Source organism: Lytechinus variegatus, chromosome 6 (assembly GCF_018143015.1).
Source record: "Lytechinus variegatus isolate NC3 chromosome 6, Lvar_3.0, whole genome shotgun sequence".
Classification (NCBI taxonomy): domain Eukaryota; kingdom Metazoa; phylum Echinodermata; class Echinoidea; order Temnopleuroida; family Toxopneustidae; genus Lytechinus; species Lytechinus variegatus.
Window position 1 is genome coordinate 39,769,233 of NC_054745.1, and position 119,642 is coordinate 39,888,874.

General features: G+C 35.9%; 3 protein-coding genes across 3 annotated transcripts; 1 reads left to right on the top strand and 2 right to left on the bottom strand.

The window, feature by feature from the left end:
• The first annotated feature begins 16,534 nt into the window (after positions 1-16,534).
• LOC121416645 lies at positions 16,535-36,513 on the top strand. Its single transcript, XM_041610123.1, has 6 exons — positions 16,535-16,861; positions 21,634-21,782; positions 25,765-25,873; positions 32,672-32,738; positions 34,274-34,486; positions 36,226-36,513. The coding sequence occupies exons 1-6, from the start codon at positions 16,610-16,612 to the stop codon at positions 36,369-36,371; spliced, it is 936 nt and encodes a 311-aa protein (XP_041466057.1). The 5' UTR covers positions 16,535-16,609; the 3' UTR covers positions 36,372-36,513.
• A 5,752-nt stretch (positions 36,514-42,265) lies between these two features.
• LOC121417468 (calmodulin-2/4-like) lies at positions 42,266-56,858 on the bottom strand. The gene is made up of 6 exons (XM_041611188.1): positions 56,809-56,858; positions 55,020-55,050; positions 52,049-52,195; positions 49,782-49,896; positions 48,541-48,656; positions 42,266-42,319 (listed from the first exon to the last, which is right to left on the bottom strand). The coding sequence occupies exons 1-6, from the start codon at positions 56,809-56,811 to the stop codon at positions 42,291-42,293; spliced, it is 441 nt and encodes a 146-aa protein (XP_041467122.1). The 5' UTR covers positions 56,812-56,858; the 3' UTR covers positions 42,266-42,290.
• A 5,677-nt stretch (positions 56,859-62,535) lies between these two features.
• Positions 62,536-107,679, bottom strand: LOC121417813 (TBC1 domain family member 2B-like). The gene is made up of 27 exons (XM_041611548.1): positions 107,651-107,679; positions 105,644-106,148; positions 100,773-100,855; positions 99,945-100,013; positions 98,492-98,566; positions 97,650-97,722; positions 95,362-95,436; positions 87,381-87,444; positions 85,696-85,846; positions 83,830-84,106; positions 82,988-83,115; positions 81,742-81,876; positions 80,767-80,866; positions 80,296-80,478; positions 79,232-79,338; positions 78,202-78,287; positions 77,292-77,397; positions 76,767-76,881; positions 75,186-75,272; positions 73,370-73,434; positions 71,660-71,735; positions 69,592-69,753; positions 68,893-68,951; positions 66,934-67,077; positions 65,476-65,722; positions 64,369-64,446; positions 62,536-63,428 (listed from the first exon to the last, which is right to left on the bottom strand). The coding sequence occupies exons 1-27, from the start codon at positions 107,677-107,679 to the stop codon at positions 63,297-63,299; spliced, it is 3,411 nt and encodes a 1,136-aa protein (XP_041467482.1). The 3' UTR covers positions 62,536-63,296.
• Positions 107,680-119,642: the final 11,963 nt, after the last annotated feature.

The following is a 119,642-nucleotide window of genomic DNA, read 5'->3' on the forward strand; positions in this document are numbered from 1 at the left end:
TTTAAAAAAATCAAAGTTTAAGACCAAACAAACCTTCAACCTAAGAACCTGTTCTAAAAGAGGTTTAGAGTGTTGTCTTTATTCCAGACCTAAAACAGTTACGAAAAAGAATCTTCTAACATAAGACCTTATATTCTTATTCTCGTGGAATAACACGAGTTTTAAAACGTACTCTTTCCTCCAGACCCGGCTATTAAAAAAAGTAACTGAAAAACTTCGAATCTAAGACCAAATTTCCAAAGTTTCACCCAGTAAAAATATGTCTTTTTTTAAATAATACTACTACCCCTACAAAACATTGTAATAACGCGTGGGTAAAGCAGACATCCTTTCTCCAGACTTGGTTACTATTTGAAAAAAAAATAGTTTTTACAAATATTCTAAAACGAATACCCAATAATCTAATTACTGTGGAACAACATGAAGACCGATTGTCGAAGATCGACTTTCCTCCAGACACAATTATTTCAGGAATAAGAAATCAATAAAACTCAACCCCCAACAACGATGCATGTAGAAAAGCACACGTTTAGAGCGTTGTCTTTATTCCAGACCCGGTGATTTAAAAATGATTTAAACAATCCTAAAAACAAAAGACTCATATTCTTATGCTTGTGGAATAACACGAGTATTATGCTTAGTCTTTCGTCTGGACCCGGTTATTTAAAAGATAAAGAAATATTGAAAAAAAATGACAGCTGAGACCAATCTACAAGATTAAACCCACTTAAAATGCTTGGGCTTAGAGTGTTGTCTTTACCCCTCATCGACGTATATTATAACTTTTGAAACGACCGGGTCTGAAAAAAAAGACTTTGGACTTGCATTATAATTTTTTAATTAACCGGGTCTGGAAAAAAGATTTTGGACGTATATTATAATTTTGAAACAACCGGGTCTGGTAAAAAGACTTTGGACGTATATTATAATTTTGAAAAACCGGGTCTGGAAAAAGACTTGGACTTGTACTGTAATATTTCATTAACCGGGTCTGGAAAAAAGACTTTGAACTTTTGTGCTATATGAACGCATTACTATAGGACATTAGTTTAGAACGATTCGCCAAAAATCACTTCAAATTTATTACATTTGTAGGTAAAGCCGGTCATTATTACTTGCGGGTAAATTGCATTATTACATTTGTGGGTAAAGTGTTATTACATTTGTGGGCGTTATTACATTTGTGGGTAAAGTGTTATTACATTTGTGGGCGATCAAAAATTATTACATTTGTGGGTAAAGTGTTATTACATTTGTGGGCGTTATTACATTTGTGGGTAAAGTGTTATTACATTTGTGGGCGTTATTACATTTGTGGGCGATTATTACATTTGTGGGTGTAACATCCCCCACCGGGGAAAAGAAAGCTTTACCGTAGTAAAGGTTTCTTTAAGATTACTTTTTTTTCTTTTAACTGCTCAAAGTCATCTTGATAAATCATTTACAGTTATCGTGTACAAAGATATAGTACTTAACGAACATGTTAAAATAAATGAACATCAAAGATGTTTTCTTCAAATGACACACTTGGTCAAAATCATGAATAATTTCACTTTTTATACTCTTGATAGAGCATCAGCAATTACATTATTCTTTCCCTTTATGTGTACAATTTTCAAAGGGAATGGTTGGAGCATTAGGCTCCATCTATACTGAAATTTGGAACAAATTTCCTGTAGAAGCCACTCATACCTAAGAATCTGAGCAATTCTTTCTTAGTTGTGGGAATTGGGAAGTCTAAGATAGCTTGTATCTTGGCTTCTCTTGGTAGCACTTGCCCTTGACCAACCACATGACCAAGATATGTGACCTTTGCCTTGGCAAATTCACTCTTCATCAGATTCACTACTAGATTGGCTTTGTCCAGCCTGTCAAACAGTGCTCGCAAATGATTCAGATGATCATTCCAAGTATCACTGTATACTAGGATGTCGTCTATGTATACGACACAATTGTCAAGTCCGGCAATCACTTGATTTGTCAACCTTTGGAAGGTTGCTGGTGCATTTTTCATTCCAAAAGGCATGACTTTGCATTGAAACAAGCCTTCAGGTGTAACAAAGGCTGATATCTCTTTGGCTCGGTCAGTCAGTGGCACTTGCCAATATCCTTTAAGCAAGTCTATCTTTGTGATATAGGCAGAATTTCCAACCCTATCAATACAATCTTCTAACCTAGGAATTGGATACGAGTCAGTCTTAGTTACTGCATTTACCTTTCGGTAATCAATGCAAAATCTCTGAGAGCCGTCTGGCTTTGGAACCATTACAATGGGAGAACTCCAACTACTCTGACTCGGTTCGATTATGTCATTATCTAACATAAACTGTATTTCCTTATTCACCATTTCCAACTTGCTTGGATTGAGCCTATAAGGATTCTGTTTGATAGGTCTTACATCACCTATGTCTACGTCATGTACAGTTAAAGGTGTACGACCTGGTTTGTCTTTACATACATTCTCATATTCTCTTAACAGGCCAGATATATCATTTCTTTGATCTTCAGGCAGGTGTTTTAATGCCTCATCCATGTTTCCTAACATCTCTGAGTTAGACAACTTTACACCACATGGTTCGTTCTTAGATACATCTGTATAAGACAATTCATTATCTGTCTTTCCATAGCATTCTTCTTCATGTACATCTACATGTTTTTCTTCTTCTTTGACCTGTGTTGTACCTATTGGCTGACTAGCCTCTCGCTCAAAGTATTCTTTCAACATGTTTACATGACAAACTCTTTGAGACTTTCTTCGATCAGGGGTACTGATCACATAGTTGACATCATTCAATTTCTTTTTGACTATGTAGGGACCACTAAACCTAGCTTTCAAGGGCTCACCTTGCAAAGGCAACAACACTAACACTTTGTCTCCAGGCTTGAAACTTCGCTCTTTTGCATTTTTGTCAGCTTGAGCTTTCATTTTTCCCTGCGACTCTTTCAAGTGTTCCTTAGCCACATCACAAGCTTTTGAGAGCCTTTCTCTAAACTTTGACACATAGTCTAGAAGGTTTACATCATCATTCTGAACCATAAACCTCTCTTTGATAAGCTTTAGGGGACCCCTAACCTCATGACCATAGACCAATTCAAATGGACTGAAACCTGTGGACTCATTCGGGGAATCCCTAGTTGCAAACAGTAGGAATGAGATCCCTTTATCCCAGTCATCGGGATAGTCTTCACAATAAGCCCTAATCATGGTCTTCAAAGTCTGATGATAGCGTTCTAACGCTCCTTGGGACTGTGGGTGATAAGCAGAGGACTTGATCTGCTTTATTCCCAACTCCTTCATAACTTGCTGAAATATTCCTGACATGAAATTTGACCCTTGATCAGATTGAATTTCCTTGGGCAGACCATACCTAGTGAAAAACTGCACTAACGCCTGCACCACTGTCTTTGCAGTGATACTCCTCAAAGGTATCGCCTCTGGAAACCGTGTAGACAAGTCCATAATCGTCAGGAGAAATCTGTGACCCGACCTCGTTCTGGGTAAGGGTCCGACACAATCAACAAGAACCCTAGTAAAAGGTTCATCAAATGCAGGAATGGGTATCAATGGAGCAGGCTTGATAGAAGGCTGTGCCTTACCAATAATCTGACATGTGTGACATGTCTTACAGAAATGCACAACATCTTTGTGCATCTTAGGCCAATAGAAATGCCTCATAATTCTATCTTCTGTCTTCCGAATACCGACATGACCTGCCATAGGTAACTCATGAGCCATTTTCAGAATATCTGTGCGGTAACAAGGAGGAACTACAACCTGGTGAATTATACACCAATCTTCATCAGCTGGTCTCCGGGGAGGTCTCCATTTCCTCATCAAAATGTCATCTTTGACATAAAAGCACTCAGGAACCTTATCAGCCTCAGAACATGCTTTCTGTGACAAGCTTTTTAATTCTGGGTCTGCCTGTTGTGCCTGTACTAGGGAGGATTTACTAAACAAACTATCATTGTTAGCAACAGAGCCTTCAACACTATCCCCATTCAAATCCTTGAAAAAGGTTTCAGCTAACCAGACATCAGTACTCTCCTCTACATCAGCAGATTCCGCATCATCCTTTTCAGCTCTACGAGTCTGAGACCTAGTAACAACACAATCCGGGAAAATCCCTGGAAAATCTTCCTGCAACAATTCAGTTTCAGCTACCTCAACGGGCTTTTCCAAAACCACTGGAGATGCAACAACTTTATCTCCAGCCAAGTCGTTACCTAACAAGAAATCAACACCTTTCATGGGTAATTCTGGAACGACACCAACAGTCACAGGACCACTAACTAGGTCACACTTTAAGTCGACCTTATGCAAAGGGACCGACATGAAATTTGGGCCAATACCTTGAACTAAGACGCTGGCATTCTCTGAACTCTCCGGAGGAAGAGCCGAATCCCCTGGCACCATCAGGGACTGTGCAGCCCCTGTATCCCTAAGGATCACCACTGACCTACCAGCAGCACCAGTCGAACAAGGGGATACTTCACCATCATGCAAAAAACTTCTAAAAGTTTCATCAACCTGTTTGACTTTATCAGCAAATACCAGAGAAACACTCTCAACATCTTGATTGGGCTCTGATGGAACAAACTCCATCGAGGGAACACTTGTTTGCTTGACAAAACCCATGTCTTTCTTAGTTTTGGTTGGCATTCCAACCAATTTCCAACATGATTCTTTCAAATGTCCCGATTTATGACAATGAGTACAAATTTTGGAACTACGACTCTCAGACCTTTTGGTTGATTCTGTGCCCGCACTAGCCTGATTCTTGTTAGTGTCTTTATCCTTGCTTGCATATTTTCCCTCACTAGGTTTATTGTGGGATTCAAATGACCCTTTACCTTTCTTTTTCCAATAATTCTTGAAAGGAGGCCTATCTCCACTACCTTTATGTGTGACTTCAAATTCATCAGCTACTATGGCTGCTTTACTGACTTCAGTAACTCTATGGTCATCTAAGTGAGATTTAATGCCAAAAGGAAGACTCTTTTTGAATTCTTCTAGGAGGACAACTTCCCTAAGGTGAACAAAATCTTTGTCAACTTTCAGTGATCTGTACCACTTATCGAACATCATTTTTTGTTCCCTAGCAAATTCAACATACGTCTGGCCTGTTTGTCTTTGCATGTTCCTAAATTTATGTCTGTATGCTTCTGGTACCAACTCATATGTATTGAGAATTGTTTCTTTTACTGTAGCATAGTCACATGATTGCATTTCAGAGAGTGAAGAATAGACTTTTGCAGCCTTTCCAACAAAAACACTTTGGAGGAGAAGAGTCCAGTATTCCTCGGGCCAATTCAATCTCTTGGCCACTTTTTCAAATGACACAAAATATGTATCAACTCCCTCTTCATCAAATTTTGGCACAAGGCGAATGTTTTTCGCCACATCAAAGCCTTGGGGAGATTTATCTTTAACAGAGTTAGTATTTGCATGAGCTAACTCCATTTCTTTCAACTTTAACTGGTACTCCAATCTCATTTTCTCCATTTCAATGTTTTCTCTGATTCTTTCCTTCTCAAGGTTTTCTTTAATTCTTTCCTTTTCCAATTCAATGTTTGCCAGTTGGATCTGAGCATCCTCTGACATATTGATAGAAGTTTCAGGCTCCTCTGTAAGCTTCATGTGACTAGCTAACAAGTCAATTATCTCTGCCTTCTTTAAACCTGGGGCTAGAGATACACCCAAATGATCACAAACTGTTATCAAATCATCTTTCTTCAGTGACTTCAAATGATCATATGACAATTCTGTCTTTGCAAGAAATTCTTCAACATCAAATGTAGCCATAGTGAATATATACAAATACAAGCAAGTAATAACACAGTACAGTATATTCTAGAACTTTCCAAAAATTTCCAAAATGTTTCCAATTCAAATTGAGATTTGTTTCAAATTGACTTTCGTCTCAAATTGGTTTTCGTTTCCAGGAAAAACTGTTTTTAATTTCAAACTGGCTTGTACAAATTTGGTTTCCGTTTCCCGGACAAGCCCCCAAAAATTATTTGTTACGATACTGCAACAAATAACAATCAAGATGTAATTTAAATTTCCCTTTTTTTATTACAGGAAATAATTATACATAAATAAAACAAATAATGATCTTACATAAATCTCTTGAAGTGTCTGATGTACAATCCAGGGTTATAGTTCACTGTTATAGTCCAATATATATATATTCTAGGTAGGCTGGGAAGATTCCTTATTGATGATGGCGATGATGAAACTGATGTTGAAGTCCGATGAATAATAAAAGTCACTGTAACGAGTTGAAATGTCCGTGAAGACGATGTTGATGATGATTAACAGTTAATTTCAGCAATCCATGGGTTGAAACGTGTTCATTGAACAGGTTGATGTTGTTGATGAGAACTGATAATTTCTCTCTCAAAATAACTGCAAACAGTTCATTGATGGTGGGCATAAACTGCTCTGATCTGATCTGGTGAAGTGATCTCATATGATGTGATGTGATCTCCTGCTCTCATATGATGTGATGGTGTGATGATCATCTTGAAAAATCTGCAGCTTTATACTAATTACAAGTGTTCTAGATCATTCTCAAATTTCAACTAATCTACAAGCTTCTAAATCAACATGGGTAAACAAAATACCTAAGCCTATTCATTTCCACTACCAATACAATTCTATTGTTTGGCTTTTCCCTATTCAACAATAAAACTCCTTGGCCTTTAAATAGGCAAGGCCTGCATAATAAAAAGACATTCTGGAAAGTTCTTTACAAACATGCTGTGGAATGTACTTGATCATTCTAGGCTATTCTTAAAGAGGAAATAACTAATAGATTAATGTAACTGCTTTCACAATTCTTCTACAATTATTCTTATATATAACAATGTTTCTTCTTCTTATTATTATTATCATTATTATTTTCATTAATATATGTTTTGTATCCAGATTGGATCTCGTTTGAACCTAACGAAAGCTTCGAATCAGATAACTGCCTACGTTCCGTCCTTCGGATTAATAACTCAAACATAATGAGAAGCGGTGAATGCAATAAGTACAGATGTAAAGCCGTGTGCCAAATCGATCTTCGGAAACTGCTGAACTGACTTAAAGGACAAGTCCACCCCAACACAAACTTGATTTGAATAAAAAGAGAAAAATTCAACAACCATAACACTGAATATTCACAAAACAGTTATATGCACATCTCGGTCGGTATGCAAATGAGGAAACTGATGACATCACTCACTCACTATTTCTTTTGTATTTCATTATATGAAATATGAAATATTTTGATTTTCTCATCATTGTCATCTGAAATGAAGTTTCATTCCGCGGCCTGAACACATGGAGTTCAATTATTTCAACATTTTGTGGTTCAGGCAAGGAGGTTCTAATTGTCAAATTCGTAAAAATTGAAATATTGTATAATTCAAACAATAAAAAACAAAAGAAAAATAGTGAGTGAGTGACATCATCGACTATTTCATTTGTTTGCAACTGACTCGTTCATATAAATATTTTGTGAAAAATAAGCGAAACTTTGATATGTCATAAATTTCTTATTTTACATCCGATTTTGATGAAATTTTCAGCATTGTGTTTGTCTGATTTTGCTCTATTGATTCAAATCAACATTTTTCGGTGGACTTGAGCCCGTATTCTGAAGTCGGGTTTAACTTAGACTCGGGTTTAAAGTTGTGGTTTAAGTATGGCGAGCCAATTGTCACATAAATCACTAACAGTAGAGACATCATACTTCAGCTCATTTGGCTCTTAAATCATTCATAATTGCCTAGGAAGTATAAAAAAAATTATTGGCTTCACCATCGATGAATCAGGAAAGAGCACAGTAAACATAAGATACATACAACTTAATAACAAATTTGATACGTTTGGCTTCCCATACTTAAACCACAACTTTAAACCCGAGTTTAAAACCCGACTTCAGAATACGGGACTTGGTCTTTAAGAGTGAACCATGCAGGGGCCTGTACCACAATAGAGACAACAAGAGACAACAAAGGACACTGATACACATGCGTCGGGTTTGAAGCTGCCTCTGACACCGATTTTGAAGTCGCCTTCATCAAAGGGATGGTCCGGGCTGAAAATATTTATGGCTTAATAGATGGAGTAGAATTCACTGAGCAAAATGCAGAAAATTTCATCAAAATCGGATAACAAATAACAAAGTTATTGAATTTTAAAGTTTAGCAATATTTTGTGAAAACGGTCATCATGAATACTCATTAGGTGGGCTGATGATGTCACATCTCCACTTGCTCTTTTGTATTTTAATATATGAAATTAGGTTTTTTCCAATTTACTCCCTCCAAGAAGTAGTGAAATTGGATTGACAATTGATTTAATGCATTAGATTTTTATTGCTGCAACTTGTTTCATTATATTAAAGGGAGACATATTATTCACCCAAGTATGAAATAATGAAGAAAATATGATTTTATGTAATAACATAAGAAAACGGAAAGTGGAGATGTGACATCATCAGCCCACCTAATGAATATGAATTTTCACAAAATATTGCTAGCATTTAAGATTCAATAACTTTATTATTTGTTATCCGATTTTGATGGAATTATTGGCCTTTTGCTCAGTGAATTCTACTCATGTATTAGGATATAAATATTTTCAGCCCGGACCATCCCTTTAACGCCTGCAATTTGGATGGTGATACACATACGCTGAAAGTGGACATAGTGTTTTCGCATTCACGACGCGGCCTTCTCTTCAACGCACCCATTCCTTTGAAAATGCAAATAAAAACAAAATAAAGAGCCGAGAGGCTTTTGTCGAAAGTCGGTGGACCGGGACATCTGTTAGCTAGCAGATCATATGAGCATTTGGACTAGATGAACAATTGCAAATAATAGACCACTTCGTAGTTACTTCATGGACAATTTTGGTCAAATTACCTTTCATTTTTTTCATTGAGATAGGCAGATTTCAAAGTCAAATATTATGTAAGGATGCCTTACATAGCAGGATGAAGGAAGAAATTGAAAAGGGCCAGGTGACTAGAATAGAACACCGTTGACACTCTGAGAAGGTATTTGTTGCATTTCTACTTTGAATGCATATTATAGCATGTTGTACAATGTACTTGGCAAACTGTAATACCAAATACCAGTCGTTCGTGGACGCATTGTATTTTGTGAATGTAAATGAAAACACAATTTAAAAGAATATATGAATGATCAAGACATCAAAGATGTGCTTATCTCATTAAATTTTAAATCACTATGTCACTTTATTACAAATGTCCTTCCTCTGATCATACGCAGAATCTTTTGATCATGCGCAGAAAGGAACTACGAGCTGGCTTGTTGTGTCGTTGTTCAGAGTCACGATACCGACGCTGCTGTCTCGGCCAGTCCACCAACTTTCGACAAAATCCTCGGCTCAGCTCTGATATGACTTTCATTCTCAAAGGAATTGGTGCTTTGGTGATTTGTGGTGGTTGGGAAAACTATAGGGTTTTATCCCATGATGCACATTGTCTTTTGCCTGCGATTGTTTGTCTACACAAAAGCCGGCTTTACTCGCCAATTCACGGGACACGAGTGACCTAGCCTTTTCACATTAACATTTTTATCATTCTTAATTCGGTTCGTTAGCTACTTAAGGCATGGTCACACCGCCCAAGCGTTGTTGGAGCGGTCGTGGAGCGGTAGAGAAAGAGGGCCGAATTTCGCTCACAAAATTGGGGAAAAAATCGAAAACATAAATCGAAAAAAAAAACAAGTGGAATGCCTCTGGCCGTCTTACCTGCATCACGCGATTCAACATAGCAGCAGTGCTGACTTTGAAAACTACTATAACTCGCACAAGATGTTCAGTGATACTTGGTTACTCTTATTTCCACGTTTTATGAACTAGACCAATACAATTTACAGAGATAGGATTGTAATTCAACAATTACCCCCAATTGAGAGGAGCAATAAAAAGAAAGTTTCATTAAAATCGGTAATGAAAAAAGCAAGTCGCGGGAGTTTGAAAACTCTTGAAGTTTTTATGGTGATCCTCAAATTGGCAAACGTGCATCCAAATGGCCGATTTTGTGGACAACTCTCCATTTTTTAACACAAATCTTCAGATTTTCCTCATTATTTTTCAAATTGCATGTTGCCACATTCTGAGCACAACATATGTCATGGGAAAGTTTGATTCAAACCATATAGGTCAAGGTCAGGAGGAGATAATGTGAAATATGTATAAAATAAAGGGGGAAATCTGACAATTTGTGTGTTCAAAAACAAATTGAGAGTTGTCCACAAAATCAGCCATGTTGAAGCACATTGCCAATTTGAGGATCACCATAGAAAGTACAAGACTTTCTAAACGTCCACAACCTGCTTCTTCATAACCGATTTTGACGATTTTTTTAAAATTGTTCCTGTCATTTTACTCTTTTCAATAAGAGTGCTTCTCATATTGGGTTTTGGTTTCCTTTAAATGACTTTCAGACTCGGAGGATAATACCCAAATTTAATGTAAATATTCCAATAAATAATACAAAAAATTTCCAATAAATACCATGATATAATTGACACCACCGAGTAAAAAAAATGTACATCTCACAACCCCCAATTTAAGAAAAAGATCATGTCATGAACATTTTCATGATAAATGGCCTGAAAGAGTATGCTCGCCCAAATTATTTAATACCATATTCATGTGGAATGTGTTGGATGATCAGGGTCCCGTTGCAGAAAGAGTTGCAATCAATCGTAACTCTAAAAATCATGCGAAACTTGATTTTCAACCAATCAACAGCGCGCATTTTGGACTTGCGCTTGATTTTTTGACTTGCGTTTAAACGCAACTCTTTCTGCAATAGGCCCCAGGAGGTTTTCTTGGCAGTGATCCAATTGTCGTACAAGGTAAAACTTATATCCATTTAAAAACACCTTTTTAATAATTTACATCAAAATAGTTAAATAGGCATTTTTTAAATATCAATTCTTAAGTTAATTTAACATTGAAAAGGGACTTTCAAATGTTCTTTAAACTCATGTAGTATTGCAGTTGTGCCCTACTTTGGCGAAAATCAAAATTTACATCACGGCAAAGAAAACCTCCTGGCCATATTCACGCGTGAAGACATACCACATTGATATGGTATTCAATTATTTTGGAGAAGATACTCTTTCAAGACACATATGATCACTATGCGGTCATGGCTTATTTTTTCTTAAATGGGGTTAATGAGGTGTCATTACTTTTTTTAATCTGATGATATGAATAATAATAATATATGATTTGTATAGCGCACGTATCCACCTCGTTAGGTGCTCAAGGTGCTCTTATGTTACCCCGGCTAAGCTAGTCTATCGATTTACCTCACCTGGGTCGAGTGTAGCACAGTGTGGATAAATTTCTTGCTGAAGGAAAACACGCCTTAGCTAAAAAAAAAAGTCCAAGAGGGCCGCCAAAGATATCAAATTTGAACTCCGTTGGACACGATTTTGGGAAGGGAACATCAAGATTCATTAACTAGACACTTTAGGCAAATACCAAAACGTTGAGTGAAAAATATTTTGATGGTACATAGAAACCCCCTTATCCGACACGACTACAACGATGCAGTCATACATGGTATAGGTTCGTTGTTGAAAACTAGGCTGAAAACGTAGCCTATAGACTGCCCAGTGGGCAATCAATTTTTGCTGAAATCATTGATTTATCACCAGAGACATAATGAAGAGGAAAATATGTTGTTTGGAAGATTTAATATCATGCAAAATGCAGGAAACATCAATAAAGTAGGCATATCGTTCGCACACCTCAGCCATATGGTGAAAATAGGCCCAAAACGCACGATTTCTACGTGCGCACCATATTGGAAAGGGGGCTGAAATCACAGTCTATAATGTCTTTTTCAATTACTGTTATATATTTTCTTAAAGTAGAGATATAGATAAAGACAATGATATTATGCTTGAGAGAAAAATATCAAATAAAGTACACTAAAAAAGAAAATTAATTTCTGAATCGATTTTTGGCAATTTTTTATGCGAGAAATCTCCAAAACGAATGATATGCAAATTTCATTACGTAATTTGCATATGTAAACAATAATTTTCTGTTCGTGAAATTTTGCATATCTCTTTCGCACTACTTGAACAATATATTGTGAAAGTTTCATACAAAACACACATGATTTGGCTGAGATATTTTCCCTTGACTTCATGCTATGTGTAGGCCTACAATGTCTGCAAAATGGTAAAATAGGGCCATTTTGTAGTGACGTCATATATTACGTCATTTCGGAGGGAAGACCACGCAAAGAACCCGGCAGCAATGCATTTTTGTAAACTTCAGGGTCCATACCATCCAGCTATGGGGTCATTTGCTTGTCCGGCTTTCGGTTGAATAAACCTCCTGGGCTGCCGGACTATAACCCCAGGAGGTTTTCTTGGCAGTGATCCAGATGTCGTACAAGGTAAAACTTATATCCATTTAAAAACACCTTTTCAATAATTTACATCAAAATAGTTAAATATGCATTTTTTATATCAATTCTTAAGTTAATTTAACATTGAAAAGGGACTTTCAAATGTTCATTAAACTCATGTCGTATTGCAGTCGTGCCCTATTGTGGCGAAAATCAAAATATAAATCACGGCAAAGAACACCTGACCATTCACGCGTGAAGACATACGAATATGGTATTCAATTATTTTGGAGAAAATACTCTTTCAAGACATAATTATATGATCACTATGCGTTCATGGCTTATTTTTTTCTTAAATGGGGTTAATGAGGTGTCATTATTTTTTTTAATCTGATGGTATGAATAATAATAATAATATATGATTTGTATAGCGCACGTATCCACCTTGCTCAAGGCGCTCCTATGTTACCCTGGCTAAGCTAGTCTACCGATTCTGGTGCACACAGCTTTCTTGAGGAATTTCTTCCTGCCAGTGCCCATTTACCTCACCTGGGTCGAGTGCAGCACAGTGTGGATAAATTTCTTGCTAAAGGAACACACACCATGGCTAGGATTCGAACCCACGACTCTCTGTTTGAAGGCGAGAGACTAGAACACGACGCACCCATATGAAGCAACATGATACAGATCTTGCCATAAATAAAAATGTATTAAATACATCATTTCTGAACGGGGCTTTCATTACGTAAAATAAAATTATCAAAAACTCGTAGCTGTCTTGTATTAGTAGTTATGTCGATAAGTGTTTATTTAATGACCACTGTCCAACTACTCCCAGGATTTTTTAGTACTTGGTTCATTTATCCCTATTCGTACACACGTTATATCATAAATGGCGTAATTTCCTTCAGCAAGAAACTGATCCACAATGTGCTGCACTCAACCCAGGTGAGGTAAATGGGTACCGGCAGGAAGTAATTTCTCAGAAGCTGTGTGCGCTTTGAACGCCTAGCTTAGCCGGGTAATATACATGTAGGAGCGCCTTGAGCACCTAACAAGGTGGATATGTGGGCAATATAAATACCCTATATTATTATTATTATAAATATATGTGTAGTGAAAACATTTTGTACAATAGACAATAAGGAATTTAATATAGGATATTCTCTGCATACGAAAATAAATTAATGCCTTACCCCGATTTTATGAAAACTTCATTATTATTATTTTTTTTAATGTTATATCAAAATTTATCATAAACTTTGATTTTGGTAATCAAAATGTCAAAATTGGTTGGGGGTGGAAGAAAGGAAAAGAAAAAAAAAATAACATTGGGGAAACAAAAGTAGAAAGCTAAAATTGCGATATTGCATGGAAAATGTTTTGGATTTTTAAGTCGAAATGTGTAATTTTTCTGTGAATCGGCAAAATGTCATTTCTTTTTATTTCATGTAGAAGCATAATCTATGTTTTGGCTGAATGTATTCAGCCAATTAAAGGGGAAGTTCACCCTGAAGAAATCTTTGTTGTAAAAATAGCAGAAAAAATAGTAAAAAATATTGGTGAAGATTTGAGGAAAATCCGTTAAAGAGTAAGAAAGTTATTAGAGTTCAAAATTTTGGATTTGTGACGTCATAAACGAGCAGCTGTCCCATGTGTTATAGAATATAAAATGTATGAATTTCAAATTTTGTATGGTTCCTGATGACTTAATTTTGTTTTCTTTTCATGATCGGGTGTGAAATGATTTGTCTATTGATATACAAAAGTTACAGTGAAAACCATTTTCAATTTTTTTGAGAAACTGACATTTCATTGATTTTTTACCATTCGCTAGTGTAGGAATTCTGCTCGCATATGACGTCACAAATCAAATAATTGACATTCTAATAACTTTTTAATTATTTGATGAATTTTTCTCAAACCTTCGGCAATATTTTTTATTATTTTTTCTGCTAATTTTACAATAAACTTTTTGTCAGGGTGAACTTCCCCTTTAAATCTATATAGTTGCCATATTTCAGTATATTGGCGATAAAGCCCGCAAGTGACTTTCCCGTAATGGGATTCACAAGGAAAAGAACCCGGGAAATCCCAAAACACATATAAAGGGTCAATATTCTTTTCATGGCAATGATATATTCTCGGAAACTCAACGCCTCTAAAGTAGACGAAGGCCCTTATTCTGTGATATTACCTTTGGAAACATCCGGCTTGAGTGTGTAATAGAAAAAAAAATATCTGGAATAGTTAAATCATAGAGCTATTAATAGCTCCATGGTTAAATGGAATTCTTTTATACTCGTCACGCTCTGTAATGAGATTTCTACAAAGTCACGGATCAGTGATAAATGTTATGGGGCTCAAAGGTCCCCTTTTGAATTCTTTATTTTCTAATGAATAAATCTTGGTGGGGGAGATCGGGGTGATAATTTATTTTTGGCTAGCCTGGGCGGAGGAAATGGGATGAAAATGAATGTTACACAGCAAAAACTGTGGTGTTAACCGGTGTATATAGAGGACCACACAAGTTCATTTAAACCGGAGTTAAATTGGCGGTGTTATAGTTTAACACCTATCCTATAGGTGTTATTACAACACCTTTTGTTGTTACATTTACACTCTTTGGTGTTATGTTTAATCTCTAGGGTGTAATTTTAACACCTCAGGTTGTGGTCCTCCATTAACACCAATTGGTGTCAGTTTTAACACCGAAGTTTTTACAGTGTAGTGCATGTGATAGTGTGAAACAGTGTTCGTGTGGGTGTGCAATGTGCAGGGGTGAAGGGCGACGGGGGGGGGGGCAGGCTGGGTGTGAGTGTCCCTATATGGTTAAATGTTCAAGAAGTTTAAAAGGGCAATGAAGGGGGAGACGAACTAAGAGCATATAAAACAAGGATAATGATGCATAATCTCCGAATTGACAATCGTCAAACATCGTCAAACATGTTAAAAGTGGGACCGACCTAGGACGTGCGCGTGTGTGTCAGAGAGTTGGTTATACAGGAAGTCAGAGAGAGAGAGAGAGTTTGTGTGTATTTGTGAGAGAAAGAGAGAGGACCGGGTGTGTGTGTGGGGGGGGGGGTATAGGAAAGAGGGTGAAGTCTAGCTTGTAGCCTAAGTATAGCTAATACTATACGTACTGGATTTATTAATATATATAGTACACTGTATAAACTGTGGTGTTAAAAATGACACCAATTGGTGTTAATAGAGGACCACACCCTGAGGTGTTAAAATAACACCCTAGAGATTGAACATAACACCAAAGAGTGTAAATGTAACAACCATAGGTGTTGTAATAACACCTATAGGTGTAAAACTAACACAACGAATTTAAAACCGGTGTAAAATAACTGATGTGGTGCTCTCTGTACACCGGTTAACACCACAGTTTTTGCTGCGTAGGCCTATATGTGGCCGAGTTGTGGAAATTAGGTATGAAATTAGAAAGATGGAACAATGATCATTATCAGATTCTGGCAGACAGATTGAGAGGAGATGGATAGATAGAAAGAGACAGACCCATTGGCCCGTATTCTGAAGTCGGGTTTAACTTAAACTCAGGTTTAAAGTTGTGGTTTGATGCATGGATAGCATATTGTTGCATAAATCACCAACAGTTAAGCTATCATATTTCAGCTCATTTGGCTCTTAAGTCATTCATAATTGTAGGAAGTATAAATAGGTGATTGTCTTCACCATCGATGAATCAGGAAAGAGCACAGTAAACACAAGAAACACAGAACTTAATAAAAACAAAATTATGACACTTGGTTATTTTAGCACAGAGTTAGACCATGTTCTATGTTAAACCTGACTTCAGAATACGTGCCAGAGAGAATAATACAATAAACATAATAGAGGGTGTGGCTACCAGGAACTACGGCCTCCCTCGGCACAGAAACTAGGACACTAATGTTATTTCGTAAATTCAGAATGAAATCGAAAATATATTTTCTCTCTAAACAGGTTGAAACCCATTTATTAAGTTACATGGAATTCCTGTCAATATTTCACAAAAGTTTATGCCCGCGTATTATCTCGATCCGCCGATCCATGGTTCTTTTGAAATCAGAATTTGTATAAATACCAAACTTCGAAGCATGCTGCGCCATTGAGTTATATAAACTTGATTTCAACGGGCCGTGGTGGACCAAGCGTGTCGCGATATTTTCCTGCGCATCAAAATCGTGGATTCGACAATGGGAATACACGCCTCCAAAGGTAGGTCTTCAGCCTCTAAAAGCCGAGGAACGGATGGGGTTTTCGCAGAGGGATCACCGGTAACGGAAGGCCAAGTTCAACGCGACGTTGGCGTAAGTGATGGAGCGAGCCCGGCAGAAACACGCGTGAAGCGGGCGGTAGAGAAGGAAGCGGTTGGAGGGGAAAGAACCGCGGCAAACACCGCTTCACCGCAGACATCACCAGATGAACTTGATGACGACGAACATCGGGTAAGATCCGGGGTAATTAAGACACACACAAGATTTAAAGTGATTGGTTAACATTGGTTTGACTTTTAAAAAATCTGAGCCAGAAGGTCACAATTGTCACCTGTGTCTGTGATATGTTACAACAAGTGGAATGCCTCTGGCCGTCTCACCTGCATCACGCGGTTCAATATAGCAGCAGTGCTGACTTTGAATACTACTCTAACTCACACAAGATGTTCAGTGATACATGGTTACTCTTATGTCCACTTTTTATGAACGAGACCAATAAACTTACAGAGATATGATGGTTATTCAACAAAAAACCCCAACATAGCCAAAGTTCATTGACCTTACATGACCTTTGACCTTGTTCATGTGACCTGAAACTCGCACAGGATGTTCAGTGATACTTGATTACTCTTATGTACATGTACAAGTTTCATGAATCAGATCCATAAATTTTCAAAGTTACGATGGTAATTCAACAGATACACCCAATTCGGCCAAAGTTCATTGACCTTTGACCTTGGTCATGTGACCTGAAATGCGTATAGGATGTTCAGTGATATTTGATTACTCATATGTCCAAGTTTAATGAACTAGACTAATAAACATTCAAAGTTATGATGGTAATTCAACAGATACCCCCGATTCGGCCAAAGTTCATTGACCCTAAATGACCTTTGACCTTAATGATGAGACCTGAAACTTGCACAAAATATTCAGTGATGCTTGATTACTATTATGTCCAAGTTTCATGAATCAGATCCATAAACTTTCAAAGTTATGATGGGAATTCAACAGATATCCCCAATTCGGCCAAAGTTCATTGACCCTAAATGACCTTTGACCTTGGTCATGTGACGTGAAACTCATGCAGGATGTTCAGTGATACTTGATTAACCTTATGTCCAAGTTTCATGAAATAGGTCTATATATTTTCTAAGTTATGATGACATTTCAAAAACTTAACCTCAGGTTAAGATTTCGATGTTGATTCCTCCAACATGGTCTAAGTTCATTGACGCTAAATGACCTTTGACCTTGGTCATGTGACATGAAACTCTAATAGGATGTTCAGTAATACTTGATTAACCTTATGGCCAAGTTTCATGAACTAGGTCCATATACTTTCTAAGTTATGATGTCATTTCAAAAACTTAACCTCAGGTTAAGATTTGATGTTGACGCCGCCGCCGCCGTCGGAAAAGCGGCGCCTATAGTCTCACTTGCTTCGCAGGTGAGACAAAAATGAAGCCCAGAAAAAAATGCGTTCGAAAATAATTATTTAGTGCTTCAAAAATTGAAATATAAAGTGACCGGAAACACCATCTTAATTTCATCCCATACACTTACGTGTGCTATAGACGCCTATTTACAAAATCGGGGTTTGCCTTGTAGTTTTCACTTTTCATTCTCAATAATGGTTGTTTTCAGGGTTTATTAGTTCTAATATATGCACGTATACACATGTTTCATCTTGGTTTGAGAATTTTTCAAATCGGCTGCTCACAAAGTTAAATAATACCTTAATAATAATCCGCTTTTATATAGGGCTTAATCCATCGGAACGACGTTTCTAAGCGCTTTACAGATATATTATTACCCCGGTCATCGGATTCAATCAGTCATTCCCGCACACAATGTGTGCACATCCTCCACTCCCTGGGGAGTATTCCAGTCAGTCGCCTGTGAGGCGCACACAATACTGGACAAGCTACAATGACTTTCACATCCTACCGGGTACCCATTTAGCACCTGGGTCGAGAGTGGCAAAGTGTGGATTAACGCCTTGCCAAAGGACGCCAGACCGCGGTGGGATTCGAACACACGACCCTCTGTTTACAAGGCGAGAGTCAGAACCACTACACCACGGCTCCTCCACATACCTTCATACCTTTAATGTTTACATTAGGCACGTCAACAGAGTGATGTCATAACCATTATATCTACTTGTATATACACCCATAAGCTAGTGATTGGTGTGATATAATGTAAATGAGGGCATATGATTTCACTTCACGATAAGAGGGACAGGGATTAAGAAGATGGCGTGCAATTTGACACTTTCAAGGCTTTTCATTTACTTAACTTGACAGGAGTTAGCCTAATCAAAGAACGTAAAATTCCCATTGTCAAGAGTGATAGTTTTAATTTTCAAGGACCTCAAAAGAGCCCCCTTCATTAAGGAAGGTACACTGTAAAAACTGTGGTGTTAAAACTGGCACCAATTGGTGTTAATGGAGGACCACACCCTGAGGTATTAAAATAACACCCTAGAGATTAAACATAACACCAACGAGAGTAAATGTAACAACCATAGGTGTTGTAATAACACCTATAGGTGTAAAACTAACACCACCAATTTAACACCGGTGTAAAATAACTGGTGTGGTCCTCTATGTACACCGGTTAACACCACAGTTTTTGCTGTGTAGTGACCGGGCCTGAGAGAATTTTATCATAAACTTCTATATAATTGTAAACCTACAACTGCTTTGAATTCCTGCATGTGATTCTGAAAAAGAACTTAACACACGATCTCTGCCCATGTATAACAAAGTAGTACAAAATGAGACTATTGTACTAATGCAGAGAATAGAGTCAAAATAATTTCACCTGAGGCCTGTTTTTTTTGGGGGGGGGGGAGCAGGGCCGAACATATCAATTTTCTCCTCCAATATTTTTTAAACTAGTTTCCAGTGCAAAATACGTTTGAAAATGCATTTGAAGGCTCTGTGAAACCATTTTACTTGACATTGAAATACTATTATACGCAGAAAATCATCATGATTTAAGAGCTCTTCTTGTGAAAAATTTTCTTAAAATTTTGCAGATTGACCGCGACGAAAATTTTAATATTCTTTTTACCCAGCCCTCAATTCGAAATATGGATCGAAAACCCTAACTTTAAACTGAATGTCTCAAATAATTTTAAGAACTATTTCAAGCACTGTGTAGGAAAATTACTAAGTGGATGGAATCACACTTAATAAATTATGCGAGCGCGAAGCGCGAGCTGATATTTTTTATTATTTTGACCAAGGACCGGGACATTCTAAGGACATTTTGTCATCATATGAAAATGGAGACTATTTTCCTATTATTCCAAAGCGTGAGATGAAACTTGTCGATATTCCATTTTGAAAAGGGCCAATTTAGTTATTAGGAACTTATGAAAATGTTATTTTCTTATTTTTTAATCTTATGTGCTTATATAAAGGAAAAGTCCATCCCAACCAAAAGTTGAGTGGAACAAAAGGAGAAATATCTAACAAGCATAACACTGAAAATTTCATCAAAATCGAATGTAAAAAAAAACTATGACATTTTTAAGTTTCGCTTAATTTCACCAAACAGTTAAATGCACATCCTGGTCGGTGTGCAAATGATGAAACTGATGACACCACTCACTATTTCCTTATATTTTTATATATAAAATGTAGAATATTCTAAATTGTCCTCATTGTCATGTGAAACAATATTTTTTCCTGATCTGTATAATTACCATTTTTTTTTACATTTTATGGTTCAGTCAAGTTGGTCATTATTGTAAAATCTGTAAAAATTGAAATATTGTATAATTCAAACCGATAACGAAAGAAATGATGAGTAAGGGACATCATCAATTCTTTAATTTACTTGTGACTAAATATTGTGCATGTAACCATTTCTGAAAACTGAGCGAAACTTTAAAAATTCATTTAACTTTCTTATTTTACATTCGATTTTGATGAAATTTTTAGCATTATGCTTGCCTGATATTTTTTCTTTATTTCTCCTTTTTTCTTTTGTTTTGCTTTTGCTTTCATTTCGGGGGGAGGACCATGGGGACACGTGCCCCCACCCCCAATAACCACGCCCCTGTTTATAATTGCAAGGACATTTTCAAAGTGTAAACTTTTATTTGATATGCAGTGTTATGCACAGTATAAACATATACATATGGTAATTTGATATTTGTAATATCTTTGATGGTTTTAACTGCACAATATTATACGTATATATCGGACTATTATTCACATATTATTTTGATACTTTTTCTCACCTAGCAACTATCAAGTTTTTTCTTTTCCTCGTCTGCCAGGTGCTCCATCCTCTCACGATGCCGTATTCTTGTCATTGTAAATAAATTGCAATGTATTCATATTTACAGCTGCAGATACCCTTACAAAAGGCACGTCTACTATTTTCTATTTCACTGGCATACGATCAATTCTGTCAAAATATTTTACGTCATACTTAAACGTCGCAATCGTGAACAGCAATATAATAGACGGGTCTTCTTTCCTTCTTTCTTTCTGTAATGTCTTGTTTTGTCCTCCTTGTCTTGTCTAATAACCTGTGTGCCCTGAAAGAACAGTTCTCTGTTTTCGTCCTTGCCCAGTTTCTGTAACTTTCTCCGACCTCAGCTCTATTTTTTCTATAATTATTTGTAGCTATCAATGATTACACACGAATTATTTGTTAAGGGCCTATCCACGACAAGCCTTTGCTCTACTTTAGGTCCATCCACTTAGAATCTGCATTTATATTGTAATTATGCACACTATTTCGGAATGAGTTGTATGTTTTTCTTTGTATTTTGATTGATTTGTGGAAAATAAATGAAATGAAATTAATATTTCTAGTAACATTTTCTGCTCAGTCCTTTGCATCAACATATATGCATCTGAAATTAAATTATTAGGAATATACATATCCATATATTTTTGACTTAATTTTTTGTTTACCTTTGTATATCTTTACGTATCTTTTTAATTCAAATTTTTGAAAATTTAATCTACACTCAGCTTCCCAAAACAAGAAAGATCTTCGTACAGTACGTCCCCGACAAACCGTACGCTGTCACTTACTTTGGAGCTCGGCTTCACTCTCGTGATTGTCGTCACGTGATCAGGGATATCGCTGGCTCCGGACTGGCAGAGGAAGTCGGACTGAGGTAAGCAGGTGCCCTGGCCGAGTGGTCTAAGGCGCCGACTAGACATTTGAAAAACCGGGGTTCGATCCCCGGCCACGGCACCTATGACCGTCAGCAAGGCATTACTCGACAGTGCATACACACTGAGAAATAAAGGTTCAAAATTGAACCACGAAAGGTTGATGCAAAATCAGCACCCTATGGGTTCAAAAATTGAACCCCTGATTTGGGGTTCAAAAATTGAACCCTTCGGTTGGGGTTCATATTTGCACGCTGCGGGTTCAAATCTGCACCACTAGAGGTTCAATTTAAAATTTCTGGTGCAGTTTTGAACACGCAGGGTGCAAAAATTAACCCTAACCGCAGGGTTAAATTTTTGAACCCATAGGGTGCTGATTTTGCATCAACCTTTCGGGGTTCAATTTTGAACCTTTATTTCTTAGTGTGTACATTCGTAATTCCGAAGATTCGTTATTCCGAAGGTTCGGATATTCCGAAGGTTCGTTATTCCGAAGGTTCGTAAGTCCGAAAACGAAATGAGATTCGTAATTCCGAAGGTTCGTTAGTCCGAAAACAAAGTGAGATTCGTAATTCCGAAGGTTCGTTAGTCTGAAAACAAAGTGAGATTCGTAATTCCGAAGGTTCGTTAGTCCGAAAACGTATCTTAAACATAGCCGTATGCAGAAAATTTTCTCTGGGGGCAGCACGTGTAAACTTTTGGGAAAAAGCTTAAAAGTGAGGGAGTGAAGCGACCGAGTTTATCATTGAGGTGCTTTCGCATTTTGTTAAGTGAAATTGAATGATTTTTGGTATACTTTTTGTGAATTTTGTAAAAATCTGCAGTAAAATAAATGTAAGTTTTCAAAAAAAAAAATCTTGGGGTAACTACCACCTGCCCAACTTTTTTTTTATTTATTATGCACTTGCAGAAGGGATCAGAACGGCGCTAAATAGAAAAAACCGGGCGCACACCGGGCACGAAAAAATGTGTTTTTCAGGACAACTTATCTGATTATAAAGAACCGGAGAAGGCAAAGTGTAACTCGTTGACACACAAAACATGTCCTCTACAGGTAAAAGGGGCACAGGACATGTTACTGGGAGCACTTTTGTGTGGTAAAAAGGGGTACTGTTTCGAGAAAGTGCACTTACAAGAAGGTATAAAACGGATCCTTCTCAGGTGAAAGGGGCACAACATGTTCGAAAGGGGTCATTTTTCTTGCGTAAAAAGGGCACTTTTTCAGAGCTCCATAAATGGGGGGGGGCGGGGACCCTTCCCCTTATTTCGAAATAGGCCCATATCTCTCTTAACTCTGCACAACGACTTATTCTCTTACATGGAATGACATTTTGAATGAGTAATACTTTAAACCTAAACCAAAAAATAAATTTTAAAAAATCACAATTTATGGAGAAATTCTGTCACGAACGAATAACTATTATTGGGCTCTCAATGGACATATTCTCTCAAACAATATGATACCATCTTTCCGTGGTTTATATGTCTTAGTTTGGATTTAATCAAAGGATATTATAATGATATGAAATATTATTTCCGCCAATGAATGTCATGACTACATAGAATGCATTCACGATCCAAACAGCCAATAACCTACAAGAAATGCAGTAAAATTCGTTGCAATACCTTTTGAATTCAATTATGATTTATGATTTCTGTATACAGTGTATACTGAATCATTGATTTGTATTATTATCTATTTATTTCTATTTTATTTGTTTATTTCTTATTCATTATATATATACTTATATATTGTTTGTTTCTTTATTTTATCTTATTTTTTATTCATAAAATGTGACCTTCACCCTACAAGCCCTGCTTTTTAGTTGGTCTTCTTCTCTTTCGATTTCATGCTATTATTGTATTATGAAATGATTTAAATGTTATATTTTGTAAATGAATTGAATTGAATTAGATTGAACATAAGAATCATTAAATGCGCACTTTTAAATGACAATTCTCACATTAATCGAATGAAAAAAAACCTTTGCAAATGAATTTCATTGCATTGTTTTAAAGGAAAACTGCATTATAAATACTGAATCACTTTATTGCTGTCATATACCTTACATTTAATTAAAAAAAAAACCCAACTAATTTTACATTCAAAGCAGACGGAATACTGGCTTTTGCACGCGTAAGCATGCATGAATAACGCACAATAGTGTAGACTTATAAATCATGGAAAATACATACTATCGAGGCATTTATAACCATAAAGATAGTCATTGATTCATGAAAATAGCTTTCATTGTTTCCATACAAGCAGAAAATATTTTGCGGCATATTACTAGTCTGCGGTATTTGAAAGGAACAGTGAACTGTACCCTAGGGTATAAAACAGAAAATTGCTTTTCGGACAAAAAAGCATACATTATATGGATTTGTGGACGAAGGGTTAGTAAAAGCGCACACATTCGTAATTCCGAAGCTTCGTTATTCCGAAGGTTCGTAATTCCGAAGGTTCGTATTTCCGAAGGATCGTTAGTCTGAAAACGAAATGAGGTTCGTTAGTCTGAAAACGAAATGAGGTTCGTAATTCCGAAGGTTCGTTAGTCCGAAAACGAAATGATTAACGAACCTTATTTGGTTTTCGGACTAACGAACCGTCGGAACAACGAACCTTATTTCGTTTTTGGATTAACGAACCTTCGGAATAACGAACCTTATTTCGTTTTCGGATTATCGACCCTTCGGAATAACGAACCTTCGGAATAAAGCCAAAAATGTATACGGATTAACGAACCCTTTTATGTTTTCGGATTAACGAACATCGCGGTATAGGCAATTTACGTGTTTCGGAATTAAGAACCTTCGGAATTACGAAGTGTGACCTAGTAAAAGAACTCATGTATAATCGAGGCCCAGTGAATTAGTCATCGGTCTTTGAAACAGAGGATCCTGGGTTCGAATCCAAGCCATGGCGTCTTATTTCCGTCAGCAAGAAATTGATTCAACCTGTGCTGCACAGCCTGCATTCAACCGAAGTTGGTGTTTTATAAAGCTGTTCGTAAGTTAAGAGCGACTTTAAGAACGGCTACACACTAAGAAATAAACGTTCAAAATTCAACCCCAAAAGGTTGATGCAAAATCAGTACACTATGGGTTCAAAAATTGAACCCCTGATTTGGGGTTCAAAAGTTGAACCCTGCGGTTGGGGTTCATTTTTGCACCCTGCGGGTTCAAAACTGCACTCCTAGGGGTTCAAATTAAAATTTAGGGGGCGGTTTGAACCCGCAGGGTGCCAAAATGAACCCCAACCGCAGTGTTCAATTTTCGAACCCCAAATCAGGGGTTCAATTTTTGAACCCATAGCGTGCTGATTTTGCATCAACCTTTCGGGGTTCAATTTTGAACTTTTATTTTTTAGTTTGTAGTGATCCTTTCTTGTGGCAAATGATATTCACCATTAAATGTTCATTGACGATTATATAGCGAGTAAGAAAAGTTCACCAGTCGTTCTTAAAGTCGCTCTTACCTTACGAACAGCTTTATGAAACGGCCCCCAGTTGACGTAAAATGGTACATGGCAGGAATTTAATCCTCGAAATGAAGTGCGCGTGAAAAATGCTCTGCTAAGCTAGGGTTATTATGCAGAATAATTGCCGTGCGCTCAGAGACTTGATACGCACTTTATGTGCCACATTATTATTAGTAATAGTAGTATTATGATCATTAACGCTATTATTGTTATTATTACTTTTATTATTATCATTATTATAGTTTCTGGTTAATACCTAGAGACTTGAAAAGCACTGTGTAGTAGCACATTGATATTATTATCATCATTGCTTTTATTATTACAGTTATAATTATAATCATTATACTCATTACTGATATTATTATCATTATTATCATTGCAATAATAATCTATAATAATCGGTATTGTTGTTGTTATTAGTATTATTGTAATTATTATTGCTGTTATTATTATTTTCAGTTATATATATAAAAAAACGTTTTATTTTTTTTTCTTTGCTACAGAAATCATGATGAATTGCTGAGTATCAACAACATAGAGACTGATTTGACCAATACAATTCAGTTAGCAGTCCTTGAGTGTTTGGCAGATATCGGTACACGTATTGGATTGGTAAGGTACACTCTGGGGGCTACACTTCGTAATTCCGAAGTTTCTTTATTCCGAAGGTTCGTAATTCCGAAGTTTCTTTATTCCGAAGATTCGTAATTCCGAAACACGTAAATTGCCTATACCTCGATGTTCGTTAATCCAAAAACGTAAAAGGGTTCGTTAATCCGAACATTTGTGGCGCTATTCCGAAGGTTCGATAATCCGAACACGAAATAAGGTTCGATGTTCCGAAGGTTCGTTAATCCGAAAACGAAATGAGGTTCGTTGTTCCGAGTTAGTCCGAAAACGAAATAAGGTTCGTTAATCATTACGTTTTTGGACTAACGAACCATCGGAATTACGAACCTCATTTGGTTTTCGGATTAACGAACCTTAGGAATTACGAACCTCGCTTTGTTTTCGAACTAACGAACCTCATTTCGTTTTCGGACTAACGAACCTTCGGAATATCAGAACCTTCGGAATAACGGAGCTTCGAAATTACGAATGAATGCGGATCGGGGGGGGGGGGGGGGGCTTGGCCGGGTGGCGCGTTTCCGTTTTACACCCTGGCGAAGGCATTTTCCGGAAAAGAAGCCAAAAAGCGACTAGTGAAGAGTCTACACACGTCGCTGGGTTGCATGCAGCGTGCGACACAGGCGAGTCCACCACCGCATGCAATTTGCACAGTTACTGATCAGGGGGGCGTATCATGAAAGGACTTGTCGGACGTTTTATCTGACAAGTCCCATTTTATCCGACAGTTACCATAGGAACAGTGCCTCTCAGCCAATCAAAATCATGGAAAGATGTCAGATCTGACATCTTGTCGGATGAAAATATTGATGAAACGCTCCCCAGAACACAGAGTTCCTCGGCACTTCATGTACAGAGAGAGCGGCAGTCAGGAGTGAAATCCGAACATGCTTTTGCAGTCGCGTTGTTTATATTTTTTTCTAAAAATAAATTATTAACTAAATGAATAGAATGACAGACAAAATCAAAATAAACAGATACTTATAATGGAAAGACAAATTTAAGTTTGATGGATTGATACACTTAGAAGCTGCCGAAAGATAGATATAGAAGACTGATAAATAGATAGAGACAAGATAGACAGATAGATAGAAATAGAGAGAGAGAGAGGGGTGGATAGATAGAAAGAGAGAGAAAGAGGGAGAGATGGATGGATAGATAGAGAGAGGGGGAGAGACAGAGAGGTCGATATATAGAGGGATAGGTGGAGAGAGAGAAAGAGAGAAGGATAGATAGATAGAGAGAGAGAGGGAGAGATGTAACGTTGTAGATAGAAATATGGACGGACAAAGAGAGAGAGAGAAAAAAGACAGACAGATGCTAGAGAAGGAGAGAGATAGAGAATTTGAGAGACAGATAGATAGATGTTAGATAGATAGAAAGATAAAGAATGAGAGAGACAGAGAATATAGACAAATTAACAGATAGATATATAGATAGAGAGAAATAGAGAAAGATAGACAGATAGATAGAGATATTAAATAGATAATTAAAGAATGAGAGAGACAGAGAAGATTATTAACAGATTAACAGATACTCTAGTTAACAAATAGATAGAAATAGAGAAAGACAGACAGATGGATAGAGAGATAGAGAATTTGAGAGATAGATAGATGTCAGATAGATCAAGAATGAGAGAGTAGAGCGACAAATTAACAGATAGATACTGTAGTTACATAGGTAGGTAGCAGTGGCGGATCCAGAGGGGGGCGCCCCGGGCGCGCGCCCCCCCCCCCCTATTTTCGCCGGATTTTTTTTTTTTTTTTGGATGGTTATATTTACTGGATTGGTACAATGAAGTCAATTTCAAGGGCTAGATCTAGTCAAAACTATATTTTAACTTACGCTCATGGCCTTTGTGTTCGCACAAATGCACCTCTGTCATACTGTATTGCAATATGTAAATTCCGGAATTCCAGGGCGCGCAAGTCGATTGGTTGGAAAGTTGCACCACTTGTAATCGGGAGTTGCAGTGCAGTGACCAGTGTGAAGATGTTGGATTGGATATCATTTTTTCCCGAAATTTTGTGTTTTTTGTAACATGCGTTTGTCCGTCTTTATGGCAAATACATGTAAATTGTAAGTAACAGATCGCGAGAGAAAGTGTCAACGATGCGAATGATAATGTCTATCCCCGAGATTATTCTTCACTCAAAGATGAAGCCCTGTATCGGGCGCCACGTGCGCAGCATTATCATTCTGCCTTGGTCATGTACGTTTTCACTGAAATGTATAGGTCAGACATATTTGTATTTAATGTAAACTAACTTTTACACTTTCTGGTAGATTCAGAGGCATATTATCCAGGGCGCCCCAACCATAGGCGGATCCAGGGGGGGGGGCGAGGGGCCCGGGCCCCCTATTGGCGGAGCAAAAAAAAGAAAAAAGGGGAAAAGGAAGGAAAAATGAAAAAAGGAAAAGAGAGGAGAAAAGAAGGAAGGCAAGCATAAGAGGAGGAAGATGAGTGAATAAAATAAGATAAGGGGAATTAAGACTTGGAAATTATTTTTTTTTAATCTTTCATGTCGGGATATAAAATTTTCGCTCGCGCTTTGCGCTCGCATTGCCTTTTAGGTGATATCTTGCTCAATATGGACCTTAAAATATTAAATTCTGAAGTCAATATACAAAACATATTTCAGCTGGGAAATTGAACTTTCATTATTTTGTTTTATTCACAAATTGATTTTTTAAAAGTGTAAAAAATTATGTTTTATGGTCTGAATATTAACAATTTCTGCTTGCGCTGCGCGCTCGCAAAATTTGATTTGTCAGGTACCTATTATTTTCCTGTATTCCATGAAGTTCTCAAAATATCCCTATTTAGGTCAGATTGTCAAAACGTATCAGCTAGCGCTGCACGCTTGCATTTTGATTAGTGAGTTATGTATATCTCAATATTAATTCTAAAACAAACTACTTAAAATCACCATTTGATGACAATTAATCATAAATTTCTGCTCGCGATTTGCGCTCGCATTGATAGATTTTAAACTCGTGCATCTTATGCATAATTACTAAAGTGCTTAAATGTCCAATTTTCAGGCCATAATATTAATAGATTTTGCGCTCTCATGCTTAGGAAGAGAAATAGGAAGATAGTCATCATTTTCTTATGATGACATAATGTCCTTATAGAATATCCCGGTCCTATGTCAAAATTCAAAGTAACAATAATTGAAAATATCAGCTCTGTTTTAACTGTGATCCTTCTTCACCTCACAATTTTTCCACAAAGTGCTTGCAATACAGAGCTTAAAGTGACCCCTTTTCAGATCTGAATATCATATATTTTTAGCTCGCGCTTTGCGCTCGCTTTATTGATTTTCATGGTAAAAAAAAGGTATTTAGAATACCCAAATTCTAGGTCGATATCTCAAACACACGTTTATTCAGATACGCACCTTGTTCTCCATTTAAATATTTATCCAGTTTCAGATAACAATATAAAAAATTGTCTGCTCGCGCTTTGTGCTCGCATTATTAATGTATGAAAATTTCCAATAGCTTAACCTTTTCATGATTTACAAAACATGAACAGAGTGTCCAGAATTTTTCCGCTCGCGCTTCGCGCTCGCATCAATAATGTTCAGTTTTTGTCTTATCCTTTCCACGATTACAAAAAGTGCTTGAAATTTCCATTATTCAGGTAGAAATGTCAAAAATTTCAGCTCGCGCTTCGCGCTCGCAATATTTGAATGTTGAAATATGTAACGTCTTCATGGCTAAGTTCAAGCAGTCCATAACAAATACGTTTTCGATCAGCTCAAACGTATATAAAAATTTTCCGCTCGCGCTCTGCGCTCGCATTATTAATGTAAGGAAGATCCCCACTTCCTCATCCTTTTCATGATTTACAAAACTTGAATAGAGTGTCTCGTTCAGTAGGTCTAAATCACGAAATTTTTTGCTCACGCTTCGCGCTCGCACTAATCGTTTAGTTATATACCTATTCTGTTAAGTTACAAAAAGTGCTTAGAATTTCCATTCCTTAGGTAAAAATTTCAGCTCGCGCTTCGCGCTCGCATTATTTGATTTTTAAAAATATGTAACGTCTTCATGGCTAACTGCAAGCAAGTCCTTAACAGTACCTTTTCCATCAGTTCATTTTTGCTCGCGCTTCACGTTCGTAATAATTATTCACTTGCATACACATCTTTTTTCAGGATTGCCCAGAATGTTCAAAACTTTTAGAAAAAAGTAAATAAGATTCCCCCCAAAAAATAACTCGCGCTTCGCGCTCGCATTATATAAATAATGATTATGGTATTATATATTTATCTTGGGGGGGGGGGGGAGAATAAAAATACTTTCGTGCAAGCAAGTGAAGAGCCTTTGCCAAATGTATGTTTTGAATGACCGCTTATACGGTGTGTGACTGGAAACCAGCTCCTAAATGAGTCAGTATGTGTCTTTTAGTCATGAAGTTACAGTGATTTAAGTGTGCATTTTTCTTCTAAAGGTGCTCTCAAAATACGACTTTTGGACATGATTTTTTGAAAAAGTCCTTGCCGTGGGAGGGGGTATCCCCCCTCCCACACCCTCCCCCCGCTCGGTCGCTTCGCTCCCTCGCCGCTGGCGCCCCCCCTATTTCAAAATCCTGGATCCGCCCCTGGGTAGAGAGAGAGAAATAGAGAAAGACAGATGGATGGATAGATAGAGAATTTGAGATAGATAGATGTTAGATAAAGAATGAGAGAGACAGAGAAGGTTATGGTTATTAGATAGATAGATAGATACTGCAGTTACATAGATAGATAGAGATAGAAAGGGAGAGATAGATATATAGACAGATAGAGAGAAAGACAGACATCAGCAAATCGGCAAGGCAAATGATCAAGGCAAACATTCGTATTGAACCTGGAAAGTATAAGCTCAGCTGCGGATAACTTCGGTGCGGACTTTGGATCGCGCGCCCAGCTGATAATGTAAACAAACGTAGACGTAGACTCTTCACTAGTCGCTTTTTGGCTACTTTTCCGGAAAATGCCTTCGCCAGGGTGTAAAACGGAAACGCGCCCCCGGGTGCACCACCTCACCTCCCCCAGAAAAAAAAACTTCTACGAGCGACACCGAAAAAGGGAATAAATTACACGTAGAAGAAATGAAGATGGTATAGGGTTGAATAAGTTCGAAGATATTTTCTGGATTATTACAATCTGTCGCAAATATTGATCTGAGTACCTAATTTCAATAATATTTCACTCCTGTGTATTGATAGATTGATTTTTTGATTGATTTTATTGATTTCCGTTTCACAACATAAGAATGATAAATATAACATGATAAGGTCGAAAATACTGCAAAACATAATAAATATATATAACATAATCTTAGACTTAAGGAACATGATTTAACAAATAAAAAAAAACCTAATATGACATTTGTATTTGAAAGTAAAACGGAGGGTCTTGCCGAAAAAAGCCAAGCTTGTACAAAAGGCAAGACCCTAAATAAACTTAGTTTCATTACACACAAAAAACACTGAGTCGTAATGATATGTAGAGCTTTTGTTTACAAATAAATACAAACAGCATTAAGGTGGAAGGGGGGGGGTTAGGGGAAGAAGAGGGGAGGGATAGAGAAGTGCAGTGCACATGACGTAGAAAGAAAGCGGGCAGCAGGAGCAGGTACTTTGGCTAATTGCGATTTAAAAAAGAAAAAAGCAATAACAAATTATACATGTATATGTATATAATATGAAAGCATACAATACACATATACATTAACGCCGAGAATATAAAGAAAGAAAAAAAAACAGTTATTCAGCATGACCTGCTTGCAACGAGTATTGCAAAATTAACATTTTTTTCAGTTTGCGTTTAAAAATATGTATATGATTGTCTTTTTTACATGATTTGTAATTTTGTATCTGTACCTATTTTTTTTAATTGTGGATGATGATTTATTACATTCAATATGTATTGAAAGATGAAAAAATAGAATAATTTCATTTATTTGTTCTCACTCTCTTGATATCTATTCATTCATTCATGAAACTTGGCCATAAGAGTAATCAAGTATCACTGAATATCCTGTGAGAGTTTCAGGTCACATAATTAAGGTAAAAAAGGTCATTTAAGGTCAATGAACTTTGGCCAAGTAGGGGGCATTTGTTGACTTACTATCATAACTTTGAAAGTTTATTGGTCTAGTTCATAAAAAACAAGGACGTAAACGTAATCAAGTGGCACTGAACATCCTGTGCTAATATTAGGTCACATGACCCAGGTCAAAGGTCAATTAATTTCTGCCATGTTGGGGGTATTTTTTGGAATAAGCATCATAACTCTGAAAGTGTACAGTAGTCAAGTATCACTGAACATCATGCAAGTTTCAGGTCACATGACCAAAGTCAAAGGTCATTTAAGGTTATTGATCTTTGGCAATTTTGGAGGTAATTATTAGATTGTTGTCATAACTTTTAAAGTTTATAGACATAGATTATATAATGTGGATATAGGGGTCATCAAGTATCACAAGTCTTAGGTCACATGATCAAGGTCAAATGTCATTTATTGTCAATGAACGTAGTATCGTATCTGATAATAAAGGAAAGGGCATTATAATATCTGCATACTTTAAGTTTACAAGCAGTTAGTATTTCTAATGATCAGCATTTTCTTTGTATTTGAGACATAAAATTGCCCCCAATTATAAATAATTGAATTAAGAATAGTAATTAGAGAGACAAATGAATGAGGACTCGAAATACGAGTTCCGAATGGCCTAAGTCTGATGTAGCCCTAAAAAGTGTTTTGCTCAACTTTCTTTGAATTGTAGGTTATCAAACGGCAAGAGGACCAAGACGAGGAAAAGTGGTTGTATGCTTTCCATCTCGACGAAAAAGGTGTGACATTTATTTTTCACAAAATATAGTAGAGATGTAGGGGGGGGGGGTAGACAGGTGCGCTTGCCCCTCCCCCGAACAAATAAACAACCAAGACAAAAAAAGAGAAAAGAAAATACGACCCCCCCCAAAAAAAAAACCAGGCAAAAAATAAGGAAGGAAATCATGAAAACAAATTTTAGTGTACATTTTTATGAACATTAATATTCACGTTCCTTGTAGGCAGGTCTTTTGTGTGGTGGATTGGGTCATTCTTACAGTCATATATACGTGGTAGAATTCTGTAGTAAGTAGTAGAAGTAATGAGAGAGGGCGCTATGATATGAATGTAAGAAAAGCCCAAATCCTAGAGTTGGAATTGGGCTTTTCTTGCACTCATACCAGATTTTCCTCCTTAAGTCAAGGCATTTCTGAGATGATTTCAGATTTATCATTTATACACAAGATGAGTCAGTGTGTAAGGATCAATTTCCCATACTTAACCCAATTTTGCCAAAAATTGGACTTGGGCCGTTTTGATAGTCAGATAGTCAATTATAATTGAGGATACAGTATACGGCTCACATTTTTCTTATTTTCTTATTTACTTATTTACTTATTCGTTTTTGCATGTCATGACAATGTACATTGTATGACCATCACGAAATTAAATACATTAAATTTTACATAATAATAATGTATAATTATGATCATTTTATGACTGATTATACCAACGTTGCAGACATGCAGTGGTATGATAATATAAGCAGATGCTTGAGTTGTCTGACACCTTCGAATATATGAAATACGTGCATAAATATAAAAGAATACTAAAAATTAAAATCTAACGATTACACACAGAAATAAAACGAACAAACAAATTATATGTGCCACAGCTATTTACAAATATTTAAAGGACAAATCCACCCCAACAAAAATCTTATTTAAATAAACGGAGAAAAATCTAAGAAACATAACAGCAAAATCGGATGTAAAATAAGAAAGTTATGACATTTTAAAGTTTTGCTTGATTTCATAAAACAGTTATGTGCACATCCTGGTGGGTATGCAAATGAGGAAACTGATGACGGCATCCACTCACTATAATTTCTTTTGTATTTTATTATGTGAAATAAGAAATATTCTAATTTTCCCCTCATTTGCAAGTGATACAATGACAAATTCTTCCCTGTAAAATAAGCATTGTTTAATATACGGTTCAGTCAAGTTGGTCCTTATTGTCAAATCTATAAAAAAAATCAAATATTGTATAAAAAAAAACGCAAAAGAAATAGTGAGTGATAGACATCATCAACTGACTCACCTAGTTGTGCAAATCACTGTTTTGTGAAAAATAAGTGAAATTTAAAAATGTCATAACTTTCTTATTTATTGCATCCGATTTTGATGAAATTTTCAGCGTTTTGCTAATTTATTTTTCTCTATTTATTTAAATCAGCATTTTTCTGAGGTGGACTTGACCTTTAATGTGACGAGTCGAATTTATGAAGAAAACAAATGTGGATAGGACCTTTTGTTGTTCTTCATGTTGATAGATGGACGACCGATTGTAGCAACCATTTCAAGGCATCTGTTGGACAGCGGAAGTGAGGACAACTCTTTCATTGAATTGCTTCCGGTAGAGACTGCATTTGATGTGACACCGACCTATCAATACAGGAGGTCAGCACAAGTTCAACTCATTGAAATGAGGCTGGATCGATTCACAGAGATCGGTAGAACACAGGCAACGTACGTTTCGACAAGACGTAAGTTCATTACTTGCGAAAATATATATTCAACTTTGAACATTTAACAGAACAATGGTCATGATGGTAGGCGTAGCTTAAATCAAGGTTCCCCCGATCTACCTGCCCTTTGGAAAAAAATGGTGATGCCGAAAAATGTCTCTGCCGGGAATCGAACCCAGGCCCCTAGCTTTGAACCCGACCACAGAGACGGGTTAGTGGCTAGGGCGACCCCGATCCGATTGACCGTCAGATAGACAGATTTTCGACACTATACCAATTATAATTTCCTTTGCCGGGTGTAGGTGGATATGAATTCAGGCATAGACGCTAATAGACGTAGCTTCATGTATATAAAGAATTAAATACGGGGATATTGAAAAGGATGCTCCAGGCTGAAGATATTTATATCAAAATAAATAGAGTAAAATTCATTCACCAAAATGCTTCAAAATATCATCAAAAACGGATAGCAAATAAGGAAGTTATTGAATTTTAAAGATTTGCATTATTCTGATGAAACAGTTCTAGGGCACGTTGCAGAAAGAGTTGCGATCAAACGCAACTAAAAAAAAAAATCTTGTGCAACTTGATTTTCAGCCAATGAAGCACCCGTATTCGGGACTTAAGGCCACCGCACACATTACGACTTGACTGGTCTCCGACTGGCTTGCGACTGAGTGGGGGGAGATGTGACGTCCAGCTCTTGTCAGCTTGAGAGTCGCAGACAGGGGAGCGTTTCATCAAACTTTTTGTCCGACAAGTTGTCAGATCTGACAACTTTCACTGACTCTGATTGGCTGTGAGGCACTGTTACTATGGTAACTGTCGGATAAAATGGTACTTGTCGGATAAAACGTCTTACAAGTCCTTTCATGAAACGCTCCCCCGGTCAGAGACAATTCACAATGAAAAGTGTAAGGATTTGACATCCTTATGACTGGATCGGAAGCTCTATCCAACTTCCATCCAATCAGACAGCAGAGTTGCACGACGCTAAACAATGCGCATACACGTACTAAGCGCCATTTTCTAAGTTTCTATGGCAAAGAGCAAAAAAACGCTTGCGTGAGTCGAAGACAACATCGCAAGGTGTGCGGTGTCGAGGCTTATGATCTAGTTCTACCCGTGCGATTCATCTCTACTCAGTCGCAAGCCAGTCGTAGACCAGTCGGGTCGTGAGGTCTGCGGTGGCTTTTACGCTATTGATATTTTGACTTGCGTTTAAACGCGACTCTTTCTGCAACAGGCTCCCTGGGCATGTCTTCATGAATATTCATTAGGTGGGCTGATTATGTCGCATCCCCCACTTTCCCTTTTCTTATGATATTACATGAAATCATTATTGTTTCATATTTTCATAGATGTGTAAATGATGTGTCGCGGTGCAAATAAAAAAAAAATATCCCTCCATCTCCTCAAGTCGATGGCACTCAACCGCAACATGATGGCGTCAAGCAAATTTGAGTCGAGTGCAATGGCGTGATGTGTGTAAATTTGGCAGGACAGTAAAGGAAACATGCCTTTTCTTGAAAACTCGTGAATGTACAGAGTCGCACCTTTTGTACTGGTGAATGTACCGGAGTCCGGGGCTTATGGTGGTTAAAGTATTTTTTTTTAATTTGGTTTTAACGATATCACCTCATTAAATTGGAAATATCTCGTAAATACCGAGATTCATGATGTCCCTAATTCCCCTGCAATCTGATAGAGATTTAGGTGCAGACGTCTTTTTCTTTTCTTTGTGAATTTGTCAACAGAAAACGTGACCCTGAACTACTATCAAGTTGTAAGTGGTGGCAACCCTCCAGGAAATCCAGTCGTCATCTCCCAATCCGGGTCACCCCGTAGACCGATGTGCGTTGAGGGTGTCAGTGCGGGCGCCCTTGACGTGGTAGTAAGTTAATTGACCTACGTGGTCGTCTTAGATGTCGTCATAATAATCGAGAATGTTTGCAACACTGTCATTATTCATCGCTTTCAACGCCGAAAAAGTCATCATAGTTATCGTGATCATCATCACCACCATCATTATCATCATCACCATCATTATCATCATCACCAACATCATCATCACTGCCATCATCACCACAACCACCATTATCATCATCATCATCAAAATCATCATCACCGCCATCATCAATACCACCATCATCTTCATCAAACGTCATCATCCTCGTCGTCGTCACCATCATTGTGTTGGTCGAACTAACACAATGTCTAATACCTCCTATGGCTTCCTTTTCATTTTATCTGCTTTATTATTGGGTTGTCTGATATCCATTAATAGTTACACTCATGGTTGTCATATTGTATAAAGTTAGTGTGTCCAACAGAATTGGAAACGTGTCTTTAGAGAAAGATATCACAGCAACTGAATATTCTGTTAATAACCTGACATTTTAGTCGGTTTGTGAAATAAAGAAGAAATGAAATAAAATTAAACACCAATATTAAGAGTGGAATTTCTATTATGATTTGATTCGAGATCAATTACTAAGTGAACTGTTCAGACGTTGGATGAATAAAAATGAACACGGAAGCTTGTCAGAAACAATTTGCGTAGAAACTCACTTGTGAATCTGAACCCACTCCCATCTTTAGTAAAATAAACTTTTTTTAAAAAAATAAAGATTTTAACAAATCTCGACCCATTTTTCCTGCGCAACCTGGTTTTTCTTACATTGAATTTTGAAACTCTTCTTGCTAGTCCTACGTCTGACGTTAAATATTCATGTATGATATCAAAATAAAGAAGAAAACCTGAATGTTATGAGGATGAAAAAGAAAAATAAAAGACTATAAATCGTTTGGCTATTTTGAGAAATGTAGCTGGGAATCCCGTTTATTTTCAAAGTAAAACAATGCACAGCCTTAGCCATACGAAGCCGTATCCACTAACCCCCCCCCCCCCCCCCTCTCTCTCTCTCTTGTCAGGTGTTTCCTCCTTGGATGAGAGATCCTCGTAGGCAGATACCACAGAATAACAAGTTCTTTTTCTTGACATTGCATCCTACCGGTTCAACCCGTATCAAGGCAGCAAACACTAACGACGGTAAGACAATGAGGCTGTTTCACAAAGAATAAAGTATGACTTAAGTCGCACTTAAATGCCGACGCGTACACAGTAAAAATAAATATACAACGCTGTTTACTATATGAACCTTACAGTCATTGTTTAAACAGTTTAAACTAGTGTCTATTAAAATCTTAAGCAACAAAGTTTAATTTTCAATATCTAATCTTTCATATATTAAACATGATTGTTTAAACTGTTAAACAAATACTGCAAGGTTCATTTACTAAACAGCGTTGTGTAAAATCTTAAACAGCGTTTTTACTGTGTACATGATATGCAACGCGTAATCTTATTGGTCAATACGCAGTAGTGGGAGGTTCTCTTCGCATGATTTATTTTTTTGCAGGAGTTTCTGCATTTATTGTAAAGTCAAAAATAAATTTTACAATACATAAAGCATAATCGTAATACGACATGAAAGTACATTGTAATGTGACAGATTTATAGTAGTGTCATAACAAAATTTAGACATGAATACAATTAAAGAATAAGACAAAGTAATGAAAAAAAAAACAAATGCAGTGGCACACTATATAAGCAAAAAAAAAAATGCTTGAGCAATAGCAGCCAAAGGGGGAAAAGCGCTACATGGAAACCTAATATTTTATAGGTCCGGGTCTGGAAGAAAATGTTACGTCACAGATCATTAGAAGAGGAGAAATGAAGAGTGCGTGTGTGTGCAAGTGGGTGAACGTGCAGGTGTGATACTAAGAATACTTCGATAAAAGATATTTTTTCAATGAAGCTTTAAAAGAAAAGATAGATGCAGTGAGTTTTATATCATTGGGCAAATCATTCCAGATGTCTGGGCCGTGATGTCTGATCGTTTTATGTGCGAATATTGTTATCGGGTTTGTGAGGTGGATGTTGGATGAGTGGCGTGTAGGATATGAATGAATGTTGAAAGAGTGTAGGTATAGATTTAGTGGAAAACTTGTACATGAAAATGGCAGTTTAGAAAGTATAAATGTCATGAATTATTAATGTTTTCAGGTTCCGAAAAATAGGATCAGTATGTGCTAAAAATTGCGAGTGAGGAGAAAAGCGGAGTGCTTTCTTTTGGAGGCGTAGAATTGAGTCTATTTTGGTTTTGTTGCAATTACCCCACAATATGTTGCAATATGATATATGTGACAAAATAAAAGAATTGATCTCACCAATGCGGCCATGCCTTTTATACCGCGCGTAACAGGCATTTAAGTCATACTTAATATTTGTAAAACAACCCCCCCCATATCAATTATTCAAAATATTTTTTTTAAACAGTTTCAATATATATCCAGGCATTGATTTTGTATAGCTTAGGGCATGTGTCGTGCCATGTTTGCTTTGTTTTATTTCCTGTCTCATTCAAATAACAATTATCATTATATTAATATAGCACAGTTTCTACTTAAAGGGGGAAAGAACTGTGTGTGGTCTCTCATTAACTGTGTGTTATAAATACACAGTCTTAAAATATACGTTTTCAGATATCTACTAATACAGTAACTATAGAGAATAAATTGACCTGTAATTACAAATCTTTTTAGAGGAAAAATAATTGTATTGCTATTTGGTAACATAATTATTGCGGCGTAAATTTATTTATTTATTATTTAAAAAGAAACAAGTTCACACTTAGTTATCAATAATGCATATAGCATTTCCATTTATTTGAAAGCAGGATAAAAGAGCATTGTAGAATAAATGCCTTGCTCACGGCATGGTGCCTTAGACCACTCGGCCACGGCACCTCTAACTCGGCCCGGCACCTCTATAAATTAATTGAGTAGTTAATTAGCATGTTATCGTTCAAGTGGGTCCATACTAGACTACACTGGCAATATGGGTAATGAAACTGGCCAAGTATGAGTGGTTGAGGACTCGAGATGGCGCTATTGGTTCGTATCTGCATGAGAGTGTAGTAATTATTATAACGGATTTTCTTCGCTCAGTGACATACGGAGGATTCATTAACAGAGTAAATACATTGAAAATGCCTAACAAATGCCAAAGCACAGCTGGGGAGGACTTTGTCGAAAAATTAGGCCCGTTTAAAGGTATTGTTTAACTTTGTGAGCAGCTGATTTAAAAAATTCTCAAACCAAGATGAAACATGTGTACAAGTGCATGTATTAGAACTAATAAACCCTGAAAACAACCATTATTGAGAATGAAAAGCTAAAATACAAGGCAAACCCTGATTTACAAATAGGCGTCTTACAGACACCTAAAAAGTACACATAAGTGTATTGGATGAAATTAAGATGGTGTTTCCGGTCACTTTATATTTCAATTTTTGAAGCACTAAATAATTATTTTCGAACGCGATTTTTTCTGGGCTTCCTTTTTGTAAAATATCACAGGCACAGGTGACAAGTTTGACCTTCTAGCTCAGATGTTTTAAAAGTAAAACCAATGTTAACCAATCACTTTAACCATATCTTGTCCAATTACCCCAACAGATCTCTACATGACGGCTGAGAGCATGAACAGGGAATGGATTGCTAGTCTTGGTCGAACAGCCTCCGGGTTTCGAATCGTACCTCAAGGTGGTTCTGCGTGAAAATCCACCGAAGAAACTCCCACCCTCATGATGTAATGATGAGAAAATAATGCGCTCTACAGATATTATATATATGCCATACCTTACAGAAATATCGAAATACAATCAACATTCATGAGACGACATGATTGTGTTAACACGACCAGCACATATTTGACATCACTGTATTTGATTTATGACTGCATATATATATATATATATATATGTATATATATATATATATATATATAAAGGAAGAGGGTTCATTGCACAACGTGTGTTGCAGTGCATCATGTTCTATGTAGAAGCAAAAGATTCCAGGCATGGACGCTAGGCGTAGTTTTGAATCATATCTCATTTAATTTATTTATTTCAAATATTTAAAGGAAGGGTAGTTCAATCAGCAATAAGCTGGTTTTCGTTGAGGCCCTTTGTCAACAAACACAAATATAAAACATGGTAACATATTCATATATACACAAAGAATAGTGTATAAATACTAAATAAGCATAATTAACTATGGAAAATAACAGAACAAATAAAATATGATACTGTACAGATGTTACCTAAAACTAAACGACTAAACGAAAACAATATATGCACATGAAAAGAGATAAAATATGTACAAAATGAGGAGAAAGAATAAAATAGATTCCAACATTAGTCTCTATTACATATTAAAGGTTTTTTTTCCCCATTTAGCCATTTCTCGTTTGAACTGTTTAATGTTTTCTATGAATCGGAGGTGTTCGGGTAGTTTATTCCATTGTAATGGACCTGTGACAAAAAATGATTTCTGATAAAAGGTTGTACGAGCATATGGCACCTAGATTATCATCTTATTTGTGCGTCTAGTTGTTCGGGAGGATACTTTCTCTATATAAATAAACTTATCACAAAGCACCTGGTCAGCTTTCGGCCACTGACGCTTTCGGCCTTCGGTATAACGAAGCTTCGGAGTTAAAACTGACACCAATTGGTTTTAATAGAGGAACACACCCTGAGGTTTAAAAATTACACCCTAGAGATTGAACGTAACACCAAAGAGTGAAAAATGTAACAACCAAAGGTGTTGTAATAACACCTATAGGTGTAAAACTAACACCACCAATTTAACACCGGTGTAAAAGAACTGGTGTGGTCCTCTATGTACACCGGTTAACACCACAATTTTTGCTGTGTAAGGTGAAAAATAATCAGTTTGAAGGTTTCTGTCTTCGATGATTTAATTTGCTTTTGGTTGACTTCTGTAGGCATTTTGGTACACTGCAAAAACTCTGGTGTTAATTTAACACCAGCCCGGAATCTATATATGTCCGCACCAGAGAAGTGTTAAACAACACCAGTTTCGTTTTGGTCTAACACCAGAAATATGTTTATACAACACCAATTAGTATTAAAACAGCATCGGTTTGATTCCAAACTGGCGTTGTTTCAATACTTCTCTGATGTGGAATTCAAAAATCCTTCAGTTCTTATTTACTCTATACATTATTGTAACATTTTTTTCGAATTCCTCTGACAATGTTTCTTTCGAAATATTCAACCTATTGAGAAGAGCTTCATTATTGAAGAGGAAACAAAATTGGGCATGAACAGATGTAAAACGAAATGATTGATTATTCTAAATTAAAACAATTACTTTTTCAACCATTTTTTTAAGTTAACATTTTACTCGTAGTCCTATATCTTTATTCTGAATTATACACAGTATTATCATAACCTCTTAATTGAATTCATGATTTGTCCTTGATTTTTCGTTCTGCTTTTGACATTTTGTAAATAGTTCTATGAAACAGTTCAGCAGATTGGTGTGATGACATTAATTTCATTTAAAATAAAACTCTTTTTCACAATCATGAAATTTTACCTGTCGCCCTGCAACAGCAACAACGCCATCTACGGTGAAGTTATGATAATGCTTGTATCCTCTGAAGTGAACACTCTAAAAAAAAAAACGCTTTATCCAATATTGGGTAAAATGGGACATGCATGTTGGGTAATATTTTGTAAATTTTACGCAGTGTTGCGTTGAAAAAAAAAATCGGGTAAAAAAAAATTACCCGATGTTGGGTAACATTTTACTCAGTGTTTGTAAAGTGTACCACACAGAAACAGACACGATTTCATAATTGTGAAAAAGAGCAAATTTTCTTATGTAATTTTTGTGATTATTATTATTTCTTATCAATTGATTTCACTTGAATGTAAAGAACGTTTCATGGGGATGTCACGATCCTCTCGAATTCTGTAGAAATACAAAAATAAGGGGGAGAGAGAAGACATTTAATTAGAATGGATGAGATGACGATTGGCGTGAGAAGGGTTAGGGACCACTGGTCGTGTGGGCTCCAGTGGTTAGAGCATTGGAATTCAATTCAATTCACTTTATTCACATCCATTAAAAATATACAGCATACAATATTAAATGAACAATAAGAAACAATCAATACATAAACAAATCAATATAATTACAAATAGAAAGAGTAGAACCAACATGCAGTGGATGTATGGGATTGGCAAAGGCCAAAGACCTTTCCAGGCCAATCCCCCGTGGTGCCGTGCAGACATATTACTTGGTGTTCCTCAAGGATCAGTACTAGGACCCTTATTGTTTCTTTTATAATGACTTGCCAAACGTTATAGCAATATCTTATCTTTTCTCTAATTTGCTGACGATACGATCATAATCGCAAGGTTGTGGGCTCGAATCCCAACTCTGCCATTGTCTCCACTTTAATAAAAAAGGCCCGAGAGTGATACTGTCGTCTATAACGTCAGCCACTCTGACTGATTAACCTAGACGTAAAATGTTTCTGTGCATGGTAATTGGTTATACACCAGCTTGGCGTTTACGAGCAAAATGCTGTCCTGTCGAGTTCCTACGGGAGTTACCACAAACAGAAACGGAAAGAGAGTGGGAGAGAGAGAAGGGGAGTAAAACGAGTAAAATAAAGGGGGTCGAGCGATAGAGGAAAAGGGGTATTAGCAGAGAAAGATAAAGGGGAAATACAAGGACAAGGAGAGAGAGAAAGAGAGGGGGGGGGGGTGGAGGTTGAGAGGAAGAAAGAAAAACGGAGATTGACTGAGAGGAGAGAAACTCAGACTCGGCAATTATTCTGAAGTCGGTCTAACTCTGCTAAAATTGCAAAGGTTCAAAATTCTGTTTGTATTTATTTATGTTTAGTATTTTGTTTCCTTCTGCTTTCATAATGAAGAAAAATACATCACTTAATATTCCCAGACAGTCATGAACAATTCTGGTGTCATATGAGTTGAACTTGATGTATAGAATGTGAACTGTTAGGGATTTCTGCTCCGATTGGCTCTCCATAGTTAAACCACAACTTTAAACCAGGGTTTAATTTAAACCTGAGTTCAGAATACGGGTCAGAGAGAAGATGAGAGGGGGCAGGGAGAGAGATATTAATAGAAGGTGATAGGACGATAAACTGCCAATTCGTCTTCTGTCAACTCGTCCACTCATCACATGGTCTACTTTCATTTAGTCTAATGCCATTCCATCCATCACATTTGGTCCAATCATCACTTCGTCTAATCACCATTTTGTCTATGCCCATTTCGTCTCATAACCAGTTCTAATATCTATTTCATTTTCATTCATTTTGCACAAATTACCATTTATTTCAATTAGACCGAATGTTATATGGACTAAATGGCTATTATACAAACTGGTTATTAGACGAAAATGGTGAGTGGACGAACTGATGGTAGACCAAATGATAGTAGACGAATTGGCAATCGGACAAATTGGCACTAGACGAATTGGAAATGAACCGGTTGGACGACACGAGAGATCTAGGGGGGGGGGGGGAACTTGAAGTCGAAATCATTTGTTCATAATACTTTACAATACAAAATAGCCAGGCAAATTTCACATTGGTCATTTTCTATTAAACAAACTGCTTATATGGACACAAAATGTAGATAGATAGATAGGTAGGTAGATATATAGGTAGGTAGATAGATAGGTAGGTACATGTACAGTTGTCCTCAAAATTATTCATACCCCTTGTGGAAAAACATTCTTTGGTAGATTCTTTACTTGTAAAAGCTATTATGATGTAACTTTCTTTGTATCTTTTGTCTGCTTTTTGCTATGCATGATTTGACATATGAGCTGGCAAGTCTTCATTAGCATAATAATAGATAGGGTCGAAAGTTATTTTTTGCACTTGTTCAGAATTATTCATACCCTTGCCAATACCTCAACAAAATTGTCCTTTTATGACAATGCGCATTATTTTCACTGTCCACTGGGAATGTGCTATTCTTTGTTCTATAGTTATTTCAAGATGTTCCAATGAATTAAATACCCTCTTTGTTAAACAAGCCATTAAACAATGATGGAAAATAACATCTTTCTAAAAGGGTATAAATAGAGGAAAGCATTCTGGTAATTCTCAGTTTCTGATAATAATGGCCAAGAAGAAGGAGCTCAGTGAGGACCTACGGCAACGTCTTGTGAATGCCCACATTGAGGGAAAGGGTTACAAGGCCATTTCAAAGCAGTATGACGTCCCTGTGGCAACAGTCCAGAGCATAATCAAGAAGCACAAGAGGTACAACACTGTGAAGAACCTTAGTGGGCGTGGCAGGAAGTGCAAGGTGTCTCCTAAACTTGCCAGGAAAATCTGCAGAGAGGTCAACAACAACCCCCGGACAACAACCAAGGCCCTACTTGAAACGCTTGACCGGTCAGGGACGAAGGTGTCCCGGTCCACCATCGAGCGAGTCTTGCACAAAGGAGGTCTCCATGGACGCAGGCCTCGGAAGACACCGTTGCTCAGGAAGAAACGCCTGAAGGCTCGACTGGCCTTTGCTAGAGGTCATCTGAAGCAAAATCCAAGCTTTTGGTCAACCATCCTGTGGTCTGATGAGACGAAGTTGGAGTTATTTGGCCATATGGATGTTGAATACGTCTGGAGGAAGAAAGGGGAAGCATACAATCCAAAGAACACTGTGCCAACCGTCAAGCATGGTGGTGGGCACATAATGCTATGGGGATGTTTCTCTTCCAGTGGCACAGGGAACCTCGTTAGAGTCAAAGGAATCATGAAAAAGGAGGATTACATCCAGATCCTTGATGAGAACTTGAAGGAATCTGCCGAAAAACTCCAGCTTGGCCCCAACTGGAAGTACCAACAAGACAATGACCCAAAGCATACCGCCAAGCTGGTGAAGAAATGGTTCAAGGACCATGATGTCAACGTCCTAGAATGGCCAAGTCAGAGTCCTGACCTGAATCCGATCGAGAACTTGTGGCGAGATCTGAAAGTCAGAGTGATGGCTAGGAACCCGACCAACCTGACACAGCTTGAGGCCTACGCCAAGGAAGAATGGGCCAACATCCCGCAGGAGACGTGCAGGAAGCTTGTGGACACTTACAGGAATCGTCTAGAAGCAGTCGTAAAGAACAAAGGCTATGCTATTGACTATTAATGAAAGACATTGGACTCAGAAAACCTAGGATATGAATAATTTTGAACATGACATTGTTTGAATATCTATGAATAAAATACCCCTGAAAAGAGAAATTTCTTGAATTGTGCATTGTTGTTATTCTTTCACTAGTAGGTCACACATAAATCATAGAGAAAATTGATAAAATGCATTAATTTCATCACAAACATGAAAAATCACAAATATCAACAAAGGTATGAATAATTTTGAGGACGACTGTAGATAGGTAGATAGATAGATAGATAGGTAGATAGATAGGTAGATAGATAGATAGATAGGTAGGTAGGTAGGTAGGTAGGTAGGTAGATAGGTAGGTAGGTAGGTAGATAGGTAGATAGATAGATAGATAGATAGGTAGATAGGTAGGTAGGTAGATAGATAGGTAGGTAGGTAGATAGATAGATAGATAAATAAAATGGTTTATTTGGTAAAACTCATACATCATGGCAGCCAAGCCGAATTGTCATGCTTTTACATATAATTTTTTTTTAAATCAATATATTAAAATAGGAATACATATCATTGAAATGAATAATAATTAATAACCGCAAATATTGTTGAATAGAAATACCTAATAGTATGATAACTATGCAAATTCATTAATAATTGCATTGGGATAATGGCATAATTGAAATAAATTGAAACTGAATTAAAGTAAAGGTTAATTGATAAATATATTTATAAGCATTGATTTTGAAAAGTAGTTAAATGTGAGATTGCGGCAATAATGAAATGATATTAATTACATCTCTAAGATCTTATCTTTAGCCAACTCTGTCTTGATGGGCGTTGTAATTTTGAGAGAAAGATTTTTTTACTATTTCACAGTGTTTAATGAATCGCCCATTTGCCGGGAAGGTCGACTGGTAAACAGTGCAAATTTATACACTTTGCTTAACTTCAGCATTTAGTATAATATAGGGAATGTCTTCGGCTTTAATATGCTTTTCTTATATTCCAACAAACAAAACGTTTTTAAAACGTTCAAAGGCTTTTTTAAACACCTAAAGGATTTTATAACATATTCACAACGTTCAAGATAATTACGAAAAGTCCAAAGAATTTTAAATGTTTTCGCAACGTCTGTTTTACATGTTTCATATCCTTTAGACTTTTTTCATTACGTTTAAACACTTTCCAAGAAAATCTATGAAATATGAAGACATTTTCAGGACTTTCCAAATGCTCTCGCTATATAGGCCCGTATTCTGAAGTCGAGTTTAACTTAAACTCAGGTTTAAAGTTGTAGTTTAAGTATGGGAAGCCATAAGTATCAAAATGTTTATTAAGTTGTATGTTTCTTATGCTTACTGTGCTCTTTCCTGATTCATCGATGGGGAATGCAGTCATCTATTTATACTTCCTAGGCAATTATGAATGATTTGAGAGCCAAATGAGCTGAAATATGATATCTCTACTTTTAGTGATTTATGTAACAATTGGCTGTCCATAATAAAACCACAACTTTAAACCTGAGTTTAAGATAAACCTGACTTCAGAATACGGGCCATAGTCTATAGAAGCAAGGACTTGTTCCCGTGTTCTGAAGTCGGGTTTAACTTAAACTCAGGTTTAAGTATGGGAGGCCAAGCGTATTTAATTTTTGTATTAAGTTGTATGGTTCTTAATATGTTTACTGCGCTCTTTCCTGATTCATCGATTGGAGACAATCATCTATACACAATTATGAATGATTTAAGAGCCGAATTAACTGAGTATGATTTATCTACTGTTAGTGATTATGTAACAATTGACTGTCCATACTTCAACCACAACTTTAAACCTGGGTTTAAGTTAAACCCGACTTCAGAATACGGGCCATGGCGTGTAAATGATTTGGAAGCGTTTTAGCAAGTTCAAAGGGGTCCACAAAGAGTAAGATTCATTTGGAAATGTTTTTGAAAGTCATATGAATGTTGGGTGATTTATGGGAGTATATTTTCATGATCATGATGGATAGAACAAAGTGTCACACAGTCTGGGGCCCGTTGCAGAAAGAGTTGCGTTTAAACGCAAGCCAAAATATCAATTGCAAGTCCCAAATGCGCGCTGTTGATTGGTTGAAAATCAAGTTGCGCATGATTTTTAGAGTTGCGTTTGATTGCAACTCTTTCTGCAACGGGCCCCTGATCACACTGTGTTGACATAGTGAAGATATTTTCACACTGTGGACACTTCAACAGTGTGACTGTTCACAGTGTGTTCACATGGCCGACTATCTGGATATGTGATTCACATTGTCCAAATGCTCAAATGTAACAGTATGAAGGTGATTTCATATTGTGTTCCACACTGTGACCACACTGTGGGGAAACCTAGACGGGTGATTAAATTTCAAAAGACTGTTGAATTTGAGCATTCTAACAGTGTGAAGATATTTTCACACTGTAGACACTTCAATAGTGTGATTGTTCACAGTGTGTTCACATGGCCGACTATCTGGATATGTGATTCACATTGTTCAAATGCTCAATTTCAATAGTGTGAAGGTGATTTCATATTGTGTTCCACACTGTGACCACACTGTGGGGAAACCTAGACGCGTGATTAAATTTCAAAAGACTGTTGAATTTGAGCATTCTAACAGTGTGAAGATATTTTCACACTGTAGACACTTCAATAGTGTGATTGTTCACAGCGTGTTCACATGGCCGACTATCTGGATATGTGATTCACATTGTTCAAATGCTCAAATGTAACAGTGTGAAGGTGATTTCATATTGTGTTCCACACTGTGGGGAAACCTAGACGCGTGATTAAATTTCAAAAGACTGTTGAATTTGAGCATTCTAACAGTGTGAAGATATTTTCACACTGTAGACACTTCAATAGTGTGACTGCTCACAGCGTGTTCACATGGCCGACTATGTGGATATGTGATTCACATTGTTCAAATGCTCAAATGTAACAGTGTGAAGGTGGTTTCATATTGTGTACCACACTGTGACCACACTGTGGGGAAACTTAGACGCGTGATTAAATTACCTGAATACGTGATGTGTCCGTTCAGATCTTCATCGACCTCTTCGATCATCTCGTCGACGTCGCGGTCGTTCGCTTTGATTCCGAAATCGACCAAGACCTCCTGTAGATCCGATGCACTGCTGGTTAAAATGGTAGTTTGAGTTGGGGGGGGGGTTGTAAAAAAAGGTTTTTAGTCAGCACTTTTTTTGTAAAGCGTGTTGTCCATCGTTGACTGTGTGTTATAAATCGAGGACGAATTACCCTCAAATTTTATTAGTGTAGACTCAGACTCCAAAGGCGACAACACACCTTGCGATTGGTCTGCTATTCCATTTTGAAATAAAACGTAAGAGTGACTACGATTTGAAACTAATTTGGCCTTTACTCCAAAATAAAGACTTACAAAATGGTTATACTAATATTCTTTCAATTAAATTAAACCTCAAATAAAATGACATATTCAATTAACATTTTCAAAAAATTAGCCAAATGCGATTTGTTCCAAAATCGGATCTCGAACAGTCGTAATTCGGTGTGCGATGGCCTTAAGATGTTTTTGCCAGGAAAAGAATCTGTTTTGCTGCTTGGTAACATAATTATTGTGATATAAATCTGTTATCATTCGACTGAGTCTATATTGCAAGACTACATGAATACACTGCTCCGTATGTTGCATTATGGGTAATGATTCTGACCAGTGGCCGGTCGTGTTATTAAGGCTGTTGGTTCGTATGCCCTTTAAAGGGTCTATTAAAAAAAATCCCAAGTCCGTATTAAACGTAGGAGCTAGGAAGAGCCCAAGCAACCATAATATTTTCAAATCGATACCTAACCGGTTTTATAACGTCCATTACCACTTGTTAACCGTCTAAAATGGACGTTTAAAAAGTACACGCTACGTTCAAGTAAGAAGGATTTGTGGAAATCATTTTCGAAACTTTAACGAACTTACAGAATCAAACGTCCCTTACAAAATATATGTGAAGCATTCTCGGGGGTAAAAAACAAAGATAACGTTTTGTGGGACTTGTTTCTTTTTATCTTTTTAAATGTGGTAATTCTATATATTATATATTACTTGTGCATGTGCTGGTAAATTGGCTATATATAATATTGCAGTATTCATTTTCTCAGTATAACAATTATCATGATATCGTTATAATTTCATCATTGCTTTAACTATTACCAGCCCACATGCCCCCTCCTCCTCCACACACACTTTCCAGAAGCAGAGTTGTTGACGCCCTCTACGGGTAACTGACCTGATGGTTCCCCTGTTATGCTTGTCGAAAACCTTGAACATGTCTTTCAGGTCGGGCTCGGAATCCTCCTCCTTCATAAGTGATAAAAAGTCTGAGTAGGTCAGGGAAGTTTTCTCTGAAAATTGTAAGAAAAGAAGAATAAAATGATGTCATTGATGCCACTACTGCAAGAAATGAAAATGGTGGTGATGATGATCAGTGGCGTAACTACGGGGGGGGGGGCATGGGGGGCACGTGCCCCCCCCCCCCCAAAAAAAAAAAAAAAAAAAAAAAACGGGGAAAAGGAGAAAAAGAGGGAAAAAGAAAGAGAAACGTAGTGGGGAAAGAAGAAATTGTTGTTTATCATAGTATCATATTATATTATGTTATATAACGTAAGAAGCATTTTTTACAACTTTATGAAACATTATTTGCTTACTTGTGTCTTCATTGTTCCTAGTGCTCGCATAGACTTTACAACGAGATATATAAACCTGCTGTACTAAAGCCTCCCGTTTTCAAATCAATATACAACAAAATAATATATTTCCTCGCAATTAGAGTTATTACTGTTTTAAGTAGTGATATATTCTTCTTTTTCATGACTACTGAAAGTTATTGCCCTATTTTAAGGTCTTAATATAAAACATTTTTCCTGTCCGTGCTAACGTTCGCATTAGTGGATTGGTGAAATTTTTGCTCTACATGAACTACTAAAGTCAGTCCTTAAAATGTCAATTTTTCTGATCTGAATATCAAAAAAAAAATTAGCTCGCGCTTCGCGCTCGCATCATTTGGTTAGTGAAATACGTGGGGTCTTAGTGAATTCCTACAAACAATTCTTGGAATGCCCCTCTTCATGTCTGAATTTCCTAGATTTTCAGCTCGCGCTTCGCGCTCGCAGTGTTTCATTAGTGAGATGCGTATAATAATCATGATTACAATGACTTCAAAAAGTGCTCCATGTGTTTAGATGTAATTCTAAAAAAATCAGCAAGCGCTTGGCACTCGCATTAGATGACTATGATGAGATATGTATACTCTGACTTAATGGATTCGTAACTATAGTCCTTAAAATATCCATGTTTGTGGTCAATATATACACAAATTTCAGCTCGCGCTTCGCGCTCGCATCATTTGGTTAGTCAAATACGTAGGGTCTTAGAGAATTCCTACAGACAACCCTTAGAATGCCCCTCTTCAGTTCTATATTTCCTAAATTTTCATCTCGCACTTTTGCGCTTGCAGTATTTGATTAGTAAGATGCGTATGTTAATCATGATTACATGACTACAAAAGGTGCTTTATGACTGTGTTTAGATGTAATTCTAACAAAATCAGCAAAGGATGGCAATAGCATTAGATGACTATGGTGAGATATTTATACTCTTAATGGATTCTAAAATATAATCCTTAAAATTTCCTTGTTTAGGGTCAATATATACAAAAATTTTAGCTCACGCTTCGCGCTCGCATTGTTTGTTTAGCGAGACAGTTAAGTATCATGATTACAAAACAATTCGCTTATAATGTCAATTTTTAGGGTTCAGTATCAAAAATTTTCAGCTCGCGCTTCGCGCTCGCATTATTTAATCAGTGAGATACATATCCGTTTGATGGCACTGCATGTCCTTAAAATATCTCTATTAGGTCAGTATACCTGACAAATGAGCGCGCTTCGCGCGCTCTCTAAGTGACCCGAAATTTTTGCTGGTGCCCCCCAATGCCGTGACCCACGGTACGCCACTGATGATGATGATGCCTGATGATGGCGATGGCGATGATGTTAATGATGATTATGGAGATGATGATGCCTGGTGATGATGAGGTTGATGAAGATAATGATGATGAAGATGACGATGAAGATGAAGATAATGATGATGATAATAATGCCTGATGATGATGATGATGATGTTGATGATGGTGATATGAGGATGATAGTAATGGTGATAGTAGTAGTAGTAGTAGTAGTAGTAGAAGTAGTAGAAGTAGTAGTAGTAGTAGTCATGGTAGTAGTAGTAGTAGTAGTAGTAGTAGTAGTAGTAGTAGTAGTAGTAGTAGTAGTAATAATAATAATAATAATAAAATAATGGTAATACAAACAAAATTGATAAAAAAGGCATAACCGAAATGCACTCCAACAAATAAAATTGTCATTTGCTACAAGTAAATTGATTATAATGGGAATACGAAATACCGAACGTATACAAATGACGTCCTTTACTCCTTAGTGAAAAGAAAAAAAATAAAATTCTTGAAACACAATAATCGCACGAATGTGTAAATACCTTTATTTCCCGTAACTTCATGGATCATGTCTATAATTTCTTCTTCTGTTGGTAAGAATCCACATGACCTCAATGCTCTGTTGACGTCATCAACTCCTATCTCTCCGGTTGATTCATTGGCAAAAAGCGAGAAGATATTTTCTAGCCCTGGGTAGAGAGAGACAAAAAATGAACTACAAGATGTATGGCCTTAGTTGTTGCTACCTCTATAATGAGACGAACACCATCAACTGGATGCTGCTGCTACTACATAATATTCATCGTCGTCGTCCTAATCCTCCTCCTCTTCTTCTTTTTCCTTTTCTCCTCCTCTTTCTTCTTCTTCTCCTTCTTCTTCTTCTTCTCCTCCTTGTTTTTTCTTATTCTTCTACTTCTTTCTTCTTCTTCTTCTAATCTGTAATTTTTTTATTGTAAATAAAGTTTTACATTGAAACATTAGAAAGTCTTCATGTATTACCTTCGAGCAGCGAATCTGTTTTGTGTGTGTGTGTGCGGTGGGTGTGCACAGGTGGAAATCCCGGGGGGGGGGGATGTCCCCACCAATATGAGAGGTATATGTGAGTTAGGTGTTATCTACTTCATCAGTTGTTTTGGATGGAATTTCATCGTTATTATCTTAAATTTTAATCATTCAAGTGTTATTATATTATTGGTTATTATGTTCAGTACATTTACAGTATAGCATCGATGAGAGTAAGAGAAGTCTAGTCACCAAAATATTCACACTGTTCATTTAATTGAAATTTATTAAACCGACATGAATGAGAAACCACTAAAGGACTCGTCCACCCCAGCAAAAAAGTTGATTTGAATAAAAAGATAAAAAAAATCAACCAAGTATAACACTGACAAATTCAGTCAAAATCGGATATAAAAACGTTACGACATTTGAAAGTTTCGCTTAATTTCACAAAACAGTTAATATATGCACAACCTGGTCGGTATGCAAATGAGGAGACTGATGACGTCAAACACTCACTATTTCTTTTTATTGCATTATATGAAATATGAAATATTGTACTTATATTCTCATTGTCGAGTAAAGCAATTAGTAATCCCTCCCTGAACATTTATATATCATTCATATATGTACTGTTTTATTGTTCAACTTGATAGAAATACATTTTGTTTACATGCAAATATACAAATTACAACACAGAAGGAATTACACATAATCAGGGAGAGACAAATACAAAATATTGGCGTATTAAAATAATAAAAAAAGAGATCATTGTTAAAATAAAAACAACAAGTAGGCATAATCAGTGTAATTATCATCATTTTAAAACTGTTAGATGAGTAAAAGTATTAGGTCATAAACTTGAAGCATAATTCACATATAAAAATTCACAACTCTGCATTGACCGTGTTGTCGATACTATTATTGTAATTATTATAATTGCTGTTATATCATTATCATATCATTACTATTACTATTTTCATTAGTATTATTACTACAACTATCATTACTCTTTACAATTGTGGCAGTTTTGTATTGTATTTATGAGGAAACATACATGGCAATATTGAAGGGTAAGTGTAATTCTGCAATTAGGTGACTTGTTCTCGATTTAATGGTTCAGAAGACGAACTGAGAAAGGAATTTCCGTAACGGCTTGTTCTTGCCTTAACTGATTCCCACCTTCTTCCACTGCGAAGTAGTTTGACTATTGCTTGGGCTTTGTCAACAATCTTTCCTTCACGTATCCACTGGCGGCGGAAGCCAAAAATTTTAGAGGGGGACCACAATTTTTTTTGACAAGCAAAAAAACAAACAAAAAAACGAATATCAACCAAAAACGTTAGGGGAACGCAGGAAACTACAGTTACAAGCAAAAAAAAAGAAAGAAAAAAAGTTTATCAACAAAAACTTAGGGGGGATCGTCCCCCAACTCAAATTTAGGGGGGGATACGCCTATGCACATATCACATCCAAATCTACAACATTGTACAATGCTGCTGCACTTCATAATCCTATTAGCCCGTTTCGCGACATGTGGAATGAGCATTGTTTGATACCATATGGTTCAATCAATTTGGTCCTTATTGTCAAATCTGCATGTAAACAAATAAATGATTGTATAATATTCAACAATAAAATATAGATATTGAGTAAGTGATATCATCGTCTGCCTAATTTTGTATGTTACTGAGCTGTGCATATCACTTTCTTTTGTGAAGAATAAGCAAAACTTTAAAATGTCATAACTTTTATTTCATATCCGATTTGGATGAAATTTGTCAGTGTTGTTCTAGTTTGATACTTCTCTATTTATTCAATTCAACATTTTTTCTTGGGTGGACTTGACCTTTAGTTCACCCTGAAGAAACCTCTATTGTAAAAATAGCAGAAAGAAAAATGTTGGTGAAGGTTTGAGGAAAATCCGTTTAAGAGTAAGAAAGTTATTAGAGTTCAAAGTTTTGGATTTGTGACGTCATAAACGAGCGGCTGCTCCATATGGTGTGTAATATAAAATGTATGAATTTCAAATTGTGTATGGTTCCTGATGACTTAATTTTGTTTTCTATTCATGATCGGGTGTTAAATGATTTGTCTATTGATATACAAAAGGTACAGTGAAAACCATTTTCAATTTTCTGAGAAAATGACATTTTTTTTATTTTTTACCATTTGATTTGATTTTATTGATTTCCATTTCACAACATAAGTATGATAAATATAACATGACAAGGTCGAAAATACTGCGAAACATAATAAAATATATATAACATAATCTTAGCCTTAAGGAACACAATTCAACAAATAAAAAAAACCTAATATGACTATTCGCTATGTAGGAATTGTGCTCGCATATGACGTCACCAATCAAATAATTACAATTTCTAATAACTTTTTTTTATTATTTGATGAATCTTTCTCAAACCTTCGGCAATATTTTTTATCATTTTTCTGCTATTTTTACAATAAGCTTTTTGTCAGGGTGAATTTCCCCTTTAAATGCTACTTTACCATTGTTTTCCTCTGACTTCACGGAGCGTTCCTACGGAAAAGATAAGATCGTTTAAAAAAACTGAACAATTAAGAGTTAAACACTGGCGAATGGGGGAAGTTATAGAATCATGACAATGACACGTACTGTCATAGACCATGGGCGGAAATCCCGGGGGGGGGGGGGGGAACGTGCCCCCCCCCCCTACTCAAAACAGTAGGAGGGACATAAAATCAAATGTCCCCCTACTATTTCTGGTCTTTTATGATGGTAAGAAATTCATTATTCAAAATCAAAAAATATATATTAGGACTAGATGACCTTACTTTTGGGTTGATAACCTTTTTTTTGTTTGTTTGCTTGTCAAAATTTCTGGGAAACATTTCCGCCCCTGTCATAGACGTTAAAAATTTGGAATTTCCAAATTATCTCGGGATTCACAAATAGATCCGTTACCTTTTACACACGTAAGACGGAAGTGGGATTGTGGTATTCATACATCACAAAAAACAAAAAAAGTATAAGAACAAAATAAAATAACGATTTTGGTTTTGCGGAAATGAAAGCTATCACTTTTTAATCATCATTATCATTTTTTGTTTGATTCTTGTCCGTTTTATGTGATTGCGTTATGGCATATTCATTATAGAAGAGGAACAGATCTTCACAAATTCATATTGTTTTGATGCCGAAGTTTATACTGTGAAATTAATATTACCGATTAAAAAAGAACATTTTATCATCAGAATTGATGTAGTCAAGTCAGTACATTTAAAGAAATTAAAACAGGATTTTGCCTCTTGATCGTGATGACAGAAAAAAAATATATAAGAAGTTAAATTTGAATTGAAATGCTACTTCATTTCTTAAATAAATTAGACCTACAACGACCAAGACAGCAAACAAAACAATAAAAAGAAATTCGTATCTGAAAAAAAAAAAAAATAATAGGCCTCATAATTACATAATTATATCCTATATTTACATATAACACAATATCTGTCGAATCGTGGGCGATGTGGCGTGCGCCTGCAGCTGTGGGGAAGTTACAAATTGATGCAGAGGTTCGAGCCCTGGTCACGTCTTTCGGATGGTGACGTTAAAGGTCGGTCCCAGACGTAAATAATCATATCTGATTGATACACGTCTGACAAAACTCAAACACACACACACACAGAGTGGTTTATCTTAAAAGCTTAGATATCGAATCAGGTTTTGCATTTAGATTAAAATATAAATTTTCCTGAGCAAAATAATCCAGTGAGATTAATAGTCTCAATTGTTGAAAATAAAAATAAAAAGAAATACTGTTAATAGAAAAAAAGAAGGAAGAAATAAATAAATAAAAATGAATGAATGCATGAATAAAGAAAGAAATAAAGGGGAAAAAGAAATAAAGGAAGAAATAAGAAAAGAAAAAACAGACAGAAAGAAAGAAAAATGAATGAATGAATGAATGCATGCATGTATTAAAGAAAGAAAGGGGAAAAAGAAAGGGAGGAAGAAAGAAATACAGAAAGAGAAAGAAAGAAAATTAAAAAAAGGAAAGAAAGCATAAAAGAAAGAAAAATAAATAAATACAAAGAGCCATTTAAAAAAAAGAAAGACTAAAGTAATAATTTCTCCATTTCAAAGAAAATAGTGTACAAAATCTATGACAGTGTTCCAGAATACCAATATACTAATACCCAGTCATTCCAATGAGCGAATTGGGAGGCATTTGACAGTGATATGCGCTATCATAAGCATATTAATATTATCATTATGGGAAAGAAAATTGTTTATTCTAGTAAAATTGTTGTAACTTACCATTTTATCGATTATGTTTCAGTCTGGTGCCTTAATAGGATCTCGAATACAAAAGTTCGATCAGTAGTTTCCTTGATAAAAGTTTAGCTAGAGCGATTGGGGTGAGTTGTGAAAATGATTTGCAAAGCAATTATACAACAGTCAAAATGAAAAGGTAAAATCGAGACCTAATTATTCGTTGTGATTTCGGAGCTATTATCAGACGAGGTGCGCATTCGATTGAGAAAGATAACTGCATGCCTATCGATTTGGACATCGATTTTATATCGATTTCAATGCTTGAGCGATCGGGATGACTCGTGAAAACGATTTTCAAAGTAATTAATAATTACTTTGCAAATCATTTTGTTGTACGATATACAACAATCAAAATGAAAAGGTAAAACCGAGAGCTAATCTCTCGTTATGATGGAGCTATTAGGATGAGGTGCACATTCGCATATAGGCCGGCAGCGGAAGGGGGGGGGATGGGGGACGTGTCCCCCCTAAATTTTCGGTGGGGGGACGTCCCCCCTAAATCTTGTGTTTTTTTTTGCTTGTCATTTTTTTCCTGCGTCCCCCCCTAAATTGACGTGGACCCCCTGAAACTTGAGTGGTCCCCCCTAAAATTTAGGTTGATGACCTTTTTTTTTGGCTTGTCAAATAATTTTTGTTAGCCACTCCTAAAATTTAGGTTGATAACCTTTTTTTTTTGGCTTGTCCAATTTTTTACATGTGTCCATCACAAAATTTTAGGTGGACTCCCCCTAAATTTGTTGGCTTCCGCCGCCAATACACATTCGTCGATTGAGAAAAATAACTGGGCTATCGATTTGGGTATCGATTTCAGTGCGCCGAGCCAGACAGAGAAACAAAAAAGAAAGAAAAAAATGTATTGAACAGAAAACAAAGGAAGAAACAATTTTTTACCTGTGTCCATCATAAAAATTCAGGTGGACTCCCCCTAAATTTGTTGGCTTCCGCCGCCAATACACATTCGTCGATTGAGAAAAATAACTGGGCTATCGATTTGGGTATCGATTTCAGTGCGCCGAGCCAGACAGAGAAACAAAAAAGAAAGAAAAAAATGTATTGAACAGAAAACAAAGGAACAAACAAAACCGCAACAAACTTTAGTAACCTTGAAGTTTCAGAACATCCGCAGTACACAGAAAACATATCGGTATAACCAGCCAACAATTTTGTTGGGGTACAGAGTAGTGCATTGTTCAAAATTTATAAACAAATATAAAAAAAAATAAAATAAAAAGAGTTGCAAGTGAGGGAAGAGCGTGTGCGAAAATTTATACAATTTTATAATAAAATCATTTCTTGGTGGTAGACATATTAATCAACAAATTTATTTTACTGCTTTTTCTTTCCCATAATGGCGCCTTTTTTATTGGTCGGTTATACTTCTCATTTTCATTGATTTATTATTCATATATTTATTTGTTACTTAATACTTATTTATCTATCTAATTTCTCTTTGGAGGGGGGGGGGGGTCGTGTCCAATGCCCCTATAATGTTGTGTAGGGCCTACGGAAAACCATTTCATGATGATGACGTCATAACTCCAAAACAAAAATGACGATTTCACCCAATATCCGCGAAGCAAGGATGATTCCCGTTATAAGGTTAGAAGCGTCGGTTTCTTTCCAATTCGTCCAATTCCCAAATCGTCTCCTATCATTTGGCCTACCATCAATATGTAGGCCTACATTATCCACATGATCTAATTGCAATTTCGTCCACTCACCATTTCGTCTAATAACCAGTTGATCCAATAGCCATTTAGTCCATATTGCATTTGGTCTAATTTGGTCTACTGAAGACGGACAGTCAACCTGTCCGAAACGTCGAGTCTCTCTACTACTCATCATCTCTACTCGCCGACTCAAGCCAGCATCTCCTCATCAGCTCTACTACTCAAGCTGTTCTCACTCAACATTCCTTCTGGTTTACAGTCCTTTTCAGGACTATTTTCAAGAAAGAATACTCTACTCTCAAGTCTCCACTTTCTCGCCTATCCACTTCTTCTCTTCTTCTATCCAATGTTTCTATAACACTCCACATGGTGTACCGTAAACCACATCAGCAATTGTACATGCCACCATGCAAACCTTCAAACAACATCTAATTGGACTAAGTATTAATTGTGCAAAATGAATGAAAAATAAAATGAATATTAGACCAACCGGTTATAAGACGAAATGGCGATTAGACGAAGTAAATAAACCGTTCAATCGAGGTTCGAGCCCTGGTCACGTCTTGCGGATGGCGACGTCAAAAGGTCAGTCCCAGACGTAAATAATCATATCTGATTAATACACGTCTGACAAAACTCAATTTCCAGGGGCGAATGCTGGCATGAGCAAAGGGAGATGCACATCCCGGCGAGGTGGAACTAAAGAATCATGAATATATATTGGTGGTTTGAGGAAAAGCTATTAAAATAAATTTGATTAAAAATTAAAATAAAAGATGAAAGTTATTAGAATTTTAAGTTTTGTATTTGTGACGTCATAAGCAAGCAGCTGACCCATATGTTATGTAATATAAAATGCATACAAAATTTTATTTGTTCGTGATGACTTATATTTGTTTTCTTTTTAGAAACGGGTGTAAAATGATTTGTCTATTGCTATACTGAAGGTACAATAAAAACCATTTTCAATTTTCTGATATCTCGATTTTATGCCATACAATATGTAGGAAAGCTCCCCACATAGGACGTCACAAATCAAATCATTAAAAATTCTGATAATTTTGTATTCATTGATGGATTTTTCTCAAACCTTCGGCAATAGTTTTGTTGTTTTTTTGCTCTTTTTACAATAAAGTTTTTGTCAGGGTGAACTTCCCCTTTAACATCTCCTTTTATAGATAAGGTAAATAGACTATAATGTACATAATACAACATGATCTCGATGCAAGGTGAAAACTATTGATACAACACACAAATCACTTATACACACAAATAACAAAACAGACATCTCTAAACAATACATACATGAATATGCACTTTTTTAATATTTTATATAGAAAAGAAGATATATGCAATATAATCTGAATATCTTTACAACTTTGTAATTATATATATAATTGCTTTAAATTGAAATAACATGCAAAGAAGAGGAAAGCCAACTGCTCTGATGATGATGTATTCGAAGATAGAAATATAACATTCTGATTATAACTTGGTCCAGATTCATAAATTGTTTATTATTCCAATAAACATAGAACAAAATTGTTAGGGGCTGAGAGTGAGAGAGGGAGAGAGAGGGGGGGGGGGGGGAACGTATTACAAACGTATTATAAATAAGTCACAAGATAAAAGATATATATTTCATCTATGAGAACATTTTCAGGTGACATCAAATGGTACAACATTACAATACATGTAGTCATTAACATGTGAATTAGGTTGCCATGGTTATTTATGCTTCTTATTATTGTGAATTTCTTCCACAATTGTTCATTAAGTCCATTTTGTCATTCCAATGCCATTTTTTCATGATTCCGTGCCTGCGTTATATGCTGCTTTTCTTTTCCCATTCAATATAAAAATACATTCGTATCTGTATTACCTCCATTTCATATAGGGTGCTACATAAGCACTCGCCCGGGGAAAGTAAAAGTTAGAGTCGGGCAAGTGTTTTAAAGTAAAGACCAGAACTACTTGCCCGAATTGGGCAAGCAAAATTCTCACAGAATGACCAAAATTAGGGTCGATATATGATATTGACCCTAATTTTGGTCATGGCAGGCAAAATAAAATCACCTTGGAAAAAGAAATGCAATAATAAGGTAGATCAATTCATGTCAAAAGAGAAAAAAAGGTCAACGGTTTCAACACAACCGCAAAACTTTCTTTTGAAGATGCACATGTAAAACTTTTTTTAAAGGGTTTTTCAGGCAAGTAAAAAGATTTTTGGGCAAGTATATTCCAACTATTTCAAAATTTACTTGCCCAAATGGGCAAGTGCTTCTAAAAAGTTACGTAGCACCATATTCTACTTACATAATTAATGGTGTGGTTTACCATAGTAACAGCATTACAAGTAACATGATTCAGAACTATAACGGCAAGTAAAATAAGAGTTCAAGTAGGCCTACCATGTCAACCGGGGGGGGGGGGGGGGGGCAAAGAAAATTAATAGATGTCCACATTTAGAAAGCATCATAAAAATATTTTAGATTCTTACTTTGTCGATTTAAACAGGAACTGAACTTGATTTGATTGGCAAGAAATGTCATAATTTCATGATTTGAGGTATTTCACAAGGGGGAAGAAGTCAAGTCACCCATAACCATCTATTTGTCTTAGACACCTTTCTCATTACCATTTCTAAAACTAGTTTACTGGAAACCGATTCAGGACACCAGTTTGGAAGATCGCTTTGCTAGCGTTCCCACTTCATCCCACAAAAGTGGTTTTAAAAATCACAATGGGGAATAATCATGTTATCAATGCGCTCATATCTTGGGGCCCCAAGGACCGATTCTCACCAGCTTTGGGTTGCGGGGGTTTTTCATCATGGCCACAGAGGTATGGTATAGAAACAATTCAAAGAATCCTTGCACCTGATTAGTTGAGAGCAAATACGTCTAACATAATGACCTTGACCAATTCTCCTACAACCTTTCATCTTGACTTGACTGAAGCAAAATGTTCTAGCGGATCTTGAATGACACATAAGTCAAAAGTCATGTTGTTGTATTGTACAGTCTGGTTTCCGGTAGGTAGGATTGATCATGTCATGAATCTCGTCCATATATCAATTATATGCTTTTCACATTGCATTTCCTTAACCCCATACTATCTTTTTTTTTCGATTAACACAGTCTTTCTTAACCCCATACTATCTGCTTAGCCAGGGTTAACGCCTTAACCCGGACGATCCCACAGCTCATGAATATTGATGATTTTACCATACAGAGCGTGATTAACATGCAATTTTGACTTCTGTGATTGGCTATTGCTTAGCCCCACTTTTCGTTAGCCCGGTTTCGATTCACACTGCATCTCTTAGCACCGCAATTGTGGTGCTAGCACCACAATATGCCGGCTAACCCTTTTTTTTTGCAGGGCCAGATAGTACCGTATTATTTACCGTGCTAGCCCACTTTGCTAAAACGTAGTGTGAAAACGAAGTGGGCTAAGCTTAACCCCGGGAAATTGGTGGGGCTGAGACCCCCCCTTAGCCCCACCAAATTAGGACAAAAATTGCAGTGTGAAAAGCATATTAGATATCAACCCATCTCATGCACTAAAACAATGGATTACGTAAAGCAGATCTTGAGTTTATGAAGTCAAAGGTCATAGTTCAGAATCTTGACTTCCCATGGATCATTTCAATCTGGTGTAATCCTCATTGAGTAAATGTGATGCCATGGCAGTTAAATGAGTGCAGTGTCAAAGGTCATGTCATGGAATCATTATTTCCTGTAGTGTTGTTCAAGAAGCTCCTCCTAATGCATCGACCTGGTGAAAATCCTTGCAATATTGTGTCACAGCAGAAGTTGAATGGTAATGAGTCAAAGGTCACCTTTCTGCATTGCAAGTTCTTTCAGGATCACTTGTAGGTTCTCTAAACATTTCCAGCTGATCGTAGTCTTCCTTGTCATGGCAAATTAGAAAATGCAATGACACAAGGGTCAAAAGTCACAATCACTTTATGCATCATAAGTTACTTCAGAATTTCACAAAGGTTATACTAACAACACCTCCACTTGGTAATAATGCTCCTTTTAAAATAAACTGTAATGTCAGCATGGGTCAAAGGTCATCTTTTTGCATCAAAATTCCATTAATGATTTCATCTTGCTCCAGTTAATAGCACCTCCGCTTGGCCATAATCCTTGTAAAAGAATAACTTAAGTCATAGCAGATCTTGATTGCATGAGTGCAAGGTCAAACATCACCTTTCTGCATCGAAAGTTCATTTAGGACCTCACGCAGCCCCTGTTAATAGTGCCACCAACTGGTCATAATACTCCTTGCAAAATAAATGGCTATTTAATAGCAGTAAATGGCAAATGAGACAAATAAAGGTCAAAGGTCACATATCTGCATCAAAAGTTCATTCACGATTTCACGCAGCTCTTGTCAGTAGCATCTCCAAGTGGGCATAATCCTCCTTGTAAAATAAATTGCTACATGTATGTAAAATGGCTAAATGAAAAATGAGTCAAATAAAGGTCAAAGGTCACATATCTGCATCACAAGTTCATTCGGGAATTCACGTAAGGTCCTCCCTCAAAACATCCCCACCTGGTCGTAGTCGTGATTGTCAGTGCAGATCATGATAGGCAATGAGTCCAAGGTCAAAGGTCGTTTCAGAATTACACGTTCATTCATGATTTCACGTAGCTCCTGTTAACAGTGCCTACACTTGGCTGCAATAATTCTTGCGAATGAAGAAGTTACATCATGGCAGATCTTGAATATGACAATGAGTCGAGGGTCAGATGTCGAAGGTCGCATTACAGCATCATTATGATTTCATGTAGTTCCTGTCAAGAGCGCCTCCACTTGGTCGTAATCCTCCTCTTCGTCGCTTGCGAGCTCATCCCCGTTCTGCGAATGACGAGGAACAAACTCGGCTCTGATGGCTTCCAACTCGTCAAGTTGTTGCTGAAAAGAAAGGGGCAACAAACTCAGTAAATCTCTTCCGACAGGTCACTGTACATAACAGAGTAGTCTGGATACTCAAACATTTTTATAAAACAATCAGGGTCCCCATCTTACAAAGAGTTACGATTGATCCAATCGATCGTAACTTTATGGAAATCCATCAGTGCCATAAATTTTTCTACAGAAAAATTAGCAAAATGTCTTTTTTAATAAAGAACACATAAAACTGTCATGAAATCAGTGAATTTAATATGAATATACATTTATATCCAGATTTTTTAAAAACAAACTTGCATTTATATCTTGGCTTTGCTGGCTTTCCATAATTGCGATTGATCGGATCAAACGCAAATCTTTGCAAGACGGGCCCCTACAATCGATCATACACATTAATCAATGTAATCAATCACAAAATCAGCCCTCTTGATCAATCACTAAGTTTAATGTCACAGGGCCCTTGCGGGTATTTCACAAAAAACTATAAAGTTAAGCCAACTTAACGTGACTTAAACATGTTCTTAGGAAGTGGCAGCGCCGTGGTGTAGCAGTTCCGACTCTCGCCTTGTAATCAGAGGGTTGTGTGTTCGAATCCCACCATGGCCTAGCACCCTTTGGCAAGGCATCAATCCACACTTTGCCACTCTCACCCAGATGCTAATTGGGTAGCGGTAGGAAACAACCGTCATTGTGGTTAGTTTAGCAAGTTTGCGCCTAACAGGCTGCTTGGAATGCTATGAATCCAGTGACCGGGTAATAATAATTGTGAAGCGCTTTGAACAGTCGTAGATTGATAAAGGCACTATATAAATGCCAATTATTAGTCAGCTGTATAGGGATATCATAGGACATAAAGGGTATTAAGACATTTGTAAAGTCACTTAAGTCACTTAAGTCATTTGTAACTCACAGACAGTTTTGTGAAACCTGGTCCATGACTCACCTTGACGTGTGCTCTATGAATGGTTCTCTTATTGTTGATATGTCTCCTTGGAAACGGATTCAACTCATCAAAAGCAATCTGACAGAAACCAAAATAAAATAGACATTGATCAATATTAGCATTCCAAATGATATCAATTGGGCAAAATGAATTTTCAGAGGATTTCTACTTCTAACAACATCATCATCATCACCATCGTTACCATCATCATCACCACCATCATCACCATCATCACCATCATCATCTCCACCATCATCATCATTATCGGCATCAACATCATCATCATCACCATCATCATCACCATCATCACCACCATCATCATCATCCTCATCATCATCACCATCATCACCATCATCATCATCATCATCACCATCATCATCACCATCATCACCACCATCATCATCATCATCATCATCACCATCATCATCATTATCGGCATCAACATCATCATTATCACCATCATCACCACCATCATCATCACCATCATCATCATCATCACCATCATCATCATCACCATCATCATCATTATCGGCATCAACATCATCATCATCACCATCATCACCACCATCATCATCATCATCACCATCATCATCATCATCATCATCAACATCATCACCATCACCATCATCGCCATTATCATCATCACCATCTATATCGTCATCATAATCATCACCATCACCATCATCATCGCCATTATCATCATCACCATCAATATCATCATCACCATCATCACCATCACCATCACCATCATCATCGCCATTATCATCATCACCATCTATATCGTCATCATCATCATCACCATCATCATTATCACCATCATTATCGTCATAAACATCATCATCATCATCACCATGATCATCACCATCATGATCATCACCATCATCATCATCATCACCATCATCACCATCATCATCATTATCGTCATCAACATCATCATCACCATCATCACCATCATCATCATCATAACCATCATCATCATCACAATCATCATTATCGTCATCAACATCATCATCACCATCACCATCATCATTAACGTCATCAACATCATTATCATCATCACCATCATCATCATCATCATCATCACCAGTATCATCACCATTCGAATACCTGGGTTAGTCTCTGGACATCCGTCAACATCTCCGGCATTCGTCGCAGGAAGGCAAAGATCCTAAGATAGTCATTCTGTTTCAGCATCTCCTCTTCAAAGAACTTGAAAGCTGCCAGCGAGAAGCGGAAGAGGACCTTGTTCCCTTCCGACAGGAAGGTGTCCCAGATCCGTAGCATGGTCTCGGCAGGGATGTTATCACAGAAACAGGTGACGAACCAGTTGAAAGTGACCAATGACAGATCTATCCTACAATAACAAATTCAACAGAATAAAACAAATAATGTCTTACTAAATATACTTTTAAAGCTTATATTAATAATTTTTCAGTCTTGAAAAATAAAATCCGAAAGAAAGACCTACGACACAAAAATGCATCTATCTTACAATAACAAATTAAGAATAATAAAACAAATAATGTTTTACTCATCATGATTTGAAAGAGCATATCAATGCATTTTTCAGTATTCAGTTTTGAAAATTCAAATCTCCCAAGAAAGTGACCAATGACAGATCTGTCCTAAAATAACAAATTAAACATAATAAAACAAATAATGTGTCACTCAACATTATTTCTAACAGTATATCAATATTTTTTTTCCGTATTCAGTATTGAAAATTAAAATCCCCCCAAAATGACCAGTGACAAATCTATCCTGAAATAATAAACTAAAAATAGTAAAACAAATAAGATTTTACATAATATAATTTCTAAGAGAATATCAATGATTTTCTCAGTATTCAGTATTAAAGAAAATTAGGACCCCCAAAGAAAGTATCTGAAATTTAGAGAATTCCTGTTCTTGTTTCATGTAGTTCCACTTTGGAATAGTTCACTTCATTACAGAGTAAGTCTATGTAGCTCCAAGAAGGGAACCAGGGCCCTGTCTTTCAAAGAGTTACGATTGACCCAATCAACCACAACTATGGAAAGCCAACAACGCCAACATCTAAAATGCATTTTTGTTCAATATGTTTTCTAGATGTGATGTATATTCATACATTCATTGTTTTCTTAAAAATTAAGTGTGATTCGCTTTGTTTACAAAGGACATCATGCAAATTTCCTAGAGAAAAAATGATGACAATGTTGGACTTCCCTATAGTTTAAGATGATCAGATCAATCGTAACTCTTTGTAAGACGGGGCCCCTGGGGTACGTTCCATGAAAGTTGTCAGAACTGACAAGTTGTCCATCTTTGACAGTTACCATAGTAACAGTCAGGGGACAGTGCCTGTCAGCCAATCAAAACCAGGGATTTCACTGAAATTGTAAGTGCTGTGATTTAGTCAGTGCTGGCAACTTTCATGAAACACCCCCCCCTGATTACCATAATACGAAGACTGCCCTAACTTAGACTATAAAATCAGACTCTGTCAGAAAGACTTGACGGATATGATCAAGATTGTAACAGGAGGAGTGAGGGTGGGAGGGTTGGTTGATTTTGACCGATACTTACGAGTACTCTTCAAAATGAGCGTGGAGTCTTGGGATTTTTTCCGCTAGAAGCTCTCGGAAGACTCTCTGGTCGGTCTGTGAGCCTATCAAAGTCTTGCTGTAGTAATCCATTGGCATGATGTACTCCACTATGGCAATTAAACACCTACAAAAAAAAACATCAGAAAGTGCAGGAAAGCAGAATTTAAACAACTGCTATTATCGCTGATGTGGTTTATGGTACACCATGTGGAGTGTTATTGAAACAGTGGATAGAAGAGAAGAAATGGATAGGCGAGAAAGTGGAGATTTGAGAGTAGAGTATTCTTTCTTGAAAGAATACTCGTCTTCAGGAGAAGACGGACAGTCCACCTGTCCGAAACATCGAGTCTCTCTACTACTCATCATCTCTACTCGCCGACTCAAGCCAGCATCTCCTCATCAGCTCTACTACTCAAGCTGTTCTCAACTCATCAAACTCTTCTGGTTTACAGTCCTTTTCAGGACTACTTTCAAAAAAGAATACTCTACTCTCAAATCTTTACCATCAAATATAACAATCGTAGTCCCGTAACCAGGATGAGTTCTCTGGGTTACAAGGAATCCCGCCACTTGCCAATAGCCAAAAAACTGGAGAGAGAAAAAAACCAACAATAATAATACACTGTCCCATGTGTGCCTATCTGTGTTGTTTATCTTCAGTGTGAATATTTTTCAGCATAGATTTCAAGATTTCACAAAGTTCAGTTTATATAACTGTACCAGATCTAGATCCTCCATGATATACTCACAACTAAGCCTGGTTTTACAGACTTTCTCATGAAATCAGTGTTTACTGCAACTACTGGCATTTCTCTTTAAACACCTACTGTGTACAAACAATATTATAATGCGTGGAAAGGCAGAATCTAAAACTACTGCATTATATTCTCCACAAAAAATGGCAATTACCTTTAGTCACTGGCAAGCTCATTCCCGCCCTTTATTTAACGATTTAAAAATTCTTAATGTTTATGATTTGCATAATCTATCAGTATGTACCTTCATGTATGATCTGCGTAATAATAACCTACCTCACTCCTTAGCAGATTATTGTAACCTAATTGAGCACAATTATCCTACTAGACAGAAGAAAGGCCAACAAGTAAATCTTCCAAAACTAAAAACAACTCAAGGCCAATTTTCACTTTCTTTTCTAGGTAGCAATTTCTGGAATAAAGTACCAGTTGAAATCAAATTGAAGAAATCAAGAAAAAGTTTTAGGAATTCTCTAAAAAGTTATTTGTCTTCATAAATTCACACCATCAACATGTAAGTCTACTGTAGATAATTAATACAATTAAGATACTTCAAAAATGTTTATGATAACCCTTTACAAGGAATATATTGTGATTTAATTTTTTGTTTTGTTTTTCCTTCTTAAAAGTGTATTTTGTAATATTTGTGGGGCCAGGCTCGATTAGCACTTGTGCTATTTTCTGGTCCCATTTACCATTTAATTTTTATACTGTGTAACTGTTATGCAATTTGTTTTATATCCTGTAAACATGTGAATATTGTTGGTAAATAAATAAATCAAATCAAATCAAATACCTACATGTATATAATATCATATTGTATTGGAAAGCAAAATTCAAACCATCAGGGGCCCATTGCATAAAACTTTTTACCCGAGAAAACTCAGGTTGTTTTTACCAGAGTTTTTGCCCTGTGTTGAAGTCGATGGCAGAAATCAGACTAACCGCAGTTTTCAGTTTTTACCAGAGTTGTCTCAGGTAAAAACTTTTATGCAACAGGCCCCAGATCTAATATTTCACAATGGCAATAAAAGAACCATACAAACAATATTAGAATGCTTTCTTAATAATATTGTATTTTATGACTAATAATACAAAATAATCAATGTAATTGATCATAGAAATCGGCCCAATTATCAATTGCTAAGCCTTATGTTACGGAGACCTGATTACGACCAACTCACCAGAAAGCATCTTCCTCTTCAAGATACAGCAACGCAATGGCAGCAACTCGGTTTAATCCCTGAATTGAAGAGCAAACTTTTTTTTAAGTATTGGATAAGCTATGAGCAGTGGTTCAGGACATAAATACTCAAAGATAAATCCTTACATAGCACAAACCTGCCAACCTCTGGGAATGAAACATTGTATTCTGTGATAAAAAAACTGTATTTTCCCCCCAAAAAAGCGTATTTCTAAATAAAATGCTTGGCGCACTCGCTCATCGTGGCGCTCAAGCTGCATGCAAGCTAAAATGCACACTGCTTTTGCAGATGAAAAAAAATTGAAACATGTGTATATCTCACCCTGGTTTTAACAAAATGATTGAAAAAAAAAACAAGTTTCCTGAAATTACATTGATCTAATAGCCATATTTGTGTACGTTTTATGAAATAGAGACATGTAGAGATGATTTTTCTCAATAAATTACGATTTTGTAAAAAAAAAACATATTCTTTAAAGAAAATAACCTACTGCCAAATTTTGGTTGCAAAAATGTACTAAAGATGCCTAAAATGTACTGTTTGGCAGGTCTGATAGTAAAGTAATTTTCTAACATCAATCTGCAATTCCTGACATGATTTTCCCTCATTTGGGAAGGCACAATAAATACATGATTATTCAATTCAGCTTCTGCAAATTTATCAAAGGTCACCTCTTACCTGGCAGTATCCAATAGCAGGGTTGTGAACGCTGTAGGCGAGTAGAACTCTTCGTAACTTGGGAACACCTTGTGATTCCATCTTCTCGTAGTGCCTGTTCGTTGGTAGGGTTCTCAGGAGGTCTAGTTCTATCTGTTTGGTTGCTGGGCTTGACTTGAAGCTCTAGATAAAAGCAAAAGATGTAGAAATTCACTATATTAATTTTTGAAAGAGTGTGACATGAACAGCAATCCTTATTAACTCGTTGACTATTAAATTCCTTAATTCCAATATGCTTTGAACAGACATCACCTGGTCCTAGTCCGCAATGGGTTAACCTGTTGACTACTCAGTTCCTTGATTCCAATATGATTTGAACAGACATCACCCGGTCCTAGTCCGCAATGGGTTAACCCGTTGACTACTCAGTTCCTTGATTCCAATATGCTTTGAACAGACATCACCCGGTCCTAGTCGGCAATGGGTTAACCTGTTGACTACTCAGTTCCTTAATTCCAATATGCTTTGAACAGACATCACCCGGTCCTAGTCGGCAATGGGTTAACCTGTTGACTACTCAGTTCCTTGATTCCAATATGCTTTGAACAGACATCACCCGGTCCTAGTCCGCAATGGGTTAACCTGTTGACTACTCAGTTCCTTGATTCCAATATGCTTTGAACAGAGATCACCCTGTTCCAGTAGGCAATGGGTGAACCTGTTGACTACTCAGTTACTTGATTCCAATATGCTTTGAACAGACATCACCCGGGTCCCAGTCGGCAATGGGTTAACCTGTTGACTACTCAGTTCCTGGATTCCAATATGCTTTGAACAGAGATCACCCTGTCCCGGAAGGCAATGGGTTAACCTGTTGACTACTCAGTTCCTTGATTCCCATAGGTTTTTTTACATGGTCCACCCTGTTCCAGTAGGCAATTGGTTAATCTGTTGAATATTAAGATCCTTGATTCCAATATGCTTTGAACAGACATCACCTGGTCCTATTCAGCAATGGGTTAACCTGATTCCACTGCACAATGCGTTAACCTATTCACTATTGAATTCTGTAATTCCAACAGACTTTATACGTGTGTATGGAACATCCAGTTCTAGTAAGCAATGAGTTAACCTGTTCAATACTGAATTCTATGATTCCAATATGCTTTGTTCAGAGATCAGCTGGATCCAATAGGCAATGGGTTAACCTAGTGATTACTGAATTCTGAATTACTGAATTCCCATATTTGTATAGGGATCACCTGGTTCTAGTAAGCAATGGGATAACTTGACTACTGAATTCTGTCATTCAAGTAGGCTTTGTACATGGACCACCAAGGCGATGGGTTAACTTTCTATAAGACTCCCCAAAATTAAAAATTCACAAAATTCACCAAACTTTTCTGGGGGAAAAAATTACGAAAGATACAATGAACATCATTAAGATAAATCAAAGTAAAATACAAAAGAACAAAACTGGATAAGTGAAAATGCTTTCACTTCAAACCCTTTTGCAGTATTAAGCATGAGTTTCCCAAGCTTTATTTGCATAGAAATTATTTGTTTTTAGAAGATTATCCCTAAATTTCTTTATCATAGTTTTCTTTAAATGTCATGGAAGAACAAGAAAAATATTTTGAAGACAGAATAACACAGAATAAGCACTCTATAGTACAGAAAAATATAGTCTTGTACCCTATCTTATCTGACCTTCATTGGCTACCCATTCGATCAAGGATCAACTATAAACTTCTCATATTAACATTCAAATGTATTCATGGTATTGCCCCTGCTTATCTTCAAGAACGTGTCCAGATTCATAAACCCAAGCGTAATCTCCGTTCTGGCTCACAAAATCTTCTCTCTGAAATTACTGTCAAGACCAAATCATATGGGGATCGGGCTTTCCAGAAAGCTGCACCAGCACAATGGAATTCTCTTCCATCGACATTAAGAAATATTACCCAGCTTGAGAAATTCAAAGTTCAATTAAAAACCCACCTCTTTCAGAATGTTTGATTTAGTCACTCGCGCATAGAGACCTGTAGGTGTTATGCGTATTTAAGAAATGTACTATTATTATTATTACCTTACTATTTTGAAGTCGTTGATAATACCCTAATCCAGTGGTCTCCTTATCTTTCCTCACACGGAGATCAACACACCTAAGGAGCAAGAAAGAGAAGACAAATCTAAATCAAAATTAAAGCAATGTGTTATGTAGCATCACGTGTGACTTGTAAAGTCCTGCAAACAAGTTTTGAATAATGAAGACAAACTGGAGGTGCCGTGGCCGAGTGGTCTAAGGCGCCGGAGGTCTGAGGGTCGGGGGTTCGATTCCCGGTATGGCACTTGTGCCCTTGAGCAAGGCATTTTTTCCACTATGCTATCTTATTGTCACAACAAAGACCTCTTTGTGTGAATAGCTTTGCATTTTTTCAGTAATTATGTTTACATCAATATGATTTCGACCCTTTTGTTCCTTCTTTTTCTTTCCTGTATATACATGTATACGCATATATGAATAAGTGAACTATATTTTCTTAATTTCCAAGGGGGATCCACACTTTACTAGCTTTGCTTTTTAGTGGACCCCCCTCATTTCCATTTATGCTCAATATTGAATGTGTACAGTGTACATCAAATAAATGAAAATGCTATATGCATTATGAATACTTATGTGTGCACCTGTTAAAAAAAAAATAATAATAATAATGAAGACAAACAGCTGGTAAACCTTAATTTAATTTTATGAACCCCCAAACCCACCTCCTAGTCTCCAAGCACAGACCCAAGTACAGCACTTTAACAAATTATATTGCGTTGAGAGTGAATACTAAACTCTGGCCTGTATATTGAAGTCAGCTTTAATTTAAACTGGTCTAGAGCTGTGGTTTAACTCCATAGAGCCAATCGTGACACAAATCTCTCATGGTACCGGTTAAATTTATCAGCACATTGACAATCAAATAATTCATGACTATCTTGAAATGGTAACAAAAACAGTTTTATTCATAATCAAAGCATGACAAAAGAGCAAAACAAACATTATAAATTGACAACAGAAACAATATTTTGACATTTTCAGCTTCCCAAAATCTTAGCACAGAGTTAGACTATAATCTAATAAACCAGAAATCAGAATATGGGCTTCTGTCTCTGTCAAATAAGTAAATCTAGTCTCACTGCTTCAGACTCAATTATGTAACATACAAAAAAACAAAGGTCTGAGGGTGCAGACTACTGACCCCAGTGCTTCAGTAGCAAAATATGGCAAGTTTACAATGAAAAAGTTTATCACCACAATAGAATAATATTCAACTAAGATATAAATGATAAAGAGAGACACAAGGGTCCAAATTCCCAAAGTTGGTTTTGAAAACCCACGGTTGAGTTCATGGTTTAACTTTATGCAGATTTCCTGTATAAATTACGCTTACTTTACAGCGTATATATTACAATTTTCCGATGATGATGAGCACTATTATCACAGAGCGCTAAACTGATGCCTGTTGCCATGGTTATCCATGCTATTTTATTCATAACTTCACTGTTTTGATTTAATAAATTCACTCTTCAAACTGTGGACTCATGAATAAAATAGCATACCTAACCATTGTTACAGGCATCAATGTGGCGCACAGTGAGGTGAGAAAAGCGCGCATCAACATTGGACATTTTTTACACACACACCCGATACGCGCTAAATTAAGTGCAATTTTACAGGAGATCTGCATAGACCATGAAAACGTGGGATTTCAAAACCACCTTTGTGAAATTTGGCCAAAAAATATCTTACCATTTCCAAATCCTTGCTCTATATTCGTGTGGTATACCCCCTCTGATTAGAGACTTCAGTTCAGGCTAATACAAAAGAGAGTATAAAACACATAACCTGGTGCCCGTTGCAGAAATAGCTGCAATCAAACGCAACTGTAAAAATCATGCGCAGCTTCTTTTCCAACCAATCAACAGCGCTCATTTTGGACTTGCGATTGATTTTTTGATTTGCGTTTAAATGCAACTCTTTCTGCAACGGGCCCCAGAGGTGGTGGAACATCAGGCTCATACAATGAAAGTGGAGGGGCACCTATAGTTTGGCAGACAAAAGGGGCCCCTCGACCGCCTTTTTCCGAGCCTGATGCTCTGCTGCCTCTGCACTATTGGCCTATATAAGAATGGCACATCTTATCAAATACCTAGGTTCGTGCTTGAACAGAAGACTGTGCACATAAACAATTACTAGAATTACAAGAGATGATATACAATTAAATAATCTGTATGACTATAAATATGGAGCGTTGTGGCCCAGTGGATAAGTCTTCTGACTTTGAAACAGAGGGTCGTGGGTTCGAACCCCAGCCATGGCGTAATTTCCTTCAGCAAGAAATTTATCCACACTGTGCTGCACTCGACCCAGGTGAGGTGAATGGGTACCCGGTAGGATTAATTCCTTGAATGCATGAGCACTGAGAGGCAGCTAAAGCTAAAGCCAGGGTAATTATGATAACAACAATGCACCTCGGAATGGAATATTTCTAGATAGATGGCGCTATATAAATGCCTATTATTATTATTATTATGATACGCATAACTATATACAATCATTAAAATTACCATTAACATCATTGTTATTAGGTAATAACTGCCATTTCACAAGGTAAAAAAAATCGTGAATGACTATTTCAGTGAAAAATATGGCTAATGACGAATATTTAGCATGTGTGAAATGAAACTAGCACATATTAGAATCGTGAACGCTGATCACAGTCACGATTACAATAGCAATCATCATGATTATTCAAGGTTCACGTGTGAAAAGACCCTAAGTTTCCTGGTTTCGTATTGCAAATTTGCTACACAACAAGTCTATGGTCCAGCAGGTTTCTTTCTAACACATTGGACTGAACAGAATGCAACTTACAACTTTTTGCTGATCATTATTATCACCATCAACATTATTACCACAGTATGATATACATGTACAAGCTAATTTTCAATGACCTTTGATTGAAGGTCAAGTCCACCTCAGGAAAATGTTGATTTGAATCATTAGAGAAAAATCAGACAAGCACAATGCTGAGAATTTCATCAAAATCAGATGTAAAAAATTATGACATTTCAAAGTTTCGCTTATTTTTACCAAAAGAGTTATATGAACGAGCCAGTTACATCCAAATGAGAGAGTCGATGATGTCACTCACTCACTATTTCTTTTGTTTTTTTATTGTTTGAATTATACAATATCTCAATTTTTACGAATTTGACGATTAGGACCTCCTTGCCTGAAGCGCAAAATGTTAAAATAATGGAATTCCATGTGTTCAATGAGGAATGAAACTTCATTTCACATGACAATGACGAGAAAATAACTATATTTCATATTTCATATAATAAATTACAAAAGAAATAGTGAGTGAGTGATGTCATCAACTCTCTCATTTGGATGTAACTGGCTCGTTCATATAACTATTTTGTTGAAAATAAGCGAAACTTTAAAATGCCATAACTTTCTTATTTTACATCCGATTTTGATGAAATTTTCAGTGTTATGCTTGTTGAATTTTTCTCTTTTTATTCAAATCAAGTTTTTGTTGGGGTGGACTTTAACTTACCGTCATTGTAAGTTCTTTCTCTGGATGAGCGACGACATAGTTTTCCCATTTCACTGCTCTCGAGACTTCAGCTGTGCTGTGCTTTGACTGTAAATCAAAAATATTATGAAAGGAAAAAACATTACATTACTAATCTACTTTGCATACACAGAGCTCATCATGACTCGCATTCTTTTAATCATTCAAAAGCTGATTTATCATCATATTGTGAAGCGAAGTGGCCCAGTGGGTTAGTGTCCGGACTTTTAACTAGAGGGTAGCAGGTTTCGAATCACGGCCATGGCATAATTTCCTTCAGCAAGAAATTGATCCACATTGTGCTGCACTCGACCCAGGTGAGGTGAATGGGTACCAGCAGGATGTAATTCCTCAAAAAGCTGATAGCACCAAGTTAGGTAGACTAGCTTACCCGGGGTGATATAGGAGCACCTTGAGCACCTAAGAAGGAGGTATGTGCGTCATACAAATGTACCCTTTATCATCATACGGTGTGGCTAGCATGTATCACATCATGATATACAGAAAATTGATTTTACTTAAATAGAATTTTTGAAACTTAAAGCCGGCCTGCCATTGCCAAATCATGGGGAAATTGAATCAATACGAAACTTGCGAAAGGCCAATTGCCTTGCATAATATGTGTCCGTCATGAGAGCCCGATGGACAAAGGCGATAAAAGTACAGACAGCACAAATTTGACCGAACTCGTGATCGTTAATTACTTCAGGTTGTCGCAGTTCTAGTTTCCAACAATCCCAATTCCTAGAGTCTTTGCAGGTCTCTTGATTGCGAAACCAAAAAAGACTGGAAGCCACGATACCCTCCTCCCTCAACGCCATTTGCGCCATACTTCCGGAACGCGAAAAGATAGCGCTGCAACATTTTAGGAATTTTTTCTTTGAAGTCTCGCGTAACTTTTGAGACCGATTTCGCTATGTACAGGAATAGCATTGCAAATTGGTTTAGGGTTTAATTTAGTTCTTAACTAGTTTGTAATAATTGCCATTGAAAAGAATGAAAAACATAAGAAATTCTAAAAACAAATAAATACGTACAATTTTTCTTTATTGCACCATTTAAATAAGATTAAAAAGACGAAATCTGACAAAATGAATTGGCAATTGGGTGTTAAATATGCAATTAATGTTTTTCATGAATAAATTTGGATAGTTTATTCATAATAAATAAGAAATACTAAAAAACTAGAAATACAAAAAAATTAAAAATTAGAAATACTTAAAAAGTAGAAAATTACTTTAATACTTAAAAATTAAAAATACTAAAAAATTAATTTTCTGACTTTTTTTATTGGCTTGTAGTTTATGTGGTAAAGAAGGCGGGGGGGGGGGGGCATGACGGTCCAGTCCTCAATACATTTCAAATAGCCCAGTACTTTTAGGGTTAACACCAACAGCAACCAAAGACTAGCAACATGACAGAGAACATCAACACCATGACGACCATAATCAACATAAACACAAATATTTGTAGCAACATCAAAACAAAGCCAAGACAAACACAAATGCAAACAGACACACACCAACACCCACAAAAGCGCAAATAATTTGTTTGTGTTTTTACCTTGAGCTCATCCGATCGTCTTTGCAGTTTATCCGCTTGACTCAAGAGGGCGTTATCTTCCTCGATTTCTGTACTGGGCGGTTTAATGAATCCGTATTTGTCATACAGCTGTTCCCTATTAATTGAAAATAAGGGGGAACAAACTTTATATACATGTATTGTACAGTAATCATATATATATTAAAAGAAGGTAAAGTTCATAGAGAATTTTTCAAATTCAAGATACTTGGGAAGCTGTTCACATACAACGTCACAAATCAAAACATTAAGTTCTAATAGTTCTAATCTTTAATGAATTTTCCTCAAATCTTCAACAATATCTTTCATTAATTTTTCTCCTATTATTGCCATAAACTTTTTGTCTAGGTGACCTTCCCCTTTAACAAATACAGAGAGCTGCATTATTATTGCCTATGCAACGTTGACAAAACGACACTAGTGGTATGAAAACAGGAAAGCGGAAATAAAAGTAGAAAGTAAATGACAAGAAAAGAGAGTAGATAACAAATATTGGAAAAATCTTACTTTGCCGTTTCTGTGCATGACTTGATCCGTTCCTCGCCAATATCAGTTTCAATAGCCTCGGCAATCAGCTTAGAAATTATGTCATCAGATTCAGTACTATCTTTCTCTGTGAAAACAAAAAATAACATTAAATAATATTAATAACAATAATATGGTACATTTGCATGTAGAAAGTGCCAAATACAATGTTTCTAAAGCACTACATACTTTAACCCAGGCTTTAGAACGTTTACCCTGACTGGAAGCTTGAGCTTTCAATGAATTTCTTCCTACTAGGTACCCGTTTACTACACCTGGGTGGAGAGTAGTAAATCTAGACAAGCGCATTGCCAATAAAGTCTGAGTAAAGGTGATTTTCAAGAATATTTGCCAAAGTTAAAACATGATTTCAGACAATGATACACCCCCCCAATAAAATAATTTTTGTATGAAAATAAAATCAAATATTACTATATCACACTGCACTGTGTGGCTCAACACCTGCAGCATAAATTTTCATTTGAAAATTGTTGTAAAATGGCTACAAAAGATACTGCAAAATGTTGCAAAATACATGTACAGCCCAAATTGTTCCAGTGTAAATTCGTGCATTTAATAGCCATACTTTAAATTATGTTACCCCACTGCCTTTATCTTACTTTCTCTTATCTTTGCTTGTTAATTTGTATACCGTTTAATATATGTATCGTGTAATCTTCTGTGTGTATCATGTCATATTCTAAATTATTTTGTGCGAACAAATTGAATTTCCATTTGTACTTGATTGCAATTGGACAATAAAAATATCTGAATCTGAAATTGAATACTTAGTTGGCATCGATTACAGAGCTGATCTGATTCTTCACTAATGTATAAAGTTTTAGTCTCATCAAAATGTGACTTACCACCTTTTATAGTAAGTGGTACTTACCTCTCTGTGGTCCTCTAACCTCATTCAGAAGCAGAAGGTATTTACTCTCAGTCTTGCAATAATCTGCTTCAAGGTAAATGTACTTCCTATAGAGAAAGGATTTCAAAAGAGACGGAAATGAATTAACGATAGAGAATGATGGAGATAACCAATAGAAATAGAACAAAGAAAGACAAAACATATTAACATATGATTTAAGCAATACCAATGTCTAATCACGAAACGCTTCTATTGACCCTAACAGGATGTGGGGGGGCATGATGGCCTCCCTTAATGCTTCGAGCAACATTCAATTATTTAGTTATATATTCATTTATATATTCATCCATCTATGGAGCGTTGTGGCCCAGTGGATTAGTCTCCGGACTCTGAAACAGAGGGTCGTGGGTTCGAATCCCGACCGTGGCGTAATTTCCTTCAGCAAGAAATTGATCCACAATGTGCTGCACTCAACCCAGGTGAGGTAAATGGGTACCTGGCAGGAATTTATTCCTTGAAACGCTGCGCGCGTAACAGCTGCACTGCTAAAGCCAGGGTAATTATGCTGCATATACTGTAGAGCGCTTAGAGACTTCTGACAAAGTAAGTGTTAGGCGCTATATAAGCAAGTATAATTATTATTATTATCTATCTATCTATCTACCTACTTACCTACCTACCTACCTATCTATCTATCTACCTACCTACCTACCTATCTATCTATCTATCTATCTAATGTATTTATTTGTTTACTAGTTGCGACTATTATTAGCACAAGTATTATGAATGTACATACATATGGAATGACCCAAAAAGAAACAAACAAACAAAAAGATTTCTTAAAATCTAAGCAATATTGCAATTGGTTTCAGCAAAAAATGAATGAAGAAAAAGAAATTTGCACACACACACACACACACACAAAAGAAGAAGTTAATTTGAAGTTCTTCCTGAACTAAAAAAACTATATCAAGTAAATAAATAAACAAATAAATATATAAATAAATAAACAAATGATTAAATGAATGAGGTGGGGCTAAATTGAACTCACTCTAATAACAGTTTCTCCCTGGTGATAGCATCATTTCTCAGTTGGTTCAGCTCAAGGATCTCTTTGTTTAAGAATTTATTCTGCGTCTCGAAAGCCCTGGCCGAATCCTGAATGAAGAAAAAAGATCATAACATATGACTCGGATGTAATGGGAGTGTTTCTTGAACGTAATAATCTTTTTTATTTTAATTGACAAATTTGCACTCAGCAAGCATGACTTTAGAGTCCTTTGCCAAAAGCATGCATTGATTATTGGGGGCGATCCCAGTGTACATAAGCTAAAATAAGCCCAACACATCTGTATAGTCCTTGATTTTAGCCCTAAAATGTCCTTCAACGCTCGCTGTGACCATACCGTCGCACAACTGCTTATACCAAAACAAAATTCAAATTAAAAATTTAATTACATTCAAGCAGGTTTAATGAGTTGATTCACATAATCATATCATAAAAATATCCTAATTTAGGTATATTTTCATATACCTAAAGTAAGAACAAAATTATTTCAAAACTCAATTTTTTATAGGGGACCATTAATTTGGAATACTTTATCAAAGGATCTTAAGGATAGTTGCTCTCTTAATGTTTTTAGGAGAAATTGTAAATATAAAATCATCACTACTTATTCATTTTTTACTTAATTATTATTCTGATTGTTTGTTTGGGTTAGTTAGGTAATTCTTTCCCCTTTTCTACTTTAATTGTTCAAATAATGTATTATTTTATTTGGGTCGGCCGTACATAAGGTTAACTTCTTTTTGGCTGCTACCCTTTCAGTATAATACTTTATTTATATTCATGTCTGATTTATTAAATGTTTGTACTATACTTGTATTGTTTTTATACTGAGAAAAATAAATTGAATTGAATTGAATAATATTTCAGAAAAAACATACAATGTAGCATTGCACAGCATGTACATGTACATGTAGATTACAGGAACACTAACTAATTTCAGCAGTGCTTGTACGATTGGTAGCCAATATTTCAATGGGAGCGGTGTGTACATGGCATTGAATAATCATTTGCTACCATCCCTCCCACGAAGATGACTTGGTTCTTACCTTCAGGCATTCATATTCCAGTGGGTCCACATAGGACTGTGTGTTGAGCAGGGTATGTTCCACTACTTCAGTGGGGGTGTTTCCAGCTAGGTTGACGTTCCCCTCAATCTCTGAGGGGGATTCTGGCTGTTGGTCCGTCTCTGTCTTCACTACGATTGGCTCGTTCCTTTCCAGTTCATTGACCTTGATGAAAAAAAATTGAAAACAGAATTCCACGACTTTTCCATGACTAATAATTGTTATTTTAGTATAATTGTGTTTCATATTATCATGCTGAACTTCAAATTAATTTATTTTAATTCTTGGTAGGATTTGTCGCATTTAATGCAAAATGCGATCTGTTGAAAAAAATTGTGTCACATCAGATTATGTGGTGTGTGTCCGGTTCAGTGTATTTCTTAATAGTGAAGACGATTGACTATCCCTTACATGGGACATATGTTTTTTACATCCTATCCTTGGTACTCTTACCCTCATTGTCAGGGACATGACGACTTCATCCTTGGCTTGAATGAGATCCGTGAACATGTTGATCTGCTCACGCAGGTCCCGAACCTCTCTCTCACAAGAACTAAAACACAAAAGAGAGAACAATAAAAATTGAATACATTAATTCCAATTGCAATTTCAAATCCAACTTTAATGTCAATTTAGTCACACAAAAACATTCTAAATCCTATGCACATTCATATTTGTATACATTATAATACATGTAGTCTATGTATTGTATGTCACTAGTGCTTGACTTTGTGTAATTATGTTTATTTTCTATGTTATGTATGTTCAAAATACCACGTAAAAATGTAAAATTTCCATTTATTCATTTTTTGAACAATCAATAATACTACCTTGTGAATATTGTGAAATAGGGATGATCCATTATTCAGTGGGGAGTTCAACCCTACCATAACAGGAGGGAAGGGCTGAATCACCCCCCCCCCACCCACGCACACATTTGCATCTTGTACATACTTGTACAAAATATACAGCATAGTAGATGTATAAACGAAAAAAACTAAATCATAGTTGGTGTACTTTCAACCCACATTTGTAAGTTTGCACACAGAACTGCATTGTGAAATTCAAGAAAGATATGCTGATGTGTAGTAATTAACTTAATTGGACAAGCCAGCTCCTACAAATGGTTTGTAATGGTTTCTAACAGAAATATGGCACATTAAACAAGTAAAGGACATGAATCATTATTATCCTGCAATTGAAAGTTCTATATCAAATATCTTGTATTTTGTAACTGTTCAAAACACTGGACTCAAGAATAAAATAGCATAGTGAAACATGGCAGCAGGAGTCAATTTGGCGGGCATCAGCATTGGACTTTTCTTATTATATGTGGTATTGAAGCATAATTTATTATGAATCTGCATAATGGGTTCAACCAATGGGTTTCAGAACAAACTTTGAGGATTTGGACCATAGTGACTCTACCTGAGTTGGATTTTGAAGCTATCTCTATCTTGTCGCATCTCTTGTAGTAGTTGCTCTAGTTGAATTAGTTGTTTGTCCTTCCGTTGAACGACATGTAGTTTCTCTTGATCAGTCTGGCACAGTGAGAACTCGCGACTGTAAAGATAAAGAACAACAAATCAATCATAATTTATGTACTTCTGAAAAAGAGAGAAAAGGAGAAACATTTACTGTATACACAGATATTTGTGAAAAAGAGAAGAAAGAGAATCAAACTAATTTGCGAACATAGTAGAACAATCATACATGTATATATATGCATATTATTGAAAAAGACATTAAAAGCGAATTCATCAATCTATTTCTTTAAAATCACCATCATCATCATCGGCACCACCAACACCACCTTCATAAAGCATCAACACCATTATCATCATCAGCAGCAGCATCATAAACAGCATCATCATCATGATCATCACCATCATCATTATGATGATCATCATCACAATCGTCATCATCATCACCATTATTGTCATCATTATGATGATGATCATCATCACAATCATCATCATCATTATGATGATGATGATCATCACAATCATCATCATCATTATGATGATGATGATCATCATCACCATCATCATCATCATTATGATGATGATGATCATCACAATCATCATCATCATTATGATGATGATGATCATCATCACCATCATCATCACCATCATCATCACCATCACCACCATCACCACCACCATCATCATCACCACCATCATCATCATTATGATGATGATCATCACCACCATCATCATCATTATGATGATGATCATCATCACCATCACCACCATCATAAAGCATCAACATCATTATCATCAGCAGCAGCAGCAGCATCATCATAAACAGCATCATCATCCTCACAATCATCATCATCATCACCATCATCATCATCACCATCATCGTCACCACCATCATCATCATCATCATTATGATGATCATCATCAAAATCATCATCACCATCACCACCATCATCATCATCACCATCACCACCATCACCATCATCATCACCATCATCATCATCATCATCACCATCATCGTCACCACCATCATCATCATCATCACCATCACCATCATCATCATCACCATCATCATCATCACCATCATCATCATCATCACCATCATCACCATCACCATCATCATCACCACCATCATCATCATCACCATCACCACCACCACCATCATCATAATCAAAGAGTTTACTTCCACTTACTTGCTCATGGACTGCATCTGAGTAGCTGTGAGCTGTTTATGCAGTAGGTCAATCAATTCCTTACTTTCGTTAAGCTCTCTCCTCACCTGACAAAGCTCCTCCCTCAGTTGTTTAACTTCAGCTGCAAGCTACAAAGATGAACACAAACAAACCTAAATTATCTTGACATTAATGCACCATGTACAGGTAGCTATCAACAAACAAGTATCTATCGTTTTCCCATGTTATCTATCTTTTCAATGAAATATATAGAATGCCACCAATATTTGTCAGACATTTCCATGTGAATAATCCAACCTTGCAACAACAAAAAATTATATATATATTTTTTTTACATACATGTACAATAGGAGAAGGAGATTAGGATCTGTATGCATTACATGTACATTGTCAAATTTAAAGAGAAAGAAATATGAGCATTAAATCAAAATGGAAAAGATGCCCTATAAATGCTATGTTTTAGGATGAAAAGATAAAGGAGGGGGAGGAGAAGGAGATGAAGGAGGAGGGGGAGGAGGTAGGGAGAAGGAGGAGGAGGAGGAGAAGAATGGGGAGAAGAAGGAGGAAAACAAGGAGGAGGAGGCGGAGGGGGAGGAGGAGGAGAAAGAAGGTGGAGGAGGGGAGAAGAAGGAGGAGAAGGAGGAGGAGGAGAAGGAGGAGAATGAAGGAGGAGGAGAAGGAGGAGAAGAAGGAGGGGAGGAGATGAGAAAGAGTAGGAAAAGTAGGAGGGCAACGAAAATAAGGGGAAGAAGAAAAAAGGACAAAGAACAAGAGGACGAGGAGAAGGGGGGGGGGAGCAAAGAAGGAAAGATACAAGAAGGAAGAGAAAGAAATCCACAAACCTGCTGGCAGTTTTTACAATCATAATCAGGTACATCTTCAAACCAGGTTGTACTGGGAGGTTTAGTTGAACCCGAGGCTGGACCTCCAACGGAGCTGTTACTAAGCTTCTTCTTGAATGCCGCCTTCGCTCCTCCAACAGCGGTTATGACATCCTTCTTGTCAAAGCTCTTATGCTTATTCTGTTCTGCTTGTTTAGCAGCATCCGTCTGTGAAGTCTCACCGGCGAAATCGTCAGGTGGAGTCTCGCTGTTCGGTGATTGCATTTTCCATTTCATGCTGGATAAAATACAAAAACATTTATTTTGTTTGTGGGACGTCGTGGTCTAGTGGTTAAGACTCTCGTCTTTCAATCTGAAGAACGTGGGTTCGATTTCCATGGAGTGTTTTCCTTCAGCAAGAAATTTACCCAAATTATGCTGCACTCGACCCAGGTGAGGTGAATGAGTACCCGGGAGGAAGAAATTCCTTGAATGCTTGAGCGCCCGATCAAGGTAGCCGTACTAAAGCCGGGGTAATAATAACATATAACAAGTGGAATGCCTCTGGCCGTCTCACCTGCATCACGCGGTTCAATATAGCAGCAGTGCTGACTTTGAATACTACTCTAACTCGCACAAGATGTTCAGTGATACATGGTTACTCTTTTGTCCACTTTTTATGAACTAGACCAATAAACTTACAGAGATATGATGGTTATTCAAAAAAAAACCCAACATGGCCAAAGTTCATTGACCTTACATGACCTTTGACCTTGATCATGTGACCTGAAACTCGCACAGGATGTTCAGTGATACTTGATTACTCTTATGTACAAGTTTCATGAATCAGATCCATAAACTTTCAAAGTTATGATGGTAATTCAACAGATACACCCAATTCGGCCAAAGTTCATTGACCTTTGACCTTGGTCATGTGACCTGAAACGCGCACAGGATGTTCAGTGATACTTAATTACTCTAATGTCCAAGTTTAATGAACTAGACCAATAAACTTTCAAAGTTATGATGGTAATTCAACAGATAACCCCGATTCGGCCAAAGTTCATTGACCCTAAATGACCTTTGACCTTAATCATGAGACCTGAAACTTGCACAAAATGTTCAGTGATGCTTGATTACTATTATGTCCAAGTTTCATGAATCAGATCCATAAACTTTCAAAGTTATGATGGGAATTCAACAGACATCCCCAATTCGGCCAAAGTTCATTGACCCTAAATGACCTTTGACCTTGGTCATGTGACGTGAAACTCATGCAGGATGTTCAGTGATACTTTATTAACCTTATGTCCAAGTTTCATGAACTAGGTCCATATATTTTCTAAGTTATGATGACATTTCAAAAACTTAACCTCAGGTTAAGATTTCGATGTTGATTCCTCCAACATGGTCTAAGTTCATTGACCCTAAATGACCTTTGACCTTGGTCATGTGACATGAAACTCTAATAGGATGTTCAGTAATACTTGATTAACCTTATGGCCAAGTTTTATTAACTAGGTCCATATACTTTCTAAGTTATGACGTCATTTCAAAAACTTAACCTCAGGTTAAGATTTGATGTTGACGCCGCCGCCGCCGCCGTCGGAAAAGCGGCGCCTATAGTCTCACTTTGCTTCGCAGGTGAGACAAAAATGTAAGCAGGGCCTACTAGGAGAACACATTTCGGAACTGTAGTGGCTACCCTGATTAAAATATGACGTTATTATTATTATTGTTAACAATAATGGTTACTTTCAATTTTTTTTTAGTTCTAATCCAGGTACCCATTAGCACGTTTCATCTCGAGTTTATAATCTTTCAATGAACTATTCGTGAAGACTCACAAGTGTTGTTGGTTTAATAGTCACAGAGGGGAAGGCTTACCTGAAGTTAGACATCTGATTTCTGAAGTCTGTCTTTATGCTCGTCAAGGATAGGTTGAACATCCCCGTTTTCTGAGTGGTATTGGCCGTTGCTTCACCAACTGAATGCCTGGGCGGTTCCACATAGTCCAAGACAGGGGGAATATCAGAATCTGAAAAGAGATACATGTAGACATGGATTATTGCATTATAATATTTCATACCCATGTGAAAAAAAAAATGGGATCGCAATGATAACTCAGTAATCTCAAAACGATAAAAAATTAATGCAATTTTTTCTTAGAAAGTAGACAGACTTTCATAATTCATTATCACCTATATTACATGCACATCTATACTTACTTGTAAGGCATGAAAAAAGGTTTAACCCTAAAATGGCCAGGGGGGGTAGGGTTGAATCAACCCCCCTCATCATTTTCTGCGATCATTCCACCGCGCGAAATTTTTTTACCGCGCCACTCACAGAATTTATACTTTAAAGTCTCGCGCATCTTTTGAGACCAAATTTATGTTACCTGGGTATGCGGTTCCGAAATTATGCAACATTTTGTCAGTGCATGTCAGACCAAAAATTGTTCCAAAATGAGATTTTTTGTATAAAGTCAATGCAAATTGAGTGCTCTCATCTTATGCATAAAGATATGATTATTTTTACTTTAAATAGCTGAAATCAATTGATTTTAACATAATCATGGTTCAAAAAGGTTGTGCAATAAATCTGGTGAAAAAAAAACAGAGATAAACAACAGGTTGAAAAACAAATAAAATTCATATAACAATAAAATACATAAGAAATTTAATTCCAAAACGTAGTTTTTTCAATTTTTAATTTTTCAATTTCAAAGAATATTTTACCAAAAATTAGCATTCTAGGAGCTTTATCTAGTGAATTAGAGCAAAACGTATGATTTATGCATAAATTAGCATAATTAATTTATATAAATAAAATTTTAGGAAAATTTTACCGTACAGCCTTGTAGATTACATCGCACACTACCAGCGTGCATATTTTTGCGGCGCTCACGCGATCAGCGGCTGAGATCTCAGGGGGTTGAATCAACCCCCCCCCCCTGCCACAGAACAGCCAAAAAAGCCCGTCCTAATTAGGGTTAATATTTAGATGTAAGTTTTAAGTGTTAAAGATTATTGATTTATGCTTTCGGGTGAATAAAAATATAATGAAAATAAAATGAGAATACTTTCAAGCTGATGAGAAAGGGATTGATTTGGGGGTAACATCACCCCTCTCATACTTCAGTCTGCTAATAATGAATTTTATTTCTAAAAGTACAGGAGACTTCCATTTCATTAAGGACTTGCAACTGTTGTAACTTTGCCATTATGGTAACTACCGTGGTAACCTTGATTCTGATTGGCAGCTGAGCCATGTTACCATGGTAGTTTCCATTATGGCAATGTTACAAAAGTCCTTTATGAAACGGGCCCCAGATACCAGAGATGCCATTTAGTGACTCATTTTCATCTTCTAAGTGGAACAAATTTTCTCTAGTTCCAAAATATTTTACCAAGGCAGTACATGTGGCAACAAAATGATAATTAAACAAAAATGATAAAAATAGATAATCAAATTAGTTTCAAAATTGGAACAAAATATTAACTGGAAAGCAGAACGAAGGGAAGCGATTCACATACAGTTTCATCAGCAATATTTTAAAGAAGACATACCTGGGCAAGATATGTTCATCTTTTCCTTCATTTTTTGAGTACTGAGAAGACCAGAAGATGGTTGCTAGGGTAGAAAGAAAGCAATGATTAAAATAAATACAATTACAATAACAGCAACAACAACAATAATAGTAATAATAGTAACCATAATAACAACAATAATGATACTACTACTAATAATAATAATAATACTAAAGTATAATAATAATAATAATCATCATCATAACAATAGGCATTTAAATAGCGCTATCTACATGTATCTAAAAAGGAGGCGTGATAGCTCAGTCGGTAGAGCAAGGGTTTCAGATTCCGGGATTACGGTGACCCGGGTTCGATTCCCAAGTGGTGCGCTAGTGCCCTTTGGTAAGGCATATCCTCATTACCAGGTCCCTCAGAAAGGAGCTTAAGCCATTGGTGTCCTGGTTACTTGCTCAAAGGCATCTGTGCTTTTTTAGCAGTCAGGTAAAAACCTTGGTATATACATCAATATATATATATAACTTAAAAAGTATTCAAAATCTTTTCTGTTTTCTTCTTACTTTTGTTATGTTAATTTCTCTTCTAGTTTACTAGATAGATTGCACAAAATAAATGTTGTGCATTATTATTATTATTATCTAGAAATAATATATATTCCATGGAGAATTGTTATTATCATAATTATCCCGGCTTAAGCTCAAGCCGCCTTCCAGCGCTCGGTGCATTCAAGGATTTTAATCCTGCTGGGTACCCATTCACCTCACCTGGGTTAAGTGCAGCACAATGTGGGTGAATTTCTTGCTAAAGAAAAACATGCCATGGCTGGGATTCAAAACAACAACTCCCTGATTGAAAGACAAGAGTCGTGCCCACTTGACCATGACGCCTCCACACAAATACAGTATATATATTGATCAATCTTCTTGTTTAATTGTGGTTAACGAAAGTACAGACAATTTTGTATTCCAGATGGAAGATCAAAATGCTGACAAGTTCTTTTAAACCGAGGCAAAATTAGATCCATGTATAACTACTGTCCACATCCCTACATGTTCATATTGTACAGACAGAAAAAAAAAATTATATCACCCTGACACATGATACCAAATATATCCCTTCTTTAATTAATCTTAAAGGAGAAATTCACCCTGACGAAAAGTTTGTAGTAAAATGAGCAGAAAAAATGATTAAAACTATTGGAGGTTTGAGGAAAATCCAAAGATTTAGAAAGTTATAAGAATTTAAAGTTTTTGATTTGTGACGTCATACATGTATATGAGCAGCTGGCCCATTTGTTATGTAATATAAAATGCATGAATTTCATGTTTTTATTGGTTTGTGATGACTCATTGTTTGATTATTTTTTCAGGAGCAGACATGAAATAATTTTGCTATTGATATACTGAGGGTACAACAAAAAACCATTTTGATTTTTCTGAGAAAATGACATTTCATTGAATTTTCCATATGATATGTGGGAAAGCTGCTTGCATATGATGTCACAAATTGAAAAATTGAAATTCTAATAACTTCTTTAATCTCTTATGGATTTCCTCACATCTTCATCAGTATTTTTCATCAATTTTTCTGCTACATGTATGTTTAAAATTAACGTGTTGTCAGGGTAAACTTTCCCTTTAAGCATGAACATTATTGTGAAATGGGGAAAACACAAAGAGTGATGAAAAAAAAATGTGCGCTGTTGAATAGCTCTCCGTTGTGATTTTAATAGTGTGTTTGGCTTGCGGCAAGAATAGAAATGACTGACTGCTCCATGAAAATAATTGTTTCTGAGTAAAATTCACTTTCATATACTTTACGACTTCCTCCATGAAAGGATACGAGGGTACAAAACAAGGAGGGTACTTAACAAAAGGAAACAAAATCAAGATCTTCAGTTTTTAGTTTAGATAGGCTCTTAACATTGCAATTTCATGCTTATACAGACAACAGGATGGGTATCAAAGACACTGTTCTCACTACTGTCCTAAAACTAATTTATAGTGCATTTATACCTAGTTTAACATGTAATGAGAACAGTCGAAGCGGTCTTGGAACGATCTTCCAAAGTGGTTCACAAAACCACCTCGCGATGTAGTTTTGAAGATCAGTTCACTTTGACTCGTTAAACTGGTCTTAGCAAGTGAGGACACAACCGTTCTCCAGGAAGCAATTTTCGCACATTTCGAGCACGCTACTCCATACACTGTGTGTGGAATTCCTACGCGGCGGTTTCAAATTTCGCGACAAACATGTTACCACCATGTGTTCCCTTGGCAACAAGACCGCTTTACGTGAAGTGGTTTTGAAAGCCACTTTCGGGTGATCAAATGACAACACTAGCAAGGTGATCTTCCAAACTGGTTTCCTGAACCGGTTTCCAGTAAACTAGTTTTAGAAAGTATAATGAGAACGGTGCCATACAGACAAACTCTGGTAATATGTTTACGAAATATGTTTACAAAATTGAACAAGGGTACACAAAATTAAAAACTACCCGGGGCTATTTCATAAAGATTTCAGTACAACTTAATAGGGTCGCACTTAAAGGGGAAGTTCAACCTGAAGAAAACTTTGTTGTGAAAATAGCAGAAAAAATAGTAAAAAATATTGGTGAAGGTTTGAGGAAAATCCGTTAAAGAGTAAGAAAGTTATTAGAGTTCAAAATTTTGGATTTGTGACGTCATAAACGAGCAGCAGCCCCATGTGTTATGTAATATAAAATGTATGAATTTCAAATTTTGTATGGTTCCTGATGACTTAATTTTGTTTTCTTTTCATGATCGGGTATGAAATGATTTGTCTATTGATATACACAAGTTACAGTGAAAACCATTTTCAATTTTCTGAGAAAATGACATTGCATTGATTTTTTACCATTTGCTATGTAGGAATGCTGCTCGCATATGACGTCACAAATCAAATAATTGAAATTCTAATAACTTTTTAATTATTTGATCAATTTTTCTCAAACCTTCGGCACTATTTTTCTTTATTTTTTCTGCTATTTTTACAATACACTTTTTGTCAGGGTGAACTTCCCCTTTAAATGCCAAGTGGTATAAAAGGCAAGACCGCATTGGTCAGATCATGCCAAGAGGATGCCCACTACAAGTACTGCGTATTGATCAATATGAGTGGGCTTTGCATATCATGCACGCGGCGTCATTAAGTGCGACTTTAAGTCGTACATAAATCTTTGTGACCCCCCCCCCAGATTTTGTTATGAATAAATGATATCTGCTGAATTTGGACCACAGGGTTTCAGAGCAACTCAGAATTAAAAAAAGAAATGACAGTAAAGTTTAATGTATAAATATGAGCAAATCACCAGTAGACTTTTTCTCCCTGCAAAGAAGAGGAAGGATGGGGGGGGTGTCAGAAGATTTTGAAGAAAAACCTGGCCCCTTTCTTGGGAAAGTCCTGGATCCCAACTGGCTGTTGTAAAATAATCTCTCTTTAATGCTAAATGATAGTAGTTGCAGTAAAACTCTAAGTTCGTGAGAAAGTCTGTAAAAGCAAGGTTAAGTATGACTATATCATCGTGGATCTAGATCTGGTACAGTTACATAAACTGAACTTTGTGAAATCATAAAATCTAAGCTGAAATACGATCACACTGAAGATCGCCAACACAGATAAGCACACGTGGAACAGTGTACTATTATTGCTGGAATAAAGAGCCGACGGAAGTGACCGAATCTGCGCTTATTTTGCTTATTTCTCAGCAATTACACAATTGCTTCAAGAATCCTTTGCCACATATTTTGGGTGGTCATTATATTAGATTCTGTAAAAAGTCATTTTGAGATTGTTACCAAAACTGGAACTTAACTTTAATTCTGCGTGAATTTTCTTTGCAATATCTTCCAATGGAAAAAGCCATTAACAAGGCCCTTACATACAACATATTTTTTTTCTTCCAATATTGAATTTTGTTCATGCTATTGTTTATTTGAATTGAATCAATCTATCTTGTACTTATTTGTATCATTTTGAAGAATGAAAACAAATTTCAATTGAATTGAAAAACCCTACATAATATACATATGTACATGTAGTATGCATTTCATTTTTGGCACGATGATTCAGCGCATAATTAAACCTAGTGGCTCATTTCATAAAGAGAGTTTAAATACAAGTAGTGCAACTGTGCCTTTATTTATGGCAACTCCCATGGTAACAGGGCTCAGCAGCCAATCAGAATCAAGGTTTCAATGAAAGTTACAATCAATGACAAAGTTATTAGTCATTATTAATCCTCGTGAAGCACGCTCCAGACAATTGAACAGAAACCAATCCTCAACTACATTGTAAGCACTTCCCCCTTGAATGTACTTATACAAAATCAAATAAAGCAATTAATGTCAATTATCAAGATATGTCTGGGGATATTTAATGTTGTTGAGATCTATTCAAAAGCATTGCCTACATGTAGGTTCGTATCAATGATGTACATGTAAAATCAATACAAACTTTGCAATGTAATCTCCGTATCATAAAATGGTTATTGATGCGAATATCAAAACCACCAAATGAATGTGAAATGCCTGGGGATAATAATGTTGCTGACATCTATTCAAAAGCATTGCCTAGGTTCGTATAAACGAAGTAAAATCAATACAAACCTTGCAATATAATCTCCGTGTCATAAAATGGTTATTAATGCGAAAATATCAAAAGCATCAACTGAATATGAAATGCCTGGGGATAATAATGTTGCTGACATCTATTCAAAAGCCTTTTGCCTAGGTTTGCATCGAACGATGTAAAATGAATATTTGTTACTTTGCAAAATAATCTCAACATAGAATAACTGCTAATGCTAATATTAAATCCACCTTCTGAATGTAAAATGACTGGGGATGATAATGTTGCCGACATCGATTCAACGGCATTGCCGTTTACCTCATTTGGCTCTCAAATCATTCTTAATTGTGTTGGAAGTATAAATAGATGATTGTCTTCACCATCGATGAATCAGGAAAGAGCCCAGTAAACACAAGAAACAACACAACTTAATAAAAAATTTTGACACATTTGGCTTCCCATAATTTTAGCACAGAGTTAGACCATGGTCTAAGTTAAACCTGACTTCAGAATACGGGCCAATGTGACAAACTATGATGTTGGTCTTCCATGAAGCCATATAAAGTAACATGTAACAAACATTAATATATCAAAGATCAAGTATACAAACTTCAAGATAAATACCAAATCTGGTAACAATCTCAAAATTTTTTCTAACAGAATCCAATGAAATTATCACCAAAGTGTTTTTATGTATAAATAGAAAAAATGTGCCAAATAGCTCTGGAAGACAATGCGTAATTGCTGAGAAATGAGCAAAAATATGCACAGAATTCCATCAAATGTTGGGTATTTTCCGAAGCCTCTCTGTGTCAGTGATCATCAGAATTATTGATTTTGAGCAAAAACTTCATCATTTTACAAAGATAAGTTTACATTGATGTACCAGATCCTAGATACATGATAATATTTGACAATTAACCTTGATTTTAACACTGTCCCACAAAATAATTTTTTGTTGCAACTACTGTTACCTTTAAAACTCAACTAATGTTAAGTTAAGAAGGCACAGTAACATTATCATTTACAGTGGTTTATGCTAACATCAAAACTACTCGAATGTATTATAAAGCAAATATTCTAAACATGAAGTACATGTACTTTAGCAAGATAACATTTCGATGCCAGATTTTTTTCATGAATTCTTTTAATGATCAAAAAAAGAATATTTGGTTATTTGCCAGGTTAATTCAAACGCAATCTAGGAAATTGGGAATTTACGCAGATGCTGGTAATACATGTACATCAGAAACAAATTAAGAAGTGATTACTAAGAGATTTGTTCTAAGTGGGTGTACTGTCCCACATATGCGTTTCTGTGTGATCTTCAGAATTATCGATTTTGAGCTAAAAACTTCGTCATGTTACAAAGATAAGTTAAAATTAATGTACCAGATCTACATGTAGATGTATGATAATATCCTGACAATTAACATTGATTTAAAAGACTTTCTCATAAAATAATTGTTTGCTGCGACTACTGTCTGTTACCTTTAAAACTCAACTAGAAGTCACTTGGCACAATAACATTATCATTTACATTGGTTTAAATGCTAACATCAAAACCACTCGAATGTATTATAAAGCAAACAAGACAAATAAGTACTCTAAACATGAAGTACATACACTCATGCAAGATAACATTTCGATTAGGCAATTGCATGCCAGATTTTTTCATGAATGTTTTTTAAGGATCAAAATAAAAGTAGGTATTTGGTTATTTGCCAGGTTAATTAAAACGCAATCTAGGAAATTGGGAATTTAAGCAGATGCTACATCAGAAACGAACAGAGCTACCAAGTCTCACGCATTATGAGACTCGAGCATTTTGGACTCTTGTTCATCCCCTCAAATCTCTGTCTCGCGCAACTATCACTGACAGCTATATCCCCATATACATTGTACACAATGTGATCTCACTCAGATTCACAGAAAATCTCACGCATACATGTAGCTGGTCTTTGAACTTGGTATCTCTGAATGAATGAAGACGTGATTACTAAGAGATTTGTTCTAAGTGGGTGTACTGTCCCACATATGCGTTTCTGTGTGATCATCAGAATTATCGATTTTCAGCTAAAAACTTCATCATGTTACAAAGATAAGTTTACATTAATGTACCAGATCTAGATGTATGATAATATCTTGACAATTAACATTGATTTAAAAGACTTTCTCATAAAATAATTGTTTGCTGCAACTACTGTCTGTTACCTTTAAAACTCAACTAGAAGTCACTTGGCACAATAACATTATCATTTACATTGGTTTATGCTAACATCAAAACCACTCGAATGTATTATAAAGCAAACAAGACATTAAGACAAATACTCTAAACATGAAGTACATACACTCTTGCAAGATAACATTTCGAATAGGCAATTGCATGCCAGATTTTTTTCATGAATGGTTTTTAAGGATCAAAATAAAAGCAGGTATTTGGTTATTTGCCAGGTTAATTCAAACGCAATATAGGAAATTGTGAATTTAGGCAGAGGCCGGTTATACATAGTACATCAGAAATGAATGAAGTCGTGATTACTAATCTAGGGATTTGTTTTCCGTGGGTGTATGTGTGTTTTTCTATAATTATTAGTCCCATAGGAATGGTCTATGATTAAAGGTAAATGCTAGTTTTGGTAGCGATATCAAAAAGTGTCTGTTTGTATAAATAAAACGCATGTGCCAAAGGATTCTGGAAGAAATTGTGTGATTGCTGAGGAATCAGCAAATAAGCACAGGATTCGGGTAGAGCGTTATACATTGTCCCACGTGCGCTAATCTGTGTTGGGGATCTTCGGTGTGAACATTTTTCAGCGTAGATTTCAAGATTTCACAAAGTTCAGTTAATGTAACTGTACCAGATGTAGATCCTCGATGATATACTGACAATTAAGCCTTGTTTTACAGACTTTCTCATGAAATCAGTGTTTACTGCAACTACTGGCATTTCTCTTTAAGAAGAGCATGTTGGGCCAAAACAAAAATGTAATTACAAAAAGTTGAACGCTTGGGAGAGTGAACAAATGACAGTTTCTTTTTTTTTTAGCAATACAAACATCTGAGTATCATTTCAAAGGGGAGAGAACTGTGTGGTCTCTCATTGACTGTGTGTTATAAATACATGTACATATACATTTTCAGATATCTACAGTGAATATTGACTTATAATTGTATTTTATCTATAGAGAAACTTAAAGGTTTTGAGAGGGAAACAACTTGTTTTGCTTCTTGGTAACAAAATTATTGCGGCTTAAATGTATTGAGTAGTTTATAATGAACATGTTCTCATTCAAGTGGGTCTATATACTAGACTACACTCGCATTATGGGTCAGGAAAATGGCCAGTTATGAGTAGTTGAGGACTCAAGTTGGCGCTTTTGGTTCGTATACTGCTTTAAAGTTAACTTACTAGTACTGAGTATCTGGTAAGGGACCTCTCCTTTGACAGGGAAGTTTTCTGACTGCTGTAAGCTCGGCGTCTTTCCTGTCATAAAGGTAAAAGCAAATTTTTAACCCATTAAAGGGGAAGTTCACCCTGACAAAACTTTATTGTAAAAATAGCAGAATAAATATCAAAAATACTGGTGAATGTTGAAGGAAAATCCGTTAAAAGAGTAAGAAAGTTATTAGAGTTCAAAGTTTTGAATTTGTGACGTCATAAACGAGCAGCTGTCTCATGTGTTATGTAATATAAAATGCATGAATTTCAAATTTTTTATGGTTCCTGATGACTAAATTTTGTTTTCTATTCATGACTGGGTGTGAAATGATTTGTATATTGATATACAAAAGGTACAGTGAAAACCATTTTCAATTTTCTGAGAAAAGGACATTTCATTGATTTTTACCATTCACTATGTAAGAATGCTACTCGCATATGACGTCACAAATCAAATAATTGAAATTCTAATAACATTTTAATTATTTGATGAATTTTCTGCAAACCTTCGGCAATATTTTCTTTTATTTTTTCTGCTATTTTAACAATTAACTTTTTGTCAGGGTAAACTTCACCTTTAAAAGGAGAACCCAGACTTGGTCATAACTGTTATGTTGAAAAGGAGGAAAATAAAGAAAAGGGAATGGTGAAAATCTGAAATAGATCTGAAAAGCAATAAGAAAGTTAAAATTGAGATCCCTAAGACAATGTAGATTTCAAATTGGCAACTGGGTATTAAAGTAAATTTTGACAAGGGGCAAGGAGAACTAATATGCCACGTCCTTATCAGGGATGTGTGTTTTTCTCATAATTTCCCATTCCCCTAGGGCAGTCATCTACGTATAACCCAGGTAGTATATTAGTCTACGTCCTCATTAAAGAGAAATATAATTTGAAACACAAATTTTGAAAAATTACATTTTAGCTATTTTGTGTATTGCAGGACATGGCAGAGTAGCCCTTGCCTAATACATCACTTTGACATCACATATTTGGCCAATTTGAAGTCTCCATGGGTATAGTGATTACCCATTTTACACCTTTTAAAAACTCATAACTTTCTTATTTTAGTCCAATATTGTTCACACCTTCACCTATCAACTTGCCAGATTTTTCTTTTTCCTTTAAAAACAATTTTTTTGGGGGGTTTGATTCCCCATTAATTCTTAGCTTCTGAAATATTCATTCGTATGACAAGGATTAATGTTTTCTGACTGCTGTAGGCTTCGTCTTTCCTGTCATTTAAAAATTTGAATTAAATTTCAAACTCTTGCATTCCTAAATTCTAAAATATTCATATAAAAAGTGAGTTTGTGTAGGGTTAGAGTAAGGGGTAAGGTCATAGAAAAGAACATTTGAAATCCATTTTAGTCTTCCTGTGATGGAATTTCATATAAGTCCTGATACCGCTTCCATTTGTGTGTTCATATATCTTTCTTTCATTTGCTCAAGTTATTGTCACTTCAATTTGTTTGCTTTCTGGAGGAAGTTATATGAAGAGTATATAATAAAGATAAGATGGATTATTTTATTGATACTCTGTTGTCCAATACACGTTCATACACTTGCATTGCAAAGTTTTAGTTGCATATGACTGCATCAGATTTAGATTTAATCATGTCTGATCTTTCATTTCATTACATCAACTTCAAACTTAATCAGAAAATATACAACATATAGACAGCTCCCCCCCCCAAAAAAAAAAAGTTGCTGTTGATCTATCTCTTATATATCTTAAAGGGGAAGTTCACCCATTTGTAAAGTTTGTGGTAAAAACAATAGAAAAAATAATTGAAACTAGTCATAAAGGCTTGATGAAAATCCATTGAATATTATTAAAGAAAGTTATTAGAATTTTAAGGTTTGGATTTGTAACGTCACTACAAGCAGCTGCACCAGATGTTTAAATGCATAAATTTCAATTCTTAATGGTTCTTCTTTCAAGAGGGGTTGTGGAACAATTGTCTGTTGATATATGTATATACGAAAGGTACAATAAAAAACATTTTCAAGCTTTTAGAAAATGTCATTTTATTGATATCTTTCATTCATGATACATAGGAATCTGCTTGCATTTGACGTCACAAAACAGAAAAAAAAATAAAATCCCAATAACTTTGTAAATCTTTTTTCTCAAACCTTCAACAATAATTTTATCACTTTTTATGGTATTGTCACAATAAACCTTTTCTCAGGGTGAACTTCCCCTTTAACTACTTAAAGCCAGAAGACATGTTCTGACATGATTTCACACAAACCTGTAACTCTTGTAACCAAAACATCATAGTATGTTGGTCCTTGCACTGTAGAATATAGGTTCTTCCATCAGTACTGCATTGATAAATAAAAATAAAAAAGAATATTCAAATTTCTTCCACTCTTCCCGGAATCCACAAAAATCCACAAAGTCTTGACATTTTTCAGGATAACACTGGGAAAAGAGAAATTCCTCGAATTTATCCTTTCCAAGAATGTTATTATTTTCTAAATATTATGTCAAAATCTATCACAAAATCTGATCTTTGTAATTAACAAGTCAAATCTGCTTCGCTCGCAACTTTTAATAAAGCTGGCCCAATACGTCATATTTTGCCCCCTCAAATTTTTTTTGGATCATTAAGGCACTGGGCCCTATATTTCATGTCTTTTGAATATAAAAGAGAATTATAACATCTTATGGAAGACTGGAGAACATTTGTTAGATTCTGGGATATTTTGTAAAATTCCGGGAACTTTCAGAGTAAATTCCAGGAAGTTTCGTTTTGAAAAGTTTAAGCACTGATCTCCACAGATATGCTAAGTTCAGAGACCATGTACTAGTATGTTGTTTATAGACAACTACACGTATGAACAACGTTGACCCTCTGATTTGTTTCATATCTTAGATCAAGCATATGATATGATGTACAATGATCACGAGTGATTGCTTTCCTTATAAATGAAAATCGTTTTGTTTTCATTTTGCCTCCATGAAGATTCTGCCAGGATCGAAAGTTTAGGCCCCTTTTGACTTTCTAATTTACTTCATTGGCTCTCTTTTTTTAGATAAGCAGTTTCTTTCTGCCATATTTTTTAAAGGAAGTCAATTTTGATAACTTACTGTATCTGGAATTGCCTGTGCGATCCAGGGTTGGCGACATCGAACGTGAGGGAGGAATTGGCAACATCTATTGATCTGAGAACAAAAATAGAGATTCTGTTTCTGTTTGTGGTAACTCCGGTAGGAACTCGATAGGACAGCATTTTGCTGGTAAATAACTAATTACCTATGAAACATTTTACGTCTAGGTTAATCAGTCAGTGGCTGAGGTTATAGACGACAGATATCACTCTCGGGCCTTTTCATCAAAGTGGAGACGATGGCGAGTTGGGATTCGAACTCACTACCTTACGATTATGAGTCCAATGCTCTAACTTAAAGGGCATATGAACCAGAAGCCGTTATGACAGCCCCTCCTCAAATCCTCAACGTCTCATATCTTGCCAGATTCATTTCCCATAGTGCATCATTCGCAGCGGTTTAGTCTTGAAATATAAGCCCACTTAAAGATAAATACCAGTTGTGGTAACGATCTCAATATTAGTTTGAACAGAATCCAATGAAATTACCAATGAAGTGTTTGTATACATAAATGCCAATAGATCTGGAAGAAAATGCGTAATTGCTAAGAAATTAGAAAAATAAGTACGGAATTCCTTCAAATGTCTGGTCTAGGAGGGATGATGCTATCTAGATGTCTCGCCCCTGCTAAATTAACAAGATTGCACACAGCTATGACGCTCTACTTACCTTGAAATCGGTTTGAATATGAAAATTAAATTCCAGTTTTTAAAAAGGTGTCTGGGAGGAGGAAGACAATTTCAAGGGGGAAGCAAATACATCTTAAGCGCCAGATGCGGAGCCTAGTGCTACACAAGTATGTATGTATGCTTGTACTTGAACACCAGCTTTTATCACTAAACTTAACAAATAAACCTGAAGAAACTTGCATACATTCGTAATTCCGAAGTTATTCTGAAAGTTCGGATATTCCAAAGGTTCGTTATTCCTAAGGTTCGTATTTCCGAAGGTTCGTAATTCCGAACGTTCGTCAGTCAGAAAACGAAATGAGGTTTGTAATTCCGAAGGTTCGTTATTCCGAAAACAAAGTGAGATTCGTAATTCCGAAGGTTCGTTAATCCGAAAACGAAATGAGGTACGTAATTCCGAAGGTTCGTTAGTCCAAAAACATAATGATTAACGAACCTTATTTCGCTTTCGGACTAACGAACCTTCGGAACAACAAACCTTATTTCGTTTTCAGATTAACGAACCTTCGGAACAGCAAACCTTATTTCGTTTTCGGACTAACGAACCTTTGGAACATCGAACCCTTATTTCGTTTTCAGATTATCGAACCTTCGGAATAATGCCACAAATGTTCAGATTAACGAACCCTTTTACGTTTTCGGATTAATGAACATTGAGGTATAGGCAATTTACGTGTTACAGAATTATGAACCTTCAGAATAAAGAACTTTCGGAATTACGAAGTGTAACCGAAAAAACTTACCCGAGTGGTGTTACATCTTGAGGTGTCCTGTAGTAGTAGAGACGACATCTCTGGTCATCAAACACAAACCTGATGTTAAAATAGAATTAAAGTGAATAACAATGAAAATGTACGTACTTAATAACAACAAAACATTAATAATGAATAATGATATAAATTGTAATGAATAATGATGACAACAACAATTCAATTTGTTGCCATTATTGTTTTTTTATCATTGTTAGAAATTATTATTGTTTTTTATTATTTTATTATTATTATCATTATCAAATTATCATTGACATTATCATCATTATTATTATCATTATTATTATAATTATTATTACTATTATTATTATCATTGTTACAATAATAATAATAAATAACAAAAAATAAAAATAATGATTTATAACAATATTAAAAAAGCAATAATGGCAAATATAATAATGACTTCATCTAATACTTTATTCTTCTTTCAATAAAACCCTAGCTATTGCAATTAAAATAAATGATGTATCATCTATGTAACTTCTCCAGACATGTTGATATCCAATCCAAACTAGAACAATGACACAGGAAATGTTGTTTTCCAGCATTTTTGTTCCAAGTAATCAACTTCTTTCTAAAAATTACTAGGGGCCTTTTCACACGTGAATCTTGAATCATCATTCTCATGATTGCTATTGTAATCGTGACTGCGATTAGCGTTTGTGATTCTAATCATGTTCTGGTTTGGTTTTACATGTTGAATATTCGTCATTAGCCTTATTTTTTCAGTGGATTCATCATTTAATGACAATTTTTTTTACCGTGTGAAAGGGAGGCAAATGAGAAACTTTACAAACTCACCATCTTGTTTTAAATGATTTAATGAGTCCTTTCTCTCCTTGTTTATCCAGATAGCCACACAGCTTAACTGAATTATTCTGATCCTAGATATGATTGACAAAATAAAGATTGACAAATCTGAGATGAATTAAACTTCAATCAGTATGGTCTACAGACGAGGGGAAAAGAGGTTTACAACATATATTGACCATAAATATTAGTTTGTGGAAAGATACTGAATATGTTACTTAACACTTTACAACAACATGACCATAACAGTTCATGGAAAGTAGCTGAGTGTACACGTTACACTATGTACTTCACATTTTGGTCAGTCTCTTCCAAAATGTGAATAAAGTTGTGATAACCAGGCCCTTCATAATTGATAATTCATATGATATCAAAATTGTATTGATTACAGTACATGTAAGTATGTGTACATTTTGTTTTGTTATTTTTTTTTATATTTTTTTTGGGGGTTTTGGTAACATCAGGGGCCCGTTGCAGAATGACTTGCAATCAATTGCAACTCTAAAAATCATGCGTAACTTGATTTTCAACCAATCAACGGCGCGCATGTGGGAGTTGCGATTGATTTTTTGACTTGCGTTTAAACGCAACTCTTTCTGCAACGGACCCCAGGACACTAATTCACATCAGGAACCCGTCTCACAAAGAGTTGTGATTGATCGGATCAACCGCAACTATAGAAAGCCAGCAAAGTCAACATACTTTGCATGTTTTTTTTTAATAAAAAAAAAAATCTACATGGCGATAGTATATCCTTAAATTCATTGATTTCTGGAGCATTTGGTGTGTTCTCCTTTGTTTACTAGGGACATTTTGCAACTTTGCTGTAGAAAAAGTATGACATTGATAGATTATCATAGAGTTATGAAATGTATGATTGGATCAATCGTAACTCTTTGTAAGATGGGGCCCAGTTGTAGGGGAGGACAGGTGCAAAGGCACATTTTGGTATAGGGTCAAAGGAAACAATGTACAGATGCCTAAGTGTGAACAAAATTATGGGGCATTCAAACTTGGTCCTTCATATTAAAGGTACAGTATAAACTTTCAAGAGAGTGTTTTTTGTTTTACTCTAATAATCAACAAAATAAAACTATGAACATAGGCCTTATACATTGTAGTTTAGCAAATTCATGAATATTAAATGAAAGCATGGATCCATATAAAGATTAACACAGTTACATTCACATTTGGAAACAGAACCTCTGCCAAAATTATTTGGCTAAACAAAGACAATCAATGACTGAGAAATAAAATTGGCAACTTGTCTGTGGCAAGAACTGAAAAGTTTGTGATTTTCATCCACCTAAAAACAAACATTATATATAGTTTTATTAAATACATGTAGACCTACAGTACCTATTCTAATAAAGATCAACAAAAAAATTTAACAACAAAGCACACTGTAAAGCTTTTCAAGAGGGTCTGATTCCCAACTTTTTTATTTATATATTTTCATTTTTATCTAAAATTTTTATATTTATTTATTTTTTATTTTATTTTATTAATATTTTTTTTTTGGGGGGGGGGGGTCGGCAGTAGGCCTGTATGTAAAATGTTGCAATGTATTACATTTCCATGAAGAAAGTTATTCAAATATATCAAAGTTTCAAGCAGAAAATTATATTACTGAATCCAACAACAGTGGCAAAGATCTAACTTTAACAATTTTGGTTTCATTTTATACGAAAAAATTTTCATATATATACGATCAGAATATTTGTTTGATGAAAGACATATTGGCACTCTATGTTTTAAACAGTATTGGGAGGAGACTGATTCTCATTCGGTGTTTCAGACAAAATAGTTGGTGCTAATAAACCCTATACACAAAAAACCTTTAAAAAATGAAACATGTTTTTTCGGCCTGTCATTCTAACAGCAATTGTTCAACATTATCTATTAAACCATAAAAAATAAAAACAAATTGATAACAACTTACATTCAAAACTTCGACCTATAGTGGCGAAAGTGACAAGCTGACACATCAAAATTTCAAACGACAAATCGGACAATGTCACAGTGTAGATTGTGACAAAATAAGGAGATGATATACACACTGGGAAAATTTGGTATTAATTTATTTTTCTGGTGGGAATGACCCCCACAGCGGAAGGGTAGGTGTGTAACCTAATTTGTCTTGCTTCCTCAGAGCCCATACGTACACACATGGTGCAACGCAATGAAACAAATATTTTTCTGGCTCGAGAGGAAGTGATCTGACTGGCCCAATAGGCACCAAATAACTATAAAATGTTGTTAATCATAATAAGACTGAAAATATTAGCAATTGTGCATTGTCTGTTCGTATGTATCTTATATTTTGGGGTTTCTTCAGTCTAGACGTACAGGTGTGTTTTCTTCAAATTTGGTTTTTAATGTTGGTGTTTTAAGGACCGTTTTAGTAATATTTTTACAAAATCTTTGTGGGTGATTTTCTTTTAAAGGTCAAGTCCACCTCAGAAAAATGTTGATTTGAATAAATAGAGAACAATCAGACAAGCACAATGCTGAAAATTTCATCAAAATCGGATGTAAAATAAGAAATTTATGACATTTCAAAGTTTCGCTTATTTTTAACAAAATAGTTATGAACGAGTCAGTTACATCCAAATGAGAGAGCCGATGATGTCACTCACTCACTATTTCTTTTGTTTTATTGTTTGAATCATATAATATTTCAATTTTTACGAATTTGACAATTAGGACCTCCTTGCCTGAACCACAAATTGTTCCACGTGTTCAGGGAGGAATGAAACTTTGAACATTTGACATGAAAATGACGAGAAAATAAAAATATTTCATATAATAAAATCCGAAAGAAATAGTGAGTGAGTGATGTCATCAGTTCCCTCATTTGCATACCGACTGAGATGTGCATTTGTGCATAACTGTTTTGTGAAATGAAGCGAAACTTTAAACTTTCTTATTTTACGATTTTTTACATCTGATTTTGATGAAATTTTCAGCTTTGTGCTCTTTATATTTTTCTCTTTTTATTCAAATCAAGTTTTTGTTGGGTGGACTTGTCCTTTAAATTCAATCAGCATAACACATCAGTATTAAAGTCTTTTCAAGTTTAACTCTTCCTTTTCAATGTGATGAAATCTCTAAATAAGAGTTCAGGGAGAAAAAAACATGGTATTCTAACGGCTATGAACAACAATTACGGTAATAAATGATCATCAAAATAATGGTGCGTGCTGAATGAAATATTCGTACAATTTGTTTTTCAGTAGATCACATTCTTTCAGTATAATCATAATTTCTACTAAAAAAGGAAAGGGCTGTTTTCTGACTCATAACACACAAAGACATCAATTTTTTTATTAGCAATCCATTTGTGACTATCTGCAGATATGTAAGTACTATACAATTACAATGTATAGTCAAACCTCCCCCCCCCCCCCCCCCCGATTAATGTTAAATGGTCAACCTACTGTAGGGCTCGGCAATACCAGTGGCCCGTGGCAACTTAAATTGAGAGTCGGGCGGGCTCGGGCCACCACATTTCTGTACAAGCCCAAACTAGGTGGCTACCAAAGTTTTGATAAATTGTTTTCTATTGTTTTATCACCACCAAATTTGCTTCGAGGGCCACCAAAAAAATGAAATTGATGATTTTGGAGGATCGAATCGGGCCACCGAGCAAGAAGGTTTAAGTGTGGAGCCTTGCAACCTATCAAAAAATAAGGACTTTTGCCCACATATCAGTGAAACCATTCCCCACCCCCCCCCCCTGGCCAAATGAAAAATAGAGGTTCTCTGAGTCTGATTGATAATTCTCATCCTAATCATAAAATAAAATTCATCACCATCTTCAGTTCATAATCATCATCACTATCATTATTTTCTGGATAATTATCATTGCCATAAATCATAATCACCTTCATTATTATAATTATCATTATCACCAACATCAAATCATATGGTTTTTATCATTTATTATCCCATCATCATTATCAACTTCATCATTATTTTTATCATTCTTTTCATTGTCATCAATACTATAAATCACTGTGCTTAGCAGATATCATATTGTTTTTTTATTGCAGTTATTATAACTTATGTAAAAATAAAACAATAATTGTACAAACAGGTCACCTAGCACTATATGCTGTGAAAAATAGTTTCTATTAAAAAAAAGAAAAGATGAATATATCTACATTTACTCATCTTTTTTCATTGAACTTTTTACAACCAAGTATGTAGGCCTACCAACCACTAGACAGGAATAACCGTCGTTTCTGGGGATTTATTCAACAATCAAAATACAGAGACTGAAGCTTTTGGTCTAACCAACCACTTAAATCTGCAAAACAACTGATTACAATCTGCAGCACTTGACTGCGGCCACGGGGATTTGATTTCCTGCACTATTTTCTTCTTTAATATAATTTTCCAATTCCAAAGCTAACAAAGCATTTCTGGAGGCAAAATCGCCCGAGCCACAAACAAGAAAACGGCCAAGAAATAGAATTAAACAATAAAGCTACTTTAGAGATAAGAATAAACAATGTAAAGTTTTCCAAGGCATTCTTACCAAGGTGTGATGTGAAAGAGAGTAAGAGACCTAACGTTACAAGACAATAACCAAACAAAATATGATGATAGATCATAGAAATAATGTCAAGATAATTAAGAGTAGATTTCAGAACAATTAAATTGTGAAATACAAATTACAAATAATGCATGAATCATTTAATGTTAGAATCTTATCAACATTGGAACTATTACTGAGTTAAGTGAGTAATAGACTACTATTTTTTGTTTTACTTTTGTATCAACCCCATCCCCCCCCCCCCCCCCCCCCCCCCCGCCCCTTCTCAAGAAGACTTAGATCTAACCTCGACTTTACTCACCTCGCTGCTGGTCGAGTTGTGTCGAAGTTCTGAACGGCACGTGTTCGTGTTTCCTTCCTTTGAGAAATCCTGCTCCATTTCAGTAGCTCCACAACTTGACTTCTCTGCGATCACAGCACTGCTCATGCCGTCGCTCCCGTCGAAAGACTCTTCAGCACGATCCGTCCCCGCTGCGGCCTCGCCGGGCGAATCCTTCGCTGCAGGATCATCGGGAAGTTCCGGGTTAGCGAAGCTGAGCAACGCCCCCTGCTCGATTTTGTTTGGCTCCGAGCCCCGTTCCATTTTCGACTTCTTTCCGAGTGATTTGTTTCTTCTTGGAGGCACAGGCATGACATCATCATCAAACGAGATTAGAACGCCTGTTGGGATGTTAGCCAGAGAGGCGGAAGGGGAATTTTCTGTCGCTAACTTATTGCCCCGTCCGCCCGATGACGAAACTTCCTTTCCCCAGGGCGCTGCCATCTTGCCTTTCATTTCTAATTTCAAAACAAACCGGTAGACGGCGCTAGATAAGAAATGGAATTCTGTCACGTTGGTTTTTTTTATAAATCACCTTTTATTCATAAAAAAAGGGAATCAGTGACAATTAATGGACCCAGGTTGTCAGTTCTAAACGAGCCTAATACAGGGCAACTTAAATTGAATACAGTATAGGTATACATAAACAAACATAAAACAAGAGATTATCAAAAGCGTCAATTCAATTCATAACAAAATTCATACTTTAGAGTGATATTTCACCTCGAATTATAAAGGAGAGTATTCACATTTTTGTTGAACCTTTATGTAAAATCATCAATATGTCATTATAGGGGTCGTTCCAGATAAACTAAAGGTAGCTAAAGTTGTGCCGGTGTATAAAAAATCTGATCGTAAGAATGTCGTGAATTATAGGCCGATAGCATTGTTACCAATATTTTCAAAGATTCTAGAGAAAATAATTTATAAACGTTTAAATGACTTTTTATCTAAAGAACATCTTGATTCCTCAGCAGTGCGGATTTTGTAGAAACTTCTCCACACAATGGGTGTTTTTAACTTATTGAGTAATATCATAAAGGCTATTGATGAAAACAAATAGTGTCTGGGGATATTTTTAGATCTGTCAAAGGCATTTGATACCATTGACCATGATATCCTTCTCAAGAAACTTAAACACTATGGAATTCGTGGTGTAGCATTGTCATGGTTCCGAAGTTATTTGTGTGATAGGACACATTTTGTTATGATAGATAGATGTAGATCCAAACATGCTACGATTAACTATGGTGTACCTCAGGGTTCTGTTCTTGGTCCCCTGTTGTTTCTGATATATTCATCAACATTATTCTCTTACTCCCTGTTTGCTGATGATACCAGTCTGATGCTATCTGTTAAGTCAATAGAAAATTTGTTACTGGTTGCAAATCAAGAAATTAAGAAGCTGTATTCATTATGTTCATGGTTTTGTTACAATAAGCTTTTGTTGAATATTCAAAAAACCAAATGCATAATTTTCCGCTCTAAGGGTAAAAAGCTACCAGGGCGTATAACTTGTCTTCATAGATGATCATGATGTTGAACCAAGTGCAAATATTTTGTTTCTTGGGTTATACATCGATGAACACCTATCCTGGAAAAATCATCTAGATGCTGTCTGCACAAAGGTGTCTCGCAGTGTAGGCGTTATTTATAGGTTAAAATCAATTTTACCTGAAATGATACTGATAACAATATACAATAGTATTGTTCTACCTTATTTGACATATTGTAATGTTGCCTGGGGAAACACTTTCAAGTCTTATCTTGAGAAATTGAGAATATTGCAGAAAAGGGCAATACGACTTATAACAAATTCTAATTATAGACATCCAAGTACTCCATTATTTCTTCGTCTGAAAATGCTACCACTTAGTGAACTTGTATCGTTTAATTGTGCATTGTTCATGTTCAAACTACAATCAATGCCCCAAGAATGTACCTTAAAAAATTATTTCTTCAGAATTCAAAAATACATAATTATAATACACGTCAAAAGGATCGTATTCGTCAGCCATTTGCGAGAACAATTGTCACTCTGACCTCCTTTCATCATGTATTAAAGAGTGGAACAATTTACCTGTTGATATAAAAAATAGTAAAACTCTTTTCATGTTCAAAAGATTATCCAAAACTTATTTTCTTGACAGATTTTGATTATTTTCCTTCAATATGTATTTTAAGTTGATGTATTTGCATTTAAGTTGATGACCTACTCAGAATCTATGTTTAGTATGTTCATGTGTGGTTGGATGTGGTTGTGTGTGTGTGTGTGCGTGTATGTATATATGTGTGTTTGTAATAGTTTTTCCATTTTATTTTTAGCATCTTAACCTTATTATACATTTTTTCTCTCTCTCCTTTGTATCTTGTAGATTAGTATATCCTATGTTTTATGATAATAATCATAAGTATTCCAGGGCCCTACTCACAAGCTTTGCTTTTAAAGGGGTCCTAAAACCAATTCGTATATGCTATAGTCTGATTGATGTATGTTCATGTGCTCATTTACATTGTATGTGCATCTATTTTGATTATGATGTGATGTTTTTTGGTTTTGAATTAATAAACTTGAAACTTGAACTTGTTATTGTAAATAGAAAAGGAAAGTCTATGTGGATTGTATCTATTAAATGTTATTACACAAAAAAAAGATTAGAAGGGGGAAGAAGGGGATATGCTATCCCGTGGTTTATTCTTAAGTTGTTCTGATTTTATAATGAGTTCATTGTACTAACATATGGTATTACAAAAATATATGAATTATGCAATTACAAAATATATGAACAGATAAAGTTTAAATTCACATAAGTAGGTCTAAATCTTGAGTTTACTATATTATAAGGTGTGATCGAGATATTTATGTCACGTCGGAAGGTGGGCCCTGTACTTGGTGATACCCCTCCCTCAAAAAGGGGGGGGGGTCTTTCCAATCTTTCCGACGTCCCTCGATGGTAGGGCGAAGTTTTTTTTTCTTTTATTTTTTTAAAGATGTTTTTTTTTTCACTTAACATTTTTTGGGGCAGCATAAAAGGTCCCCACTTCATATATTCCTGTCTGAATTAAAATTGCTTGAAAAAATAGAACATTCGAAATATAAATAAATAAGTAATGGAATCAATTTTCAAACGAAACATATAACATTAAAAATGTCTAATTGTCAGCGCCAAGATAAAACAAAAGACAAGCGTACTATTACATACCCCGCCCCCCCCCCCCTTCTTAATAAAGTTTGGTAAAATTCAGCTTTAAATTGTTTCCAACAAGTCTACACCATGTCGTGTGTATGCATTTAATTCTTTTTTAAAATATGAATAGTTGTACTATAACTCAGTTCAGAGGTCACGTAGAACCAAAATCTAGCGGAGTGCCCCCTTCCCTAAAAAGGGGGAGACAAGAAAGGGAGATGGGAAATATTGAGAAAACGAAGAGGAAAGAAAAGGGGGAATCGAACCTTGGTAACAAAATGTTGTGAGGAAAGGAGAAAAATTATTAAAACAGAATGGTGAAAGTTTGAATGAAATCGGATAAGCAAAAATAAAGAAATTTATGGCTGTTTTAAAATTGAGATCCCTCAGACTGTGTAGGTTTCAAATCACGGTAATTGGATATTTACATATGACAAGGGGCAAGGACAACTTTCTCATAGGTTATGTATTTAATTATCAGGGATTTGTGGTTTTCTCCTTAGGGTCCATTCCCCTGGGGCAGTAATCTATATAAGCTCAATTTGAAAAAAAAAATGAAAAAAGTAAAATGACATTTTAGCCATTTTACATGTTTTTATGTATTGTAATACATGGAAGAGTATTCCTTGCCTTACGTCACTATGACATCAGATACGCAGCCAATTTGAAGTCTTCATGGGTATATTGATAACCAATATTTACACCTTTTAAAAATTCATTACTTTTATTGTTTGTCCGATATTTTCCAAACTTTCACCTATAAATTTGTCTGATTTGTCATTTCCTCTAAAATCAAGTTTTTATTTGGGTTGGATTCCCCTTTAAACTAGGGAAACGGAAATGAAAGAAGGGAAGGGGCCAAATGGAAGCAAACGAAAAAAAAACGGTGAGGGACGGAGAATAAAAAGGTGAAGGGAAATAAAGGGAATGAGAATCAAATAATTTGAAGGGAGAAGGGAAATTGATTGATTGATCGATCGATTGGTTGATTGATTGGATGATTGTTTGATTGAGTGATTTTGATTGATTGATTGATTGATTGGATGATTGATTGATTGATTGATTGGTTGATTGATTGATTGATTGATTGATTGATTGATTGGTTGGTTGATTGATTGATTGGTTGATTGGTTGATTGATTGATTGGTTGATTGATTGGTTGGTTGATTGATTGGTTGATTGGTTGATTGATTGATTGGTTGATTGATTGATTGATTCATTGATTGGTTGGTTGGATGATTGATTGATTGATTGATTAATTGATTGATTGATTTTATTTGGCAAATCACCACAACATACAGTAGCATTAAAACAACGGGCTTGCTCAGGATGTCCTCGACATTACATAATTATACGATAATGAAAGTAAAAGTTATTCTATTTACAGAAAGAAAGAAAAATAATCAAAATTTATTATTAACAACAAATGTATCAAAAAAAAGTTTACACTTTGAAAACGCCCTGGGAATTTAGAAATATGCAACATGTGGGTATTTTTTTCACATATAATTATGGGTTTGGGTCTCATCTATCAAATGAAAGTAAAAGTTTTGACAGAATGTTACACTTGAGTGAGCACTGTCCATTTTTGTAAAGCTCGCAGAAATCTGTTTGCGCAGAAATGCTTGTTTTCACGCTGTGTCAAGGGGAAAGGGCGAAATCAAACTTACCCTGCGAAGCATTTCTCATAAATTTCCCTAGCACTTTTAGCCAATTGAAATAAAACAGATACATTCAAGCATTTTGTAACAATTTTGCCGCCCAAATTTGAAATTTTAACACTTAGTAAGCACAACCTCTACCCTTTTTGTGCCAGCTAGATCTGAGGACATACCTGAATCTGAACAAAAGTTTATATCAGCCATCTCCAGCACTTTTCACTAAGTTTTTATCATTTAAAGTGGCTTTACATTTCATTTTTCATTTAATACTTGTTTCTCCACACTTTTCCCAAGCTTGGCAATGATTAACAATATGAAAATCAAGCCTAAGCCATTTCATGTAAATCACAGCTCAGTGTAAAGCAAATATCGTCACGATGGACTCGGTGTGTGGGGGAGTGGGGTGGGGCGCAATGCACTCTTCGAAGTGTTTTGGGCAAGGAAACAAGTTTAAAAAGGTAAAAGATATCTTCAAATCAATTCTAATAGCTAAATTCCACGTGTTCTTCATGATTAAGGTCTACTTTTATTCGCATAACTATTTCAAAGTTCTGCGCAAATCATTTTTCACCAACTTTTCAAAAGTAAGTGGTGCTCACTCAAGCGGAAATATTTTTCGACAGTTATATCGTCATTTGCTTAACTGGATCTGTACCAATGCTAAAATGTGGAAAAATCATTAGGATATTACAAATATATAATTTTACAGGATTTTTTCTAAGTGTAAACTTTTTTTGATACGCACTGTATAGAGACGATATATACAAGAAGAAGAAAAGAATTATCATAATAAGAATGATAACGTTTTATCTACCCAAGAATCTGACCAGAGAAGTATCATTTTATTTTATTTCAGCATTTGTAACAGAAATTGGTAACAAACATAATGCACAACATAAAAAATAGTGATATATTTATTTTTTTTTTACAAAAATAAATGCAAATAATAATTCATTGGCAAGTCTTCTTCAAATTTGAATATTAAAAGAGCAATTTGACATGAGAAGGTCTGCATGGAAGTCCAGGAAAAAAATACCAACTCAAGTGTTTCAATTTTACCTCAGGCGCGTAGCCAAGGGGGTGGTGGGGGCGGTCGCACCCCCACAAAAAAAAACGCTCCCAAAGGGGAAAAAAGAAGGAGAAAAAGAAAAAGCGAATGTAGAAAGGGAAGAAACGTAAAGCTTTGTTGTTTTTCCCCTCTTTTTTGTCAAGAGAATATAAACCTGAACGAGACGTTCTTTTCTCTTTATACAATTTTTTTCTTCCGCGCTCCGAGCGGGAATCAATATTGCTATTCCCTTTTGTTGACCACACATTTTTCTACTCCTTCTTCCCCTTCCCGGCTGGGGGAATTGTATATTCTTGCCAGGAATTGTACAGTATACATTATTCATAAAGTATAGTTAAAAGTAAGCAAAGTATTTTTTTTGCATTGATACAAAATTTTGGCTCTTCTGTTCGGAGCGTGGAGACTTTTCCGCCACTACCTTAATCCCCAAATGCTATTTCTACGCTTTTCAGTAATTAATTTTTTTTTGCAAAGTATCTGCTCATAGGGGAAGGCATTAAATTCATGCCGTGGTATATGCAAGATACGTACAATAGTAAATTTTATTCTGTATTGCTGTACATCCATTTCCTACCTTGTTTTGCGCCATTGATTTGAAATTGTGAATATCATTGAAGTTTCTTGATCAAACAAAAGGAAGCGCTTAATATGAGCGAAATTACACAATGTTTTTTTTCTTCCAAAATAAACCACAAAGGTTTCCATGATTCGTGAGCATGGGAAGGTAAAGTCCCCCTTCTAGCTTGCATCATCCCTTTCAACTTTGAGCTCCTTTTTCTTCTTAATCGAATCTAAAAAATATCAAAATAAGAACAAGTTTAAGTTTCAGAAAAATTTCTTTAATTCAGAGCGTCAACGCCAATCGCGGCAGGAATAGAGCCTATTTCCTTTTTGCATATACCCGTTTCTGTTTTGACTTGAGAGTTAACGAAATATGATGTGAATACAGTTTTTGCAATAAAATCTGATGTGACCAAGGTAGGCATATTTGTAACATTTCTGTTCTCTATTTTTATAAGACGCTTTAAGCTTCCGCGCTTCGCGCGGTAAGGGGAATTTATTTCAAATTCTTCAATCTTTTCCTATTTTTTGCGCTCATAATTCTCTTTCGAAAACATTTTTTTTAATCACAGCAGGTCAATTGAATTCGAGTTGATAGGGTACTAGAGATGGAAGAGACGGCTTCTTTTGGTTTGAATTTGATGAGATATCAAAAACTTTCAAAACTACCCCTTAAAAAGTGGGTGTTTTTGATACCCTTATAAAATGTATAACGAGAGAACGCGCAGCCCACGTCCAAACTGAACAAACACCCCTTTAAAAGTTTTTTATTGGTCACGCGCGCATACATTCGTAATTCCGAAGCTTCGTTATTCCGAAGGTTCGGATATTCCGAAGGTTCGTTATTCCGAAGGTTCGTATTTCCGAAGGTTCATAATTCCGAAGGTTCGTTATTCCGAAAACGAAGTGAGGTTCGTAATTCCGAAGGTTTGTTAGTCCGAAAACTAAATGCTTAACGAACCTTATTTCGTTTTCGGATTAGCGAACCTTCGGAACAACGAATCTTATTTTGTTTTCGGATTAACGAACCTTCGGAATAACGCAACAAATGTTCGGATTAACGAACCCTTTTACGTTTTCGGATTAACGAACAATGAGGTATAGGCAATTTACGTGATTCGGAATTACGAACCTTCGGAATTACGAAGTGTAACCGGTCACGCGTGTGTATAGCAATATATTTGACTGCCCCCCCCCACCCCAGGGGGGAGGTAAGAGCGACTTTAAATGTCGAGTCCATCTCCGGAAAATGTTGATTTGAATAATTGAGAATAATTGAAACTAGCATAACGCTGAAAATTTCATCAAAATCGGATGTAAAATAAGAAGTTTCGCTATTTCACCAAAGCCGATATGCTCAATGGTATGCCCACGGTCTCATGTTTCTCACTCCTTTTTTTTTCATCGTTTGAATGACAAAATAAGTAAACAATTCTAATTCCATATGCTCATGGAGCAATTAATCGTTGTTTCATGATATTTCTCACCGACCAGGATGTGCAGAAATGATCTGATAAGACACTACGTGTATACGATTACGTTGCACCTGCACAACAATGTGACAATACGCCAGACGGAGTGGAATGCACTTGAAAAGAAGAGGAAGAAGATTTAAAGGAAAAGTCCACCCCAACAAAAACTTGATTTGAATAAAAAGAGAAAAATTCAACAAACATTACACTGAAAACTTGATCAAAATCGGATGTAAAATAAGAAAGTTATGGCATTTTAAAGTTTCGCTTCATTTCACAAAACAGTTATATGCACATCTCCGTCGGTATGCAAATGAGGGAACCGATGACATCACTCTCTCACTATTTCTTTTGTATTTTATTATATGAAATATGGAATATTTTGATTTTCTCGTCATTGTCATGTGAAATGAAGTTATATTCCTCCCTGAACACGTGTAATTACATTATTTTAACATTATGTGCTTCAGGCAAGGAGGTCCTAATTGTCAAATTCGTAAAAATTGAAATATTGTATAATTCAAACAATAAAAAACAAAAGAAATAGTGAGTGAGTGACATCATCGACTCTCTCATTTGGATGTATCTGGCTCGTTCATATAACTATTTTGTTGAAAATAAGCGAAACTTTGAAATGTCATTACTTTCTTATTTTACATCCGATTTTGATGAAATTTTCAGCATTGTGCTCGTCTGATTTTTCTCTATTGATTCAAATCAACATTTTTCTTAGGTGGGCTTGACCTTTAAAGGGATGGTCCGGGCTGAAAATATGTATATCTTGATACATAAGAGTAGAATTCACTGAACGAAATGCCGACAATTTCATCAAAATCGGATAACAAATATTCAAGTAATTGAAGTTTAAAATTTAGGAATATTTTGTGAGAACAGTCCTCATGAATATTCATTAGATGGGCTGACGATGTCACATCTCCACTTTCCGTTTTCTTTTGTTATTACATAAAATCATGATTTTTTTCATTATCTCATATTTGTGTGAATATGTCTGCCTTATAATGAAATAAGTTGCATCAATAAATATCTAATTCACTAAATCAGTTGTCCATCCGATTTTTTGAGCTCTCGGAGGAAAAAAAATTGAATAAACCTAATTTCATATAATGAAATGAAAAAGAATAAGTGGAGATGTGACATCCTCAGCCCACCTGATGAATATTCATGACGACTGTTTTCACAAAATATTGCTAAACTTTAAAATTCAATAACTTTGTTATTTTTTGTCCGGTTTTGATGAAATTTTCAGCATTTTGCTAAGTGAATTCTACTCTAATTATCAAGCTATACTTACGTTCAGCCGGACCATCCCTTTAAGAAGCATAGCAAATGTTATGTGAAATTAAGCGAAACTTAAAAGTGTGATAACTTTCTTATTTTACATCCGATTTTAATGAAATATCAGTATTATGCTTGGTGAATTTTTCTTCGTTTATTCAAATATTTTTTTTTTCTATTGGGGTGGAAATGACTGCATGGAGACCCTTTCTCACTCGCTAAATTCATCATCATCAACACGGTAAAAACCGTGGTGTTAAAACTGACACAAATTGGTGTTAATGGAGGACCACACCCTGAGGTGTTAAGATAACACCCTATAGAGATTGAACATAACACCAAAGAGTGTAAAAAGAGTGTAACAACCATATGTGTTGTAATATCACCTTTAGGTGTAAAACTAACACCACCAATTTAACACCGGTGTAAAATAATAGGTGTGGTCCCCTATGTACACTGGTTAACACCACAGTTTTTGCTGTGAAGGAACAATCCCCAACATTTAAAGGGGAATATCATTTACCTGCAAGAAAGGATCATTCAGAATTAAAAACTCAATAAATGTGCAGAGATCATGGATATGAACACGCTGGTGTCATCAGCAAATAATATGAATTGATCGAAGTGGATCAGTAAGTTGAACAGAGTTGAACTTAAAGGCCAAGTCCACCCCAACAAAAACTTGATTTGAATAAAAAGAGAAAAAATCAACTAGCATATCACTGACAATTTCATCAAATCGGATGTAAAATAAGAAAGTTATGACATTCTAAAGTTTCGCTTCATTTCACAAAACAGTTATATGCACATCTCGGTCGGTATGCAAATGAGGGAACTGATGACATCACTCACTCACTATTTATTTTGTATTTTATTATTTGACCTATGAAATATTTTGATTTTTTTCTCATCATTGTCATGTGAAACGAAGTTGTGGAATTCCATTACTTTAACATTTTGTACTTCAGACAAGGAGGTCCTAATCATCAAATTCGTAAAAATTGAAATATTGTTTAATTCAAACAATAAAAAAAAACAAAAGAGAAATAGTGAGTGAGTGACTTCATCGACCATCTCATTTGGATGTAGCTGGCTCGTTCATAAAACTATTTTGTTGAAATAAGCGAAACTTTGAAATGTCATAACTTTCCTATTTTACATCCGATTTTGATAAAATTTTCATCATTATGCTTGTATGATTTTTCTCTATTGATTCAAATCATCATTTTTCTGAGGTGGACTTGACCTTTAATATCAAAATTATTATTAGACCATATCACGTGAAATTTCATGGACTTTTATAGAAAATGATTGCAAGTTTACGGCTGTGAAGATATAAACAACATGATCTTAAAGGGATGGTCCATGCTGGAGATTTAATTCTCTATCTCAACAAATATAGTAAAATAATTCACAGACCAAAATGCTGAAAATGTGATCAATGAATCGGATAACAAATAAAGTTATTGAAATTTAAAGATTTGCATTAATCCGGTGAAACAGTTCTAGGCATGTCCTTATGAATGCTGATTAGGTGGGCTGATGATGTCATACCCCACTTGTTCTTTTGTATTTCATTATATGAAATTAGGTTTATTAATTATTTTTCTACCAAGAACCAAAACAATTGGAATGACAACTAATTAAGTACGTTTGCTTTTTATTGCCGAAACTCGTTAATGGAGACGCATCACTTACACATGTACGAAACAATGAAATGTTTATGATTTTGTATAATACCATAAGAAAAAGGAAAGTGGGGATGTGACATCATCACTCGTCAGCCCACCTGATAAATATTCTTGACTATCGATGAGCATGTAATCGTTTTCACAAAATATTTCTAAACTTTAAAATTCAATAATATCTTTATTTGTCATGTGATTTTGATTAAATCTTAAGCATTGATTCCGTATTTGAATTTTGACTCTATTTATTTAGATATAAATATTTTCAGCCTGGAGCATGCATTTAAGTGCCATTAACATTGTGGCTTTTCTTCAACTTTCTTTAACTTTTTGTTAATTTTTTTTTGTTGGGATAGACTAGCATTCAAAATCACCTATTTAGCTTAGCTATATAGGGCTGTAATTTCCAGCATCGCAGATATTGTATCAAACATCATTTTGGCAAAGGCTTACGATATGTTCAATATTTTCAAGGAATGCATAATTATTAACGTATTCGAGAGATCAGCGTCCAACAAGCCATTAAGCTTCTAAGCTGGTCTCTCTTTTCATTTCAACCCTTTCTTTTTAACATACACACGAATACCCATGGTTTTAAGAATGTTAAGTTTTATAAAATGATGATATAAGTATCGTATTTTGTTTGTATAATTGCCCAATCTTTGCAAATGTAAGGTCGTTACTTTTGTTCATTTTTGTAATTGTATTTATGTATTTTTGGAAAGAAAAGAAATGAAATAAATCAATAAAAAAATGCAAAATTAGTACGTGCATGAGTGGAAAACTATCATTTTGAAGTGATATCACTTCAAAATGATAGTTTCCACTCATGCACGTATATATATACTTACTCCTGAATCGTGAAATTGAGCTGAGGCAAATAATAGCATCCCGCCCCTTCATGAATGGGCTGAGCCCCTCCCCCCCCCATTCCCCACCCCTCTAGCCTCTTGTCGAGGCCCTGTCGGCTGCTTTCCGAGAACATGGCGATGCTCGCGCCAGAACCCTCGCTTCGCTCAGGGAGCAGCCGCCAGGGCCTCGACAAGAGGCTACACCCCTCCGCCTGTAAATATTCATATTCATATCTCCGGCGTAAATATTCATATCTGAATGACACGCGCCTCAAAACCCAAGCTAACAAGAAGAACAACAACGTTTACCCATGCATGCAAATCCCTTATAAAAAAATTGAATGGTATACCATTGACTACCATTTATCATACACCATTGATATACCATTGGAATACCATTCGCACAGCACCCACCATACACCAATGGTATACCATTCAAGCCTCAATGGTATACCATTCAAACTAATTTAAATAATTCGGACGTTACTATTACCATATTCATGAGCACCATTTACCATTCATATACCATTGATCAAACACCATTCACCATTGATCTACCATATGGCCACTATAGACAGGTTTACCATTGACCACCATTCACCATTCAGCCACCATTCACTGGCCTACCATTTACCATTCAGCCACCATTCACTGGACACCATTGGCCTACCAATTGCCTTTCACCATACACCATTCGCCTACCATTGACCATACACCATTCATGTACCATTCACCATTCGCGTACCATACACTGTACACCATTCGCGTACCATTGACCGTACACCATTCGCGTACCATTCAACGTACACCATTCGTGTACCATTCATCGCTCACCATTCAACTACCATTCGCCGTACACCATACACCGTTCACCATTGATTGACCATTCACTTTACACCATTCTACCATACACCATACACCATTGACCTACCATTTACAATACACCATTGGCCTACCATACACCATACTACTATTCACCGTACACCGTAGGCTTACCATACACCATACAACATTGGCTTACCATACACTGTACACCATTGACCTACCATTTACCATACAATACTGTCATACCATACACTCTATACTATTAGTCAACCATTCAAATAACACCATTGGTCTAACACCATTGGTCATACACCAGAGACCACAAGTGTACATTCAATGGTAGACCAATGGTACACAGTAGAACAAAGATGTGCAATGTATAGTAAGCCAATAAAGTACAGTGAATGGTAGACCAATGGTGTACAGCATATATCTGGGGTTAATGGTAGGCTTAATAATGGAATAAGTATACACAAGAAAAAAAATGAAAGCAGTTATTTCAAGAACGTCATTAAAATGTTTTTACTATAAGAAGTTTAAGTACAGCATAAATGGCACAGAGTATTCACAAGTATAGACTTTATAATTAAAGCACATAAGTTATTAATATATATGACTTAGCTACTCGTTGATATCTCTGTCAATCTTGTTATGAAAAAATAAACATGTATCAAGACAGATCGAGTTAGATTGAAAAACACAACAAATGAAGACTAACATTTCCAAGAATAAACCTGTTCTCTCTTATTGCTTTTTACATGGATTGAGTACTTGGCAAAACCACTGTTCTGCATACAAATCTGATACTTGATGTTAAATCTGTTGTGTGAATTGCTTTCAACAATATTAATAAACATTTTTTTACTAATAAGTTCAAGTACAAAAGAGTATTGACAGGAATGGTATAAAAGCACCATATTATGAATACATGTGACTGCGCGACACTACAAGAGATCAATGATTGCACTCCACATAGGTATTATGTTAATCTTCCTATAAACGAATTTACATGCAAGACAGAATTTGGACAACAAACTAATGAACACCAAATTTCGAAGATTAAACTCAAAATGTGCGATAGCCTTCACATGGCCAAATGAATAAAGGGTACCACACCTAGAAGAAATGAAATATCTCAAAAAGGGGGGGGGGGGGAATAGTACCCCCGTCCCCCAAATTGTTCTTTTTTTTCTTTTCACCTAAAAAGATATATCAATGGCGTGTTTCTACAAAGAATTGTTAAAAAGTATTACCCGCCTAAGTATCCAGAATCCTGGATAAGTTTCCTGTAGAAATAGACGCGATGTGGTTAATTGATTAATTGCATCGCGCAAAATATGGTTTCACATAACCATCTTTGAGAGGTGGTT

What these genes read in the sequence shown, in the direction of transcription:
- LOC121416645 (XM_041610123.1), top strand. Translation starts at nt 16,610, where the DNA reads ATGGGAATACACGCCTCCAAAGGTAGGTCTTCAGCCTCTAAAAGCCGA. An exon ending in TTTCCATCTCGACGAAAAAG is followed by an intron (nt 32,739 to 34,273) that starts GTGTGACATTTA and finishes TCATGTTGATAG; the next exon opens with ATGGACGACCGATTGTAGCA. An exon ending in AACGTACGTTTCGACAAGAC is followed by an intron (nt 34,487 to 36,225) that starts GTAAGTTCATTA and finishes ATTTGTCAACAG; the next exon opens with AAAACGTGACCCTGAACTAC.
- LOC121417468 (XM_041611188.1), bottom strand. An exon ending in GAAGTCAGAGGAAAACAATG is followed by an intron (nt 52,196 to 55,019) that starts GTAAAGTAGCAT and finishes CTCTCTACCCAG; the next exon opens with GGCTAGAAAATATCTTCTCG. An exon ending in CATAACAGGGGAACCATCAG is followed by an intron (nt 48,657 to 49,781) that starts GTCAGTTACCCG and finishes TTTAACCAGCAG; the next exon opens with TGCATCGGATCTACAGGAGG.
- LOC121417813 (XM_041611548.1), bottom strand. Translation starts at nt 107,679, where the DNA reads ATGGCTGACGAATACGATCCTTTTGACGT. An exon ending in AAATCATTTAAAACAAGATG is followed by an intron (nt 100,014 to 100,772) that starts GTGAGTTTGTAA and finishes TTTTAACATCAG; the next exon opens with GTTTGTGTTTGATGACCAGA. An exon ending in CAAGATGTAACACCACTCGG is followed by an intron (nt 98,567 to 99,944) that starts GTAAGTTTTTTC and finishes TTTTGTTCTCAG; the next exon opens with ATCAATAGATGTTGCCAATT.